Source organism: Carassius gibelio, chromosome B18, assembly GCF_023724105.1.
Source record: "Carassius gibelio isolate Cgi1373 ecotype wild population from Czech Republic chromosome B18, carGib1.2-hapl.c, whole genome shotgun sequence".
NCBI classification, from domain to species: domain Eukaryota; kingdom Metazoa; phylum Chordata; class Actinopteri; order Cypriniformes; family Cyprinidae; genus Carassius; species Carassius gibelio.
In genome coordinates this window covers 20,321,700-20,437,420 of record NC_068413.1, presented here as the reverse complement: position 1 = coordinate 20,437,420, position 115,721 = coordinate 20,321,700, and the positions used below count along the sequence as shown (strand labels likewise).

Here is a 115,721-nt window from a genome sequence, read left to right as displayed (position 1 = left end):
ATTTTTCTAAAGGCCATAATGACTATAATGTTATAATAAAATGTTCATGTTGAAAAATTTGGGTTGCACTAGGCTACCTGTTTCAGCCACATATATGCCCATTGAAAATGAACTCATTTTAGTACAATGCAAATACATTAAAGAGCTAGAGATATGATGACTAGTTGCCAATAAGTATTGTTATGGTGCAAAAAGTCATGTCATGTCATCAATAACCTTGAATGGAATGTAAATGTACATCCAAGCTTAGCTGCAGGAATCTGTGAGGGCAATGGACAAGAAGATTGGTGCAGGCTAAGAAACAATTACTCTTGTGTGGTTGACTATTTACAATAAACATTATAGTGCTGTCAAAATGAATGATTAATCTAAGTGATTATTCAAAAACTAAAAATGAAAAATAACTCATAATCCTGATACCTTCTTGATTGATAGCTTCTTGTATTCGGTACATACATCTGCTATGTCCAGTGTTCGGAGGGTAACGAGTTACAAAGTTGATATAGAGCTTCACAGTCCCACCCACAGCCCGAGAGAGCTCTGGTGCCGGAAGTAAATTTCCCATTAATTTCTCCCATTCACTTTCGGAAAAATCCGTATCTAAAGAGTTTTAGAGCATGTGTGAGGATAACCAGCCACGGCTGCATATAACATATCATTTCAAGTGAAAAAATTAAGACAAAATCCAAAAAAAGTCAAAGGTACAAGACTGTGTACATATTTTCATTTCGAGCGCAGGAACTACTCATCCCATAAACCACCGTGCCCCATTGAATTCGACTGAAGCCACAACTGCGAACGAGGCAACGAGCCTTTTGAGCGACATCCAAATCTGATGACGCCCGTTCGCGCAAACTTTTTCCTCCAGTGAATTTTATTTTATATAGTGAATGTGCAGTCATAGCAGTTCTTTCAGTATTAATCGTGTAAATAAATAGTGTTTTATATATGTATTGTGTATTGATTTTTATTTTATCATCGTGTATTTTATATTGTGTGCGTGTGTGAAAGTGGTTAACGATAACGTCAGCAATGGTGCAGTGCTTTGTATCTGACTGCAATCACTGCTCAGTTGTCAACACATGTCGTTGCCATTACACAAATGTTCAGTAAATGCACAAAAAGGTATGTCTAGGCTAAATATTGTTTTGACAGTGGCATTATAAAATGCTTGATATGACTCATTTCATATGGAGGCTACAGTAGCCTAGCTAAAGTGGACGATAATGCTAACTAAAGTTACCAACCTCCCTGCAAAACTCTCAATGGCAGCCAAGGAGATCATGATTGCACTGATAAGTCTACCGTGCAAAAACGCAATACAGGTTTTTATTTTATTTTATTTTTTTATTAATGATCTTCAGTCTTCAAGGACCTTCGAGGGGTTTAACCAGACGGTTATACGAGCTCCACCAATCAGATGCATCACTGTGGGATTGTGGGATTATTCAGGATTGTGGGTAATGAAGTACTTAGCCAAGACATCGCGAATAAAAGGCATTTAGATCAAAACAAGGTTAGTGCCCCATGATCTTTTTACGTTAGTGCCCCATGATCTTTTTACGTTTATATGAGCATATACTGTCGCTTATTACAGCCGTAGCTGGTTTTAAGTCTACCATGTATGGTTACGTTTTAATGGCTTATACCCCAAATGTCAATGCAGAAATTGCATTGAATTTTTAGTTCCGGCACCAGCTGTGGGTGGGACTGTGATGCTCTATAGCCTAGATATCACAACATTGTCATTTGCGTCATTAATCACAAACGATAATTTATTAAAACGTCTCACTACCCAACTACCTACAGTAGCTTAATTTGTGGAGGACGAAGAGAAAGCACCCATTTGGCAAATGAGCCAGTAGTGAGAAATAAATAATAACTTTTAAGTAGGGTCCAGTGCCTTTTCGATACTTTTAAAATGGTACTGGCGCCTCAACGTGCCTGAACCGATACTTAAAAAAAAAAAAGAACTACAAAAAAAACTATGGATAACATTAAAGAACATTACAAATATTTAAAATAAATCCATAGCTTTCACCTTGGATGCTCTCATTTCCTAAATTGTGCTTCCCTTAATCTAAAGCTAATAAATGTATTTTACAATCTGGGTCATTATTTAATACAAAAGTACACATAATGTTTCTACTGTATCTCTGTCACTCACTCTGATATTTAGTTAAGATGAGTGCTGTCTGTCACTGTCTTAAATCAGTTCTGTGAATGACTGTATGCTCATTCTTTATAAAGTAGCAACAATCTCGTTTTTAAAATACAGTACTGTGCAAAAGTCTTATGGAAAATAAAGAATAGTGTTTTCACCCCAAAAAAGGGTTTTAAGCCAGTTATTTATATCTTTTGCTGCAATGTGTCAGTACGACAGTAGTTTGCCATTAATTGTAATAATAATCTAGTGCGATTTTGAATGCACAAGCAGTTTGACGATGGCAAAATGAATGTTTGGAAATGTAAACTGATATTTTATACTGACACTCTACAGCAAAATATATAAATAACTGGCCGAACACCATTCTTTTAAGTGAAAATACTGCCTAAGACTTTTGCACAGTAGTGTATGTACGTATGATTAAATGAAGTATATTTAAATAAGTGTAAGGAAACAGCTGTTTCGTGATTAGCGGTGACAAGCGAAAACTTTACACTAGATGAGAAACCGACTGATCGTGACCTTTTGTAAACTGTATTTATGACAAAGAACTTCACAGATACAGATATTCTAACAATCTATCGGTAAACACACACCTTGTGTCCTCTGTCTCTGTTTGAGCTCGCGCTGCTCCACCGTGGTCGGCGGATTGAAGAGCGCGCTGAAAGACGGGAGGAGACCGGACTGACGCCGGTTTCATTTGAAATTTAAGCGGACTGACTCTGAGGCGATCTGATACTACTGGTTCCAACCTACTTTTAAGAAATATATTTTTTGATAAACAAACCCAGAACTGTCTATGCAGTGTGATGTGATTTGTGTCATGTGCTGGTGTGATGGATCGCGTATGGACCAATAGGGTGTCGGAATGGTATGTGTATACTTCTCATCCAACCACAATCAAATTCACTCCATCCTGATGGCGCGATTTATCTGGATAGGTTTTTTTTTCTTTCTCTCTCTCTGAACGATAAAAATCCGGAATGAAATAGCAGTAACGAAGCTATTTTTTTAAATGTAAGGAGTAGAAAGTACAGATACTTGCGTGAAAATGTAAGGAGTAGAAGTAAAAAGTCGGCTGAAAAATAATTACTCAAGTAAAGTATAGATACCCCAAATTTCTACTTAAGTACAGTAACGAAGTATTTGTACTTCGTTACTTGACACCTCTGATGAAAACTAAAAAGGTCCTGTTAAAGGTTTTATTTTATTCTTTTTTTATATTACAGATGACTGTGTAACGTACAGTACGTGTCTAAATGTGATACTCCTGTTATATTAAGTGATAGGACTTAGCTCTCGAAGTTAAGTTATTTTGTTCGAACAATAGTAGAGCAAAGGTCATACGGTGTCACCTACATCGATTCTGTTCAGTTTAAATAAATAAATAAATGCCTGCGTAACAACAACAAAAAACACTCTTAAATAAAAAAATAAAATAATAAATACATTTTCTGGCGGTGGTTTCTGGAGTAACAGAGGTTACGTTTCAGCCTCCGATTGGATGACTGCGCTGTCAATCACTTCACGGCGCAGCCTGATATTCTCAAAGTGACTCAGCTGAGAGCGCTGAATGTTCAAGTAAAGACAATTACTCAAATAGCGGAGGAGTTATTGCGCCAATTGCGTAGCACTCTCGTTCCATTCGCTTTCTGTTTGTGTTCATTCATCGCTGCAGCAGGGGAGAAAGAACTGGCAGGTACGGCGTTGTCTGACCTTAACAAGGCCATAAAAACATCAGCAATGACAGCGTGTTGAATATTGACTGCCGTCTCGCCATTTTGTGCACGGGAAAAGTCAACTTTGAAACACACGACAGTTAGCAGCTTGCTTATTTACTTGTTTTCATGCTTTGCAGGACAGGTGGACAGTAGCTCGTTAACCACTAAGCCACTTTAGATATGGACCTATCTGTGGTTTTGGGCTGCTCTCTGGGTGCTGCCCTTGGGGGTGTGATCCTTGCAACCTATAAACTGGGCTTACTTTACCAGCTATTTCATAAGGTATGAAACATTGTGACATCTGCTTTGGTTATAATATAGACATTTTCACAACAGAGTTTGACATCTATCTATGTATCTTTCGATCTATCTATCTAGTAGTGACTTTTACATTAATAAAACATGCATGTTTACTAACTATACAAGAACTGTAAACTAGCAGGTGAAGAAGCACATGTTTGCTTGAGTATTGTATACTGTACGTGTGCCAGGTGTACACGTGTATGATTACTATTGCCTTACAACAGCAGCAGGAGTTGGGTTGTGGTTTTTTAAATTTTGTTCAACCAAACAAAAGTTGCTGTAATGTGTTATAACAGGCCTGCTGTCATGTGGCCAGACTCCAGTGCCTAACAATGTCACTTAAGCATGTGAATTGTATTGCCAGAAATGTATATTTCAACGCATGGTTTGTTTGTAAGGATTAAGTAAACAAGTAAAACCGGTAATGAGTGTCTCTACACAAACCCTGTCTTATCTCTTTTGGCACAGAGTTCACATGAACACAGTAAGATTAGTCTGACATTTATATTTTATTACGGCATGAAATGATCCCCCCCCATTTTTAAATGCTTGAATATATTTTCTAAATGCATGCATGTTTAAACAAAATGTCATAACTGGACCTTCGTTTTTGAAAAATATATTTTCTGCAGTTTATAACGTAGCTGCCATTAAATGAAAACAATCTGCAAAGTTGTTAATCAAAAAAGTGCATGATAAATAAAGATATTGTCACTCAAAAGAGAGAGTCGACTCAGAGTCGCCTTAACGAGTCGTTATATTTTCTAATCTTTTGCCTTTTGCCTGTGAACCCACAATTTCTTAAGAATGGGTAGATTATCGTAGACTGATGCTTTTTTAATTACTTCATTTAATAAAAACTTATGTAGTGTAGGACACAGACATTATAATCATTGTGAAATTGCTGTTTATTGTCCTGCACCGGCAGTTATAGGTTTAATGCGTAAGAGATGAGTGAGTTAAGGCTGTTCTGCATCCTGATTAAAAGTTCCTCAAACATTACTGTAGATGTATTTTGGTTTACAAACTGTATTGTTTCATTAGTTAGTCACGTTAGCACTTGGCTAATGTAAAGTACCCACCATTGTTGTTTTAAGTTTTCCAATCCAACCAATCAGAGCAGAGAAGGCTTATGGAAGGGAGCGGTTTGCGCCGAAATTGCTAGGAACTAATAATTTTGAAATCATTGGCAAATTACTCTAATATTAAATGTATATTCTGAGAAAATTACAACGTTTTCTGAACTTAGATGCATTTAAACCTGTTGTAGGGGAATCCAACACAATATTAGGACACTTTAAAATACTATATGACCTGCTCTTTAACATCCAATCAACAACCAACTCGTTGAACCAAGTCCCACCCAAGTTTATTTTTCCTATAATCTGTCACAGTTGGATGCACTGAAAAAATTGGTAGTAAATTTCTTTTTTATATAAGCAAGTAAGAGTCCATTATATGTGAAATTTTAAAGTAGAAGTACTACAGTAGTATTGTACATTTACATTTAGTCATTTAGCAGATGCTTTTATCTAAAACAATTTATAAATGAGGACAATGGAAGCAATCAGTATATACAAAAGAGCAATGATATGCAAGTGCTATAACAAGTCTCAGTTAGTTTAACACAGTACATGTAACGAGGTTTTTTAAAATTATATTAAATCAAAAGAAAATAGAATAGAAAAGGAATAGAGCAAGCTAGTGTTAAAGGCCTACTGCCAAGCTAGTGTTAGTGCACTCTTTTACTATTGCTAATTATATAATAATAAAAATAATATAATTAGAATACAAAAAGATTAGAGAAGTTAGTATGGTGGTTTTGTAGGCAAACATTAATGACTAATTTTATGCAAGCAGCTGTTGGTAGCCAGTGCAGATTGATAAACAGAGGTGTGATGTGCATTCTTTTTGGCTCATTAAAAATTAATCTTGCAGCATTCTGTATTAATTGTAAAGGTTTGATAGAACTTGCTGGAAGACCTGCCAAGAGAGCATAGCAATAGTCCAGCCTGGGCAGAATAAGAGCTTGAACAAGGAGTTTTTGAAGCATGCTCCGAAAGAAAGGGCCTCAACTTCTTGATGTTGATTGAAGCTAATCTGCATGACCGGTCCGTTTTAACAATGTGGTCTGAGAAAGTCAGCTGATCATCAATCATAACTCCAAGGTTTATGTCTGTTTTTGGAGGAGGTGTTGTTGATGTGCCTAACTGGATGATACATTTGTGATGAAATTATGGGTTTGATGGAATCACAAGCAGTTCTGTCCTGGCAAAGTTGAGTTGAAGGTGATGGTCCTTCACCCAGCAAGAAATGTATCCTAGACAAGCTGAGTGGTGAACAGGATGGAATGAAGGTAGAGTTGAGTATCATCAGCATAGCAGTGGAATTAAAAGCCATGTTTCTGAATGAAAAGAAGTGGCCCAAGAACTGAGCCCTGAAGCATCCCAGTAGTAAGATGTTGTGAATTGGACACCTTCAAGATACCTTGAAGTACCTATCCGAGAGATAAGACTCAAACCACTGGAGCGTGATTCCTAAGATGTCCTTTAGGCCCAATAGGGTTGACAGGAGGATCTGGTGGTTAACTGTGGCCAAAGCAGCAGACAGATCCAGCAAGATAAGTATTAAAGATTTGTAATCTGCTCTAGCCAGTCTTAGGGCTCCAACAACTGAGAGTACGGCAGACTCGGTTTAATGTCCACTAATGAAATCAGACTGGTTGCTGTCGAGGAGGTTGTTCTGTGTGAGAAAGGCAGAGGCTTGGTTGAACACAGTTTGTTCAAGTGGTTTTGCAATGAAAGGAAACCGTTATGTAATTCTCTTGAGAGATTGGTGAAGGGTGGGTTTTTTAAGTAGTTGTGTTATATGAGCCTGTCTGAATGCTGAGGGAAAAACACCAGTGTGAAGGGATGTGTTAATGATGTGAGTGAGTGCAGGTACAACTGCAGGAGAAATGGCTTTAAGGAGATGAGATGGAATAGGTTGAACAGAAGTAGTAGGGTGATTAGGAAGGATGAGTTTGGAGACTTCTGTCTCAGTGAAGTAATTATTAAAAAACGTGTTCCATTTTTGTTTTATTTACAACTTTGAAAAATCTTATTTTTTTCTTCAGCGTGTACATCACAATACAAAAAAAGATATTTCACTACTTTCATTTCATTGAAACTTTAATGTTAATCATTCCCAGACAGAGAGACAGAGTCCTCGACATGGAGGTGAGAGTGTGGCAGAGGTTTTGCGAGCTCATGGTGTCAAATTTGTCTTCACGCTGGTGGGAGGACACATCTCACCCATCCTGGTGGCCTGTGAGAAACTGGGCATCCGCATTGTCGACACACGCCACGAGGCCACAGCTGTGTTTGCTGCCGATGCCGTAGCAAGACTTTCTGGTAAGACTGAATCAAAAACAGAAAAGCATACGCATCATGTTAGAAGATGTAGGAGAAGCTGGTTAATCTTGTGTTTTGCTAATATAGGTACAGTCGGTGTGGCTGCGGTGACGGCGGGGCCGGGGCTGACGAACACAGTGACTGCGGTGAAAAACGCTCAAATGGCCGAATCACCGCTGCTTCTGATTGGTGGTGCTGCTGCCACTCTCTTACAGGTCAGGAAGTGCTGTATAGTTTATGAGTCATATTTGCTCTCTGCTCTGGTTAGCTTACGTCTCTATAACTTCCTTATCTTTTCTTCATTTTTTTATCTGTGTCTTGTGTAAACACTGGATTTTATTTCAGTTCCAGAGTGATTCTCAGGGATCTAGCCTTGAACCATGACAGCAAGGATTTAAAAAAAATCGTCATTCAAACTAAATTGAAAATTACAAAAAAGAAATGTTACAAACCTGTATGACTGTTTGGTAACCAAACAAGTTGTCTTTCATTGTATGGAGACACCCAAAAGTCACAGACAATGAAAAATATGTTCTTATGAAAACAGAACATTTGTTTTTATGATATATACAACACAGTAGTTGCTGCACTGCACTGCATCTACTAATGGCCTGTTAACACAAAGAACAATAACAATTGATACTTACTGTATAACAAGAAGTAAAATAGCATCCACAACAACACACAATAACGTTCTGTTTATTATAAGCAAGCGCTGCAGTTATGTTGTCTGATGCATTCAATGATTTCCTATCAATGTTTTTGTTTATCAGCTGAAAGAATTTGTTCAGAAAGTAATTCCAACAACATTGTTGTCATTGATATAGTTATGGTGTGGACTTGCACATTGTCATAGAATTAGAATGATTATTAGAACTTTATAGTTATATTAATTGTCACAGTTGTTGTCTTTTGTGTAAGTTGAATATCTGTTAAATGATTGTTGGTTGTAACCTGCATCATTCATTTGTCATTAATATTATGTCTGATGGTTTCTTTGCAGGGTAGAGGTGCACTGCAGGATATTGACCAAATGTCCCTCTTCAAGCCTCTATGTAAGTTTTGTGCATCAGTGAGGACTGTGAGAGAAATTGTTCCCACTGTCAAAAAAGCCTTGGCCGCTGCACAGTCTGGCACACCAGGTACAGTGACGCCGAAACATACTCTACAGGCTTAATGCCTTTAGGTGAAATTTGCCATTGTGACATTCAGATATTCTATTATCTTGATTTTGTGCAAATCCAAGGACTTTTTATTTTGGGTGGGTGGTTTATATGAATGGGTCTTGAGGGGAACTGACTCTACATGCTGAAATTTTTAATGTCTAAATTTTCTTATAAATGTGTCTTAACAGTGTTTGAACACAACTACCCTATTAGGGCTCACAATAAAAAAAAAAAACAGAAGATCCGATTGTCATGCATATCTTTCAGTGAAGCAAGGTTCTGTGATCAGCAGTAAATCTCCATCCAAAGGCTAGAGGGTGCTCTCGCGCTGAAACTGCAAATATGCCACGAATAAGGAATCGTAGCTGGATAAACAGAAGATTTAACTGCTTTTATTTCATTTACTACACAGAGCCATAGATCACTGAGAAGCTATGCAAACAGCTATCATTTCTTCAACTTCAGTGATTTTTTTTCTGCGTAATTTGTCAGTGAACTATGGCTCTGTGTAGTACATGCTGCTCCATCTGAAAGCACGTGATGATGATTTACTGCTGATTACAGAATGTCTCAGGTTACTTATGTAACCATAGTTCCCTGAGTAGGACACTGCGTCCTCTAGGGGTCGCTATGGGCAGCGCCTCGTCGTGACCCTTGTCTGAAGCATACATTGAAAAACGGCAACAACATGTTGGCTGGCGATAGCCCATGACGTCACTATCGGTGCGACTGATAGAACACATCATCCACTTCTTAGTCTGAAGCTTGCGTCTGAAGCATGGCTTCCCTACTCAGGGAACCGTGGTTGCATATGTAACCTGAGACGTTCCCTTACAAGGGAACTTCAAACTGCATCCTCTAGTGGTCATATGGGGAACAGTATACCCACATCACTGAGTAGCGTGCAGGACAGAACCATGGCAAGCACTAAGTAACAACTCTACCATTTCCATCGGAGATGTCCCTGGGACATTAGATGGCTGTCCATGACATTATTCCTTACGACCAAAGGCCTAGTATAGGCTACAGACCCAAACTTACCAGTTAGGGCCAGACTCCTGGGCCCAAGGTAGAGCTCAAGGGTTGGAATCAAGAATAGATTTCTTTAAAGGGATATGACCAAGAGCCTAGCATCAAACTAAGTCTTGGTCTGTCACACAGGGGCTACCGCTTGCTATCGCATAAGCTTGCTGAAGGAACGGTCTCAACAGATCACTAGTAGCAATACCCTGTTTAAATAGGTATACTGAGGGAACATGGGTGGAGTGACGCCCAACATTAACGGGGCTTTTACAAGCTCAAGAAAGGGCACTAAGCAACCGCGCGAAGCCCTCACCATATAGGATTTTAGAAAAGAACACAGAGTACTAGCGTGCAAACTTACCATAACATTGATTTTAGGATACTGTTCTAAGGGGCTCTCGTGGCACTCTGAAAGGGCAGCTCATAGATGGAATAGTACATCCCAAAACCAATATGTTTGAGAGTCATCAACTCAATCTCTGGTATAATGCTGGAGTGGCTAGCAGTAAATATCTAGCTGAGGAGAGGGACTAACACCCAGCTCTAAAATGAGAGGGGAGCTTGACCTGCCACATGTTCTAATGCTGGAACGGCTAGCAGTAATTTACTTAGCTGAGGGAGCCTTAACCCAGATCTCAACGGGAGAGGGGGATCGACCTACAGTATGATCATTAGAATCAGAAGGGTAAGCATACTGCAAGCTAGCCAAAAACTCAGTGCATCAGAGAGGCGGAGGAAGGGCCTAGTTCACCTGATGCTGCTGGTTCCAGGTGCTCTGGAAAAACAGAGAACTTCTGTGGAGTTGAATTCCTTGCTCTGTGGGCTGTTCTCATGGTAGTTAAAAGCTAGATAGGTAAAAGGGCATTACTTGAAGCTAAAAGCAAATGCTAAGCTAAAACTAAAAGCATAATGCTCGATGCCTCAGCAAGAGGGGATATCCTGGACAACCAGGAAATTTTGTAGTGCCGTGCCAGGGGCCTGATGATCAAGAAGGCTCCCGCAGAAGCCTATGACCTGGCCGCATGATCCAGGAAGCATGAAGCTAGGGCTATCATACTGGCTGGACACAATATCGATGAGTGAAGTAACACTGCAAGTCGATCACCTGGTTTCTGAATGCAGCCAAGTGGGGTGCTCACAGAGGACCTACCTTAGAAAGGACAGAAGCCCACAGGTCCTGGAAAAACACTGCAAAGAAATCTCATAGAAGGATTATAAACACATAACCACCAGCACATTAATACATACATATATACATACACACACACACACACACACACACACACACACACACACATATATATATATATATATATATATATATATATATATATATATATATATATATATATATATATATATATATATATATATATATATATATATATATATATATACACGTGTGTGTGTGTGTGTGTGTGTGTGTGTGTGTGTGTGTTCCTTTGCCCCGTGATTCCTCCTACCCCTACACGCAGGTGGGGGAGGAATGTGAGCTGCGACTCTAGACTTCTGTGCCTGTCTCTGATTGTGATGATGTTCGGGCTGAGACCTGGACCTTTGTGGAATGAAGGATTTGAAGGCCGCTGAGCACGCCTTCGCCTCCCTGAACTTCTCGACCACCTACTCGACAGAGGTACTGAAACGTTTGGAAGGCGAAACCGGAGCATCAAGAAAAAATACCTTTTCTTTCTTCCCGATATCAGCCTGATACGCCTAGAGCGCCACCATTGTGTCCAGCTTAGCCACAGCCTGACCTGCTGCTGCGTATGACCCTGTCATTTAACAAGATGTCTCCTGAAGGGGCTTAGATGGCAAGGAGGGAGTGTTAAGGGAGGATGTCTTACCCATAGAGAGATAGCTAAACAGCGTCTATTCTACAGGGGGCATCCTTTCGTAGCCGTTTTCGCGTATCGCATCGATATTGGCATAAGACTTATGCTGGAATCTATGGATGCATGAGGAAAATGGTCTCTTCCATTCCTTCTCGATCTCTGTATGGTGATCAGGAAGAAATGGAAGGCTTAGCTGGAGGGCTATGGCAAGAAAGATAACTCTCATAGAGAAGACCTCGCGGCGTCACTTTCTTAGCCGGCTTCGAACGGTCATCCTCAGACGACATCTGCTCTTCCTGGGTCAAACTCAGCATAGCACTGGCCCCCGGATCAGATGATGTTAAGGAAATAACATCATCCTCTAGCGGCTCTCTATCGTTCACAGCCGACGAGCTGGTGAGGGGAAAGCTCCTCTTTAAACTCATCAGCCAGATTCACCTGCGATCCCCACAAGCTCATTTTCCTCCATGCCTCAGCAGCAGTGGGTCTTGAACTGCGGAAAGAAGATGGCAGCCCCCTTTCCACAAAAATCAGAAAATCACCTGATGACATGCAATGATCTCTGCGGTTTTTTTGTTTGGGCGAAGAGCATGCACACGATGTCCTCAAGGGGGCAATTGGCGTGCATTGTGAGGTTTTTCCGATGTAAAAGATCCGCTCTAATAACGACGACACGGATGCACACATCCTGTAAACGTTTTGCCTAGTGCTCGCCATGATAGAATAAAGATTGCTCTTACAGTGTTCAAAATTCTCGCTTCAAACAAAACAATCAGTGAAGACGAAGACGAGGATGCCATGTTCTCCTGGTGCCTATTTATACTATAGTCGCACCGGTAGTGACGTCATGGGCTGTTGCTGGCCAACCTGTTGGTGTTTTTCATTGTATGTTTCAGACACTGGTTCAAAAATCCCTTGAAAGGGAACCGGCTTTACTAACAAAGTGCCCATGACAATTTCATTTGATTAATCGTGCCCTATACCCTACAATGATAAAAATTCACCCCCTTTTTTAAAACCCAGGAAACCTAAACAGTCTCAATTATACGCATGACATCATACTGCTGAGGCCCCGACGATGACCACTACTGTACTGTCCCATATTGGCATATTTCCACCCTCAGCCATTTGCACAATGTCTGCCATTTTCTTTGCGCTCGATCAGCTGTAGTGGCAATAGCGTCTTGTAAGCAATGCAGCTGTTTTGTAGTGAACAAAAGAGATTTCATTCTCTCCCATTTTCTTAATGTTTGTTTTTGATGATAATGGCTTGCTGTGAACAGAGCTGTTTTTGACCAGGTAAAAAGGGTGAATGTTTTACAGGACCATTGAGGAATTTTTACCAAAGTACTGTATGTTTGCAAACGTTTCATGAAGACCCGTAACGAATCATTCCAAATTGTGGAAAACTTTGTAATGTGTGTTTTTTTTATTATTATTTTTTTTATGTAAATTAGTGCATATTGCATATAAATGAGTAAATAAATAAATTCTGTGAGCATAATTCTACAGTATTTCTTTTATTCACAGGCCCAGTGTTTATAGAGTTTCCCATAGACACTCTGTACCCTTACCATGTGGTGGAAAAAGAGTTTGCCCCCAAAAACACTCCCAAAGGCCTGATGGGGAAAATCATTGCATGGTATAAACATTTCTCACTATTCACATACTATTATTCCTGCATTATTCCTTGTTATTAAATTACAAGCAATGTTTTTTTTTACTAATTGACTTTAGCATGACTGAAACAATTGCTGTTCTTGTCATCACATAGGTATCTCCGGAATCATTTATCTAACTTGTTTGCTGGAGCTTGGGAGACACGTGATCTGTCTCCACTTCCTGTTCACATCCCACATGCCACAGAGGATGAGGTGAAACTTGTGTACCCTGTTGTGGCATATATTGTATTGGAAGTTAGACTGTAGATTCAGCTGATCATGATAACAATAATATTACAAGATTCTGTTATCAGCATCCAGTCTCAGTATATAACACCTTACATAAACGACACCTGGTGCCAGTTGCATAAACGTGTCCTCTATGTGAAGACAGTGTCTTAAGAACCAGTCTGACCAAATAGTAGTTAAGAGGTAATCAGTCTTATGGAGTCTAACTTCCCAGTGACCACCTTTTAAAGAAAAATAGGTAACTAACTTGTAAGACTAGTCTAAATTATGCAACTACCCCAGGAAAGAAAGCTCAAAGATGAAGGAGAAATGTTGAAATGTTGACTTGTGCCCCAAATACAGAAGATAAGATCACATTGCACTTTGAGTTGCTCTTAACCTTTTACTCCTTCTAGGTCCAAAGGTGTGTGGAATTAGTGAGCAGAGCCAAGAAACCTGTCATACTGTTAGGCAGTCAGGCAACATTGCCCCCTACACCAGCGGATGATGTCAGGTAAATTAGTAGCTGTCTCTTCAAATGTTCATTGAACAGTTCAGGGGTCGCCTTTTCGGGTCTGTAAATCTCTGACCTTTGGGTCACCAGTTCTAGATTTACCCACTACAACACTTCCTGTAAATTAATGCTGACATATTACATGAATTCATACATTGCCAGTCAAAAACGTGGATGCACCTGCTCCGAGACAAAAGTATGAGATAGCACATAAGTTTGCCAGTTATGAAGTGAACAGAAATGTGAAACAAATCAATACCATATTTTGACTTTAGTGTGATAATATGTAACTAGGTTCATGAAAATGCATCCTGGAATGATGTAAAACCGTATAGAAAAATTTAATGTATGGTAACTTCCCACCCTCTAATTAATCTATTTAAAACATTAAAGTTATTAAATATTATTTCTTTACTTATTTAGTTAATACAGAAGCACAGCTGTGTAAATGTGTCTTCAAATGCCATTTCATGCATTTCAGTTTCAACTTTTAGATAAGGATTTCTAAGATCCTAAGAAATGTAAGTTAAGATGACTTTTGGTACCGTATATATGGATTACATTGATCAAAAATGCATTTGGTTTCAAGTCCAAAACAACCAGTGATTACAGTACATGATTGAACAAAAGCACCCATATCACGTGCATTAAGTCAATTTTTAGTCAGATTTTTTTTTTTTTTCTATGCTTCGTTCACAGAAAGGCCTTAGAATCTTTAGGCATTCCCTGCTTCTTAGGTGGAATGTCCCGAGGGATGTTGGGAAAGAACAGCCCACTGCATATTAGACAAAACAGGAGAGATGCCTTGAAAGATGCTGACCTCGTGCTGCTGGCAGGTGAGAAACAATGACACCTACTGAACTGTTGGAATATGTGCAGAAATGTTTTCCATGCACATACTCATTGTTTGGAAAGTGTTTTTCAAAAATGGGAATTTTAAAAATGTGATTCCATGCCTGGAAAAGTCACTTAATACGTTTCATACATTCATTCACAAGTCATGGAATTATTTATAAAATAGTCAATTTTGTGGGAAAGTGTGGGAACTCTGGGTTTTGCATAGTTCTTGTTCCTGAATGTGTTTGTTTTGGTGCATAGGCACGGTGTGTGATTTTAGACTGAGTTACGGAAGAGTGCTGAACAGACGGAGCAAAATCATTGCTGTCAACAGAGACCGGAGTCAGCTACTAAAGAACTCCGACATGTTCTGGAAGCCAACAGTGGCCATTCAAGGTAAACGGCTACATTTTACTTTTAAATAATATATAGTTCTGTCATGACATCTGTTGGGGGGATTGGCATGGTAACAATGTACATCACTGTGTTAATGTATTTGTTCTTGATGGAATTGATCTGCTAAGCTGCCGCTGCAGTAGAGCAAGTACAGAGACTTGCTACTGCTGATAAATCCACAACATGCTGATGTGAGCATGTAATGCTGGGTATACACCAAAAGATAATCGGGCTGATTTTGGGCCAATTTCCCCCTTCTGACAATCCTAGCTATGTCCCGATTATCTTGATGGTTCTACAGATTAGTTTACAGATTTTCTCTTGGTGTGATGTATGTTAAGCGTCTCCGAACCTGATCGGAAGAACGCCGGAGCCGCCCCGATCACGAATCATAAATATTCAACATGTTTAATATTTACGATCAGAAATCCTGTAAAAAATCTTTTGGTGTGTATCCAGCATAAGAAATATTGCTTCTGCAAATATTACATACATTAAATAACCCCCATATCATACATGAATCACCTCGTAGCAGATCTACACAGGTGGAGCTGGGGAAGGTGGAGGGTTTCTGAAGCAAGCTGCAACTGCTACTGCAAGCACTAGTCATACATTTGAATGTTGAGCAGCAAGCTCATTGGCTACTGATGCAAGAGAGAACCAATCAGCTGTGCCATGTAATAATGATGTCATTAGGTCAGATTGAGTTTGACCTATCAGACTGCGCCATCTAGAGTTTCATGCCAGAACTAGTACAGTTAATATATTTGTATAATATATAAAAGTTATGTGATGAGGTTTCCTTTCCTAACTTATTTAGGTGATGCTGGTTCTTTCCTCCTGCGTCTCTCAAAAGCCCTGAAGGGACACCGATGTCCAGAGGAATGGCCTAGGAGCCTGAAAGAGGGAGATGCCATCAAAGAGAAAGCTAACAGGTGACCTTATCTCAGCTGCTTTGATCCATTGACTCTGGAGAGAGAATCAGGCCTACAGTACTTGGCTAAAAACATATGGAAATCCCACAATTGGCAGTGTTCCCTCCTGATAATTAAAAGGGCTGTCTGTCCATATACTTTTGCTATGTTTCATGTTGTCTAGCAGTATAGGTTCTCATTATGCCAGTTTTTGCCATCAGAGCAAAAGCGGATGAGAAGACAGAGAGGCATTTGAACCCCCTGAGTGTTTTGCATCGTGTGGATGAGCTGTTGGCTGAGGACAGCATCATAGTGGCTGATGGGGGTGATTTTGTCGGCAGCGCTGCATATATCATGAGACCCCAGGGCCCACTCCGCTGGCTGGACCCAGGTTAGAGGCAGAGCGTCACAGCTATTGTGTTTGAGATTTAGGATTATCCTCTTTTGTTCAGATGCTCTCAACGTAAGATGATTCATGCTTTTTTGAATTTACATAACAGCACTTAACAAAACAACATATCCATATATATTGAAATCATTTTTAATACATTCTTCTTTTGTCCTGACAAGCAACATAAATTTTTTATTATATTTTTGTTTATTTCCTGCAGTTATATTAAGTTTTGGTACAATCTAATTCCATAATGTTCAGCCTTTTTTTTGTCAAATCCACTTGTAGTATTTGTGTTCATAATGATTCATGGCTTCCCTTTTCCCCAGGGGCCTTTGGGACTCTGGGTGTTGGAGGAGGTTTTGCTCTGGGGGCAAAGCTTTGTCGACCTGAGTCTGAGGTAAGATTTTAAATCAAATATTTTTTCTTGTTTAAAAATCATGTTTTACTAAACGCTCCATTGTGTGCACAATACAGCTTTAATCACATTAGAAGGGAGCGTATGGACAAAGCCAATGTCTTGTTTGCAGGTATGGATTGTTTACGGCGATGGCTCACTTGGATATAGCGTGGCTGAATATGATACCTTCACACGTCACAAGGTACCAACCATAACACGTGTAACAACCCTTACAACACTGTCTTTTACAGCATCCAGTTCAGAATGTAGTAGAATGAATGTGTTTTGTAAAAATGCAGAACGTCTCCAACCTCTTAAAGGGATAGTTCACCCAAAATGATGTCATGAATTTGCTCTCGACTTTTGTTCATTTTCGAGAAACAAATGTAGATATTTTTAATGAAACCTGAGGCATTTCTGTTCCTCCACTGAAAGTCCATTTCATCAAAACTTTAATGCTTCAAAAGTTATTAAAGTTCATTAAAATAACACATATGAATTGAGAGGTTTAATATGAGTATGAGACATGATCATTTTATATGATAAACAGATTGTTTAAAATTATATTTAGATAAAACAAGCACAAAGGCAGCAAAAATGAAACACTTGGCCATAGACCTCCACTGTAATATAACTATCAACACTACTTTTTCTATTAACCATCTTGGATATTCTGAATGGAATTTGATGGTGCTATTTTAACCTGGAATATTCCTTCAAAACATCCTTGCTGTGGCTTCCCTTGCTTTTCTCTTGACTGCCTTGTGGTCTCCCGTCAGACCCCAGTGATCGCTCTGGTGGGAAATGATGCATGCTGGAGTCAGATCTCCAGAGAACAAGTGCCTATGCTCGGGAGCAACGTAGCCTGTGGTCTTGCCTTTACAGGTGAGAGGCTTTGGTGCAGTGTATTTATTAAATTCTTGTTCACTGCATTTGTTTGAATGTCTTTGCAGTGTGTTTAATGTAACGATTAAGCTCTTTTCCTAAGGGATGTAATGTATATCCATCAGTCATAGTGAGGAGTTGCATCACTTGCTGTTCCATTCCACCTCTTCCTTGCAGATTACCATATTGTAGCCGATGGTTACGGGGGCAAAGGTTACCTGATTGGCAGAGAGGATGAGTCGCAGCTTGATGACATCATTAAAAAGGCGCAGAAGGAGTGCAGAGAGGGAAAGGCCGTACTGCTGAATGTTCTTATTGGAAAAACTAACTTTAGGGAAGGTTCAATCTCAGTTTAAAGAGAAACACTGTCCTACCTAGATACCCAATTGTCATGCTCAAAATATACCATAGGTTGCACCCTTTACAAAGTTGATTTTTTAAAAAGAGTTCAAAGCAACAACATATCAGATGTTCAAAAACATTTCTTCTGTTATGCTGTGACTAATGCAATGTTCGCAAAACTCTCAAGAACATGTCTCGCTCACAGTTCATCCCAAAACCAAAATAACTAAATGATAAAATGTTTAAAGAAAATTAAGCTTGTGCTCAGGATCATAATTTCTTTTTCTAATAGTAATATGTCATTATATTTCCCCTTACCCTTATTACTGTAGAGCAAAAAAGGGAAAAAATATTGTATATTATAAAAAAAAAAAAAAAATATATATATATATATATATATATATATATATATATACACACGGGGTAGTATTGTTGTATTTTAATTTATGAAATATTTTAAAAGAAATATTATATGTGACCCTGGACCACAAAACCAGTCTTGTCAATTTTTCGAAATGTATACTTATACATCATCTGAAATATGCTTTCCATTGATGTCTGGTTTGTTAGGAGGACAATATTTGGCCGAGATATTTGCCCGAGAACTATTTGAAAATCTGGAATCTGAGGGTGAACCCCCCCCCCCCTCCCACTTAAGACTGGCTTTGTGCTCCAGGGTAACATATTACATATTGTATGGTAATGAGAAAAAAAAAAAAAAAAAAATATATATATATATATATATATATATATATATATATATATATATATATATTGTCATTACTGATATGTAGTAATTTTTTTCTTCTGAAATGTTAGCTTGGACATTTTTGTGAAGTTTTTGAAAATACTTTTTCGTTAAGCTGAAAAGGAGCAAGCACAGTGCCTTCACTCTCAATAGCATTTTGTAAAATACTATAAAAATCAGAGTACCGGTGTTATGATCCAGTAAGTTTTGATTCAAATATTATTTTTGAAGCACATTTTAAGAATGCATGACTATATTTAACTAATAATAATGCATTGAAAGACTTGTGTTGTGTGAAGGTTGCAGGATTGATTCTGCTTCATACATCCTTCGTACAGAGTGCCTGTGATTACTCTGAAATTTGTTAGAAATAATTTTCAAAGAATTGCGTCTACAGTTATTTTGGACATTAATATTTCACTAATTCATGTATCAAGTGTGTTTATGTTTGTTTATCTAGAAATAATCAGTGTAAACCAAAGAAATATCCTAGCAAATACTTGCAAATGCAGTTTATGTTTTTGCTGCAGTATCAGACCATAATGCCTCTCCTGGGTTTGTGATTGATGACTTGAGCATCCCCCACAAAATGCCCATTTAAATATGGCTATGTGTTTTATCTATCAACATTTGCTGATGTAATAAAATCTCTAAAGAACAGAACTATTGTTTGCTTTACCCCTAAAGACATGAACCACTAGATGTCAGACAACTCTACTACTAACCCATGAGACATCATTCATCAGCTAGCAGTAAACACTGTATTAATTAATTTATTATTATACTTTATTAATCAGCAGATACAAAAGTAATCGTCTTAGACATGCTTTTTTCTGTTGTTGTTAGTAAGGATTTTGAGGTAACATGGTTATATTTTTATAAAATTATTATTATTATTTTTTTAAATACATGGCCAGTGCGTGAAAAAAGAACTAGAGGACGCAAGTACTGAAAATAAGGATGCTCTCATGTCTCTATGCAAGAGGCTGTAAAAAACTTAAAGCTTCATTAAGCACAGGCACATCATGAGCTGTCCAAAATAGAGCATGCCCTGCTATTAACCCATTAACTTTTTTATTGTAGGCAGCATTTGAATGGGAACATATCCTACTTTCACTGAGACTGAACCACTATAAAAGGAGCAACTTACAGATCTGAGATCTTTCTTCAGCCATCGGCCATTGATTTGACTGTTTGCCAATGCTATAGATTGTTATACTACATTATATTATATTATTCATTAAACTAGTTCTAAGCTTGTCAGATGTTTACTAAAAGGACAACATTAAACACTATTTGTATTATCTCATATATATACAATAATCATATTTCTTTTATTATCAACATCAGCATTGTCAACTAAGTTACCAATAAAACACCCCCATGCAACTGAGGAATAGTTTCACCCAAAACCATCTGACCTGTATCACGTGATTGTATTGCCTTTCAGTGAGTGACAGACATTTTGAAAACTGGTAAGTGGATTATATTATGCTATTATACAAAAATGCCACGTGTCTGTTAAAAAAAAAAAAAAAAGGCAAGTGTGTTAGATGCTACCTGTCAGCTATGTTATTCAGCAATGTTCATCAGCATATTTTTTTTTTATAGTTGAGCCTGTTTGTATGTTGTGGTTTAATAGTAACCATACTTGTAATATTAACTGTATAGCTTGCACTACTGTTCACTGGGGTCTGTAAGATTTATGAAATATTATTGGAATTACCAGAAAAAGTTTTCTATTTGAGTATATTTTAAAATGTAAGTTTTTTTCCTCCGTGAATGTAAATCTGAAATCTCAGTAGCAATACTGCAGTCTTCAGTATTGCATGATCCTTCAGAAATCATCCTAATATTTCAGCTCAGGAACTCTTATTGTTATTATTTATCAGTGTTGAAATCAGTTGAGCTGCTTAATACTGTTATAGATTTTATTCAGGATTCTATAATGAATAGAAAGTTCAACAAACAGCATTTATTTGAAATGGACATCTTTTGTATCATTACAAATGTCACTTTTATCAACTTGGTGCATCTTTGTTAATACTTCTTGATTTCTTTCTTGATGTCTTTCAAAACCAAAAATCTTACTGACCCCAAATTTGGAAAGGTTTCTCCAAATATAGCCTACATGATCCATTATTGTAAAACAGTACGTACATAATCAGCACTTTCCATGATTTCTATAGATGTCAGCAGCAGAGAAACAGCGAAGATACCGGGCTCGACGCGATGCTGATCCCTCAAGAAGGGCACAATATTTAGAAAAGCAAAGAGAGGCCTGGTACAGACAAATAAGACACGGAAAGGTGAAACCAGTCGCAGAGTTGAGTGAGAGCGAGAAACAAAGCAAGAGAGACCAGTGGAGAAAAGCACAACAGAGAAGAAGACAGAGAAATCGAATGCTAGTACAAAAAGACAGCAATGAACTTGAACAGCTACCTACAGAATCAAGGTAGAAAGCCACTAGCACTACCGCCACTGAGTAACAAATACAAAAGAAAAGAAATTGTGACTTAACATCTCGCAATTTACTTTTTTCCTCCAATTTGTTTAATACAAACCCAAAATTATGACTTTTTTTTTTTATCGAATTACATAATGTGCCGATTAATTAATTAAATCTAAAACGAATGAGATTAATTATTTAACATGCACATTATGTTGATTACTTAAAAATGAAGTTGTTAAATGATGGTCAACATTGTTAATATAGGAAAATAAATTAATAGAAATTACAAAAAGTAGCTTTAAAAAATATTTTAATTTAACATACATAAATACAAATAAATTATCTTAAAAAATAAATGATAATCTAATCTAAATATAAAACTAAAAGTGCCAGTAGGTGGTGGCAAATCACTGTTTTAATAAGAGAGTCATTCTGTCATTCATTCAGTCGATTCGTTCAAACGGCTGATACGTTCCCAAACGAAGCACGTGACTGTTTTATGAATGGCTCACTGAATCACTTCTTCCCTCGATTCTTTTAAAAACGTGGATTCATTAATGTATATATAATTTAATAGCCTGTTTTATAAATTGAAAAAGTTTTGAAAATCAATAATGTGTCAGCTAGTTTAATGTCTCACATCATTGAATGAAAATTACTTCTCTGGTTGATTGTTGTGTTTAGAGCCACTGCCTGAATGTGTGTGTGTGTGTGTGTGTGTGTGTGTGTGTGTGTGTGTGTGTGTGTGTGTACCTGGTATTTATCACATGAGGAACCGAGCTTATAAATCATACAACGCGATTTTTAAAAAAAAAAAAACCATTAAATCAGAAAGCTTCCTCAGAGGGATAGGTTTAGATGTATGGCAATAGAAAATACAGTTTGTACATTATATTAAACATTACGTAATGTCCCCTTAAAACATGGAAACACAATGTTTGTGTGTGTGTGTGTCACTAGCAGTCTGGCGGATTAAAGCTTCACGTCATTGACCCACGGGGGCGCGCACAGCCGCTGTGATGCGCGGACACGTGTAAAGCCTGAGCTTGTGTACACAACGCTCGCGGAGGAAAGTCTCTAGACAGGTACTTCACTAAAGGCTGAACTGATTCATTCAAGGCCTTTAGTGTTTCAGACTCTGAAGGCTGACTGGTACTGATGCCCTGCTGGGATTGAGATCTCGTATAGGAAGCCACTTAAAGTTTATTCGATTAAAAAAAAAAGTTTATTGTTGTAGTGTTTTATTTATCATTAGTAAACGCCTCGAGTACGTTAAATCTAAGAAATTACTCGGATCCTCATTTTTTTCTCATCTGGGTAAGTGTTTTGAAACTTTTAAGATATTCTCTTTGTTTCGGTACTTGCGTTCTTTTAGTCTTTCGATGTAACTTTGCGGAATGGTAAATCTGCTCTTTTCTGTTATCTCCCTTTTCCAGTTGAACGGAGTGTAACTTAAAAGTATCCAATTTATAAATTTTTGTTTCGTTAGTTCTGCAGTTTGGAGATAAATAATATCCTTCTAGACAATAGTGTAATATTAGCCTTTATGCTAAAGCTGTATTGTGTCACATATGGAACAAAAGCAACAGGTGACTAAAGACTTCAACTAAGCTAAAACAACCCTAACTTGCTTTAGAATAATAATTACGCTATAACTATTCGTAATCGGTTGGATTCAAGGATTTACAGAAAAAAATGCCATTTATTTTATTATAGTTCGATTATTAGGCGCTAAAAATACAATTGCAGCTAGCTTGTTAGCTCGCTAGCTCAAGAGGCTGGTTTGGATGACTGTTCAGTGTTTGTTGTTGTAGGTTATGATTGATTATGATTATTATTGATTATTAGCCAGAGGAGAATAAGCCTCTTTCAATGTCAAGATAATAAAGGCAATTAATTCAATTAAGCGTCATTAATCTTCTAAATGAGCACTTGACATTGGTTTAATTAATTCTTAGTAACAACACTAATCTTAAATGCACTAGGTGTATATGTGTAGTTAAATAATTTTCTAAAACTGTGTGATACTTTGTAGTATTGAATGCACTGTAAGTCGCTTTGGATAAAAGCATCTGCTAAGTGCATAAATTAAAATGTAATATCTGTCTGTCATATATTGTTTAGCCTTTTGGTCAATATTTGTTGTTTTAATTGTACTGAATGAATTGCTCTTTGTTTCTCAGGAGTCGAATGGCCTCTGCTGTTACAGTGAAGACAGAGAAGCGTCCTTCCCATGACTCTGAGGATGGAGACACAGTGGCTAAGAAGGCCAGGTATGAAAACAACAGATGTTCGAGTCTTGCTTTGCTGCCGACACATTCCCAGAGAGAGCCAAATATTCTTCATTGATATTAGCTCCTGTTTGCTGACCTGTTCCGATAAACATGTGATCTTTCAAAGACCTGTACTTTCTGATAAGAATGACTCTGCCAGATAGGTTTTTCCTATTCTTTGAAAAAAAAAAAAAAAATGATAGTCCACCCAAAAATGAGAATTCCGTCATCATTTCCACACCCTCATGTAATTCCAAACCTGTATGACTTTCTTTCTTCTGAGGAATACAAAACAGGATGTTTTGAAGAAAGCTGGTAACAGGCAATAGATTTCCTTTGTGCTGTTTGTCCATGCATTGGAAGTCAATGGGATTTGAAACCATTTGTGTTACATGCATTATTCAAAATATTTTCCTTTGTATTTCCCATATCCTCTATAATACTGGATGAGACAGAGTTGAAGTCATATTTACAAATATAATTTATTTTAAACACATCGATATAAGTTACACAGTCCAGGGGTTTTAATTACATTAAGACATGTCCAGCATTTAAGAAGTTTGCAAAAATCACCAACATCATAAAGAAGAAATAAAAAACAGTGAATGAGGTTGACTTTTTCCACTTATAGTTAAGGACCTCCTTTTACTGATTGTTTGTTTAAAAGTTTCAGATCATATTTTTGAAGTCTGGTTAAACCATGCCTTGCATGTAACTTTGTGGCATAGTTCCGTCCGTATGTGTATGTCCTCTGACCTGATTACATTTCCTCCTGCTCGGCTGATTAAAGGAAGTTGTTGCCCAGCCTGAAGACGAAGCGTGCTCCTGAGCTGGTGCTGGTGATCGGCACCGGGGTGAGTTCAGCCGTAGCTCCTCAGGTGCCCGCGCTGCGCTCCTGGAAAGGTCTGATCCAGGCGCTGCTCGATGCTGCCAATGACTTTGATCTGCTTGAGGAGGAAGAGAGCCGCCGCTTCCAGAAAAGTCTGCAAGAGGACAAGAACCTGGTGCATGTTGCTCATGACCTTATCCAGAAACTTTCACCAGTAAGATGTTTTTTTGTGTGTTTTCTTACCACTTTTGAAAGCACACACACTATTTCTCACTCTCTAACTACACACACACACACACACACACACACAGACATATATATATATATATATATATATATATATATATATATATATATATATATATATATATATATATATATACATTTTATTTATGACTTTTTTATGTGTTGAGTAAAATGTCATGGTACATTTACAAGCATGCGTTTTGCAAAAGATTTTAGAAATATTAACATTTAAACATTGGATGTCATATAACTACTTTTCATGGATGCATACAAAATGCTTCTTTCTAGAGTTAGATTTGTCTAGCTGACTATCAAGTTAAAGACGGTGAATGGCTTTTTTGAGGTTAATGTAATTGTTACATAACGTATCGTTTATAAACTGTTAAGTTGACATCTTGATTGAGCAATTACAAGAAACATTTCAGTATGTTTTACTATATCGGTATGTTTTACCATTTCGTTTACCATACCTTCTTATGTTTGTTTATTTCATGCAATAACCAGTAGTAAAGAGGAAGAAATTATTGGTTAGCGTGCCGCTTAAACTGATGAGGCTACAGCGATCTGGCCACTTTTAAAAGTGTCGAAACCACATTTATTGTTTGAATTTTGTTATAAAGTTTACTGGAAGATGAGACTTTACTTTATATATTTCATGTATTCATATATTTTTATATAATTTGTTTTGTTCACACATCAACTGGAAACAGCATTGACTAAAAAATGTATTTTAAGATTGAAAATGAAGTGAAGATCAAAATGAAGATTGTTTTAAACTGATTTATAGTGTCCAGCCTTGGATGTTATGGTTGATATTATAAAGTGTCAGTAAATTTGTGCATGCCACCAATGTTGTTGCTTTTGTCGCCCCGTCAGTCAAAACAGCTCTCAGGGGTTTTTCTGTTTTTCATTGTTAAGCCTCAGTATAATTTGCATCCAAACCCACCAGTGTCACTGGAGGATTTAGATGGCTTTAGACTTGTGAAAGGGAGTTAGGTAATGAATTTCAGCTCTATTGCTGGGGTTTCGTTGCCTGGAATGGTCGTAGCTGAACAATTCACATCAACAAAATAACTGTCCTAGAAAAACATCAGCCTGCTGTCGATCTCATTCTCCAACCAGTGAATCTCCAAGCTTAGTTCGTTTGTTGTTGTTAATGTGAGGTCTTTCAGTGATTTAACCTATTTGTGAGAGTTTTGAGCCTCACATGAGCAGAGCAGTGGTGCAAAAAACTAGGCTAATCTGAAATGTGTCCTGTATTCATACCTCCAGAACAACGTGCTGTGACTAGATGCTAGTTCATTCAGTTCCAACATTACATATTTCTTTATTTATGCATTCTTTGTCATGTTCGCAGAAAGTCAGTGGATGTCAGTCAAAATACATGTTTGGGCATGAGTATATAAGTCACCCTTGAGACTTTCAGACTGTTTTTTTTGATTCAGACATCAATGTTATCTTGAGTAACTATGTTGATAAGCACAAAAAAGTCCAGACCTTTCCAAGAATTGATTGCATCTCATTTCCGAATGCTTGTTGATCAATGCTGTTATTTTTCATTGAGTACCTAAATCAGGGCTTCAGAAAAAAATAAATACATCGACTTAAGTGAGGGTAGACTCTACGGGTGGAAAAGTTTGAGGTAAAAATTCAAACTGTACTGTTCTCCACACACATTTCTCCACACACATTTCGGTTCAACTTAAAGTCTGCGTGAACTGGAAGTTGCTGCCGACTTTATTTCAGTGTAGTGACGTATTTCCATCTGAAATGGAATAATGAATAGAGGGCATGGTTTTATGTTTGCATTCCTCCTCTCTGTCTGTCACTCCCTAGCAATCTCACGGTTGTAGAGGTGTGTTTAAAGGCCGTGTTGCAGGGTTAATTTTTCTACGAATTTGTGCAATTTGCTTGTTGGTAATAAACATTTAAACTGTTATCCATTGTATTTTATGTTGTTGGGTATCACAAAGCGGAATATAATACGAAAAAGTAGGTACTATCTTACAGCAGTCTCCTTTCCCCCACAATGCATTGCACTACATACACTTCACCAACTCTCCACTCATTCTCCTCCGACCATGCATTTAATTGGCTTTGACAGACATCAGTTCTTTGCAATTCCTCATTTGCCCTCTCACGTCTGGCTGGTTCTTAATTACACTGCTGCGGGCCATCATGCATGTTGGCTCTTGCCACCTCTTCCTCATCCCAGTCAGTCGCTATAGTTTTGATGCTACGTTCCAGGCAGGTTTTTGAGCTCGTAATCACTATTTCATACCACGACTAACGACTTTGTGCCGTTCCGGGCAAGTTATTCCAAACTTTCTGAGCGCAAGGAATTTTAGCTAGATTATTTATTTTATTGCAACGTTACATTGACTTAAACCTTTTTTCAACGTGTACCACTTGCATAAACACTGCATCCGTAGGCAGTATTGGGCTGCCATCGTTGTTTTGTGTACTGTGTGACATCAGAACTCGGAACTCCGAGTACATCAATCGAGTACGAGTCCACAAGTGGGAAGTCAGGGGTTTGACTGCCGTTCCAGTGCACTTTCACGGGTTTAAGGTTGGAAAAACACGGGTTATAGGTTGCCTGGATGCGGCATCATACTAGGATGAGGCTACCTTTCCTCCACTTCTCCCCAATGTGACGTCATCACCGAGTTGCGTAATAAAAAAAAAAAAGTTAATACCAAAAACGTAAAAAACTCGTCTCTAAGACCATTTTTGAGACATTTTAAAAATGACTAAGTTCCACTTTGTCGTCTTTTTTTTTTTTTTTTTAAGCTGTACATGTGGAAAGTGCAGTTTGATGACAACATCGCATGTTGTTTACTTTATGTGCTTACACTCTGATAGCTAAGTTAACAACACAGAGATATTTGAAGCAGTTTTACTCACCGCATGCGGTTCCAACACACGATCGTGACCCTTTTTCGTTGCGACTGCATTATCCTTAAGAAATAAACGATGTGCAATCCGAAATGCAGGGAACAAACAAAAACACTTGCACAACTCCGTTGATGCTCTGTAAAAATAAACTCCATCCACTGGTCCCTTAATGCTGTTTTTTTTTTTTGGTAATCTGTGCAGGGTTGTCTTGCCCTGGCAACCAAAAACACACTCCTTTTGTGACATTTCGCGACGCTCTCGCTCTGATCAGTGAACGTCTGTTGTGCTCTCAGTGCTCTGCTATACGAGAGCGCGCGCTCTTCCGGCAGACGTGCCCTCAGGACCCATATAAGGAAATTCCGCTCCATCTAACGTCACACAGAGCCATACTCGAAAAAAACTTTCCGAAACTTGTGACAAACCGGAAGGAGTATTTTTGGAACAGAAATACTCCTTCAAACGTACAACTTAATTTTTGAAACTTTGTCCATGTTTAGCATGGGAATCCAACTCTTTAATAGTGTAAAAAACTCAGTATGCATGAAATAGCATTTCACCCCCCCTTTAATGTAGAGTTGGTTATTATTATTATTATTATTAAGTCTCTTTCTGGCTCAGACTTCATAGGTAAAGCTTATGGGGCTGTCACGTGATGAACAAACTTCTTGAAAAAACCCGAAAACTCGAAACAGGTGAACTAATTTCAGTACAGAAGAACGAGACGACGTGTTTGCTCGAGTCACATTAAAGATTTTAATTAATAAATCTATTAATATTTTTGCTCTCCAATGAACTGTTTTAGGTACAGTCTGGGGCATCTGAGTGGTTTGTTGCAAAAAAAAATTTCATCTGTATTTAAAGCTGACTGCATATGATCAGTCGCTGAGTCAGATGTTAACACCAGGTGTACACAGTTACATTAACACCTGAGATCCAAGGCATTAGTTCACCTGATTATTAGCCTCTTCCTGAGAAAGTGCTATTCATAGCCGCACCTCCCCCCCCCCTCTCTCTGTGTCTCTCTCTCTCTCTGTCTCTCTCTCTCTCTCTCTCTCTCTCTCTCTGGTTTTCCATGTGCCTCTGCCAACCTTAGAGAATGAATTCAGCTCAGTGTAATGAGATTGAGTCTGACCTGGACAAGGGCACTGCTGTCAAAACTCGTCTATTCTCAGTGCTCTTTCCACAACTTCCCATATACTCAGGAAACAAATTTTGTGCAGAGTTTCATGTTTGCACCACCATGTGTAAAAATCAATTAAAGTTCATTCCCTACAAGATTAGCCTGAATAAATGAATTAAGGTGCTTATTAATTTCCCTTGAAGTGTTCCATAGAGAGCATTTCAAGGCCTCTGAAGAAGATCATGCTTGTTTTCCTCTCTAAAAGCCTGCTTTGGTTGACTCCTGTAACACTGCGTTCCCAGAAGAGTTATTTGAATATTCCTGATGTTGATTTGTTTTTCTATTCATCTCAAATTTCTTTCTTTCGGTCTCTGTAGAGGACGGGAAATGTACGCTCCACCTTTTTTAAAGACTGCCTCTACGAGGTGTTTGATGACCTGGAGTGTAAGATGGAGAACGCTGGGAAGCATCTCCTGCGCTCCGTGCTGCAGTTGATGGAGAGCGGCGCTCTGGTCCTCACCACTAACTTTGACAATCTGCTAGAGATTTATGCCGCCCATCAAGGGACCAAGCTGGAGTCTCTGGATCTCACAGATGAGAAGAAGGTACCAGCTGTGTGTTCTGTATAAATGAGGTGAATTAGCATCACGGTTCAGATTTGTGTTATTGGATGCTAACCATCTGAATAGTGATGGAGGTCTAACTTTTAGAACTGGATTCGGTCAGTGCATAAATGTAGCGTTGATGAAAGAAGATACTTATGATTCATTCTCCATGACATTTATTTTCTGAAGTAACAATATTAAATAAGGTATTATATAAAATCCTAAATTGTAGAAATTCGCTTGTGAAAATCAAGTGACTTAGTATAAAACAAAAAGAGGCCGGAATAATCGATTATTATTATTATTAATATAATGATGTTGTTCTTGTGTTATTTTGTAAGTAGGTAATTCTATCTAACAATCTAACAAGTAAATTTTTTTATATATATATGTATTTTTCACAGTGCTAGTCAAATGTTTAACATTTCAATTTAAAAAGTAAAAAAAAAATCTAAAGAATTCCGATTGATTCTTTCAGAATCCAATAAATACACAATTACAATTTAAAATAACCATTTTCTATATGTATATATTTTAAAATGTAATTAATTCCTGTGATTCTGCATCATTACTTGATAGTCTTCATCGGAATTAATTCAAGATCAGTATAAAACATAAACGTATCAATATAAAACACTTTAAAATTGTAATGCTTGTTGGCACGTCATCGGGACCTGAACGTCCATCAACACTGTGATGAGCGCACGATCATTTAGTCTATGATCTAGTCCAGAAATACCCATCGTTCGATCATCAGTTGCTTTCAGCGCAAACTAAAAACAAAGTGTGCTTTGAAAACACTGTTCCTCAGATGTTCAGTGCACTGGGTTCATCTCTGTTTGCTTTTGGCCATAAATTTCCTTCAGCACAAAGCAGTGAAAGCTTCAGCTATTAGCCATAAAATCAGCCTTATGGTCTCGGGCCAAGCGTCATGTAGTGCATTAGTGCATGTCTGCTCTACAGCAGCTCACCTGAAGAGCCCTCGGAAACACAAGTGACTGCATGTTCAGTTCCCTGTGTCTTTATTCATCAGGCCGTGTGTGGTTTTCCATAGCGTGGCCTTTAGGCAGGGTGTTTATGCACCTTTTCCATCAAATGCCTCTTGATTAGAACCCACAGTCATTAAAAGCAGCTGGACGCTCCTGGTGGGAGCCGGATTGGGAGCAGTGGAGTATGAAATGCTGCTGTGTGCTTGTGTGTGCAGGTTCTGGAGTGGGCTCAAGAGAAGAGAAGACTGAGCGTGCTCCATATTCACGGTGTTTACACCAACCCCAGCGGCATCGTACTGCATCCTGCTGGCTACCAGAACGTTCTGAGGAACACAGAAGTCATGGTGAGTGAATGTTGAGAAAATAGTCTCACAGCTGGAATGCTGATAATTCACCGGGGTGGAGGACACTGAACCAAATCAGTCTGGGCTGAAGTTATACTCCCTTTTGTGGCGGTTCTTATTGCTTACTAGAAGTCCACTCCTTGAAATAATTTACCAAACTACACACCTTTATGACAGCATTATATGAAGTTTATTTGATGCTGATAAAAGCTATCTATGACATGACGCACTTTTAAAAAATGTATTATAAATATAATTTCTACAGCTCTTCTATGATAAGCATGTTATAATTTTTGAATTCCTATTCACTTTGATGTTTTCGGGGTCATAAAGTCAGAAATGACAGGACGAAACATTTTAAATTGAAATAAAATCAACCGCAACCACACTCGTACAAATTCATACTATTGTTGCCAAATCGTACGTATTTTACGATTTGCACAATTCGTATGAATTTGTACGAATGACCTACACCTAACCCCGCCCCTGAACCTAACCGTCACTGGGGTCATATAAAATCGTACGAGTGAGGTCGTACAAATTCGTATGAATAAGCCACCTCGTAAAATACGTACGAATTGGTCGTGAGATAGCATTGGAAATTAAGAATAAAATATTAATAATGTAACTTTAAAAACTAAAAAAAAAAGAAATACTTCTGCATTGCCTATTAATACTTGAATAAATGTTGTTTACCAAATCAAAGTCATGTGGTAGATAGATTTAATCATAGAGACCCCTGCATGATTGTGTGCCAAGATTAATAATTAAACATTCATTAAACAAGAATAATTAAGTTCTCTCAAACTATCAGATAATCTGACATTTAAGGCAAGGTTATTTCAGGTTTCAAATGGTGCAACCCCCCCTAAAATGAATAATACATGATGTAAATAAAATGTGTGTGGACTCATATCAGTCCATAACTTCAGTTATTACATTGTTGTGTGTTTTTGCAGAGGGAGATCCAGAAGCTCTATGAAACCAAGTCTTTTGTGTTCCTGGGCTGCGGGAGGACAGTGGACGACACCACCTTCCAGGCCCTGTTTCTCGAGGCGGTCAAACACAAGTCCGACCTTGAGCATTTCATGCTGGTGCGGCGAGAGGATGTGGGAGAATTCAAGAAGCTCCGAGACAACATGCTGGACAAGGGCATTAAGGTCATCTCGTACGGCAACGAATACGCCGACCTGCCGGAGTACTTCGAACGACTGGCCAATGAGATTTGCAACCGGGATGTGGATCGGGACGTGCTCACCAATGGCTGGGGTAAGACGTCTTCACTTTTTAGTTGCATTACATACAATTAATGTCTGTTTTTGTTTTTCACCGATTCATTTGCTGGATTAATTCAGGATCTCCCATCTCACAAGGCGAAGAAAGTCTTAATGGCTTTACCACCCAGAAAAACCTCCTGCAAGGTTAGGACAGCTTTTGTGTTGGCACCTCAACCAGCTTGCATGCTTTTGACTGGGGCATGACGACGCATATTTTCCTTTTCCCCTTCTTTCCTTCAGTGCATGCTTCTAGAACGATAGAAACCTGAATGCAGCACAAGGGCTTCTGTTGTTGTTTTATACTCCCCTTCCCACTGTACTCCTCTGCACCCGTGGCTTCCCGTGATGAAATCAGCTGATGAGCACTGTGTTGTTATGAGATCTTCATTGTAGCTCTTCCTCTTTCCCTGTCCAGACTTCCACTTGTGACACAAGTGGCAGTCTGGGAACGTTTCCACAGCTCCGCCGCCCCCTTCCGCTCGGATCTGGTATGACTAGATCTTCACGCACAACAGACTCATTTCTCATACTTAAACCGAGCGCTGCCAGTACCGGGTCGCTTCACACGGGACAGGCGTCAGTCAAAGCACCACCAAGCAAACTGTGAACTCCTGCAAATCGGAAAATGTTTATGAAACTTCATGTGAGCGAGGGAGATTTTATTTATGTGGTTTTAAGTGAAGTGCGGACCAATAATATTCAGGAAAGTCTGATCTTAAACATGAGCTGTCAAATACTAAAACATTTGAACAGGAGTGTTAGTAAATGCAATCTCACTTCCCATTTTTCACATCACTAAATGCACAAGCAATACTAAAATGGTGATTGTGTGAACCTCACAAAAATATCAAGAAATGTCCGTCTTATTTCACCAATAAATGAGTGTAACTATATATATATATATATATATATATATATATATATATATATATATATATATAGTTAAAATGGTTAATATTGCATTTTGACATTTTTATCACACCTAAACACTGCCCACCTTCCAATTCGGATTATAATGTAATGTGAAAAATACCTCATTAAAACAAAATCCTGTTATAAATAAAATGATTGTTAAAATTATACTTGACAACAATAAATAAAAAAAAATGCAATAAAATAATTCAGAATTGTGAGATAATGGTTGCAACTACCTTTTATTTTTATTCTGTGGCTGAAACAAGCTTCCATATGCAGTATTTTAATAATTACAGTATACAGAAATGTAAGATGTAAACTCTAATAAATTCTAATAATTCTAATAAAAAAAAGTCTGATTTGTTAGAAAAAAAAGTTGCAATTACCTTTTTAATTTTTTTATTCTGTTGTGGAAACAAGCTTCCATATACAGTACACACATTTTTATTGGTTGAAATATGACTCGGGACATTTCTTTTATTTCTAAATCTGTCCAGTAAGGAGGAAATGCAATAACGCCTTGTCAGAGTGACTGAGGTGTAATTCAGAATGCATGTGATTTCTCAGGCTTTACTTGTAGAAGCATCTCGGCTTCCATGAACCTACTTGAACTTGTCACGAGACTAATGAGGATAATGATAAAATGCCATCATTCCTCTCAAGCCACACATCTTTTAATACATTTTATTGCACTTTGACAGTCCCCATTTATAGTTGTAAATGCTTGGTCATTAATGCTCAAAAAAGACATGTAAACAGTTGTTTATAAACCTTTTGTATTTCTACTCCAGTGGTCCACTGGTTTATCATCTCTGTCCACTAATGTCTTTTAGGTATTTATATGCTATTTTAAAATAAAGCATCTGTTTGGTACCAAGTGTGTTGTTGTTGTTGTTAATAAAAGCACATAAATGCAGTGAATGTGTTTTCAAGAATTACATCTACACACTTTATATTTAACATGGATGCAAGACCGGCCATTTGTAACTTAAATGTACTAAACTTCTGGTGTCACCTGCAACTAAAACGTTCCCAGGCCCAGAAAGTGGGCATCAATAAAACCGCCAATGTGTCCTCAGTGGCTCAACAGTACTTTTTGTGTCTCATTTATTCAACAAATCTTCTCTCAGAGTCAAATTTTCCGCTATTTTGGAGAGTAGCATAACACATGCGCGCGCTTTCTCCTGAGCGTAAACACGTGTATGGTGCGTCAGGGTTCTAAAGATGAATGGGTTTGGAAGGACACGAGGACAAGTAATGACAAATTGTTTATTTTTGGGTGAACTAAGAATCATCTCCTTAAAGAAAGTACAGCATGTAGACAAGAAGCGATTTGGTAAAGAGATCGGTAAAGGTCCGCGAGCTGGGACTCGAACTCGGGACGCTCCACGCGTCGGCGCTCTCGTAGGTTATCGTCGCCAAATACACCAGAACCTATATGTAAAAATGTTTGACTGAACATCGTCATAAACATTCAGTCAGTGAGTCAGCTGTTACTGTAGCTCAGTAATTTTGAATGTGGTGACTCCACCGATTTAAACCGATAACTCACAGGTTTGTGATTCTTTTTGACCGATTCATAAGAACCAGCCTATAAAAGTCATAATTTCAGAGACTCAGACCACACCAGTAATAAGGTAAGTTCGTTTCTGGAATACCACAGACACGCCTATTTGTACATTTCTGTAGAAATGATACAGTGTTAATTCTATGGAAGTATGCGTCACCACGGAATTACCTTCTGACCTTTTAAATCACAATTCTGAATTTATATCTCACTACTTTTGTTTTTTTGTCCCTGCAATGGAGAATATGTAGGATATAAATAGAATCTTTATATTTTGAGAAGAAACTGAATTGAGAGCAACTGCAAAAAAAGTTAAAATGTGTAATTTATAATACATTATTAACTTATTTTTTTATCCCATGGCAGGAAGTGAGATAAAAAAAAGAACTTTGTGAGGAAAAATTCTTGAGTTTATATCTTGCAATTGTGAATCTAATTAAGAAACTAAGTCTTAATTGAGATATAAAGATTGTTTTTTTTGTTTTTGTTTTTTTGCTGTGGCATAAAAACAGGGTTCCATTGAATTCAGCATCGGTGAAAATAGCAGTACATGAAACAAAAAATTACATACTACTAGTACCGAAAAATGACACGTCATTACAAGCTATTATAGCAGCTTTATTTAAGAAATATTACACATTCTTAAAGTACAACCAATCTTCTCTATGAAGCTCTCCAGTCTTGCCATTGTGCCAGCGCAAATTAACATGAGGTGAATGAGAATTAAGACCGGACTTTGTTCTAAAATAAAATGATGAAGGGATGTGAAAGAAAAGAAAAATGGCAGTACAGTTACCGATGAATTAAAACAAATACGTAAAACTTTGTAGGGCGTCAGATAGTTTGGTATACACAGCATTTTCTAACTTTCTGCTGAGGCGCCTTCAAACCTCAAGCACCAAACCTTACAATACCTTTTAACACCTTTCATATCCAGAGACATGAAAAGCCTGAGTATAAAAGGAAGAATGAGAAAAGGCAGCGTTTGTACAGAACAGTTTTGGGATCAACAGCTGAAGTAATGAGCTGAGGCACTATGGTAGTGATTTATGAGACAGTTTGGGTTGTGGGCATCATCTGAATGTACCTACATTAATCAAATAAAAACTAGACAAAATACATTTAGAATATATTAGCTTTCTTCTAACATTGGAATAACACCTCAGTCCATCTTTTTTGGTTGGCAGAAAGTACCAGAACACTTGACCGTCGAGAACAGATGCAGAAAAGTGCAAAATGCTTTTCCATTATCTCATTATTTAAATGAAAACAGAAGCACTGCTTTCTGATTGGCTGTGTTGCATGTCAATCAAAAATGGTTGCTGAGGTGAGATCAAGTCAAATGATATTCCTTCCACTCATTAAACATAAACACTTTTTTTTTCCTGGAACAAAACACAAGGATCCTAAATATGAACTGAATTTCAGTTAAACCTGTAAGAAAGCAAAATAACACCTATCATTTCAACACGTAGGCAATGTATGCATTCACAGGAAGCCGAGAGGGTCACAGGGTCTCATGTCTAGCTGTAGCAGAACCGTGGAAGTCGCTGGAGAAGTCTTCATCTCAGGCCTTCATGAGCGCGCTGACCACAGCCCTGGCGTTGAGGCTGCGCAGGTCGCTGTACGTCTGCCCGGTGCCCACAAACACGATGGGCTGACCGGTGATGTAGGTCATGGAGATAGCAGCGCCCACCTACAGGAAAGAGTCTAGAGTTATTCTTAACCGAGATCCATTTCACAGAAACGTGCCATGAAAAAGCTTCTGGTCATACCTTATCATCAATGGTGTCAAACTTGGTGAGAACGATGCCGTCGATGAGCCTGGGCTTGTCAGTCTTGGAATGATCAGCCAGTGCTTGATTAAATTTAACCTATAACAAAGCAATAAAACGTTCACTACATAATGACCCACATGCAATAGAAACCGAACAAGTGATAGTGTTTACGATTTATCCCAGGTTAACTTTTCCTTGGGTATGTTTGATTTTAGTCTCTAACAGTTATTATATATATAGATGTTGCTATGTTGTACCTTTACCCCCCCAAAGTATAATTTATTTTGTTTTTGATGCTTGCTGACCAAGGTAGCATTTAAGCAAATGCAATTAAAACATTAATATTGTGAAATACTGTTACAGTTTCATTTAGTTTAACTTGATGTACTAAAATAACAAATGAAAATATAAAACTTAAACTAAAAACTAAATATAAGAATAATTAAAAACTACCTCAATCACACTAAAATATCACTGCTTCAGTCTTCGGTGTCACATGATTCTTCAGAAATCATTCTATTATGCTGATTTGATGCTCATTAAACATTTCTTAATATTATTGATGTCGAAAACAGTTTTTACTGCTTAATATTTGTGCAAACCATGATAAATTTTTTAGGATTCTTTGCCTATCAATTTCAGAAGAACAGCATTGATTTTAAATATAAGTCTCATTTGAGATTATACATTTATTTACCGTAATTTTAATCAACTTAATGCATCCTTGTTGAAATAAAGGTATCCATTTTTATTTAAAAAAGAAACCCTTTCTGAAACTCAATCATTAGTTACTCTTTAAACTTGTAAGGCTTTCAATCTTCCTTGAATGACACAAGTTTACATTTCTGAACAATATCTTTGACACACTTTTTAATTTAATATAAGTGGAAGCAGACTGGGGTTGATAAATGGTGAAAAGGCATCAAGTTTACTGAAAAGCTCTGCACCAGAGGGCCATTATTTGTCACTATTTTACTTCATAATTGGCTCAATGAAACATCAAGTGCTCTCTTTGTGCAAAAGCACTTTTTACTGTCCAGAAACACTTGCTGGTCAAAGATGGCTACTTCATGTGACACATTACGAAGCAGCGCCTTCTACAGGCCACATTGCAGCATTACACCCACCAGCTGATCCACAGCCTCATTTCCCACCAGTGCTTCTCCCACAAACAGCACCAGGTCCGGGGTGTTGACCGCGATCAGCTTCGCCAGAGCCGTCATCAGAGGAGCGTTATCCTGCATACGGCCGGCGGTATCGATCAGCACCACGTCAAAGCACTGGTTACGAGCTGCAGAGAGAGAGAGAACAGTGTGTAACAACTGAATCTTTCTAAAGTTTCATTTCTTCTAAAATCACACAGTTTTTACCGAAGGCAATAGCCTCCATGGCGATCCCAGCAGCATCCTTGCCATAGCCCTTCTCGAAGAGCTGTACGGCGGGCTGCCCCCCGTGCTTCTCAGGCGGGTGCAGAGAGTTCAGACGCCGCTGATGAGTCCTCAGCTGCTCCACAGCTCCCGCGCGGAACGTGTCACAGGCCGCGATGAGCACCGTGAAGCCATTCTCGATCAGCCAATAGGAGATCTGCACAAAAAATAAAATAAAAATATAAATACATGTCACACGACTTCTATAAATTATCAGGGTATCTGCAGGATTTTTAAGCTCACATTTTAAGACCTGCACAAATAAAATTAATAACATATGAGCAGGGTGGGCCAATGTCTACAGAAACATATTAAAGTGTAAAATGACTGTAAAAAAGCCTGATTTGCAGTTTCAGATACAGGTTTTCACAAAAACAAATATTTATGTAAAATGATAAACTTAACATTTCAGATTTCATTTTTGGATTGGTGTCAAAATTCTGGATTGTATTAATTTATATGATTATTATCAGTCAATTATTATATGAAATAAATATATTTTTACTCTCTTAATTATTTAGATTTTAATAATGCATTATCTTATTGTTAATCCACCAGTTCACATTTACAACATTTACATTTACAACAAGCGTGTTTGAAGTGTAAAAACATGGGTTGATTTTCACATTGGTCTAAACAAAAGCCAGAGTGGCTTATTGAAAATGCAAATTCATTCTCTGCCAGCAGGTGGCGCTTTCAGAAAGGCAGAAAACTAGCGGTTTCCCCAGTAAAGGCTGTAAAAAAAGCTCATGTTTATTCAAATTAAATCATAGCCTTTTGATGTTTCATCATCCCCAAATTTATGACCACAACTAAATTGAAGGCTTTTTAAAGACCTGCAGAAACCCTGTAATATTTGATATACTGATTTGCTGTTCAAGAAACATTTCTTATTATCAATGTTGAAAACAGTGTTGCTAGTGTTGCTAGATATTTTTAAATATATTTAAAAAAAAAAATATTTTTTAAAGAGTCAAATACTTTTAATTTAGAAAAGATGCATTAATTAAAAGTGACTGCTTGAAAATGTCTATTTGAAATAAAAAATAAAATTCTTTTGAGCTTTCTATTTGTCCAAGAATCCTTAACAAATTTAATAGTTTCCATAAATATTTTAAGCAGCAAAAACGTATTTAACATTAATAATAATAATAATTAGGGGTGTGCCGGTTTCAGAATTGGTGATGACGGTTATGACGTGAGTCAAATGTGACGGTTCATAACATAACCGGCGGGGGGGGGGGGTTGTCTGATCAGTAAAGGGGCACCCGCCCGCCATCCGCTGATTGTTTTGGGGTCTATGGCGATGCAATGCTTTGCTGATGCGAGCCGCAAAAAAAAAGCCATTGCCATTTGCCCATTAGCTCCGCCCACTACTGGAGAAACTGGTATGTCTTCTGCTTGTTCGAAAATGAATATGAATATTTCTAAATTTAATCCATTATTTTGACAGGAGAAGACAACAAAGAATAGTTTACATATAGCGTGTTGTTTAAGCGTGGTAAGACTCTCGCTCTCTCTCTCTTTGCATGTGTGAGAAACAGCGCTATCAGTAAAGTGACGGTGAGCGAGTTTACAGAGTGTCAAATACAGGTGCGCTGTGTGTCCATTGAGATGAGCTGAAAAGTTCAGATCGCTTGAAGGAGAGAGAACTCTGAAGCTCAGATGCTGAAATTAATGCAAGCGTCATGCGCTTCAGTCTATGTAGTAAACAAACCTGCACGTCTCTGCCATTCATTAATTCACACAGAGACGCGCAGAACACGGATTTATATTTTAAACAACTTTTGCGGCTTAACATTTACAGATACTGGTCCATGTGGAGATTTGATTTGATTATTTTATGCTAACTTTGGCAAATTCCATGACTGTCCATATTAAAATGCAAGTTTCATTTTCATGACTGGATTTCGAGATTCCGTCCTCGTTTTTTGCTTCATGGAAATCATAGAGCAAATTTCAAAGCCGCACCCGCCCGCCATCCGCTGCCTGTTTTGCGGTCTATGGCGATGCAATGCTTTGCTGATGCGAGCCGCAAAAAAAAGCCATTGTCTGTTCTAGAAAGGATGCAGCAAAGATATTTAATGCTAAAGTATGAGGCATAGGCCTACGCTGAGTTTCATTTACGATGAGATGTGCTCTAGTTCACAGTGCAGTGCAAGCGGCGCGCTGGTGCTTCCATGTCACGGTTATCATTGTCTGCTTTACTTTAATTAAGATAAAATTTGTACAAAACGAAATTCGTTTTTAAGAAAGGTTTTCTACAAAGCAAAATTTTATGAAGTGGTAAATATCATGTCTGACGATTTACAAAACTTCATTAAGTGGTAAAAACCATGTCTCCCGATATATTGCGCATCTTATGATCTTATCTAAAAAATTTTTTGGATAAAAAATGTTTGTAAAAAATATTTTAATGACACGGTTTTGGCGGTTATAGAGTTCTAATGACGGTGTTCAACTATAACCGTCGGTCTCACGGTTATATACTAACCGTCACACCCCTAATAATAATGAGAACCATTATGAACAATTGATAATAAATGAGCTCCAAATCATATTACATTGATTTCTAAAGGATCTTGTGACACTGAAGACCAGATAAATTATGCTGAAAATGCAGCTTTGCCTCACAGGAATAAATTACATTTTGAAACGTATTAAAATAGAAAACATTTTTGATATTTTAATTTCACAATATTACAGTTTTTACAGTATTTTTGATTCAATTAATGCAGCCTTGTTGAGAATGAGACAGAAAAGAATTATTTTAAAATATTTACCGTTACTGTATGTTACATAAAACTGCATAAAATTATTTTTTTAATTCAATCTTTTCTTAATGAAAGCCAATTATTTCACACCCTAAATTTTTAGGTAAAGGTAATTTAAATAATTTTAAGGACCGGTTTTTATTTACCTTGGCGAGGTTGGTGGACTTGCCGACGCCGTTCACCCCACAGAAGGTGATGACGAAGGGTTTGCGCTGAGAACGAGCCTCTAGCACGTCCCTCAAGATGTCCACGCGGCGCTTGGGCTGCAGGATCTGCACCAGAGAGTCCTGCAGAGCCTGCTTTACTGTAGAGGCCACAGCTGGAGAGAAGAAGATTTACATCAGCAAAATAATCCAGGGAGGCCAGAAATCAAGACAGAAGAAAGCTCTGTTCACTCACTGGTGAAAGTGCCCATGACTTTGCCTTCCAGTTTCTTGGCCACAGAGACACAGAGCTGGGAGGCGATTTCAGCTGCTACATTCTTGGCTAGAGAAACAAGAAAAGAAACCGCAATTAGTCTGATCAAGTTATAACATAAGCTGTACACACAGTATATAAGCTGGTGTCTAGCGGTTTGAGATTACTGGAACCTTTGAGCATAATTTTGATCAAGCCCAATTCATTAAGACTGAACCTTTAAATAAATCCATTGATAAGAACAGACTGAAAAGAACAATTGACTCATGAATCAAAAAACTGACTCATGAATCAAAAAATAGCTCAGTAACAATCCGAGGGGTTTTAATCTCTAAATATGATCATCCACATGAGAGAGAGAGAGAGAGAGACCCCATTTTAACATTTAAAAAGGCAGCTATACATTTTAATATTATTTGGAAAATATTATTTTTTTATGTATATAAATTTTATTTAAATCTTCCTTTTTTTAAATATAATTTGTACTTTTTTATATCTATAGTACTGTACTGTTGGATGTACTTACATAATTTTTGATTTAATCGGGTTTAGTTATTTTTTTCCTACCTATCATACTGTACTGATACTGTACTGAATCAATTTGAATCGATTTTAAATCACCTTTCTCTTACATTTCTGTTACATGTATTATTCATTATTATTCCATGGTCTGTCTCAATACTGGATTCTGATTGGCTGGCAGGTATGCAGTAAAACTGTTTAATGCCCTGGTAGTTCCAAGTCAGTTTAATTATTGTTCAATATAAATTAATGAGAAATTAAATTAGTTCAACCCAACTTTGAGGGTTGATATTTTTTTTAATCGCCCGATAAGAGTCTCCCGTTAACGCAGCACGTTAACGCCCCACCACTAGAAAAAAATACACCCTTTTTACCCTGTGAAAAACATCATTTTCCTTTAAATGTTAATGAGCTCTGCTGACCCCTCCCCTCTAGCTGTTCTCTGAGGGACTGTTTACTTTAGCCACATTCATCGTGAAACTTGCTAATTAGCACATTGTTAGGAAAGGCGATTTGCAAAGATTCATTTAAAAACCTTATATTCCACTCAATACATATACACACTATATAAAAGTAGAATTTAATTTCCATATATTTTTCCTGAGCTAGAACACACAATATAACAGGTTTTCCATGACTAAACTCTGTAATAATTAAAAAAACATGCAACCACAGAGTGTTTTGAAAGAGGTGCCATGGGGCAGGAGCGATGTCATACCGATGAGGTGATCTCTCATCTTGTCCAGAACTGGCTCCATGTCTTCCTGAGTCAGATTCTTCGATCCCACCAGGCCTTTCAGCATCCCAAACATTCCCCCGAAACCACCCTTTTTGGCTCTGCAGAGAAACCACACAGAAAATAGTCAAAATCAATTCTAGATGCAGCAAGTTCAGATGCAGACATTTTGAGGCTTGTTGAAAGAACAAAAATAGTAGTGCGTTTCTAACCCTTTCTTAGTGTTTGCCACCACAACTCTCTCCTCTTCTTGCACTACTTCATCCTCATCATCTGAGGACTCATAATCCACACCTCGCAGGTCCCCTTTCATCGAATCCACCTGGATAAGCTGGAGGAACAGAGTTTATAATTTTTGTCATTTTTTTTAATCTAAAAGCTTTCAACAACCCTGCATATTAAAAGCATTCAATACTGAAGTTATAATGATAGTGGACTGCTCACCGGTTCAGCTGTGGCATCAAGGTCTTGGTTCTGGGCATCACTGGAGTTGTTGCCGTTGGTTCCACTGTAGTCCAGCTCTCCGATGCTCTTCCCGGCCATATCCCACACCCGGTTCGCCTTCCCCTTTGGCTTCTGGGGTTTAGGGGACTTACTGTTCAATACAACAGAATAAAAAAAGGCTTGACTTCAAACAAGTGTTATTTTAGCATCATTAACATACTACTGTATTCCTTGTTCAGATTTAGAATTTTTATAGTTCACTTAAAATTTTAGCTGAACTTACAAGTTAGATTTTTATGTCTATATGGCATTTAAAATGTATTTCTTTATTCGTTTTAGTCATTTTAGAATTTTAACAAATGGAAATGAGAAATATTTATTTCAAGTAATATATATTTTTAATTATTTAAGGGTAAATTTACATGACGAAGACTTTACTAAAACAGAATTTTTTTTCCTTTGCATTTTTGAAAAGTTTTGCATTCAGACAATGTTATCAAAAGGACCCCTTTCTCACAGATCGAGGAAAACAACTAAAAATGCTATATTTTTTCACGCCAGGCAAGAAGTTGGCGATGTCACTTTGTAAAAATTTTTTAATAAAATACTAAGTGACTGTATACCTATAGACTGAACACATAATACGCATGTGCATAAGGTCACCATTTTCACAAATTTGTGTTTTGTAGTTTACACATTATATTGTTTTCAAAAACAAAGATTGTGTTTTCAGGCTCCAAAATGACGTTGTTGCAGAGCTGCACTGTTAATCATTACAAGACTGTGAACACAATTTAAACACCCATGCAATCCCATTTTAAAATGTGAAATGATTCCAAATTCCAGAACATTGAATTCCTTGTTCGCGCTTCCACTGACACAGAGAGCAGACATTTACCATGTCTCAACTACACAGTAATATTTCATTTACATTATTGTTAAGTTCAGAATTGTGGGAGAATTGTGATCTCAATTGGAGACAAAAAAAAAAAAAGTGATTCTCAAAGTATCCAGAATCTTGCAGCTCTACACTGTTGTGTAAATGAACAGCCAAAATGCATAAAAAGTTTCTGTTTGTTGTTGAATAGGGTCATGGAAACGGCCCCTTAATTAATGATAACAATCCTGCTTTACAAAGGCTAAATTATTATTATGTAATAGCTGAACAAAGCTTTTTCTCACAATTCATAAAGCGTCCTACCTGGGCTTCTCTGCTTTTCCGCCACCCAACTGCTTGCTGATGAACTTGGCACGGTTCCTCTCGATAATCTCCTCTTGGGTCAGGCTCTCGTTTCCATTCTCCACAGCTTTCTTTGAGGCAGCTTTAGCCTGATCCCCTCCTGATTCAGCTGACAATGAGTGAAAGAGAAGAAAAGAAAGAACAGTTACATTAACGAACCTACAACTTCAGTGATTTGCTTCATTGATTGTGTCTTACATTTCTCTCCTTCCTTTTTGGCATTTTTACTTTTCTTGCCTCCTTGCTCCTTGGTTTTGTCCCCATCTTTTGTCTCAATCATAGACTTCACAGTTTTCTTGGATTTCTCAGACTCGTTAAAATTCCTCATGGAGACGGGGGCCTTGGCTTTACTGCTGACCTCCGCCTCCCTGAAAACACACACATCATATAATTTATTTATATATATATATATATATATATATATATATATATATATATGATGCTTTGAGCTTAAGTGCTGAAAATAATATTTTACTGTTTTTTACTGGCAGTTTACTTCAGTTGCTGTCACATACTCCTCATATAGCAACAATTAAATTGAGTCAAAAATAGTAATCCTAAACTTTTATTTAATTATTAAAATATTGCTTAGATTGATTTCTCTTGAAAACACAAAAATGTTTCCATGATAATATACCTGTTGGAAAAGTTTGAAAAAAATAAAAGAAATTAAATTAAATTCAGGTCTGTATTATTTTTTTGTGGTTCTGAAATACGACTCTTATGCCTACCAAGGCTGCACTTTTTTTTTTTCTTTTTTTTTTTAATTAAATTTAATTTTAGGACCGATCAAATACACAGCAACATTATAAATGTCTTTACTGTAACTTCTGGTTGGTTTATTGTATCCTTGATTAATGGAAATATTAATTTCTTCTTCTTACTGACCCCAAAACTTTTCAACAATAGTATGTCTATATATTATTTAAAAAAAGTTGATCTAAAGGTTTAGCTTTAGTGTATAAAATTACTTTTTCAGACAAAAATATGCTTTTTTGACACACGTTTATATATATATATAGACACAGAAAAGGGGTTCAGCTCACCGAATAAGTGTATGGAAGTCATCGCCGAACTCAAAATTATTGAGCAGAAACTTTAGGGCACCTCTCTGCTCCAGCTCATTCTTGTATCGATCTCTAAAGTGAAGCTGGACATCATCTATGAACTTGTCCACATACGTCAGCGTCAGGATCTTTTGAAAACCCACCTGAGACAGAAGCAGCACACAATCAGACATACGGACCACTGACTGATCTGATGAATCACATCACATCATTTGCATTAAAAAAAAAAAAAAAAAAAAAAAAAAAAATCACACTCACCACAAACACAAGCTCAAACTCATTGTCCAGCTTGTATTTAAGACTGAGGGAATTGTGGGTGAAGGAGTTATTCCCACTCCTCTCCTGCACAAAAAGACAAAAAAAAAAAAAAAACATTCAACTTAACATTTGTATTAACAGTAACATACATGTTGGAATCTAAATCTGAAAGGAACTTCAGTCTAATTAACTGTTGTATTTAGCTAAAAAGGTGGAACACAGACCAAAATTGTCTTTTTTGAAGAGTTGGATTACAATATTTACACTTCATGTGATAACAGTTGATCAATGTAATATTCATTAACTTTTGCTTTTGCTTTGCTATTCTACTTTCTTTGAGTTAGCAGCTACTGCGGTTTACTATGGAAGTCTGTTTATTTATAAATCTCAATTCTGAAAACAAAAAGGGCAGAACTGTGAGATATAAACTGCAAATTCAGACTTTACATCTTGCAATTCAGACTTTTTTCTTGCCACAGAATAAATCAAAAAAGGTAACTACGACTTTAATTCACACTTCCAACGTTACTTGTAATTGCAAGTTTATTTCTCCAAATTAGGAAATGTATTCTCAAAACTGTTAGTAATAAGATAGAAATATAATTCTGATATAACTATTTTCTTAATAGAAATATAATTCTGATATAACAATATTTTCTAATTAAGAAAATGGTTTAAAAATTGGCCTAATTGATTATAATATGACAAGCTATGTTTAAAAAGAACATTTAAAAACAAAAAGACAATAAACATTTTATAAATGTTTTAAGAGGGTAAAATTCTGAAGTTAACTGAAAAAAAAAACACAGAATCTAAAATGCAATATTTTTTTGAAAGATTTAAATAATTTGACATTTTTTACACATATTTACATTTATGAATATACAATTTAACAAGGAATACTTAGAAAATAATTAAAGTAATATGAAAAGCTCTCTATCTGTTTGTCCAGGTTAGTACACGCAACATTACACAACACACATGACTGTCCAACACACACGATACGAAACTCAAAAGCATCTGTCAGTCATTATTCGCGATATTTTACGTGACCCTACATACAGTATCTACAGTAACCTACATGACCCCTCAAATCCCATCTCTGTAGTTACACAGGACACAACAGCAGCACCGTGAGGGTCTGGGGCTTCACCTGCAGGATGACGGAGCGGAGGAGAGCGTTAACGGGTCCGGTGAACGACTCGGTAACTCCGGCCCCCTGGAAACACCACAACACGATCCCCCCTTTACTAAAGATGGCGAAGAAGTCCAGCATCTCTGCCAGTCACTACTGAACCCAATACTACGAGGAACAGAACAAACACCGTTCAACAAAAAAAAAAACGAAAACGTGTAGAAAAATAAATAAGTGCTCCAAAGTTGGCCTGCGCTCGAGCTAATGTGCGCAGCGCTGCCTGCCGTCGCAATCAAGACTACTCACGAGCAGACACGTCAGTGGCACAACGAGGATGTGACGCAACTTCCCGTGCAGAGCGACTGACGTGTAATATTAATTTGATATTTTAAATGTTACATTTGAATTCATTAACATTGGTTTAGGCTTTTATAATGACTACTTTAATTACGTTTTTAATCAATATTATAATATAAAAAATATTATATAATATAAAAAGCAGATTTATTGCGCTGAAGAAGAAAAAAAACTCCAGCTGAACGTCTGAAAAGTAACTTGATTTTAAGATTTGTATTTTATAGGTTTATATATGTTTTTTCGTTTATGTGCATGGTACAATAGGACCTAAATTAAACTCATTTTGTCAAGACGGATAGTATATGTATGTTCACATTATTCGTTTATTCGGTAGTTTATTTGAGTCTCGTCGCGCGACCTGTGTTTTCCACAAACGTCACTTCCGGTCGGTCTGTTTATCCTCTCTGGTTTCTGTGTTCGCGCTGCTCAGTTGGCAAGATGGCGTCGGAACCGAACAAGACAGAAATCCTCACCATTTTTAAACGTTTGCGCTCTATACCCACAAACAAGGTAACGCACCAGGTCTTGTTGAAATGTATCTGTTAATGTTTATAGTATCGTTTTAGCCTGTTGTGAGACATCCGTGTGTTTGTTTCTTGTGGGATTACGTGTCATTTGTGTGTCGCTAAGCCGGTGCTGATGGGGCCTGGGTCCCGTCAAACACACCATGTTTACTGTCAACATCACATCCGAAACACACCTGTTTCCAGCTGTCAAACACTAGTGACTTAATATTAATAAACTAATCGGACTAAAGTAGCTGTTTTGAAAGCAATTACTTGATCGCGGGTTTACCGGCTCTGTGTGTCAGACGGGAATGACGCAGTGGCGACGGAAAATGACTCATCCTGTAATAATGTACCTCAAAACCCACGGAGTTCTAGGTGGAGTGTCCCACAGATGGAGCGAACTCATGAATACTCGTTAAATATGTATATTAGGACATGAAATCTCGAATTAATGTACATTCAAATGAGTTGGAGGTGTTTTGAAACTGTTTATATATAATGAGTAGGATACGTAATGAAATGGTATGTTTGTTTTTCAGGCCTGCTTTGACTGTGCTGCTAAGAACCCGAGTTGGGCCAGTATTTCGTATGGCGTGTTTCTGTGCATTGACTGTTCTGGGATACATCGCTCATTGGGAGTGCACTTAAGCTTTATCAGGTCAGTCTGGATCTCTGTTGTTTTTCTCTCTTATTAAATGATGCTGTCATGTGAATGTCTGTCAGTGTTTTTATTCATCCGTGGTGATATAGAGTGTCGCATTCATTCGTTAGGCAAGAGTTCGAGGGTGAGTTAAAGTGTAGAATGTTGTCTTTTCAGATCCACAGAGCTGGATTCCAACTGGAGCTGGTTTCAGCTGAGATGTATGCAGGTTGGAGGAAATGCAAACGCGGTTAGTTCTTCTTTTCCTACCCTAAAATATCCATGCAGTTGCATCAGTTGTGCCTTTAAAGATTAACCTATACTGTAGAAACTGTGCGTGTTGCATCACTCCCATGTTTTCTTTGTGCACAGATGGGGTTTTTCCGCCAGCATGGCTGTACCACCAATGACACCAATGCGAAGTATAACAGTCGTGCGGCTCAGATGTACAGAGAGAAGATTCGACAGCTTGCCAACGCTGCACTCTCCAAGTATGGCACTGATGTGAGTATTCCAGTCTCATGCTGTTCCAGCATTCTCACTGCATAGATGAACTATGTCCTGTGGATTTGTTGTCAGCATTGGTTATTAAAAGATATTTAATGTGATGCTATTAACATGCACTAAAAGCAGAGTTTTTCACAATGGTTTTGCATTATGATTTTACATTGGACATGATGCGTAACTTTATTACAACAGGCCTGTGTTCATAAGAAACCCGTTTAGTGTCTGAACCCCAGTTATTTAAAGAACTACAAATCTGTGGTTATCACAAACCATGTTTATTCTTGTTGCAAATGAACTTGTATTTAGTCTGGGTCATTTGTGTTTTGACGTTGAATAGTGTTTTTGTGGATGAGTTTGATTGAACTGCTGACAACAGACACTATAGATTATTGTATATGTGATTGACATGTTATTATAACTAAAATTTATTTTTCATGTATTTTATTATGTTGGTTTTTAGTTATGTAATGTATCTCAGTGAGATATTTGGATGTCATCTCTTGCTGTATGCAGCTGTGGTGTTTGTGATATTGAATAAACTTTGAACTTGAGTCACTGAACAAACTCCACGTTACACAGAAGTCATTAGCTTTATCTTCCCAGTCTTACTAGTTATGAAAGCACAACAGACAACCAGTGCATATGTGGAGATCTGCATTCAGGGCATTTATTTGATTTTTGTCATTCAGCTGTGGATTGACCACTCAGGCTGTGCTCAGCCATCACCTGTAGAGAAGAGAGAGAACGACTTCTTTGACGAGCACACACAGGTAGGACACAGTGTTTTAAATTGTAAATGAGCTTTTATGTCTTATTTTTTTATTTTTTTCACAGTCAGAGAAACCTAGAAATATCAGGGAATTATGTATTGAACCCCTTTACACAGACTTTGCATCAGATTACATCTTTATCTCTTCTGACCAATGTAATCAGTCTCTCAGTATGTTTTCCCCCCAATTTTGGAAAGTAGTAGTAATGCTGTTAATGCATTTTTTTCTCTGGTTCTCCTAAGTTCTAAAATATAAAATCAGTAATCAAGTGAGATTTTTATGACGTTAATGATCTGTTAACACTTTAGTATAGGCACAAGTTCTCACTATTAATTAGTTTTTATTAGTATGTCTATTAATAACATATATTAGTGCTTATAAAACACATATTCTGCATGACCATATTTTACATCCGTAATCTTACCCAATACCTAAACTTAACAACTACCGTATTTTCCGGACTATAAGTCGCACTTTTTTTTCATAGTTTGGCTGGTCCTGCGACTTATAGTCAGGTGCGACTTATTTATCAAAATTAATTTGACATGAACTGAGAAAAATGAACCAAGAGAAAACATTACCGTCTACAGCCGCGAGAGGGCGCTCTATGCTGCTCAGTTCTCCTGCGCCCTCTTGCGGCTGTAGACGGTAATGCTTTCTCTTGGTGCTTGGTTCTAAATAAATGTGACTTATAGTCCAGTGCGACTTATATATGTTTTTTGATTTGATGTATTTTTGGACTGATGCGACTTATTCTCAGGTGCGACTTACAGTCAGAAAAATACGGTACTATACTAACTATTAATAAGCAGCAAATTAGTAGTTTATTGAGGATTATCGAGTTAATAGTAAGAATAGGACCTTGAAATGAAGTGTAACCTACTATCTCATTAATATTGTGCTCATGCAGATATGGTGTTATAATTATGACTGGATGTGTGAAATTTGATAATCGTTTTGTTACCTGCAGCCTGCCAACAGCTGGAACATGGCGTCCCCGTCCCTAACAGATGAGAACGGAGCCATAACCCCTCAACTGGAGCAGAGCAATCCTAAGAGTTCAGAGACCATTACTCGTGAGTGGACCGCATTACACATCATAATGCATGCATTTCATTGTCACAACTTTACATTTAATTATTTCTGGTCCGTGTGATGCAGAGTCTGAAGAGGGTCCGAGCATTGAAGGACTGAGCACAAGTCCTAAAGCCACAATAGGTGAGTGTTTACCAGATTGTGTGTTTGAGCGCTCAGGCAGAATGGATTTTATCATCCCAACTTCCCCATGCTTCTGTTTCTCCTTTCATCAACCCATTTCCCCATATTATTACAAAACATTGATGAATCACTTAAGTAAGTCAAGCTCCAGGACCTGTTTGGAAGACTAATGAAGTATCCCATATACCAACCTTTTTTATGGACAACAGGAAATAAAATTACATGGTTTAAAAAACACTTTATAAATATGACAAAAACGCATAACTGCATACTTAAGTCTCATTCGAATATTTTTTGTGTGCAATAACAAGCCAGTAAATGTAGTTCTGCAACATTCTTTGCAAATGAATCGAAAGCCTGCTGTCTGTTCTGTTAATGTAGATGACTCGATGCGATTGACGTCTGGAGAGTCTCCTGAAGGTGATTTGAATGGTTTTTAAATGGCAGGATGCCTATTGGCTGATGATCCGAATGAAGCAGCATGGTTCTGCGCTTGACTGACACTACATTTGAGTGTGTGCGCCGCTTTGGCTCCACCCCTTCCTCTTTATCATAATATTCCTGCAAAGCTGCTCATAATTTATAAGCTTGGTGTTACTTTAAAAATAATCTACTGCTTTAAATAATAATGCACTCAGATCTATTCAGGGTGTCATCAGGGACTGTGTATATATTGCACAGTTGTTGACTGTGATTTGATTTAATTTAAAATTGAGAAATTCAGTGCAGATCAACTTTACGAAACATATGCTGTTAATAGAGCTTAAAGCCCATTGTATAATTCAGTTTTGACACAAATGCATGCATTCAGACTCCATTTGATAGCATGCACACTGGATAGTTTCATCCTTGTCCAGTGTGTGGGAAATCTATTGCTCATTTCTTATTAGCGATAAAAATGTCTTTGTACTCACTTAAACCAGAGTTTATCATCAAAAAATATGTAAATTTATTACATTATACTTTTTTTTACCTTGTGAATGAATGTTAGAAGAGTAGTGGCTGCTGCTGTGTGGGTGTTTTAACACTTGGCTGAAGGAGTGACGGCAGATTTGTCATCTTTCGCTGTTCTGCCTGACGTAATCAATCTTTTAGGTTTTTTTTCTCTCTTTAGTAATGTCACAAACGCTATCATGGATTTTTTTTCTAATGCTATTGGGGAAAATAGGAACCCCAAAGTTATATTCGTTTTCATTCAGCACTTTATCACATTTCTAAGAATCCAAGAAATGTGGAACAGGTCCAGTGTTGTTTCACATGTGTGAGCTGGGCACACTTAACTTATACTTTATACATATTCATACCATTCTTATAGTTTAAAACACAAAAACTGAAGTGTACTTTGGGCTGCACTTCTGTTGAGCCTGAAACATTGCTTGAATTTGATTGGTTTAATGTCTACAAGCATTTCTGCTATTACTGACCTCCCTAGCATCTGTACGGATTGCAGAACTAACCTATGCACTGTATAATTATTCTTATTCACGCAGTAGTTACCAATTCTTATTGTAGGGCACTTTTTGTGGCCCAAGTTTTTCTCTTCATTTGAACAGATACAGAAAAATTGTAAATTGTCAGGAAAAAAAAGTCATCTTTTCTAAATCAGGAGAAAAATATAGAGAGATTAAACATAGTTTACAAGCAGAAACAGTTGTGTGGATTTTGATGTTTTTATTAGCTGTTTGGACTAAGTTTGTAGCAGTGTGTGTGTGAGAGAGCTATTCCTTCAACTTAAAATTGGCATATTTTTACTTACTTTCCCATAGTTGGTGGATAAAGTTGCTCACAAAAAAAAAGTGTGATGTAATGAGTTTTCGGTAACACTTTAGAATAAGGAAACACTTAATCATGATTAACTATGACTTTTCCCTCAATACAGTCCTAATTTGCTGCTTATTAATAGTTTGTAAAGTAGCGTGTTAAATGTAGGTATTGGGTAGTATTAGGGATGTAGAATAAGACATTAATATGTGCTTAATTTCTACTAATAAATGGCTAATATTCTAGTAATATGCATGTTAATAAGCAACTAGTTAAGAGACCCTAAAATAAAGTGTTACAGAGTTTTCTAATCTCATAAAGAGCTCCAAGGCACTTCCATTCTGGACCCAGATCTCATAGCATGGTATTTCTGATGTGTTTTCCAGTCTGGATTGACTTGTGTCTGGGATGAGATTAGAGCGGCTTTTCATGGTTTATCAGGATACAGTTGGTGTAAATCTTAAAACCAATTTCAGCATTTGTCTCAGCACAAAGCTTCCAGATGGCCTAATTTTCTGCCGAATTATGTAACTCGCTGGTTCAGTATTCAATAATAACGCTGCATGGATGTTCCCAGTGTTCATGTGTACACTTTAAACACACTCTTTCTCTGATTAAGTGAAGTGATTGTGTGAGATGTGACCTCTTCTCTTTCCTCTGAGGCATGATATTCCTCAGTGCACTCACTGTAGGCTGTGGCTTCTATCGCCATGCACTAATGATCCTTGTCTGGAGTAATCTAGGAAGAAATTGTTTCCGGTCTACTTTTCTCTGACTATGCTGTCTGTTTTCAGAAGTGAAACCCTCCATTATTGGAAAGAAGAAGCCAGCCGCTGCAAAGAAAGGGGTATGTATGTGAGCAATCGGTGCTCTCAGTCACTTCCTGTTAAGGGAATTGTGCTTCCTGATCTTGCAGTGTTCAGTTTTTGTCAGTAGGCGTCAGCCTTGCAGCGCGATACAGAGGATAGAACAGAGGTTTTGCCTTACTCACACATGTCTGCATTGTGAAATCTTATAATAGTAGTTAGACAAATGCATCGAATGTGTGCTAATAGACTTTTGTTGGTGATTGATTGTCATTTTGTTGATGGGGTTGTTTCTTCACTTAAAACTTTCACTGAATTTCATAAAAGCTGTCAACAGCACGTCTGGGTGACTGGGTCATAATTCATCTGATAATCAAATTATATTTCACTTAGATTTATCATGCTTTCATAACTCTATTATTCCCAAGTTCTCAATCATGAGAATTAGACTGATTTTTTTTACATTACGGTACTGTTATTGTTTAATTAATTAATAAAAATGGTACTGTAATTTGTAAATTGTATTAACTATATTTGTGTGTGTGTGTGTAAATGTTCATTTTATTGTATTTGTATACTTTGTTTTCTATTGATCTGTGTCACACACACGTTCACGTGTGTCTGATTGATAAATAGAACAATTATAATAAATGGTTAAATGTATAAATGCATGTGTGTATGTATTTAAAATATTTTTAGCATATGTTTAGTATGTATATTATAGTATGTATTTATGTTTAGAGTTTCATTAGGTAATTTTATGTATAAATATACATAAACATACTGCTTCTATAGTTCAGTCTAAAAACTCATTTGCAGGTGCTACTTTGTTCATAAATAAATGTCATTACACTATTTTTTTTTTTTTTTTTCATATTGATTTTAGCTTGGCGCTAAAAAGGGTCTTGGTGCCCAGAAGGTGAGCAGCAAAAGCTTCACTGAGGTGGAAAAACAAGCCCAGGTGGCAGAGAAAATGAGAGAGGAACAGGTCACTGAGGCCAAGAAACAAGCCGAAGAGTCCATGTGAGTCTCCAGATCTCTTGGACATTTGCAGATGCTGGAAAACTGAAATGCTTTTTCTTAAAAGATTTTGATCAGAACCTACTGAATGGTCAAGCGTGTGGTCGAGTAAGATGATTGCTCCACGAACAGTGCAGTCAGACCTCTAGCTTAGTTTTTTCCCTCCACATTTCTCACAGAGTGGCCTCGATGCGACTGGCCTACAAAGAGCTGGAGATTGACAGGAAGATGGAGGAGAAGAAACTAAAGAGCCTCGAGGGCAAGAAGAAGGAACAGGCGGAGAGGCTGGGAATGGGATTCGGCAACAGGAGGTAAAGACACGGCGACAGCCTCGATTTAACCACTGTCATCTTAATAACATCACTCCCCTCAAACATGACATCACTGTCTGCATCTCACAGCGATGTGTCTGTTTGTTAATTTTATTGTACACTCAGTTTAATGAGGCTGATATGATGTGACTTTGATCGTCTGCAGTGCCGTGTCTCATTCTGTGATGGCTGAGATGCAGGTGATCGAGCAGGAGACCCCGGTCGGAGTCAAATCCTCTTCTCGCTCTAAACTGGACATGTTTGATGAGCCCGGCTTCGCCTCCGGACCGCCCAAGTATGTCTGATTCAGACAGCATTTGTGAATGTGCGTGTTAGCATGTGTGTGATTTGTATCAATCATTGTGATCTCAGGTATAAGGACAACCCCTTCACTTCAGGAGACAGTTTTGGCTCACGGTGGGACAATGACGGAGGATCCTCGTTCTCTTCCTGGGCTCTGGAGAAGGAGGAGCCTAAAGACAGCGAGGTCACCATCTCAAGCATCCAGCCAATCGGAGAACGGTTTGTTGAATAACGTCCTGATGCAGTAGACAGTGATTTGATTTGTGGCCGTTTTTATGACCCTATGACACCATGTGTCTCAGGTTGCCCAGCCGACGGAAGCATGAGGCGTCTGTGCCAGTCACAGAGTCCAGCGAAGCACAACAGAAGTTTGCCAATGCTAAAGCCATCTCATCAGACATGTTCTTCGGCCGTGAGAGCAACCCAGAGGTACAGTGAGCCCACCAGAGCTTGATTTGACACTTTTTTTCTTTTTTTTTTGGGGGGGTTAAATATACATTTGTATTGTTTATTTAAATATATTATTTCCCCCCACTAGTATGAAGCAAAGACTCGTCTAGAAGGCATGTCTGGAAGCACCTCCATCAGCTCTGCTGACCTGTTTGGTGATGGCAGTGTCCGTTCCTCTGGTAAACACTTTAAAGACTTCTTCAGTACTGTTTACATCATGCTAATTAGATCATAAAATGGAAAAAAAGTCCTAGATTTATTGGCGTATTATATAACATGACTGTGGCGCTCTGTTTTGTTCATGGACATGAACGCTGTAGGCTCATCAGGATTTGAAAACGTGCTTCCCTCCGGTCCGGACATCGCTCAGTTCAAGCAAGGTGTGAAGACTGTTGCAGGGAAGATGGCAGTGCTGGCTAACGGAGTTATGAACACCATTCAGGTGAACGCACACATTTCAGTCTTGACTATCTACATGTAATACGTCCACAGAAGCTGTATTAACTCCATCTGATCGTGTGTGTGTTCAGGATCGCTATGGATCTTACTGAAAGGACTGCATTTGAATGAAACAGAAGCTGCATTACAGGACACACCTCACTGCTGATTGGCTCTGGTCTGTCTTTGAGAGAGAGAGAGAGAGAGAGAGAGAGAGAGAGAGAGAGAAAGACCTAGACCTGGGTGCTCTCAGTCTCTCCCCAGACCACTGTAGACACTCTTGCTGACAGTATTTTAATTTCTTTTTTGAGGACTCTTGTTTTATTTTCAGATAACATCAGAAGCCCTGGGAAGAGTGTAAAGTTTGTTTTCAGAATCGCAGTGCTTTCTGTTTGAACTAACAATTCTGTTTTCTCTGCAATGAACCGGTCTTTGATTTCAAATAGGTATGGATTTGAAATGTATTCTGTCCAGAATTAAATGTATAACTAAACTTATATGCGCTATTATGTTCTCATGGCTTTCTTTTTGTATTTTAACGGTATCTGAAGACCTTGGTTCATTCGGTGAACAAGGAAAGGGAACCCCATATGGTATATTTATACATTTGGAATATTTTGAGCCCTTTTCCTAAATGCGACCTATTAGATTTTGATGCATTATCATGATTTGACATTATGACAATTTGAGTGACTACGTGATGAAATAACAGTACTATTGTGCAATATGTCCAGGCATGTTAAGGACGAGTTCTTAAAGCTTTTTGTGGATGTTTGAGCTGACCGATGATTTTAAACTGAACCCTGTTTGTTTTTGCATGCCAGCATAAGCCGAAGACACTGGTGCTGGATCCGATTTCCAGCATTCACTCGTATTTACAAAGAAAATGCTCAAGAAGCCAAGCGGTTCGAGGAGGTTTGCAGGGATATGATTTAATCAACAGCTATTTAACAAGACGCCCTCAGTTTAGATGATAAAATGACAGCTGACAGCTTAGTTATTTTATATTTAAAGTTCACCCACTGTCGTCTGTTTTCTGGTAACGTGCATGTGCAGTTCTGTTTCCTAGTACATGCATTACAGCCTTTCTTTACTCTTCTATTGGGTTAATGCCAGACCGGGAGCTGGCGAATGGTATTTGTCTGCCTGTCCGTTTGTATCCCAATGCTAAATTTGGAAATAAAGAACAATCCAACAGCCGTCTGGAATAAAAGCTATTTATTGTAGCCTGTTGAGAAGAATCTATTGAGATTTGTGTGAATAAAGATTGAAATCCCCACAAACAGCTGTTTAAGACCTTCATTCAATAAATCCAACAAACATTTTATGACAGAAGGATTGTGGAACAAATGAGTGGCAATGGAATAAGTAATGCACACAAAGTACAGTATTGTTCAAAATAATAGCAGTACAATGTGACTAACCAGAATAATCAAGGTTTTTCATATATTTTTTTATTGCTACGTGGCAAACAAGTTACCAGTAGGTTCAGTAGATTCTCAGAAAACAAATGAGACCCAGCATTCATGATATGCACGCTCTTAAGGCTGTGCAATTGGGCAATTAGTTGAATTAGTTGAAAGGGGTGCGTTCAAAAAAATAGCAGTGTGGCATTCAATCACTGAGGTCATCAATTTTGTGAAGAAACCGGTGTGAATCAGGTGGCCCCTATTTAAGGATGAAGCCAACACTTGTTGAACATGCATTTGAAAGCTGAGGAAAATGGGTCGTTCAAGACATTGTTCAGAAGAACAGCGTACTTTGATTAAAAAGTTGATTAGAGAGGGGAAAACCTATAAAGAGGTGCAAAAAATGATAGGCTGTTCAGCTAAATTGATCTCCAATGCCTTAAAATGGAGAGCAAAACCAGAGAGACGTGGAAGAATACGGAAGACAACCATCAAAATGGATAGAAGAATAACCAGAATGGCAAAGGCTCAGCCAATGATCACCTCCAGGATGATCGAAGACAGTCTGGAGTTACCTGTAAGTACTGTGACAGTTAGAAGACGTCTGTGTGAAGCTAATCTATTTTCAAGAATCCCCCGCAAAGTCCCTCTGTTAAAAAAAAGGCATGTGCAGAAGAGGTTACAATTTGCCAAAGAACACATCAACTGGCCTAAAGAGAAATGGAGGAACATTTTGTGGACTGATGAGAGTAAAATTGTTCTTTTTGGGTCCAAGGGCCACAGGCAGTTTGTGAGACGACCCCCAAACTCTGAATTCAAGCCACAGTACACAGTGAAGACAGTGAAGCATGGAGGTGCAAGCATCATGATATGGGCATGTTTCTCCTACTATGGTGTTGGGCCTATTTATCGCATACCAGGGATCATGGATCAGTTTGCATATGTTAAAATACTTGAAGAGGTCATGTTGCCCTATGCTGAAGAGGACATGCCCTTGAAATGGTTGTTTCAACAAGACAATGACCCAAAACACACTAGTAAACGGGCAAAGTCTTGGTTCCAAACCAACAAAATTAATGTTATGGAGTGGCCAGCCCAATCTCCAGACCTTAGTCCAATTGAGAACTTGTGGGGTGATATCAAAAATGCTGTTTCTGAAGCAAAACCAAGAAATGTGAATGAATTGTGGAATGTTGTTAAAGAATCATGGAGTGGAATAACAGCTGAGAGGTGCCACAAGTTGGTTGACTCCATGCCACACAGATGTCAAGCAGTTTTAAAAAACTGTGGTCATACAACTAAATATTAGTTTAGTGATTCACAGGATTGCTAAATCCCAGAAAAAAAAAATGTTTGTACAAAATAGTTTTGAGTTTGTACAGTCAAAGGTAGACACTGCTATTTTTTTGAACACACCCCTTTCAACTAATTGCCCAATTGCACAGCCTTAAGAGCGTGCATATCATGAATGCTGGGTTATGTTTGTTTTCTGAGAATCTACTGGTAACTTGTTTGCCACGTAGCAATAAAAAATATACTAAAAACCTTGATTATTCTGGTTAGTCACATTGTACTGCTATTATTTTGAACAATACTGTAAGTGATGATCCTTTAAACTCTAATTTAAAAAAGGGTCAGCAGAGTATTGACCTGGCTGATGTTAACCCCTTAAAGCTTACGGTCAAATTTGCCTCTAAATTATCAACATGATCAAACAACCTGTACGCAATCTGATACATGCCTTTATTTTTGCACTATTATTTAATATGTCAGGCTTTATAGGGTTAAAAAGGAGTCTGAATGTGGGTCAGGGCTTTGATGTGCTCTTACTCAATGGATATCTTTCATCCTGTTGCGCAGGGGCTCCCAGACTGGCCTCTGACCTCTCCATTTATTCAGCTCTGCTAGAGAAATGGGTTGTCTTATAAAACATCTGTTCCTGGATCAGATTTAGTTTGATAGCACGCCATGCTTTAGGATGTTCCTGATTCCCAAGGCCTTGATTCTAAAGTCTGTTCAGGAGCGGTAAAGGACCCTTTGATCACAGGTACAAAAACACACATAAATGTCACCGTCTGTTATTGCATCAATAACGAGGATCTACGGCATCTACATACAAACAAAAGATCAATGTAAGCATAAGTCCTCTTCCAGTCTTATTTGCATAGCAGTTAAATTAATAGGGTGATCAGAAAGCCGCATTATCCCTTTGTAGGCCCTCTGTGTCCCTGGCTTCTCATCCATGTCAAAGCTTTGGATTTGCTTAGTCACACAATCAAAGAATAACAGGTTTAGAAACAGCAGACTGGCTGTATTCGGTAAATATAAATGGAGCCGATTAGTGTAACAAACAAACAAGAAAAAAACTGAAAAATGGGGATTTATGGCTTAAAACATCCCCTGAATTCACTCATTCAAACGCACATGAAGACTCACTGAGTAAATACAATTCCCTTCTTAGCTTCAATTAAAAGTTCAATTAAATGCAGAAGTTGCTCGTTCACAGCTCAGCTGATATGATAGAACAAAAGGGATTGAAGACTGACAGATAAAATGAAAGAATGACAGAACAAAAGAATGATAAATGGATGGATGGATAAAATTTGGTCTTGGAAAAAATAATTATTGTGGTGTCTAACTTTATAGATCTTCCCCATTAGAAAGAGCAGTCTTCATTTGAGGTTTTATTGATGTTAATTATCATTACTGTTTCATCGCCCAGCACTACAAGAAGTATTAACCCCCTTTAGCCATGTGGATCACTTTTAATGATGGATGGATGCACTTTTTTGGACTTCTAAATTCTCAACCATTCACTGTCACTGTAAGGGTTGGTGGAGCCAGGACATTTTTCAGCATAACTTCAATTGGATTTGTTTGGAAGAAGAAAGTCATACACCTAGGATGGCTTGAGGGTTGGGAAATTGTGCAGTAATTTTTGGGGTGAACAATCCTTTTAACTGAGAAAACCAGCTGTTGACTAGTTTTAGATATCAGTCAAAATCTTCTATTGTGATATGATCCAACATTCCTGGTCTTGGCAGGGGCATCGTGGTGTGTTGCTAGTCGTCCCATGATGCATTCCAAATGACAAATGAATCAGAAATAACAGCATGTTATAAAGCATTTAACTACAAGTCATTATAATAAAAGTATAATAAGCATATTGGATTTAAGGCTCTTTAAGAATCCTGGAATACATGAGACATCAATGCAAAGAATTAGTTTTAAAGAGCTGACTATGGATCACAAATTTAAGCATAATGGACAATCAAGAGTATAGTGGTCGTGTATCATGCTGAATGGGTTTATTTTGAGATAATGACCAGCTCGCTGTTCATTATCCTGCTTATTATACAACCATTTACAATGAAATATTTATTGGAGCTCACAAATGATAAAATATTCAGAGTGCTGATAAAGCGCAATTGCTTTTATTGTGAATTGTGCAATGAAAATTTCATTTGGCCCAGCAGCTCTCTTAGCCAGGATGTTCCTGGGGCAGGTGGCCCTCATGTCAGAGGCCATGAAGGTGAAGAGCCTCTCTGGGCACCGGTCAGAGGTTGGGCATGGGGCTAAGCTATTGTACAACCTCAACGCCTGACTGATCAAGGCCTCTCCGATCAACAGAGATGTTGTGAGAAAAAGAAGAAAAAAAGTCCACTTACAGTAGGAGAAATATTTATTTGATCCCCTGCTGATTTTATAAGTTTGCACACTTTTTCTACACACAAGAAATTAAGGTTCTGTAATTTTGATGGTAGGTTTATTTTAACAGATAGAGACAGAATATCAACCAAAAATTCCAGAAAAAAACATTATAGATAAGAAATTGACTTCACATTGACAGTGAGTGAAATAAGTATTGATCCCCAATCAACGAGAAAGAATTCTGGCTCCCGCAGATTGGTTGTGTGCCCATGTGGAACAGAGATTAGTCCTGACACTTTAAAGGGATACCCAACCCCAAAATAAAAATTAATCACTAACCCTCATGTTCGTTCCAAACTCATAAAAGCTTTGTTTGTCTTCAGAACACAATTTAAGATATTTTGGATGAAAACCGGGTGGCTTGAGACTGTCCCATTGACTGCCAAGTAAATTACACTGTCAAGGTCCAGAAAAGTATGAAAGACATCGTCGGAATAGTCCATCTGCCATCAGTGGTTCAACCGTAACGTTATGAAGTGACAAGAATACTTTTTGTAAGTGAAGAAAACAAAAATAATGATTTATTAAACTTTTCCTTTGTCAACAGTCTCCTCTGCGTCTCTCCATATCATCTGCACATGCTCTTCTGTATAGAGGTCTTCACAGTGCACCCGAGACCCGTCGACCCGGGACCCGTACCGGCCACACGGGTTCGGGTCTATATTTTAAATGATCAGCCGGGTCCGGGTCAGGTCCGAATCTATTACCTCAGGTTCCGGGTCTGTTTAACATTGTGTGCAAAACCCGTGCGATCGGAGTCATCGGACTCGGAGAACACCTGGCCGTGATCAGACACTGCTTGTGTTTTTTGTAACTTGCAACTCGTAAAATTAAGAAAAGAAGAGTGATCTCTCTCGCTCTCTCTCTCTGCCGTTAGAAGCAGAGCGCGCAGACTCAGAGTTAATGCAAGTGCCCGCACGGTAATAATCCTTGCAGACTTGACACACTTATATTTAATATATTTCAAATCAGCAACATGTTTCTATGGCAACCAGTGAGAGACAATTCGACCGCCAAACCGCGCTTTACATTTTCCCCATTTTTATAATAATATAAATTAACCGTTTAATCTTAAAAGTTTTTGTAACAAACTTTCATAATCATCGGGAAGAAGGAGGCGGGAATCAAATCAAACTTTAATAACAAAATAAACACAAAACAGCGCGTCAGCCCCTCACGGACGACTGACGCGCACAGATCAAAATCAAAACAAACTAAAACACAGGCCTCTCTCGTCCGTCACTGTCGTCGCTCCGGTTTTATATCCCTCCATCTCCTCCTCGCTCCTGTTCCAATGTCTCTCGGCCCTGCCCCACTCATCACAGTTTTATTGGTCAGATTCACACTCAACGCAGAGCAGAGAGCACAGAGATGATAGCAAATAAATAACATCAGTGGCATTTTTATAGTTCAAAAGGGCAAACAGTCTGAGTTATTATGCAAGTTAACTCGAGTCAGAATGTACATGTGCACAGTTGCATTTATCATCCTTCACCGTGACATCAAGTCGACTCTTGAAGCTGAAATAATGAGTGGATTAAGCTTGGACTTGGAATAACGAGAGGAATAACATGGATAACTTTCTTGTCAGAGGATTGTAATGCATCACAGACAGTCAGGTACAAGGAAGAGAGACTATGGCTCCTTAAATTAGGTAAGACAGAAAGCTGTATTTTTTGCAACAGGTTTATTGACTTGTAATAGCAATTTAAGGTGGAATATGTGACAATCGAGTCCAGTCGCTGTGTCTTCCTGGTGTGTTCGGGTCCAGCTTTCAAATAATAGACGGGTCCGGGTCGGGTCTGGGTAGGCATTTCTCTGATCTACACGGGTTGAAAGAAAACAGTGGATCCTTGTAGCGTGGTTGATACAGAAGAGCGTACGCAGCATACGGTGATAGGGAGAGACACAGACGAGACTGTTGACGAAAGAAAAGTTGAATAAAGTCGATATTTTGTTTGTTTTTTTTCCACACAAAAGGTGTATACCGTCGCTTTATTTAACCCAGATTGCACGTCTGATGGCAGATGGTGTATTATGATGATGACTTTCATATCTTTTATGGACCTTGACACTGTTATTTACTTGGCATTCTATGGTACAGTGAGAAGGGTCCCGGTTTTCATTTAAAATATCTTAAATTGTGTTATGAAGATGAACAATGCTATTCTGGGTTTTGGAACGACATGGGGTAAGTGATCAATGACACAATTTTCATTTTGGGGTGGAGTATCCCTTGTCACCTCATTAGGTGTATAAGACTCATAATCTGTATCTTCCATTCAAACATCTCCCACCACCTTGCAAGACCAAAGAGCTGTCAAAGGATGTCAGAGACAAGATTGTAGATCTGCACAAGGCTAGAATGGGCTACAAGACCATCAGCGAGAAGCTTGGTGACAAGGAGACAACTTCAGAAATGAAAGAAATACAAAACAATTGGCTTCTGTCTGGAGCTCTGTGCAAGAACTTGCCTCATGGGGTAAGGATGATCAGGAAAAGGTTAGGGATCATCCTCGAACTACGCGGGAGGAGTTTGTTAATGATCTTAAGGCAGTTGGGACCACAGTCACCAAGCAAACCATTGGTAATACACCACGCATCAATAGACTGAAATCCTGCAGAGCCTGTAAGGTCACCATGCACATGTACAGGAACGTAAAAAATTTGCTAAAGAACATCAAAATGATTCAGAGAAGGCTTGGGAGAAAGTGCTGTGGTCAGATGAGACCAAAATTGAGCTCTTTGGCATTAAGTTGATTCACCATGTTTAGAGGGAGAGAAATTACCCCAAGAGCACCATCCCTTGAGTCAAGCCCAGAGGTGAAAACATTATGCTTTGGGGCTGTTTTTCTGCTAAGGATACAGGATTACTTCACTGTATCGAGGGACAAATGGACTGTACAGTCTTAGATGAGAACCTCCTGACCTGAGCCAGAACACTGAAGATGGGTCATGGATGGGTCTTCCAGAATGACAATGACCCGAAACATACCACCAAGGCAACAAAGAAGGGGATCAAAAACCTTCCTGGGATGTATACAAACCCGGTCACCAACTACATCTTACCTCTGTGTACTAAGTCATGTTTTCGTTGGGGATCAAATACATATTTCACTCACTGAAATGCAAATCAATTTTTAACCTTCACATACTGTTTTTTTTTTTCTGGATTGTTTCGTTGGTATTCAGTCTTAATTCGTTAAAATAAACCTACCATAAGAATTACAGACACTTCATTTCTTTGTATGTGGGCAAACTTACAAAATCAGCAGGGGATCAAATAAATATTTTCCCCACTGTATATCATACATTTCAACATTTTGAGTTCAAGATATTATTAGGAAACAAAAAAATAATTAAATTAAATACACATTTATATAGGTGACATTTCAAACAATGATCATAATCATACGTTTCTACAAACAATCCACATGGTGTTCATTATAATATTTTTTAGGAAAAATCATTGAATTCAAATCCAAATGATAATTGCCAATTCAATTCAAATTCATGAACTTTAATAGATTCTCAATTCAGTTCTGTAGGCACACAATCCTGACAGAGTTTTTATTTTACAACCCCAAAAAAAAAAAAAAAAAAAAAAAAAAGAACAAAGCAGGTTCCCTAAAATCAGTCTCCTGTTCGGTTGTTCTAACCACAAAAAGGATGTTGTTATAGGTTCTATCTCTACCCTTCTCCCAGGTCTCCAACGGAGGAGCTTTGAGAACATATTTGTCAATTATTGCAAATGGGCCAAGAAAAACAACTTTGACTGGAATATGGCTTAATTCATCGGCTGCCCATGCTGGGTAATGCTGTCACAGATTGCCTGAGTCAGATACAAATCACTGACATTAATTCAACCACAGGCCCATTTCTGATATATGACTACCATTTAGAGAAATTAAACCTCATTGGCAGATTTTCATTGGGAATTCATTGAGCATTGGGCGAGATCTGGCAGCCGGTCGAGGTTTGATGATTTATCAAAGAGAGTTTACGGACGAATGGGCCAATAGGTTGAGGCTGCTGTTAGCCAGCCGTGACTCCGCTGCTGCTTCGCTCTGGAAGGTTACAGGCTCGGCCATAAATTTCTCACCTGAAGGACTTGAGCGATGTGTAGTCCTCTGAGGCAGATGCCGTTCTTGCAGCCAGTTCTCCTCAGGAATTTTAAGTTCTCTTTTTCTGCTGACTTCAGGGAAGCATTATACACATACGAGCCGCTCGTGTCCTGGAGACATAATCAAAGTCCAAACCTAAGTTCCTCCTTATGATCACACAGGGAGAGAAATGATTCATATACAATAGCAAGACTAACCCTAGTGTGCATTACAAGTGTGCTTAATTATATTGAATGGCACTTGTAGTACATCCAGACTATATGTTATGATATTAATGAGGTAAAGGCCACCTAAAGCCTTCATACTTACAGCCCAAATCCGATTATTTGTGTATCTGACTGGAATCTGATTGAAATATTTTACTGTGTATCGCAACTGTTCAGATGGGATTTGTGTGTCCCGTGGTGCGCTTTCGTTTTACTCAACGACGTTGTATTGGTATGCCTACACTAACAGCAAAACAGTTTGCAATAGAGATGTTGTCTTACAACATCGTGCTGGATTATATAATGTCTTCTGTGCTGTCTTGCACTTCCCAACAACACAACCTTTTTTCTACAAATACATTCAGTGTTTTCTACAAACAATGTCTGACATGTTTGCATTTTACGTGGCATAAGGAACTGACACAGGCAAATAAGTTATGTAAAATCCGATCTGGGCAGACAGACTGACTGAAATGCAATTTGAATAAGTTTTCATGTGGTTTTTTGCCATTCACACTTGTGAAATATGATTGGATTCCAATCGCATATATGTACAAAAAACGGATTTGGACTGACAGTCTGAACAAGACTTAGGTGTGCTTAAAGAGTGTTCAATTTCACGAGTATGTTTCTTAACACATTTAAGAACACTTTTAAAAAGTGCACTTTATAATAATGTCAAAATAAAAGTTTTTCTTTTTTTTTTAAATCATTTTTAAAAACGTTTTTTTTGTTTTGGTGTCCTTGTCACATTGTAATTGTACCTTTAGGTACTGAGTAATATTAATCAACTACTTGTATTTACTACATGGTCATTGGTTAGGTTCAGGGTTTGGCTTGTTTAGTGTCACTTGCATGTTAATATGTCTAATTAATTGTTATTATAATAGTAAGAACATGTAATAAGGATAAAAATAAATCAAATAATACCAAATCTGTTGCATTTAAACTAAATTTATTTTATGTGTTTACTAACATACTCAAGCACATGTAATTCATTTTCATTTTTATTAAAGTGATAATACATTTACATAATACAAGTACATAGTTTAAATGTCCTGTGTTCAACTGCATCATTGTAAATGTGTATTTACAAATATATTTAAATACATGACATACAAGTTTCAGTACAAATTACATTAAAGTATCATTTATGTTTATCATAAATTTGTGTCAGTACATTCAGCAGTACAATTTAACCATATTTCGAAATCAATAGATGCAATTATGAAATTACATATAAAAATTAATTTAAGCCCAACTTAAATGAGTCAAAATAGTTCAACTGCATAATAGAAATTTAAACTATCACACATTTTTCATTTGTTAATAACATGTAATTAAGTGTCTAAAAACCTCACATTCAGTTCACACTTACATATATTCTTAGATACTTCAAAGTTATATATATATATGTATATATTACTTATAAATATATTACATGATCAACATATTAAAGTACATTTTTCCAGAGTATGTACTCTTTTTTAAATTATATAAATTATATTATATATACATCTTTTTCACAAGGAAAGGTTTCAATGCAAATGCAAATGTATTTTGCTGGCCATATAAACAGCATTACAGGTTATAGCATTGCAGAGGCACAGCAAACACAAATTTTGGTGCAAATTTATAGCAAATGTGATTATAAAACATGTTTAGCAAATGTTTCCAGATATGGGTGTGTAAAACACTGCAAATGAACATTTCGGTCGATAGGTAGTGCTTTGTTTATTCTCCATGATTTGCTTGCTATTAAACTTTTTTTTCTTGATAAACTTAACACAGTCAGTCACTTTGTCTTGCGAGCCTGCGAGGGAATGAATGAATTAGTCATGGGAACAAATTCTTAATCCATGGCTATGGTATCTTTTATGTTTTCCCCTTTAAGTCTTGTCTGTGTCTCTGCATCTAAATTGTCAAATACACACAAAATGTCATGAGTTAACGTGTCCAGTTGATAGAAAATTAGATAAATGTCTGATAAAATAATATTACACCTGTTCATTAGATCCTAAAGTGACAGCAGCATAATATACCTGCTGCTGTCTGTGCCATTAATGTGAATCAAACAGCACACTATTCTTGAATGAATAACCTTTTGTAGCTTTAATAAGAATAATTGTGTATTTAATTCATGCAGTGATGACTGAAATGTTCCCTCTAAGCCGCATGTGAGCGCGGCTGCTCACTTCTTATGTCCGGGCAGTGTAGAATAAATATGTCATACACAGGACAGAAGCAAAAATTAGTTGGTAAAGACATTTGATCAAATTCTACCCCTGCGTCCCAATGTCCATACATACTATCCATCCTAAATAGTATGTGAGATGAGAATAAGTGTGTCCCAAAGCAAAGCATGTTGAAAAGAGTATGCCAAAATCCACATATGGTCATTTCAGATTTTTGAAGTGTGTATCTGTGCACACTCTAAATACAAAACTCCAAGACACAAGACAGTCACACACAGGTTGTAAGAAACTAGTCATATTCTAGGTTCTTCAAAGTAGCCACCTTTTGCTTTGATTACTGCTTTGCACACTCTTGGCTTTCTCTTGATGAGCTTCAAGAGGTAGTCACCTGAAATGGTCTTCCAACAGTCTTGAAGGAGTTCCCCGAGAGATGCTTAGCACTTGTTGGCCCTTTTGCCTTCTGTCTGCGGTCCAGCTCACCCCTAAACCATCTGGATTGGGTTCAGGTCCGGTGACTGTGGAGGCCAGGTCATCTGGCGCAGCACCCCATCACTCTCCTTCTTGCTCAAATAGCCCTTGATGCCTTCAGTGTGACTCTACAATTTTCATAGTCATGAAAATAAAGAAAACTCTTTGAATGAGAAGATGTGTCCAAACTTTTGGTCTGTACTATATATATATATATACACACGTGTGTGTGTGTGTGTGTGTGTACATGTATGTACATGTGTGTTTTAAGGATTTTTCAAAGTAAAGCACAGAACAAACAACATTGTATCAGACTGCACATGCACCCATAAAAAAAAAAAACACATAACATCCTTGACATAAATTATAATACTTACAGGTTCAGTAAACAGTCAATCGTCTGGAATACCCAAAGGTAATGTACAACTCAACACTCATAGGAAACATTAGTGGTCGGTTAAGCAGCTAATCTGTTTAAATATCCAAGTAACGATCCCCAAAACTTTTCAAAGGAGTTAGACCTCAGAAATCGGAGTCTATCCACTTGTATGACAGAGATCTTATAGAAAATCGAAATTCAAAAAGAGGGAGGTGAGGATGACTTCCAGTCTCTTGGCCACGATCAGACCCAGTGTAAGGCTTTTGGAAGGCTAGGGTTGTGTTGTGAGAAGTTCCATTGCCAGCAGAATAAGCCTATTATTGGCCTTAGAGTACCACTCAAATATATAAGTCCAAAATCCTGACAATGAATGGCAGTGAAGGGCAAAAAAGCATGATCAGTTGCATCAGCGACTTTGCACTTGTCACACAATGGTGAAACAGAAGAGAACATTTCATGGAGTTTGATTTTTGTATAAAGTAAGAAATGAATGACCTTGAATTGTATCAACTGATGTCTGCTGTTGACTGAGCAGATGGTACTGCATTCAGATGATACATTTTGGACTTCACAATGCCCAATTTGTAAATAATGAAAAAAGTGTGAATGGGGCAGATCAACCTTCAGTCTGATTAAATGATGTAAACCTTCGCTCAACATAAAGATCCTTAAAGCTGCAGTAGGGAACTTTTGACGCTCTAGCGGTTAATAAACAGAACTGCTTGCATCTTGCGTAAGAACATCGTAGCCGGAACTACTTCTCTCTGTTTATGTCTATGAAGAATCACAAAGGTACTGGGTTACTCCGCCGCGGTATCCCCGAAGCAATCTAAAATAGTCCGAATATAAACACTTATTATAGGTGCACCCTAGTGATTCAGGACAAGCTAAAAACACGGTTTGGAAAATGGATTCATGGTGTACTCGCTTATTATATACATTTTTCTACATTTTGAACACAAATAAAGTTACGGACCACAGCTCTGATTGGTTGTTTTTTAGCGGGAGCGCATGACTTTCTGCAAATGGCAATAGGAGCACTGGGAGGAGCCAGAGGAGCTTGATTTTTTCACAGATTATCTGTCTCATATTCTACTCTCAGGACATAATGACAGGTTTAACAAATATGTAAAAAATATTTTTTTTACAAAAGTTCCCTACAGCACCTTTAATAGAACTTAAACCCTTCTCCTTTCAAACAAAAAAGGGGTCTGTCAGACCATGGGGGTTAAAAATAATGACTGTAGTGTATACACTGAGGTCTCTGGCAGTGACTGGACTTTTCTTATACTTGGTTTTTGACTGAATTTTTCAACACAAACATAGTTTATTCACTAATGATACGTAACAAGGTCCCAGCCAGGCTCGTCTCCATTTGCACCCTTAAGAAGAACATCTGGGGTCAGATTTCCTGGTGCTCTCGTCTCCCAGATCATTAAAGCCTTAACATTGGTAGCCCAGTAATAGTGTTTAAATACCAGCATACCCAGACCACCCACAGAGCGTCGGAGAGGACCTGGGAGAGAGGGGTTACATACGTGCGTTGCGGACCCGCCTATACTAATACGCTCTTTAAATAACAAAGAAAATCATTGCCCCAGACTTTAGACCAGCTTTGAGTTGGTCTATGGCACAGTCTATTTTGCACCAGCAATTTGCCTTAACACTCCTCTTTTTTAGACCAGCACACCCATGGGCGCACAAATGAGTGCAAATGCATTTGCTAATTAAATGACATGGCGCTGGACTTGAAAATGCGAACGGCGCCGGCCTGAAACTAACAAGCACACTTGCGCAGCACCTTGCGTCGCATTGTGCCAGGTGTATTATAGGACCCTTGGTCTTTAATTATCAGTCTGAGATACAGTATACAAAGTGGTCCCTAACTATTTTGAATGGAATATATTGAATCCTGTATAAAATAAAAAAGGTAAATGTCTGTTTGTTTGTTTTGTCCATACAATATGTCAATGGTAACCAAAATGGGTCTGTTACAAACATTCTTCAAAATATCATATTTGTAGCATCCTATCTCAAAATCGGTAAATATATTGTCATTGGTTTCTGTTCAAGTCCTTGACCCCACCAAAACATTCAGTGTGGGTAATGTGGACCGAATGGACTGGATTTGAGCTTTATTCTCAGACAAAAACCTCAACAGTGCTTGCCAACTCCTCTGAGAGAAGACCAGAAACAAACGTAAGAGTTGTTGTAACATAAAAATGATATTTTCAAATATACATAGCCTATATGCTTTTAGTAAGCAGTCTTTTAGAGAAACATGGAACCAATAACATTAATTACAGCTTTGAGTTTAATTGTGAAGAACTTTTTCCCCATGTGTTTGCAGACTATGGTTCTTCCACCAATGTTTTTAGCGATCCTTTTCAGTCTCTCACTGAATCTATGGCTCTGTGAGGCTGGAAGTGTGATCATTTGTAAGTAATATATGTAATCATTTGTTTGGATTGTAATGTATTTATTTTAAAGCATTGAAAATTACATTTTGTATCCCAATACATTCCACTAAACCTTTATGTCTCACATTGTAGTGGATCAAGAAGTAACATATGTCAAAACCGGTGATACCAAGGTCAAACTTGAGGATGCAATGCTTCAGAGAAGAGTTGCTCGAAACTGCAAGGAACTTCATGAAAAATATCAGGTTTATGATGGTACGCTCATTTTATGATAATATTTGATCTTAAGTAACAACTGTGTTTAAGGAATGCTTCTGTTCATGCAGATGGTCTTTATTATCTGAACTCATCAAGAGGAGTCCTTTACCAGACGTTCTGTGATATGACCACTGCTGGCGGCGGCTGGACGCTGGTTGCCAGTGTTCATGAAAACAACATGTATGGAAAGTGTACTCTTGGTGATCGCTGGTCTAATCAGCAGGGCAGTGACCCAAACCGGCCTGATGGAGAGGGCACATGGGCCAACACAATCACATTCGGAACAGCAGAGTCCTCTACAAGTGATGATTATAAGGTATTTTTATTACATTAATGGTTTCACATAAAGGACACTGAGACACTAGACAGACAATCAAAAGATGTTGATGTAGAATTTGAAATGACAGTATGTTTCCTTCATGTCACAGAACCCTGGATACTATGACATTACGGCACAAGATGTGTCTGTGTGGCATGTTCCTAATAATATTGATTTGGAACAGTGGTCCGCTTCCTCCATCCTGCGATACCACACGGAAAATCACTTCTTAAACCTCTACGGAGGAAACCTTTTCTATTTATTCAAGGTGAGATGAACTTGGATACTAGTTTATAGAGTTTGAAACACACACAAAAAATAGTCAAAGATTACAATTTTGTACAATTATAAAAATTTTATCTCTTATTTTCCTAGAAATTCCCTGTGAGGTTTGCATTAGGTGCAAACCTCACTGATAATGGACCTGCTATTCCAATAGTGTATGATACCGGAAATGTGGATTACAACAAAAACTTGTACGGTCCCAATTCAAGACGTATGTCAAATTCTCTTTAGCCTGTATGATTCACATTTTTGAAATGTTTAAATTTTGAATCAGTTCAATGAATGAAAGCCATGTCATACTGTATGTGTTACATTCTCTGCATTTCCTTAGAAATATTAACACCTGGATTCATCGCATTCAGAGTCTTTAATACCGAAGGGGCAGCCATGGCTCTTTGTTCAGGTGTCAAACCAACCGCCTGTCACACTGAACATGTGAGTTGACGAAATATTCTGGATTTAAATCGATGTCTATGGACAGCGTTTGTGACATGCTGTTAATCACCACATAATGCATTAATAGTTATTCATTTACATTGGAGATAAAGTGTCTGTAGATGTGTTTTGTTGTTTGTAATATACTCATATTGTCACAGTTCTGTATTGGTGGAGGTGGACACTTTCCTGAAGCCACCCCTAGACAGTGTGGGGACTTTACGAGCTTTGACTGGGATGGATATGGTACTAATAAGGGATGGAGTGCTTCCAAAGAGATAACCGAGGCAGCTGTGCTTCTCTTTTATCGCTGACATTCTGGTCAATCTATAATCGCCAGCTTTCTTCCCTTCTTCATTCTGAGATATTCCATATTGATTAACATTAGAATGTTAGATAGACAATTATTTGCTCAAATGTGTTTCTGGTAACACTTTAGTATAGGGTCCAATTCACACTAATAAGTAGTTGCTTATTAGCAAGTCTATTATTAACAAATTGGCTGTTTATTAGTGCTTATAAAGTACAAATGAAGCATAACATCCATAATCCTACCCAATTCCCTAAACTTAACAACTACCTTATAAACTATTTATAAGCAGCAAGTAAGGAGTTAATTGAGGCAAAAGTCATAGTTAATGGTTAGTTAATAGTGAGAATTGGACCCTAAAATAAAGTGTGACCGTGTTTCTTTACTATACTATTTACATATATATGGCAACTGAATTGTAACTGAAAAATCAGATTAGACATTTATTGATCTTCTGGTGATTCATATTTTATACCTCCTCTTTCAATGTTCATGGGTTTCTTGGGTTCATTGGTTTCAACTGTTCAAAATTAGAAAAATAAATATATTATGTTCAAATAATCAATACTACTGTCTTTTATTTGCTAAAAGATAGCAATAATTCAAAAAGAAAGATTTTAGACCTTTGATTCATTGTCCTTTATTTTTTCATATTAAACACTTGGAGTAACCATTTTGAGAATATTAACTGGAAAGTGACATGGACGTATAATAACAAAAATAATGTGTCAACATTAAAGTTAGTGAAATATACATTAAAATGATACACTTCATTTTTGTTAATTTGAGTGATGTTGATGAAATCCACTGTATTTGAAATTCTACGATTATTAGATAAATAGGTTATTTTTCAAATACGTTCAAGCTTTAAAGCTTAGGTGAACGTGAGGGATGGTCCCGTAAAAGATCATAATTTAAAGCTATTAAAAGAACTATGAATATTCACAAAGGCTTTAATTCCTCTTTCCAATGGCATACCCTGTTCAACATGCTATGTTCTGGGACACACTCATTCTAATCTTACATACTGTAGTATTGATAGTATGAACATTGAGAGCAGAGTAGAATTCAATCAGATGGCTTTTCCAACTCATTTTTGCATCTGTCCATAACTGTTCAGCATATATTTTCACGTGCGCAGGTTGGAGGGCACAGTTCATTTCATTTGAATCTGTGTTCTATGCAGTTGTTACTGACTTGTTAACTTGCAATAAGTAAGCTTGAGAACCTTTTACTTAGATTATTTATGGTTAGTATCATTTTTTGCTTTGATATCGACACTAAAGTCAGTAAAAAAAAAAAAACATTTCCAGCAAAAATAACTGTATTTTGTGATAAATCGTTATTGCTGTGAAATAAAATTGCTCATTTTGTGATAAGAGATTTTGTTCGTATGACCCACTCACATCTACATATGATATAATTAAATTAGTGCTGTCAAGTGATTAATCGTGATTAATCGCATCCAAAATAAAAATATTTGTTGGTAACACTTTATTTTGATAGTCCACTTTAGACATTCTACTAGCAGTAAGTAACTTTGCAACTACATGACAACTAGCAGTTAGTAGAGTATTAGTAGACTGTCTGCTTAATATCTTCTAACACTTTCTTTGTCAACTTATTGTCAACTTAAACTAAGCCTAAACCTACCCCTAACACTAACCCTAAACCTACCCTAAGAGTCTACTCTGAGAGTTAGTAGACATGTAGTTGCAAATTTCTGAGATTTAGTTGATATGTAGTCGACATGTAGTTACAAAGTTATTTACAGTCAGTAGAATGTCTTAAGTGGACTATCGAAATAAAGTGTAACCTATTTGTTTACATAATGTTTAAGTGTACTGTGTACATTTATTATGTATATATATATATATATATATATATATATATATATATATATATATATATATATATATATATATATATATATATATATATATATATATATATACACACACATACACATACACTCACATACAGTATGTTTTAAAAATATGTACAGTACATGTATATATTTATATTCATATAATTTATATTAAATATATTTAAAATATATTTAAAAAAAATTCACACATATATACATGATACATGCATGTGTGTGTATTTATATATACTTAATGAATACACACATTTATCATGTAAAAACAACAACTATTATTTCGGATGTGATTAATCACGATTAATCGTTTGACAGTGGTGGAAAGGCTTATTTAAAACTATGCAATCTATTACACATTTCTGAAATAAGATATTTTTGTTTTGGCCCATTCAGTAATGTATCTATATATACCTGACAAAGCCTATGTGTTACTTTACATGTATTCATTTGTCAATAAAAATTTTTAAAGAACACCACAAAAGCAAATGCATTTTTATCAGGAAATCAATGCTAGGCGTGATTAAGGGACTCTATAAAGGATTAATTGTTTTTAAATTGATTTAGATATTGATCCCTTCCAAACACGGAAGGTAATTTGCTGGTGGTGAAAAAGCTTTCGAATTTATTAAACTAATTGAATTATAAAATGGTTAGACAGATTACAGGTCTATGTTACGTGCAATAATCTTAAAAATACCCCACTGAGGTTCCCACAATATGTGAACTCAGCATGAAAAGAGATCAAAAGTGATCGATGGATTGCAATGGGGAGCTAGTGAATATCTAGGGGCACAATTCAAGAGAGATATCTTTTAACCCCACAGGGATGTATAACGGATAGCTTGGCTGTCCCTAACTCTGAGGTCCAAGAGGATATTTTTTTTGCCTTCCTTTAGGAAGCAGTTTATCATTTTCAGCATTGCTGATACTGTAGTTCAGGGCTTTTTTTCATGAGCATATACACTACAGCACAGCGAGGGGGCTGCTGGGACTCTGAATCTGGAGGACATACATCACAGTTATGTTTAATTCAAACATTGATTTGAAAAGCTGAACGAAAACATTGTGAGATCAGACCTTGAGATATGGCTCATATGTGTACGAGCAGCTCTTAGCAGCATTATAAATTCCCCTCTCTGATGGAAAACACTTGAGGCATGAGGACTCTTATTATTTAAAGATTTATTAAATGCATAGATGTATATACATAACCAATTATCCACACTTGCAGCATTTCAAAACATTTTTGCTTCGGGTCTTTCAATCAAAATAACGATGGGTTTTAAAACAGAAACTCAGATGAGTTTATTTCACACATAATCAGGGCCGTGCAGAAACATTTGGAGGGGCAGGTGCTCAAAGTATAAAAGGAGCATGGCTTTCACTAGGGCTGTGCTCCTTGATGCTATGTGTATTGAAACCGATGATTCTGTATTGATACGGCAGCAAATGCTGTGATGCATTTTTAAAAAAATAAAAAGAACAGAAAAGACCATTTTAAGGTTAAAAGTTAAATAATTTTTTCTTTGCACATCTTAATTACTCTGGAATTCGTAACTGAATTATATTATTATTAGAGTTTATGGTGGTTTTGCTGTTGTAAACAGTACTGTTGTTGTTGCAGAAAAATATTTCTATCTTATTTAAAATAGAATTCTCTTCTAATCCTGTTCTGGTTTTATTCATTTTTTTGAATGATAATGACACTAAAAACAGGATTGATAAGTATAATTCGGAGGATGAGAAAATCAGTATAAGACTGTTTAGTCAGTGCTGTGATAATTACATTAATTAAACATTGTATTTCAATTTAAAAATACTGTAATAATAAGTTGAAAGTATGGAGAGTTTTTAGACAAGATCCCTCGACGCCATTTCAAACTTTTCTCAATCAAACAGCAAGAACAGAAGAGAACAGGCACCTTTGTTTATATTGCTGTGTGTAGAACAACGATAGCTGCATGTTTAATATTTAATAAATATTTCATTTTAATAAAATGTAAATTTGTCCCCTTCACTTTATTTGGACAGGTGTGTTCACGTAGAGGATTTTTAGATTTAAATTCTAAGAGACAGTATCGATGCGTTACCTGACATTTTATTTGTATCCAAAATGTGGAGATGTGAATATCAGGAGCGCAGAACTCTCTCATGCAGTGCATGTTTTATTCATACTCAAAGCCAGAGGGCGCTCTCACGCAAAACGTCCAAAACAGACTCATAAAAGTAATAACTTAGGATGTGCAGGAAATCCCTACAATGGACAAAAGCAACAGGCTATCGCTGTAGCTGAGCTGAATGAAAAGCAGAAACGTTACGGATGAAACGTTAAGACAATAAAAACACGATTGTGAAAATATATGGTTTATGCGTGTTTTTCCAAATGATCTCCAGGTAATAAATAAATAAACTATCTGAATAATGCACTACTGATTGACGTATTATTTAGTATAGATACTATAAGATATTTTTTCTGACTTATTCTGTGATAAAAATGGGAAAAGGTTGTTATAAACCAATTTAAATTGTCATTAGGAAAATATTGAATTGAAATGTTACTTCCACAGGCTACACACAGCAATATAAACAACAGCTGTACATGCACTCTTCATATCGTTCTTGTAAATTAATAATAATTTAATAATCATCAGGTGAAAGGTCATCATGTGGATAATTTTATTTACAGCTAAATTATTATTCATTAATTTTACTAATAGTTAGATGGGGCAGGCCTTCACAAAATAATAATAATAATAATAATAATAATAATAAACCACAGGGACCTTTATACCTATTTGATGAATCATTTCATTGTACAGTAGCTACAATTAAAAGCATCACATTCAGCTTCATTTCATCTTTGGCACAAATCAGAACGAACAAAAAACCAAACATCCGTCTAATTGACTTCATTTCAGCCAGTCAAGTAATGCATTCAATAAAACTATCCTCCTTGGAAATAAACATCTAAATTAAAAGGAAGGCATTCGTGTTGAGGGATAGATTATGGGACAGGAGAGCTTGAAGTCTGGCCAAAACTCATTCAATAACAGATGTTTATAAGTGCAAAAAAAATGTGGCTCAGATGCATAAAATTGCGAAAGCTAAAAGATAAACAAAAACAGCATTCGGAGGATCATTATCCAGATGCATATTCTCATACGCCAGCAGTGTACCTGTAACTCCTCAATAAATGTGGTAATGTTCTGGCACAGGTGTGATGTGAGTCCTCGAGTGTCGCTCTCGCATCCTCTAAATAGCTTCCTCTCATTCTGCAAACATTTTGGCAGCGCTGACCTGTGAAAGATTCACTTTGATGTCAGCCCCAGTTATAAAAGTAGATCTTCTGCCAAATGGGCAAGTACTCCATCAGTGGACCTGAGAGGACAGAAAAAGAAAACCAGTCAGCACATATCTCTGAGCTTTTTTAAAGCTTTTAGTGTGACGGCACTGAACATCCATTGGGTGAGATGGATACGGCACTTACGCGCAACCAAACCGACTCCGGGAACATAATCTGCCAAGAAGCGAAGAAGGAAGAGGATCTTCGTCCTGTGAGTGTAAAAGAGACATTAGATCTGGGAACAAAAAGCATTTTTATGCAGTAAACTTGTGCATTTGGAAACCTAAATAGTGCAATCGTAAAACTCTTTTTTGATATTTTCTTGAGAAAATATTTCTGTGATGCTGCCAAGTGGATAAGCAGCTGGTAGGGTTTTCTGATTGGTTGCACAGTCTTACTAACTTTATTATCTGGCAGGTGCAGATTGTAACTTTGATGGGTTGAGAATGTTTCTTTGTGCAATCTCAGATTTGGAGAACTTTAGCACTCCATCACTTGCTCACCAAAGGATGCTCTGCAGTGAATGGGTTTTCACTTTCACTTTTTTAAACTTTTTTTTTTTTTTTTACTGGAGAAAGCAATATTATGGACTACGCATTTTGCCCAGAAACAATGGTTTAAAGTTCTTACTGATATGCAGCTTTTCAGTTCACAAGTCATTCATTTATGGACTCGTGAGGAATACTGTGATGCTTTTATCAGCTGCTTGGGCTCTCATTCTGACGGCACCCATTCACCACAAAGGATCCGATGGTGCAATGCTTAATCTTAGACGGCAAATTCTGATTTTTAGCAAATATTCCGTTTTTTGGGTGAACTATTTTAAGCTTAAGGATTTGAACAAAACACTACCAGAAGTGCATCAAGAGCACACAAATGCAACGGATACAGTAAAGGAGACACTGACTCAGAGTATCGGTCATAGAAGGGGGAGCGGAGCAGGTAGTAGAGGAGAAGGAAGGCCCGTCTCCTCATCTCAGCCCTCTCTCTGCGGTTCAGCGTCTTGATGTCGCTCAACAAACTGAAACTGGACAGAAAACAGCATCAGTCTGAACTTCAATAACTCTTCAGAGACAGCCTGAGAAGACAGAGAGAGAGAGAGAGAGAAAGAGAGAGAGAGAAAGAGAATAATAAAATAATATAATTATTTTATTTAAGACATGGAGTCGTTTAGACTCTAAAACCTACACCCCTTCAAACTACAGAGAGCTGCGTATACCCTCAGTCAAACAGCCTAATGAAGGAATCATAGTCTGGTTTAAAGACCATCTGTGGCAGTATATTCAACCCACGAAAAAGGGATAAAACACATATTTGGATAAAAATTTAAAAAGAGATTTTGTGTTTAGATGAGGACCTGTACCTGTGTTCCACATACAGTAGATCACCCCAAATGAGTCGCCTTATTATAACTAAGACATCTTCTCAACCCTACAATAAGAGATCAATCACTTCCAGTCTATAGGTTCAGTTCTATTGATGGGGGATCTGAACACCAGAACGGGGAAGGAAGTGGACTACATCAGCTCTGACTGGGGACAAATATATAAACTGTTCATTTCATCATCAACAAAAAGGTTTTACCAAAACACGCTAGAATTACGACAACGTAATTAACAGACATGGAAAACAAGTCCTGCAGCTCTGCAAAAGCCTGGGCCTATACATAGTCAATGGCAGAATGAAAGGTGACTCTCTGGGCCGATGTACATACTCCTCATATCTAGGCAGCAGCACGGTAGATTACACCATCACAGATATAGACACAATTATTTCACAGTGATGCCACAGCTGCCATTATCAGACCACAGTCACATAGTCCTCAGTCTCAACAGGTCAGGGAATCATCTGCCATCTTCAGAACAGAAAGTTCAATTATATCCCCCCCCCCCACACCCCCACACATTTATATGGAGTAAAGATAGTCCTGTCCAGTATGAAGCTGCGCTCCACAGCACCTGTGCTGATAACATGATAGACTCATTTCTCTTGACTACATTTAGTGAAGAGAAGAGAAGTATCAATTTACTAAATGAACAGTTAACTCGTATCTTTTCTACAGTGGTCAGAAAAGCCCTCAGAAAAATGAGCCACATATCAACAAACCCTTAAACTACACAAGTCACTATTAATACAGAAGAAAACTGATATGTGATAAAAATAAACAAGATTGAAGAATCAATCGATCAAAATTATTTTTGGGATTTATGGAATAATTTAGACAAATCCAAAGAGGCCAAACACCTTCCCATCTATGACCCAAATATCTGGACTGAACATTAAAAAAAAGAATAATAATATTCACTAAATGCACCAACCCTCGCCCAAAAACATCTGACCTCCCAACTAAATAACCTGGAACACACTAGAAAAGACAGGCTAAATCATTTAGACAAACCCATAGAATTAACTGAACTGACAGAGAACATGAAATCCCTAAAAAATAAGAAATCAACTGGCTTTCAAGTGGAATTTCTAATGAAATGCTGAAACACAGCAGCCCCAAACTGAGACTTGCCATCTATCCTAACATTATTAAATCTCTTATTAAAATCTGGACACTTTCCTGAGATCTGGGAAGAGAACGTGATAACCCCAATTTTTAAACAAGGTGAGAAGTACGACCAAAATAATTATAGAGGCATCACAGTGAGCAGTAACCTCGGAAAACTACTCTGTTTCATCAGATTAATTCAGTTTCTTAAAGAACACAGCATTTTAAACAATTGTCAAATTGGATTTATGCCAAAACCGAGAACTTCAAATCACATTGACACACTCCACACACTCATACAAAAATATGTTCATCAAACAAACAAGGAAAACATTTTTGAGGGGGTTACACCAAAGCCTCTTTATTATAAAAGATTACAGTAGAGACAGGGCCTTACCAATAAACATGGAGAAATCCAAAATTACGATCTTCCAGAAAAAGCCTCGCCTTACTGACAAAAAATATAGATATACAATCGGGGGAACACTTCTTAATCATGTCACATGTTATACTTATTTGGGTCTCACTATCTCAGCTTCTGGTCAATTTGATCTGGCAATAAAACATCTGACTGGTAAGACACACAGGGCTTATTACACTATCATAAAATTTGTTTAAATTCAACCCACCTATTCAATTATGGCTACAAATCTTTGACAACATCTTCAGACCCATTCTTCTACATAGTTGTGAGATATGGGGCCCCACATTTAAATTAAACTATACATCTTGGGATAAAAAAACCCCACTGAAATGTTCCATCTGGAGTTCTGCAAGAACATCCTGGGACTCCAGAGAAACGCCCTTAGTCTCGACTGCTGAGACTGCATATTATCTACCTTCTAGCAGAAATCCAGAAGAGAACAGCCAAGTTCTGGTTCCATCTATCAGACACGCTGACAGATGATTACCTTACTGCGCTCTTACTTACAGGACAGGACACCCAGAGAGACACCCATGCACTATTTAGTGGAAAAACACCAACTCAGTTCATCAATTCAATTAAGACATGCAAAAGTTCAAGAAATTGGAAAACTCAGGAAGAATACATGCATGATTTGCAGATCAAAGTAGCACAAACAAACAAATTAAAGTACTTCTATAGATTAAAGACAATTGGCACTTTGATCAAAATTAAAGACTATGGTCAAAGAAAGCTTCTGAGTATCGTCTGAGTGAGCACAGTCTGTGTGTGGAGATGGGCCAACACAAACAGAGCTGGAGAGAAAGTGTGTGTGTGTGTGAAGACAGCCGATACAAACAGAGCTGGAGAGAGAGAGAGAGTTCTGACTGTGTTCTCACTGCACAGAGGGACTCAAGGAGGACGAGCTGCACTTCCTCACACACTGCAGCAAATATAAACACATTAGAGACACTTATTTTTCCCAAATAGTTCAAATTGTGCCTGAATTCAGGCAAGCGAGCGACATAGACACTCTGATATATTTTGGGAGAGAAAGAAAAGTGTATCCACCTAGCAGCGCAGTATGTATCCTACTGCCACCTCTCTGTAAATATTTACATTGTATTTAACTATTGTTTTTTTTTGTGTTGTGTGTGTTATGTGTTAATATATGTACAATATGGCCATGAATAATTTTTTTCCTCTTAAATGATCTACATGCCTGTATAAATTGTTCACTGTTTTTTGCTTTGGCAACATTGTGTCATGCCAATAAAGCTCATTTGAACTGAACTGAATTGAGAGAGAGAGAGAGAGAGAGAGAGAGAGAGAGAGAGAGAGAGAGAGCGAGCGAGAGCGAGAGCGAGAGCGAGAGCGAGATAGAGAGAGAGAGCGAGATAGAGAGAGAGCGAGAGCGAGAGCGAGAGCGAGGTAAAGCACTCTGTACCTGGTAATCTCTAAGAGACCAGAGATGATCCAAGGTTTCCAGGAACGTTTTCCACAAATCCCCAAACTGGCCACTTACAAATGTTAAGGATGACAGATGTCAAAATGTTCGAATAATTTCATCACCACCGCAAAAATAAATAAATAAATATAAACAACTTTTGATTAGTAGTATGCATAGCTAAGAATGGTTTGCTAAGATTAATTTGGACAACTTTAAAGGTGATTTTCTCAATATTTAGATTTTTTTGCACCCTCAGATTCCAGATTTTCAAATAGTTGTATCTCCAAATACTGTCCTATCCTAACAAACCATACATCAATGGAAAGTTTGTTTATTCAGCTTTCAAATGATGTCTAAATCTCAATTTTAAAAAATTGAGCCTTATGAGTGACTTGTGGTCCACAGACAGACAGACAGACAGTATTATATATTTTGTTTGAATAATGTTAAGACAAAAAAAAAGTTTAGTGCTAAAGCCCCGTCAGAATTTTTTATTGCCCCGTTTAGCCCCATGTCTTCATGAAGTAACTCTGATGTCATCAATATAATTTATTTTCTAAGCACCAGTAGAGAAAAAATTCTGGCGCTGTGCCTGAAATGAGCTTAAACTAAAACTAAAAATATGTCTTGTATTAATTCACCCCCTTAACAACTCGGAAAACCTGGATATATGAGGAAACCCAATATCTGTGATTTATAGACCGGGAAAGGCCATATAAATGAATGAAATCTTTAATAAAACTTCAAGGGCATTTTATAATGAACATTCACTTTGGCATAATTACAAAAAATAAATATTTCATTAGGTAGAAATTAAAACTCCTTATCCTTAATCCTTCTCCAGAAAATCACGATTGAAGAAGCCATGTAAATTCACTTGATAAAAGAGAGGGAGGCTTGAAAATCATTCAGCTCTTAAAACTTCGGGAGCCCTTAAATGTATTTCCAGAAACCAGAAGCGGTGACCTTCGAATATTGATTTGGACAATAGAGGGCCTTGGAGAGAAAATAAGTGAGAATCACTGTATTGGAGCATTTTTTTTTTTAATAAATAATCATTGTATTTTATTTTATTTTATTTTAAGAGTTGACCATGTTGTGAAGAAAACAAAAATATGTAGTCAGTCACATAAAATGACTCTTAAAAACCAAGCATGAGCAGCGGACTGAACACTGATCGTTCCTACACTCTTGGGAATAAAGAAACTATTTCAGCTATCCTGGCATAATATTACACTGATATAACTTTGAAAGTTGTAATAAAAAAGAAACTATCAGAAAGGATACAATGCACAAGCGGTCTAGCGATGTACAGAGACTCTGCGATGGTTTCCTGCAGACCCAGAGGTGTGGGGCTTGACTGGAGCTCCTCTTCTCCATCCCTACTTCTTTTGTTTTTCCGAGGGAGACCCCAAAGAAGAGACTGCAATGACGGTGCTATGGAGAAAAAGAAAAAAAAGACACGATACAGCTTTCCATTGACGCAGAAGTTTGTGACACACTGGGTTGTATTGTCAGGTCTTACCGCTTCCCAGTGGTCTCACCACTCTTCCTGAACGCTGGCCCACGACCGAAGTGTCCTCATCTTCTTCTTCAGCACTGTTATCTGTTTCGAGAGATCACAGTATGAGCGGTGCACAACAGATCATTTTTCAACATAAAGAACCCGCAGCACATTGACTGCAGGAACAGACCGTTCCTTTCGAGTCTCCCGTTGTTACGCTCAAGGGCACTTCTCCGAAACTCCACGGGCTCTGGCTCAACCCAACTACACAATCACAGCTTATCTGCACAGGCCATACACTGTACTTATTGTCTCACACGCCGTTTATTTATTGTCATCAGCTGGATTGTTTTTCTGCTTATTTCTGTGCGACTGGGCTAAATGTCCTGTGTGGCAGTTTCCAGAAACGCTTCGGTTTGTTTCATTTCCAGTCATGGAGTGAAAAAAGAAAATTAACTTTGGCTTCTAAGTTTGAAAGCTCTGTGTTAGTATAGTTACCTTTATGCATTTGGCAGACTACTGAAAGCGACTTGCATTGCAGTGAAGGTATACATTTAATCACTTGCATTCTTTGCGAATCAAAGCCATTACCTTGCCGTTGATAGCACATGAAGACATGTACTTACACAGTTTATTACTAAACAAACACACATATTTGGACTGTTTTTACTTAATAACTTAATATGTATAGGCACCATTTATATGTTTACTGTATAAATTAGTGAGCATCAAAATAACAACAGTTACTAATACATAGAGAACCGTGCTGTATTTCTGTAGGTCTTGTTAACTGAAAAATACACAGTGTGGCTTAATTTGTTTTTTTATTGCCAGCAATATCATTAATAAAAATGACTACAATGACCTGAAGCATCGGTTCCCAGACATTTCTGCTGTAATTATGATAATTCTGCTTGTTTTCAACATTTTCATAACAGAAACCGGATGCTGATATATTAAAATAATTAAGTGAAGTTCTGTATGTTAATAATAACAACAGTTACAAAATAGCATTCTAGCATTTTAATCTAAATTATTTCAAGTCATCCTGTGGCCCCCTTGGAAGTTTACCATGGTCACACTTAATATACATATATTTTATATCGGTTATTTATTTATTACATTCTTAATTAGATTACAGGTCCTTCTAAAAAAATTAGCATATTGTGATAAAAGTTCATTATTTTCCATAATGTAATGATAAAAATTTAACTTTCATATATTTTAGATTCATTGCACCCCAACTGAAATATTTCAGGTCTTTTATTGTATTAATACTGATGATTTTGGCATACAGCTCATGAAAACCCAAAATCCTATCTCAAAAAATTAGCATATCATGAAAAGATTCTCTAAATGAGCTATTAACCTAATCATCTGAATCAACTAATTAATTCTAAACACCTGCATAAGATTCCTGAGGCTTTTAAAAACTCCCAGCCTGGTTCATTACTCAAAACCACAATCATGGGTAAGACTGCCGACCTGACTGCTGTCCAGAAGGCCATCATTGACACCTTCAAGCGAGAGGGTAAGACACAGAAAGAAATTTCTGAACGAATAGGCTGTTCCCAGAGTGCTGTATCAAGGCACCTCAGTGGGAAGTCTGTGGGAAGGAAAAAGTGTGGCAAAAAACGCTGCACAACGAGAAGAGGTGACCGGACCCTGAGGAAGATTGTGGAGAAGGACCGATTCCAGACCTTGGGGGACCTGCGGAAGCAGTGGACTGAGTCTGGAGTAGAAACAACCAGAGCCACCGTGCACAGGCGTGTGCAGGAAATGGCATACAGAGAAGCAGCACTGGACTGTCGCTCAGTGGTCCAAAGTACTTTTTTTGGGATGAAAGCAAATTTTGCATGTCATTCGGAAATCAAGGTGCCAGAGTCTGGAGGAAGACTGGGGAGAAGGAAAAGCCAAAATGCTTGAAGTCCAGTGTCAAGTACCCACAGTCAGTGATGGTCTGGGGTGCCATGTCAGCTGCTGGTGTTGGTCCACTGTGTTTTATCAAGGGCAGGGTCAATGCAGCTAGCTATCAGGAGATTTTGGAGCACTTCATGCTTCCAGCTGCTGAAAAGCTTTATGGAGATGAAGATTTCGTTTTTCAGCACGACCTGGCACCTGCTCACAGTGCCAAAACCACTGGTAAATGGTTTACTGACCATGGTATTACTGTGCTCAATTGGCCTGCCAACTCTCCTGACCTGAACCCCATAGAGAATCTGTGGGATATTGTGAAGAGAAAGTTGAGAGACGCAAGACCCAACACTCTGGATGAGCTTATGGCCGCTATCGAAGCATCCTGGGCCTCCATAACACCTCAGCAGTGCCACAGGCTGATCACCTCCATGCCACGCCAAGTATTGAGTGCATAACTGAACATAATTATTTGAAGGTTGACTTTTTTTTGTATTAAAAACACTTTTCTTTTATTGGTCGGATGAAATATGATAATTTTTTTGAGATAGGAATTTTGGGTTTTCATGAGCTGTATGCCAAAATAATCAGTATTAAAACAATAAAAGACCTGAAATATTTCAGTTGGTGTGCAATGAATCTAAAATATATGAAAGTTTAATTTTTATCATTACATTATGGAAAATAATGAACTTATCACAATATGCTATTTTTTTTAGAAGGACCTGTAGTAGTATTACTTTATTATTAACTAAATCATTTTTAATAACTACAACTAATTAATTTTCTTCTAAGGCAGTCTGCTCTACGTAGGTTGGAGAGAGAATAATGTAAAAGATACTGTCTCTGTACAAATATTTGGATTTGTTCTTATTAAAGTTATTTTTCATGTTTATCTTTTCAAATATTATTTCACTTGTGGTTATGATATCTCACCATGACTAGAGAGCAGAGAATCCCTGTCCAGAGGAATTAAAGGTGGTGACGTCTGGATGCCTGATCTGTACCAGAAAAGCAGGAGACAACGCAGGATCGCTCTAAAAACACAGGAGAGAATGGAGAAATGGGATGCCAGATCCCAGAATACAGCAATGATTATCAGATTGACTATTAGCTCAACTAAACATGACACTTGTGTAGTCATCATTTTCAGAAAAAATAAAAAGCCATATAGCTTCAAAAAACTGCATGGACTATTTCTATGCGAATGCAATAGAGCTTTTTGTGTTCTTCTTTCAGAGTTCCTGCCCTCAGTCACTTTCACTGTACAGAAAAGATCTCAAAACATCCTGCTTAACATTTCCTTCATGTTTTACAGAACTAAGTCATATAGGTTTGAAACAACATGAGGGTTTGTAAATGATGATAATGTCCTCTTGTTGAACTACCCTTTAAGTATACTGAAACAGGGTCCTTACTTGGCAACCTGAATAAGAACAATAACTAGCCAGCGTCCAGCTTCTCCCCAAAGCTTAGCGGCTCCCATCTCTGTGAAAACCTCCACATATTCCAGTACAGACAACCAGGTTAACAGCCTCTGTTGAGAGAGAGACTACACAAACACACAGAAGCGTAAAATTGAGAAGAGGTTAGCTGTACTGTAATCTCAGTCTCATAGTACATTTAAACGATACAGCGCTGCATCTTGTTGATCTAAGATGTCGAGATGGATTGTGTCTTGCTTTGGACTTGACTGACATACTGGCATTCTGACACCGCAAGCTTCATGCTTTCTAAACTTATACTTTTTTGTGCTCTTATGTTGCAATTTTTCTGATTATTTTACATAAAATACAAGTAGTCCCATATTCATAATTGTTACCACACATTCTGTACTTAATGTGTGCAACAAGCACTAGGAAAATACAAGCATTGGATCGGGACTCAGTATGGGCAGATATTTAATGTTCAATGACTTGGATTGGATCAGAGCATAAAAACATGATCGAGACATCTCTAATATAGACTGTGACAGGAAGCTTCACATGTCAGTCAAATGGTCTATTTTGGTCTAAATGGCAGTTCTTGGCTAGAGTAAGCTGCAGTGAGGACTAAACTTTTTAACAATCACTAAATATAAAGTCAAACAGCTTCTGAGGAGGTCCATTAAGATCATGGCTCGTAGTTGTAATTGCAAACTCATTCTACATGTCCCCATGGCTAGGCCACTCTGAAAGCAGTGGAAATCTTTAAAAGCGTTTATCCCCGAGATGTCTCTCAAGTACAAACATAAAGGAAAAAAACAATGAAGGAGCTTTGTAAACTGTGCTTGCTCACAGAAATGAATGTGTTTGCCTGAAGGGGTCAGACGTATTTTTTTCCCACACTGCCCATATCAAAGTTATTTTAAACAATACCAGGCTGTCATCAGGAGGGCAAAGGTGGATAACAACAAGTCAATTGCAGAACAGTGACAGAGTTAGGGGGAAATTAATTTTTTGACAATGTGCAGTCAAAGGAAGCAGCAGGCTGTGGCTTTAAACACACCACTTTGAATCTTTTCTCTTGAGCAGAAACAGACTGTGCGGTCTCTAAAGTTTCACAGTAGAAAACTCTCATTTGAAGATAATTATATGGTGGTTGCCATGCCAACTGAAGAGCCAACACATATCAGTCCCTTATGCAAGTTTGATGATAAAGCAGGCAATGAAAAAAAAAAAAGAACGGGTCATTTTATGGAGAATCAAAGTTTCCTGGATCTATTAATAGATTGATACTTGATGTACCATGAAAACATAATTTAACTAACATAACTCAAAATATGGTAGAACTGTCAGAAATCTCTTGTTTAAAAAGAGCATTTAAAACTACACTAAAAGGAAGTTTTCTGGCGTCAAATAGTGTTTGAGTACTAGAAGTAGTATATATTTATGTCCCGTCAGCATGCTAGGATATTTTCATGGCAAGTCTCAAAGAGTGGTTGAGGTTTACTTTGAACAAATCCCTGATCATTTTTTTGCATGATGCAATACAAGGTGGAATGTTTTATTTTTTGTGTGAGTGGATCATTTCATGTGCAAAGATAACAAATGCTAGTGAAAAATAAATAAAATTACTAACATTATAAAACAAAGTTAATAATAATTTAAAAAAACCCATACGATGAAAAACGGGTCATGCATTACCTTAGGCAAAGTCCTGGAGAGATTCTTCCTCAAGATACCATCGTTCAGCAGCACTAGAAGGTTAGATGCGGAGTAGACTGCAAATCAAAGAGAGAAACACAAAATTCACAGGAGAATTCATCTAGAGACGTGCTATTTACTACAAAAAAAGAAGATGTTGTAAAGCAGTGAATCCTACCCAACTCGGAGATTTCATGAGAGGCTGAGAAGCGACCTGTAATGAGACAAGTCAAAATTTACATGATCAAAAAGATGAAAGCTTCTTCAAGTTACTGCTAGTTTGAAGACAGTAACATTTAACGCCAAAACTAGAGCTATACTCTTAAGCATAGTTACTTTGTAGAGCTTAGATATAAAAGATGCTTTGGCACATTTTAATGTTGTTGGAAGAAAACAAGTAACCAGTCACAGAAGACAACAGCATAATACAGAAGTTTGCATACTGATCTACTGCTATATTTGATAGATCTGACACTGCTGAATAAGGCGTGAGCGGTTGTGTTTACTTTCACTTTGAGACGCAGACTCTCTCACCTGCGATCAGGTAACTCAGCGCGCGAACACTGCTCTCCAGGTGAGACGCGGCTGCAGGGTTCGACCTCACATACTCCTGATAACGCTCATAAATTCGACCTAGTTTATCCATGTAGAGCACCGATATCACAAACAAATGAACAAATTCCCTATCACACACAACACATCGCAGGAAACACGCGTAGAGTGACACTTCCGCATATGCAGATGTTTTCCTCTGACGCCACTTCTTGTACGGCGAGCGCGTGCGCCGTTTAAAGTAGTGATGGGATTTATGGCTCTTTGAGGGGATCCGGATCTTCGCGATCCGTTCCTTTCAAAGAGCCGTTCAAAAGAATGGCTCTTTTGGCTCTTTTTAAATATTTAGTCAGTTTTAAGAAGCCAGCTTGGGAGCATCTCAGTTTATCCTGGAAATAATCACTGGGAGGTATTATGAGGTGAGATTTGTAGTCAAATATTTAAAGCTCAGATATCACACACCAATATCTGAGTTTGAATTATTCTGAAATATTGATTATTACCTCATTTCTCATGTGTGGACTATATTCCATAGGGTTGCACAAATCCCTCTGCTTAGACAGTGACATCATTATTTTGATTTACCTTTAGTACAAAGTGTGTGTGTGTGTGTGTGTGTGTGTGTGTGTGTGTGTGTGTAAAACTACGTTGACTTATGTTATTCATACAATACCTACTCACAAATAAACATAAAAAACAAAGCCGGCTGCAATGAATTTCTGTGCAAAACAGCTTTTACTACAAACACTTCCACACAAGAACATTGTTATCACACAAGAACATTTTGATAGAAAACTATTTTTTTTTAAAGTAGATAAAATTAGAATAAATAAAATGGAAATGTCTACATACTACATACTATTACTACTGTAAACTTTGCAAATAGGACATCAGCCCCTTCAAGTCAATGAACAATAACAAAGTGGGCTGCAATGAATGTCTGTGGAAAACAGCTTTTAGTGAAACATTTCTATACAAGTACAGTATCAAAAAAGAACATTTTTAATGATTTTAAAATAAGTTTTAAATGAACACAAAATGCAATGTAAATGCATGCACAACTAATATCATCACGCTATAAAGGGTTGGCCTGCGCTGGGTGCGCCCCTCCCCCTATAACTGTTCTGTCTCCTGGAGGAGCTCATTTGTATGAACACGCATAGGAAAAAAGAACGATAGAAAGAACGGCTCCTCTCCAGTCGCGACTCGGCTCCCATCGTTCATGTTTATGAGCCGTTCAAAAGAATCGGCTCGTTCGCGAACGTCACAACTCTAGTTTAAAGTCGCAGTTACCTTTAAAATTCTATTTTTGTTTGCGGTTTATTGAAGATGAACAGACGTGCCGTAGTGTATCTATATACCCGGAGAAAGGTGTCTGTTAAATATTTTCAATAGCAGATGGTAAGATGGCAGGAACACACTCTACAATGTGTGATTTTAAATCAATGCCAATCACCTGAACCGTAAAAAGTCACTCTGGAGCACATTAAATGGTTGTTCCTAGACATTATTGAAATGTGAAAAGGAGAGCCGAAGCGTTTCAGTAGTATGGTTCTAACATGGATATGCAAAAATGTCTATCGTTTATTTAACCCGACACATAAGTTTGGGCAGATTTAATTAAGTATAGTCAAGGACAGAGTGCAAGCATATGTGTCTTACATAATACATATTTTTGCTAAGCAGAATCATGAATATTTATATTCTGGTGTCTCATATTGGATGTTTATGCATGGAGGAAAATTCCAAGCCTAACTGTACCAAGTTTAACATTTTATTGATCAGTACTTAAAAAAAAATGTTTATGTTATTTAGAGTAGGCTAATATTTAAAAACATTTTATTATAAATTTAATATATATAACAAAACCTAATCGTGACATGAATGTATTGTTAAAACCCTGTATACTATGCACACACAGTATATTATGTAAATATGCATAGAATACCAGGATGACCTACTACATTTGTTAAAAATAGCAGTATACACTCAGACACACTGCATGGAATACCTTGTCCCACCCTGTAATGCATGCATAACATACTTATACTACTTGCGTACACAGTATGCTCCTTTTCTGATTGCATGCAATACCCTGATGCTACAAAAATGTGCAGTACAACAGAGCATACTAAACTGTGTACTACCATGACTATGATGTGCTGGCTTTGATGTTTTTAGTGTAATTAATACAATTATTTGACCGGACTGCCTTAGCAATGAGTTTATGTGACAACATTGCAGCGTACTATTGTTGCATAATACATACTGTTTCACATGCTGTTTTTAAGACCACAGCAGTTCATTTTACAGTGTTTACCGTGCAGGATGCACTAAGTAGTATGCATTTCTGAACATGTTCTCTCTTTGAACCGCTAATCTTCTAAAACCTCTTCAATAGGTCAACAGCACAGACAGGGATTAGAAAACCTCTAGATGCATGACCCAAAAATTGAATATAGCCCAGAACCAACATCAGCGCTTTCAAATGAACTGGAATAATTGAGCATATGCGTTTATAGAAGCAATCCACTTTCGTTTCTTTAAAAGGCTAATGATCCATTACTCACTTTATGTTAATAACCGAACACTAGAGGTTGCAGAGACTCTCATCGCCATTAGAGTGTGGCCTGTGTTTATTGGCAGAACAACAGAAAGCAGGACCAGCTGGCACTGCTGGGCATCTAGAGATGGGCAGAGTGGACAGGCATGGAGACCACTGCAGATCAACTGATGGATGAAATAAGATAACATCAGAAGAGTGGATTAGGCATTTGATATTGTGAGAGAGAACGAGACCTAATCTTATTTATAGGCATGAAACAGTTTTGAATTTAGATCAAATCTGCGTTACCCCCTGACTTGACATAATTCTGATTTATAATATATATTGAATTGAATTCTGGTAGCATATTTTAAAGGGAGTTTTAAAGGAATATTTCACTGATTCTTCACTGATCAAGGAATAGACATGAAATATGACCTTTCTTTCAAAAAATAAATGTTTGCAATTATTCCCAATACATCTTGTCATTTCAAACTGTTTATTTCTTCTTTGAAAATCAAAAATCAAAGATTTTTTCCATACAATGACTTGATGTTTATAGCATAGACTACTGATCAAAGGTTTGGAATAATTAAGATATTTTTTATAGTTTGAAAGATCTCTTATGCTTACCAAGTCTGCATATATTTGGTGAAAAACACAGTAAAACAATAATAATTTTGAATATTAATAAGAATAATAATTATTCTGTGGTGCAATTATTAATTATAAAGACCATTATTAATAACTGAGCATTAATAATAATTGAGCATGGCAAATCAGCATATTAGGAGGATGATTTCTGAAGACATGTGACACGGAAGACTGAAAAATATATATTTTTAAATATTTGTATAAATATATTACGTTTTGAAAAACATGTCTAAATAGAAGAGAGATATATATATAAATGTTTAGACAGACACACAATGACAGAACCTTAATCTGTGGGTGAACTATAACTTTGAGTCATGTTTATTAGGTCACTGTGTGTAAAAATAATTTGCAGCTATATTTACTAAAGGACAAGATTCTTTGTCCTTTAACAGACTCTTGAACCATGTTTCTGAATCACATGGCTAATTATGAGTGTTGAGAATATATTAAAGGCATTCTGGGAAATAACGTGATGTGACAGGACACTGTTAGAGGGAGTTGATTCACTTTCCACATGCACATTGATGATATTGTTGTTTTCGAAAGCTCCTTTTTTTCTTTCTCTATTTTAAACCTAGAGTTCAGACTTCCTCTCTGATTATTTTTTTAATATATTAGAGCCTCTTAGTGGAATTTGAATTTGATTGGCATATGGTTAACCACTGCCCTGTGATGATTAATGCAGTCTTAATCAAAACTCCAGATTTAATTTAGTATTAGATCCCTTTGTTATATCCCTCATACATACTGAGAGAATGAAGATGACATTCTAAGAGCTTGAGCATGTTTTTATCAGGATGTTTTTTCTTCAGTACATTATTACATTGTCATTTTAAAAGTCTAACCACAGTAACAGTTTTTCACTTCCGTCAGTTGACTTCACTTCAATCATTTCAGAGACTAAGCAAGTTTGATTTTTAATTAAAAAAAAAAATATATATATATTTTTGAATAACCTTCACCATGAATCAATGAATAATCAATAAACAATAATACTAGGAACATGGAAGAAAAATGTTTAAATTTGAATTCATGTTTCATTTAAAAAGGCTGTGTCATGAGGAATACAAGTTGAATTATTATTATTATTATTATTATTTTTTTTTAAACCTGATATATGCACAATATATTAATACCATATGATTTATCCAGTTTTAAAGGTTTTATTTATTTATTTTTGTTCATTTATCAGTATTGGTCAGTGTTGTGTGATCTTCTTTCTACATTTCTTTTGTTTACCGCTGACATCTCCAAACTTAAAAACACCAAATCAGTAATAAATGTGTCCTTTAGCAAACATTAAAATAAATGAAAAATTTTCATACTGTATGTTATAATTTTTTTTGCGTCTAAATTCATATGATTGTTACACAAATCTATGACTGTCTAAATGCAGCATTTTAAAATGACTGATTTTAGTTTCTAGTGTTTTAATATTTATTTTAAATAGCTTTTTTAAATAACTTTTACAAAATAGTATCAAATTTATCTGAATTAATTTCATTCCAAACGTGAAAAATTGTAAGTAAAAAGAAAAGAAAGAAAAATGCTTTAGATTCATTTAGAATGTTAATATTGTGCATCCCTAAAAACTAAAACTTAATTTAACTAAAACCACTTAATGTGAACCCAAAATTTATTTTAAAGGCCAAAAATAACAATTATTAGAAGTTAGAAATTAATATATATATTATACAACCTCTTGAAATGTCACGGAATGACCTGGCTGCAGATTTTCAAATGAAAAGTCTGGATTTAAATCTATAAGCTGTCTGATTCTCTGTTGAAATAAATGGCTACAGTCTTTGAACAGATGAAAGGGCCAGATTCATCATTACCTCTAGGATGGAAAGGATACACTTTAATAGACACTTCTCTTGAAGATTAGAGGAGACAAAAATTAATTTTTTCTTATCTAAAATAGTGAGTGTCATGAAGCCAGGGCTTTCCCCCCAGAGCTCGCGTTAACCTGTGGTCTGCAGATTTGAAGGTGAGCAATGGTGTTTATGATTTAGCACAGCAGTTTGATGACATCTCTGTCCCACCGGCGCTTTGTTGAGGGTCATTCGTCAGACATGAGTGATGCTTATGAAGGGAACGATTGTAGATTAGACATCCCTTTTTCCACTCAACGCTTCCCTGGATCTCTTCTGTTTTGGTGTGGGCAAGTGCTCCTTACGTTTCTTCAGAAAATGTAAGTGTGATTCTTTACTTTAATCTCAGTCTTCTTTGCCATCTTCAGTCATGGTTTTACAATCATCTTTGAGAACTTGAGTTAAAAGCAGAAGTCAAAATATGGAGTGCAAATCAGTGTACCAATACTTACCTCCTGCTAACACACAGAGAAACCTCTCTGAGGAGATTTCCTCATTAAAACAAAAAAGCTGATAATTTAAGTGATATCCAATTTGATTAATATCCTGAAGCAAAATATCTCAGTTATGTATGTAACCCTCGTTCCCTGAAGGAGGGAACAGAGAAGTCACATCGATAATGACCGGGAAATCTCGCTGAGAGAGACCAATTCACTGCAAGTGTAAACTAAACAAGCCAGTGCAGATTGATATGTGATGATAGCAACCAGCTGCCACTGATCGCAGCTCGAGTATAACTAGGCAGATGGTGCAATGCATACTCAGGTTTTCGCTGAGGAGCTGAGCTGGTGACCCAACTGCTCAGCGGTTCATCCCTGTTCCCTCCTTCAGAGAATGAGGGTTACATACGTAACCATGAGGTCCCCTTTCAGTCGGTCACTCTCTACGTCACATGAATAATGACTGCGCCCCATTTTCAGCGTAGGCCGGGGCTCACAACAAGAAGGCCAGTCACTATCCAGTGGGCCATCCTCTTCTAAGAGACAGCATCTGCTGGGCCTCCATAAGAGACAAGGAGCTGATCTGAGGTCCTGAAACTTCATGTACAGTCTACGTACCATCTCAAGGCTTGGATGGGACGAGTAAAGCTAGGGCTGTGTCTTCCTCCTCTAAGGGGTAGCGCATGCAGGCTCACCTGCATCCCTGAAGTGAGTAGTGGGAATCTTAGGCACATAGGCGTGGGAGTTAGCTAGACCAAACTCTAGGCATGATTTTTCAACTGAAAATGCGTGCAGGTCCCCTACCTCTTGATGGAGGCCACTGCAAACAGGAGTTGAATCTTCATTGTGACGGGAGGAGCACAAGACAGACACAGTGGGCGTGGCGTCATGCCTCGGAGAGGCTTTTATTAACAGAAATCATAAAACAGGGAATGAGAGTGGCCAAAGGGGGAGAGTGTCCAAAATAACAGGGAATCTGGTGTCCCCGTTGTGCTGCAGGGTTCGTGTGGGTCGGGCAGTGTTCATGGAGGAAGGGTCCAGGTAAGGGGCGGAGTCCAGTGGCCGCACGCGCTCCCCTCTTCTGTCCGGGGCGTGAGGGGCGGCGGCTTCCTCTTGCGACCGCATCACTCTCGTTGGCCGCGGCGCTGGCAGGGGATGGACGGCCCGGCATCCTGGCCTGTCGGCCGTGTAAACGGGTGCGGTTCCCATCCGGATCACGGGTCTGACAGTTCACGTCTCCAGTGGTGCGGGAGTCCTTCAACACACCCTTCCTGGACCCACGAGGACACCAGCGTGCATGCAAGGGGAAGAGACCGGTCTCTCCCGGAGAGACCTTCAGGTGTGCCCCATCACACGCTGCCAGCCCTGACTCGTCCAGCGCCCCTCCTCTCACACACCCACTCCAGTCGGGAGCCTGGTGAAGGGCGGCGATTTAGGATGGGGTGCCGGTGACAATCAGGGAGGAGGCAGCTGATTCATCACATCATTGATAGAAACTTCAACTCAGCTGACTGCAAAGGCTCAAATGGGCAAAGCTGGTAGTACATCCGTGCCGAGTGTTGCCTCAGGCAGGGAGTAAACCAACTGGCAGTGAGAGGTCTCTGGAGAGGCAAACATGTCTACCTGAGTGGCTCCGTATTGTCTCTAAATCAGCTGGACCGTCTTGGCATGGAGTCTCCATTCACCAGGAAGTGCAGCTCGTGACAGCTCGTCAGCTGAGTGGTTGTGCAGTCCCAGAATGTAAATGGCACAATTCTCATATCAGTCTCATATCAAGCCAGTAAATGGCACGACCTCAGACGCTTCTGACTACTGAGGAGGTGGTGATGGGTGTGTTGTGACATGTGACGGGAGCGTAGACCACCTTGTGGGTGGATGCTCGCAATAGTCACAGTGTTGTCCGTGCGGACCAGCATGTGCTAGCCTCGTAACTGCCCTATGAGATGGTTCAAGGCAAGGTGTATTGCTAACAGCTCTAGGCAGCTAATGTGCCAGTGCAGTTGGGGGCCTGTCCAAACCCCCTACACTGCATGCCCATCGTACGTGGCCCCCAGCTGGTGTTAGAAGCATCCATGTAAACTACAGCATGCATGGGGAATTGCTTCAGGGGCACACCTGCCCGAAGAAATGCAAGGTCTGACCACAGAGTGAAGGTTTGGCGGCAGTGTTGCCATGCCCTCCTTGGATGTCGGCCATGGAGCCAGTGTTGAAGCAGTCTTACTGTATATGAAGCAGCCCCAGCAGCGTTACTGCTGCTGCAGCTTCCATATGCCCCAGGAGCCTCTGAAACTGTTTCAGTGGGACCGCTGTCCTGCTCTTTAACATGTTCAGGGCAGTTCAACACTGACTGAGCACTTTCCTGCATGAGGCATTCTGTCTGTTTGACTGAATCCAACTCCATACTGAGAAAAGAGATCCTCTGCATCAGGGAGAGTCCCAGCTCTTTAGCCCAACTGGTTGAGGTGTGAGAGCACCAAGTCCATGTATACGCACAACTGATCCTGAGATTGAGCTAGTATGAGCCACTCATGGAGGTAGTTGAGAATGCAAATGCCCTGCTCTCTCAGGGGAACAAAGTCTGCCTCGTCAATTTTCATGAAGACACGGGGCAACAGGGATAACCCGAAAGGGCAAGCCTTATACTGATATGCTCGTCCTTCAAACGCGAATAGCAGGAATGGTCTGTGGAGCAGAAGGATCGAAACATGAAAGTACATGCCTTCAGGTCGATTGCTGCAAACCAGTCTCAGGATCAGATGCACCCAAAGATACGCTACTTGAATGGTAGCCTGTAAAGGGCTGGGTCCCCCACACACAGGTCCAAGATTGGTCGTAACCAATAGCTTTTCTTGGGTAAAATGAAGTAAGAGCTGTAAAAACCCTGTCTTAAAATTGGCTGGAGGGACCAGCTCTATCCCTTCCTTTGCCAGTATGACTGTGACCTCCGCACACAAGACATGAGCATCAGCTGCCTTCACTGATGTGAAATTGGGAGGATGGCGGGTGAACTGAATCGAATAGCCAAGTCAGATGATCAGCAGTTGAGACGGGCTGGGTAACGCTACTAGGTACCCAGACACTGTACAAGCAGGACCACTAATGTACCTGTGATAGGGCAGCGATGTGGAACACAGGGGCCCGGCTCGTGGGTGGGCCGAAAAGGGGTCGGAGTGTGTGGTGAAACGCTAACCTGGTTCCACGGTTTGGTAGAGGGTACGTGAGTAGGGCCTTTGATGATGCTCTCGAACCGCCCGCTGCTGCCTGCTGGCGAAAGAAAAGAATGAGTATGGTCCGGTGTTAGTCAGTTGCAGTTCGGATCTCTTTCAGAACTTCCGGATTGTTACCACCCTCGGACTCAGGCATTGCTGGCACTCGAAGTGTAGCAGTGTAGCAAAAATTTCCTCTCCAGAAAGCTCCAGCTCACCCTCCAATGCAGTGATCGACATCCGGTTGTCAGGAGGAGCTCCAAGGATACTGCTGGTATGCTCCTTTTAGAGTGCCCAGCACGTTCCATTGGCAGCTCAGCAGTCAGAACGAGAACCAGATAAAGGCGGAGGCAACAGAGCTCCGCCCCTTTTGAGGTAATGTTGAGTTTGCTTTAAAAAGATGCACATGAGAATGGACTTTTAGGGAAAAGCTCTTTTAGCATCCTGCATCCACAGGGTTAGATGGCTGCCTGCAACACAAACAGGGGATAGTGCAGCTTGATGTGTGCAACCCACTCAATACAGGAAACCACCACCGTGGAAGGGCCATACCACCAACACCAAGAGCTGTGATCAGCGACAGCTGGATGCAATCATCATATGCCAATGTGGATTGGCTCATTTAGTTTACACTCAAAGTGGATTTGTCTCTCTAAGTGAGCTCGTAGAGAGTGACTGACTAAAAGGGAACTAGCCATATAAAGCCAGAGCAGTGCCAGAAGTTCAGAAAAATGCAGTGAAAATAAATAAAACTGCACCCCAAATTCAAGACAAGAGTGCTAAAAATACCTCTGTAAAATTCAACAATCTACTACGTCTGTTTGCAATTGAAGCGAAATGTGAAAGTAAATGAAAAGTGACTGTGGCATTACATTTAGATCAGCTCATGTTGTTGATCTACCGCTGACTACAGATTTTTTTGTAGCTTGACTTTAAAGAGGATGCCACCCATCCCACCAGGGAGCCAACTGATTGACAGGGCACAAGACTTAATTTGTATACACCTCTTTTGTGAATAATTAATCAAACAAGTCTAAGTAAGTGGAGTGATTAAATATTAACCATAAAACACACTATTTTGGTCTATATTTAAAAGCACTGCTGGACAGCAGAATCAATGTTTAGGGGGTAAACAACACAGAATATGTGTATCTGCAATGAAACTGTGTTCTCTTTCTCTGTAATAGGGTCATTGTAAGGAAATGGTGTGATTTGTGTCTGAAATTTTCACTATTTTCATTTAATTCTCTTTTTCACCTCAGGCCCAAACAGAGACAGTGAGTCTGCTCTAGTATTATAACTATAGGGCAATGGCTACATGTTTTTTATTCATAAATTATTATTATATTGTTTGAATTATTATTTAAAAATTATCATATTTTATGTTACAGTTTAATCTCTTTTGATTAATATATGTAATCATATCTCTTGGAAGTCATGGAAATACAAACCGTTTCTTGAGAAAAACCCAGGAGTATATTAGAGCAGTGTAAGACAAACACAAGGTAAAGTATGCATTTCAAAATCAATTTCAAAGCATCTGCGCTTAGGTTAGTTCAATACTAACTGCCCCCCCCCCCGGTCTCAGGGTCTTTGTTAGCGGTTGATTCCCCTTTCTCTCCTCACTGTCTCATTACTCATGCAGATAGTAGTCTGTGTTAGTTCTCTCCGGCATCTCTTTCGCAATAGAAATAGAGATGGAAAAGCACGTCGGATCGTGGGGGCAACCACAGCTGCGCGCTTCCCTTTTTATCCCTTTACTGTCTGCCATGTGTGTGTGTGGGACTTAGAAAGCAATCTCACAGTAATGAAATCATGCGCACACACATGCACCTGGCCAATCTAGATGTAATGAAGGCTGCTCGCACACACACCTGGGCCAAGGAGGATGGAGATGGGCCCGGACACCACGATGTTGGCAGACCAGAGAGGAGCTGATGCAAGGCACAACTTTCCCCCGCAGGTGTCTGTTTAATTTAAATGAAGACAGAGACGCCTGTTCTGGCCAATCAGCTGATTGGCTGACAGGAGGGATTCTAGCAGACTGCAGTGTTTAATAAAGGCATAGCCATTAAATTGAACTATAAGCCATCAGCTGTGCTGGAAATCATTTAATTTTTCCTCAATAATTAGGCTTTATTTTTTATTAAAAAAATAGGCTACTTATTTTGAAAATTATTTTTAAATAATATTAAATGTATGATTGTACTGTACATATTTCTTTATATAACTTCATACAGACAATGTTCAATACAAAGTTCAGTCTCAGATTTATAATTAGAAAACAGCAACTTTAGCAAATGCTTTTTCAATAGCAATTAGTTACAGTCCCAATGAAGCAACCCAATACATCCAGCCAGAGGTCAGAAGAGAAGGTCCATACTTGGTCTGAGCTGATAAAAAGACCACAATAGCTCAAAATAAGCACTCGTTAATTATAAGAGCATCTTTGAGACATCAATCCTGGAAGCAGATGGGCTACAGCAGCAGAAGAACAGGAAACTGACTCTAAAATTTGTACGGTTCACCAAAATTGGACAATAGCAGATTGGAGAAGGTTTCCTATTCTGAACACTCTAGATTTCTGCTGTGAAATTTGAATAGTTGGGTCAAAACTGGGCTCAAGAAACATGAAAGCATGGATCCATCCTGTGTTGTATCAATGGTTTAAGCTGCTGGTGGTGTAATGCTGGTGGGATGTTTATTAGTACCAAAAGAGCATCAATCAGTCTACCTGTGTGATCAACTGAGTGTTGTTGATGACCACAGTGTACCAATCTTGCGATGGCTACTTCCAGCAGGAGAACATATCATTTCATAAAGCTTAAATAATCTCAAACTGGTTTGTTGAACATGACAATGAAATCACTATACCAGCATGCTCTCCACAGTCCCCAGATCTCAATCCAATAGAACACACTTGGGATGTGGTGGAACTGGAGATTTGGATCAATGGATGTGCTGACGACAAATCTGCAACAAGTGCATGATGCCAATTTAGACTAAAATCTCAGGGGAATGCTTTCAGGACTTTGTTGAAAGCAAGTCCCGGCACTGCAGAATTTTACAGAGTTGTAGACTTTTTTAAAAAAGGTTGGAATTTAATTTGTACTCATAGGAGGCAAATTGCATTTTATAAAAGCATTCATTAAACATTCAAATCTTGGAAAATTATGGACTTTTTCCACAGTCCATCAGCATAATGGTAGAATTCTGAATAGCTGCATACTTGAAGCAAAACCAGTAGAAACTACTCATTTAGAAAAATCTGTGTACATGAGTGTGCACATGTTAAAATCCACGCTAATCTTCACACACGTACACACACACACACACACACACATATATATATACAGTCTTTGATGTGGAAAAGTGTATGAAACAAACATGAGAGCTAGTCTGTGATGTGAAGGCCAACCTTGCAGCATCTTCATGTCTGTGACTGCAATGTTTGGAAGATTAACAACGGGCCTTAGAAGGAAAATGGCCCATCTCAGCAATTTGATGAATTTAAGTGTCCAGCAAGGCAGAATAGTCTGTAAAAGCCTTTATGTGTGAGTGTATGTGAGTCTCTCTCTCTGTGTGTGTGTGTGCGTGTGTGTGATTTCTGAAGTGTGTGATAAAATGAGTGGAGGAAGAATAAGAAAGGTGGCCCATATAAATCATTTTGACATGTGGCTCTCACACACCTTGATAACATTATTACCTTTGGGATAATTACCGCGGGAAGATAACAGCTAGTATGGCCTCTGCATTATAGAAACTACTTCAGTGCACAGATACTTCAGAGTGATGAAACAACCTTTTCTGAAAATTACAACAACCTGTTGATGCTGCTGTTCTGCCATTATTGAAACCACAGTGCCCTCATTTCTCCAGTATCTCCATTTGTTTTATAACACAAACTTTTCAGAGTATTTTCAGAGTTAATTTACAAGATTCAAGTCCAAATCAGCAACATTTACCTTTTTTGAAGAGTTGGGCCTTCATGGTTAATGACGATAATTTAAAGTCTTCTCTCAGATTGTCAGTTTTTTTCTGTAATGCAGTTACGATTGTAGTCTCTGCCAATTGTACTGGTCAGCTTATATGCAGAAAAGAAGAGCTTGTGTTTTTGGTAAAAAAAAAAAAAAAAAAAAATTAAAAATGCTCATTTTTTGAGCTGTAATTTGTCTAAATCAAATTTATGTCTTCAGACTATTGCCTCATTATTCCTTTGTGCATGCCAACACACAATATTTGGTATAAATGTGTTATTGCCTTGGAAAATATTGATAAGTGTATATTTCTACATGTATTTACATTTACATTTAGTCAGATGCTTTTATCCAAAGCGACTTACAAAAGAGGACAATGGAAGCAATCAAAATCAACAAAAGAGTGATGATAAGGAAGTGCTATAACAAGTTTCAGTTAGCTTAATGGAGTACACGTAGCAAGGTTTTTTTTATTATAACTTATTGCTCTTGTTTATTGTATAATAAAAGAAAATAAATTGATGAAATACAAAAAGAATAGTAAGTTTTTTTTAAGAAAACAAGCAGTTAGTAAATTAATACAGTGCAAGTCTAAAAGGGGCAAGTTTTTTTAAAGAATATATTTAGAATAGAGAGTGTTAGTGTAAGAGGGTCAACTAAAGATGGATGAGATGTGTTTCTGATGATCATCCAGTCTGTCTGGAATGAGATGAAGAAACAGAACAAACTGAGACAGACTAAATCCAGAAGAACTGTGGCAACGTTTCCAAGATGCTTCAAGAAACTAATGTTCTAATAATTTGTTAAAAATAAAACAAATGCGTATAAAACAGTTTATTGATAAACAACAATATCCATAATCACAATACTGCACATCACAGTCCCATTCATGGCAACATCAGTGTAATACTGCTATAAACAACAACAAAAAAACCATTTACACCTTGGTTAAAATTAGAAACAAATAAATGTGACTCAATAATTTTAGAACTTTAAAAAAAAAGATGTATGTACCTAAAACACTGATTTAAATTTTAGACACAATGCAATTAATAGTAACATATTCTTTCCTGTTCTAAATAGTGGTGACTGATTGGGAGAATTCACACAGGACATTTCAAGAAATTGATAAGCCTCAAGATAGATGTATTTAGCTTAATAAACCAGTTTCTCAGCAGCGTAAGTTGTTATAGTTGGGTTAACTTCGATAGCAGTCAATGGGAGAGTATCATAAATATATTTTTGCATTCTCATTTACTCAAATAGCAAAATGAAAAACTCTACAATAGCATTTTCACAACTTTCAATCAAAGGAAAAAATCTGACAGCGACTGATAACAGCAGTCAGAAGAGAGAACAATGTCAAATTTAGCATTCCTCTCAAAGACTCTGGATTAGAAACACCCTTGCATTAGCGTTAACTATTTTTTTTCTGTAATTTGATATGAATGTGTTATAATACAAAGTATAGTGTTATAAATGCACATAATAAAAAAAAAATCAAAATATACAAACATTGTGAGGATTTACGATGAAAACACAGCTGAAACACATCATCAGTCTTGTGAAAATGGTCCATGATCTCCTCCTGAATGACCAACAGATACAGCAGAAAAACAGTGTGCTTTAGGGTACTTTTAATTGCTTTTCTATATAATGTTGAACAGAACACAGTTACTCATAGTAAGGTGAACTCATGTCGGCAGGTTCATCAGCAAGAAGCTCCTCACCATCAGGAAAGACTGCAGTGCTGCTCTCACCAAATGGGTTTCCTGTTATTACCACAGCTGTTCTAAGATTCTGTGTAGGCTGTTCATTGAAAAAAATAGTGATATACATCAAATTAAATAATAAAATATTTACATTTATTCATTTAGCACAGGTATTTTTTTATTATCTTAAAAATGAGGAACACCACAGGAATTATTTATGTCATATTATTGCATTGAATAATGGTTGTAAACTAATTAAGTACACAATGTGTCTATAATGTGTGTGTGTACACTACATATGTCTACACACATGGACAAACTCATACTTACCTCATCATATACAGTCCAGGACAGCAGGATCATCATGTAACAGGAAGGGCAATGGTATAATTTCTCTAAAATAAAAATAATAAAAAAGAACTGTTAATAACCTATAAATGGGGTTAAGTGAGGTTAACTAAAGTTCGGGAGCAGGGCCACGCCTCAAACAATCACCTGACTTCCAAACCTCCATATATACCAGGCCACCTCACACCACTCTGCTAGTCTCGTTCTCGAGAACCCACCCTTCCCTCCCTTTCTCATCCATTCAACCAACCTTATCCCACATTATATTTCTATCAGGTTGAATCAGGGGGTCCTCATTGTCTGGCCTAAATATACGCTAGAGACGGTACCCCCACCCTGAGTCTCCCTGAGCCATCAATTCAAGATTCCCTGATCAACCTGACCATCATCCCATTCCCTCGACCCCTTCATCCTCTTTCTACTCTTCCCCAGTTGCATAGTTGGTTTGTGGCGTGGTCCTAGCTAGTGAAATAATTGAATGTTTTAGAAGGGTTTCTGGTGTGTGTCTGCTACCGTTCACTTGTTTACACACCTGCAAAAGATGGGGTACGTCCAGAGAGGTCTGTTTATTGTCAGCCAGCATCAGACTTCAGCAGCTGTCTGTCCACTGCCTCACAGGTGTCCACTACAGAGACACATTTCTTCATTAACTGCTGAATAAAAAATAACACATGGGTAGTTTTTTTATTGTTTAATTCAGTTCAGTGTAACAGTGTATCATATATAATTTTGGATTAGGCCAAGCTGAAACACTATTTCAGTTATTTCAATGTCAAATAAATAATGAAATACTTACATGGTGCTGCTCTGTGAAGCTTTTGAGACTTTCAGAGAAGTCATACTGGATTTTCTGAGGAGAGAAAATTATCAAAACCAGTTTAAGTACGTTACGTGCAAATGTAACGTACGTTAACATGGATGTGTAACTATTTAACAAACGTAAACGAAAGAGTTACAATCAATAAACACGTAAACACGTAAACATCATGCGTACACCAAACTAATAATTATTGTTTGTGACCTTGTGTTTGTGGTCCCCATTTCGTCCCACAAAGTGCATTAGACTCGTAAGCATCGCGGCTATTAAATTAATGGTTAAAAAAAAAAAAAAAAAAAAAAAAAAAAAAAACATACAGTCTGATGTGTCAGTGTAGGAATTAGTATACAAATAATAAACCTGTGTATTTATTTCGGAGTCTTTACTCACCTTGCGCAGCGGTTGTTTCTTACTCTCCTTGCGCTGGCGCCGATACAGGATGGCTGCCTCCGTGACGAGCTCCGCATATGTTTTTGTGTTTTTGTTAGTTTGTCCTGTCTTTAGTTATATTCCTGCCATCAGTTTCACCAGGGAAGAACTGCTGAACATTCGGCAGAACGCACCACAAGATGTTTTTCCGGATTTCAATTATTCAGATGTTTTAGTGAACGTTGTTATCGGAGGAGCGGCGGCGCTGATCAAGCGCTTCAGGACGCGCAGACGGGGGAAGCGAGCGGGAGCGCTCGTCAGACTCAGGAAGCGCGGATTTCGAACGCCGTTGCCTAGCATCCATCTGGCAAATCTCCGCTCTCTACCCAACAAAACGGACGAACTCCTTCTGCTTTCTCGGACAAATAAGGATTTCTCACACTCTGCTGCTCTGTGTTTCACGGAAACCTGGCTGAATGACACCATACCGGACAGCGCGCTCCATCTGCCGGACTTTCAGCTGTTTAGAGCGGATCGCGAATCAGAATCCACGGGGAAATCGCGCGGCGGCGGGACATGCTTTTACATCAATGAACGGTGGTGTACAGATGTAACTGTGTTAAAGAAGACATGCTGCTCAAATCTCGAAACACTCTTCATTAACTGCAAGCCGTTCTATTCGCCGCGGGAGTTTCACTCGTTCATTCTGGTCAGTGTTTACATCCATCCGCAAGCGCATGTGAGCTCAGCTTTACAGAAACTCGCTGATCAGATCACAGAGACAGAACAACAACACCCGGACTCTGTTTTAATCATTCTCGGGGACTTTAATAAAGCCAATCTGTCCCGTGAACTGCCAAAATACAGACAGCATGTTACATGTCCCACAAGAGACAGTTATATATTGGATCACTGTTACACCACAATAAAGGATGCATTTCACTCTGTTCCACGAGCAGCTTTGGGACGTTCTGATCACCTTCTGGTTCATCTTATACCGTCCTACAGGCAGAAACTAAAATCAGCTAAACCTGTATCAAGGACTGTAAAAAGATGGACTAATGAAGCAGAGCAGGATTTACAATCTTGTTTTGACCTCACTGATTGGAGTGTTTTTGAAGCTGCTGCCACCGATCTGGATGAACTCACAGAGACCGTAACATCATATATCAGTTTCTGTGAGGATATGTGTATTCCTACAAAGACTCAACTAATTTACAATAATGACAAACCGTGGTTCACTGCAAAACTCAGACAGCTCCGTCAGGCCAAAGAAGATGCTTACGTGAAGGGGGACAATGTCTTGTATAAACAGGCTAAATACACATTGGAAAAGGAGATCAAAGTGGCAAAGAGGAATTATTCTGAAAAAATAAGGACTCAGTTCACTTCCAACGACTCCGCATCAGTGTGGAAAAGTCTAAAGAAGATCACCAATTACAAGACACCACCCCCCAGCACCGTAGAGAATCAACGACTGGCAGACGATCTGAACGAGTTTTACTGCAGGTTTGAAAGAACACCCATCACCTGCCCTGAACGCCTCCCCACACAACCATTCACACCCTTCACAACTCCTGCAACCAGCCCTGAATGCCTCTCCAAACTACCGTTCACACCATTAACAGCTCCTGCAACCCATCCTGAACACCTCTCCAATCAAGCACTCTCACCATTCTCACCTCCTGCATCCCCCCTCTCCCCCACACCTGCAATTCAGATCAGCGAGGATGCGGTGCGCCAGGTCTTCCGGAAGCAGAAAAGGAAAAAAGCACCAGGCCCAGATTGTGTTACACCAGCCTGTCTGAAATCCTGTGCTGACCAGCTGGCCCCCATCTTCACACAGATCTTCAACAGATCGCTGGAGCTGTGCGAAGTCCCATCATGCCTCAAACGTTCCACCATCATCCCCATCCCTAAGAAACCCAAAATTACAGGACTAAATGACTACAGGCCTGTGGCTCTAACGTCTGTAGTCATGAAGTCATTTGAAAAACTGGTGCTGGGCCACCTGAAGGACATCACTGGGCCCTTGCTGGATCCTCTTCAGTTTGCCTACAGAGCAAACAGGTCTGTGGACGATGCAGCAAACATTGGACTGCATTATGTTCTGCAACACCTAGACAGACCGGGGACTTATGTGAGGATCCTGTTTGTGGACTTCAGCTCGGCCTTCAACACGATCATCCCAAACCTCCTCCTGCCCAAACTAAATCAGCTCTCCGTGCCCACCTCCATCTGTCAGTGGATCAACAGCTTCCTGACAGACAGGCAGCAGCTAGTGAGGCTGGGAAAATACACATCCAGCACCCGTACAATCAGCACCGGAGCTCCCCAGGGCTGCGTTCTCTCCCCACTGCTCTTCTCCCTGTACACCAACGATTGCACATCTAAGGACCCCTCTGTCAAGCTCCTGAAGTTTGCAGATGACACCACACTCATCGGCCTCATTCAGGACGGTGACGAGTCTGCTTACAGACAGGAGGTAAAAGAGCTGGCTGTCTGGTGCAGTCTCAACAACCTGGAGCTTAACACCCTCAAAACAGTGGAGATGATCGTGGACTTCAGGAGAAACCCCCCTGCACTCCCCCCACTCACCATCATGAACAGCACTGTGACTGCAGTGGAGTCATTCAGGTTCCTGGGAACCACTATCTCTCAGGACCTGAAGTGGGACATTCACATTGACTCCATTGTGAAAAAGGCCCAGCAGAGGTTGTACTTTCTCCGCCAGCTGAGGAAGTTTAACCTGCCACAGGAGCTGCTGAAACAGTTCTACTCCACCATCATTGAATCCATCCTCTGCACTTCAGTAACTGTCTGGTTCAGCTCAGCTTCTAAATCTGACCTCAGAAGACTACAGAGAGTAGTCCGGACTGCTGAGCGAATCATCGGTTCAACTCTCCCATCTATTCAAGAACTGTACTTATCCAGAGTGAGAAAAAGGGCTGTCAAAATCACTCTGGACCCCTCACATCCAGCACACTCCCTCTTTGAACTGTTGCCATCTGGTCGACGCTACAGAGCACTGAGCACTAGAACAACCAGACACAGGACCAGTTTCTTCCCTCAGGCAATCCATCTTATGAACAGCTGACAATAATGGCGAACACACTACACTTTATATTTATATACACACACACTTTATTTATCTAACACACATACTTAGTATACACTTAAATTTTGCACACAATATATATGTACATACATAACTTCACTTTGTAATATACCTGCCCACAATTGTCATTTGTATATTGTCATTCACTGTCTACATATTTGTATTTTTATTCTTTTATTATGTGTTTTATGTTCTGTCGCTGTCATTCTGTTGTACTGCGGAGCTTCTGTCACGAAAACAAATTCCTCGTATGTGTAAACATACCTGGCAATAAAGCTCATTCTGATTCTGATTCTGATTCTGATTCTCTCTTTGAGGAATGGAGCCGTTACTTCTTTGTATTTGAAATCGCTCTTCCACGCACGCGCGCGCGAGCAAACAGTAGGAGCGCGAGGACGCGTCCAAACCTCATGCATTTTCTTCTTGACAACAGCTGAACAATTATTTCTGAATAATTTAAACTTATTTTATTAGGGAAAATAAAAATAAAAAACTCTAAATATTACTATTGTACCGATTGTTATAATTGTAATATTTTTTTCAATCATATTTTTAATGTTTGCTTTAAAGTTTCAAGGTAAACTATCCACCTTCAAATGATTTAACATTTAGCCTATTTCAATGAAACTATTTTATTTATTTATTTATTTATTTATGTTTTGACAGAACAAGTGTGAAGATTTTTACATTTAGTTTTTTTTTTTCACATGGAAAGTGCCACAAAAGTCATTGTTCCATCACATTACTAAAAAGTAATTATTAATAAAAATAATAATCAGTCAAATTTCATTTTTGTCACATGAATCTCTTGGTTCTTCCAGATGCTGGCTTTTACAAGTGAGATCTTCCAGGAACCACTTTAATGTTAACAGAGCTTACAGTAATCCTTTTTTAAAATGTGAGTTCCTCCAGGAACCTTCAGAGCACGTTGAGGTCTCAGTGTAATGAAAGGGTGACTCCAGAACCTCAGAACTGGGAACAAAGTGCTTCAAGGATCCCATGAGTTCCTGCACGAACTGCAAATACTATAATGGTTCCTCCAGGAACCATTTAATGAGAAAAAGAGCATTGAGGCACTTAAAATACATTTTAAGGTTCCTGGAGTACTCAAAAGGATACCTGAGGCACCTTTAGTTTTTACAGTGTGGTTTTCATCCAAAATATCATAAATTATGTTCCAAAGACAAACAAAACTTTTACGGGTTTGGAACAACATGGGGGTATTAATCACATTAATCACAAAATTTTCATTTTGGGGTGGAGTATCCCTTTTAACTGACTCCTTTTCAAAGCTTCATTCCCTATTTCTCTATAACGGCTTCATTCAGTCTCAAGTCTCAGTTGCCCTTCCCCCAGAGTGATTGTATGTTTTTTTTATTTTTTAGATTAGTTATGTGTGTTAGTGCTTAATTAATAAAACTTTTGATGCACTAACTTTCTGATTCTTTTACCTCTTGTTGCTTTTACGATCCAATCATCATTGTGTCACCAGCCTTCCCTTGTGTGGATTTACCTTTGTGTGGATTGATTAAACACTGTTCTTCTTCATCTTCATCTTCATCTTCGTGCGTGTTCATTGACACAGTATCGTGACAGATTTTTTTTTGTGTGACTATTTTTATTGTAAAAAAAATAAAATAATAATAAAATAAAATGAACAGAAGAGCGCCAGAGAGTTAGGTAATTGGTCTTTAAAAAATGTTAATGACTGTACCTAATAAAAAATTTGCCCATTCATATAAAAAATTTAAATTCAATATATATATATATATATATATATATATATATATATATATATATATATATATATATATATATATATATATATATATATATATTATATATATATATATATATATATATTAAGATCAACTGCAGTAATATAACTGGAAATCTATCCTCTTTAATTTGACAAAAACCCTCTTTCAACCCGTTGTCCAGGCCATGAACTCGTCCCAGGTGTAAGAATAAACTGAAGGGATTACAGTTAATTTAAAAGTGCTGTACTTTTAAGATCTGGGCAAATCACTCCATTGACTGTCCGCTTGTTCCATAGTGTGACAGAGATTAAGGTATTAAAGCTGACAGTCTACTCTGGCCTATACTCAGTAGAAGTGAGAAAAACAGTAATCAAGGGTATAGGTGGAAGAACGTCTGATTAAGGAGTTTGCTTTATTCATGAATTGTGGGAAAATATAAAAAGAGAATTGACATCAAGCTGTGTGAGAAGTGTATTATTACATCATTTGTATTAAAATCCCATAGTTACACAGAGCATTGAGACATGCGACGGATGGATTTTTTGTATGTTTGTGGCAGGTTTTGCATCTTTGTGTTTGTGTGCTACAGTGTTTGTCAGGCATTTGTTTTCTGACAGAAACTGTGAACATGATTTCATAAATCACAAACTTCACCCAGCACCTTGACTCAATCCAGTAAATGACAGGGTTGCTCTGTTTGTCTTCAGGTTGTTTTGTTCTCTCTTTCAAAGGGATGGAAGCAAACTGAACTGTTGTCTAGGTTTGTGGCGTCCATCATGCTGCATGACAATGTCTCTTTTTGCCTCCTTTGCACAGATCATAAGACCTTCTGATTCTAATGGAGCTAATAATATGACAAAACGAATTTAACTTCTACTGTGTATATTTGAATTATTGACAAGTGTCATTTAAAAAAACTGAATATTATGTGGCATTTGACATAGTTCTGAATTATTTTTTTTTTTTACTTGAATATGACATTTTTGTAATTTAACACAACTGAATATTTGAGTTTTATAGACATTATTTTCAAACAGCAATTTTTTTTAGCTCTGAAATCTTAGATTGCAAATATCCAATTTTTAAAAAATACAGCTTCAAGTTTTCAAGATGAAGATGAAATTCGAAACATTAAATTCAATATTCTAAAGTTAAATAAGCAGAAATTCAGATCGTAGAGAAAGTAGGTCAGAGGAAATCCACTGGGAAGAGTAGATGATCTCTGAAAAGTCAAACAAAGAATTTTGGCCAATTAGTAGCTGTCTGGTGTGAGCGTGTGGTTCGAGAAGTGATTCTTAAACATTTATGATTTATATACTTATATGTTAGGTTAGCATTCTCAGCATGTGAAACATTTGTCTAAGCGGTCTCTGGTGTTTGTTTTAAAGTATATTTGGTGTGAAAGTGATTAGCATCTGGATCCGGCACGGCACAACACTAAACAGACACAACTGCTTGAAGCGACAAAGCGTCCAAGATATACATATATATATATATATATGTATATCTTTTTTTAATTACAAAATTTGACAAATAGTTCAAATTTACACATTACAAATTCATTTTGTTTTGTCATATTATAAGCTCCATAGTTTCTATTCTTCAGGTGGATGCAAACTGTCATGATTTAGTCATATTCTCATCTCTTGGGTAAGGAAAGTGTCATTTTGGGCCTTTCTATTTACATACATTTGAAAATAGCTGATTTCTGTGTTGTCAGAGGAAATGTCATAACTAGCCATGCAAGGACTCAGCAAGGGTTTCATAAAAATGCATTGTATTACTTAAGGGGCTCTCACAGTGGTTTGAAGCTCCCGAAAGTCATTCGTTCTCAATGAGCTGGTCATTTTTTTAATAGATAGATATAAGGATGGATGGATAAAAAGATGGATAAATCGAATCATAGATAGATAGATAGCTAGCTAGATAGATAGATGATGTAAATCCAAATCAGATAGTAACCAAACATCACAACCTTTTCTTTTTCTGCCCTAGAGGAAAAAGACCTCTATCATAGGGCCTTAAATACGATAAGCCATTGGTTTGCATTCATTTGCTGGTCCATTTACACCAGCCTGCTTTTGTCCTCTGTTGGAGCTATACAAGCCATGACCTCAGAAAGGGTCAGTACTAATCCTGCGAAGTGTAATCTATCGCAGCGATGTGAATTATAAAGGCAGCTCTCCTTCTCTGACCCGCTGTCATTGGAGAAGGGAGATTGATGAGCTGCTGACCACTGTAATTGGCTAATACGCCTCTTTTGGGAGGGTGTCCATGAATCAATGCGGGTGTATTACAGAAGCTGTAAAACAGCTCTCGGATGGACTGTAAATACTGGAGAAGTGTGAAGCACCCCGTAGGCTGCACTGAGGTAATGCTTAACTAAAGCTCCCATGCACTTCCCCACCGGCTGAGTCCATAGAACTGTTGTAAAGGGCTTTAGATTTGGGTTTAGTACACGACTAACAATAGAAAAGACAGAGACAAATAATACATCTCTGGCCGAACTGTATTCCTCAGCAAATTTATTTTAGGAACGAGTCACTTGAGTAAAAACTTCTGTGACACGGCGGAGAGCCCTCGGAGTGCCTGGCCTTTCTCACACCGGCACTGTCAGCGTGGCTCTCCATCTGTCAGCAATTCTGAGCACAGCACAGGGAATTCCCTTCTCACTTCAGGCCGCTGCTCTGGGACCGTAGGGCCGCCCGTGGCACGTCAAGTGTTTCATCTTCAGTCAGTGAATAGAGAGCAGTAGAGATATGGGTATCACATTTAAAGGTCGTTTTAAAACACCTGATTTTGCTTTAGATTTTTGTGTTGAATCTGAACTGCTACAACCTCATCAACCTCCTCACAGGTGCAAGACTGTGATCCCTAATTAGCCTCGCTGCAAACGGACAACACTTCCATCCCTAGAGTAAATGTAATCTCATATGAGTGGCTCTCAGTCTGTTCTCTGACTGTCTAATGCATATTGTGTACAAAATTAGCAAGCACTGGCTAAAATAGTCATGTGATTGGCTGGCAGCTTCTGGTTGTTGCCGGGGGAAGCAGATTCTAGAAGCAAAGCCATGTTTAAAAGGCACTGGGTTGTTACGAGTGTTAATCTTGATAACAAATTTAAACAAATTTACTGACAAATTGTTTGTTACCAAACTTTATTTGTTGCACTGACCAGTTTCACGTTAATTGACGATGCTTGTTTAAATCAATGTTTAAATTGTTTGTTTAAATATTTGGTTTGCTTTTGTAAAATTTGTTAAACAGGGGTATTATTATATTGTAAAAAAAAAAAAAAAAAAAAAAAAAAAAAAATACATATTTTTTAAACATTAAAACAATTATTTAGATTTTACATTTAGTTCTCAAAGCTTTAGTAAAAAAAATTTTTGTTTTGTTTTATTAAATACATAATGTATGTAGGTTTTAAATAATTTTATTTTCATTCTTAGGTTTAGTTACTTTAATTATCTGGTTATATAATTTTTATTAATTGTCAAGTTAAACTAAATGAAAATGGGAAACGATTTTTTTTTTTTACTATCTGAAACAAAATAAGTTAACATTGTTATATATTTCTTTTTATTTCAGTCAAGATTTATTTTGTTTCAAGTAAAATAATAACAATACCTTTTTTTAAATGTTTAAGGACTTTTACCTAAAAACTGATTATTATTATTATTATTATTTTTATTATATTTTTAATCAACCCATATGCTGTTCCAAACCTGACTTATTTCCTTCTATGGAACACAAAAGAAGAAATATAAATGAAATATCAAGAAATATCAATGTACAAATATCAAGTCAATGGTCACCAAAACTGTTTGGTTCCCAACATTGTTCAAAATCTCTTCTTTTGTGTTCCACAGAACAAAAAAAGTTGTATAGATTTTGAATAACATGAGGCAATAAATGATTAAATGATTCATTATTTGACAGGAACTGCATATTTGAATTAAAGATTTCTCCATTGCTGTAGTATAATCTATTTCATGTCAATCTAAATGTGACATTCAAAAATAACACAAACTGTGATTGGTTGCTTCATTTGTCTCAGATAATCTGTTCTTGTCTGGGTGAGTGATTTTTGGCCCGTTTTTTTATTTATTTATAGCTTTCAGTCATGTGACCGGCTCGAAGATCTGGAGGGCAAAACATCCATAGAACTACAGCACAAGACTGTCAATTTTTAATCTGTTTCCAAACTGCAAATATTTAGATCACCAGCTCTCAAAAGAATAAAACAAAGATATGTGAACATAATGCAAGTTTTGGCCATTTGCAACTCATAATATATGCACCTGCCACAATATTTCATTCTTTAAACATGTTCTGAATTTTGCCTTTTAATATCAGCGCTTTACTACATTACTACTTATTGCAAACCACATAAAAATAACTGGTGGCCTCCAGGTGGCCATTCCTATAAGGGTGTGATGTCACGTGAAAACTATCAGTTGCTGTAATCTTCAATATGGACACCACTTTAGTCAAAAGTCTAGATACATGAGACTGAGGAAGCATAAATGATCATATTTATGAGCTGAACACATGGATAACAGCACAGTCTAATTACCAGTGGGAGATAAACGTGTATATTAAAGAATCATAGTGGAAGAAAATTAGTCATAATTAAGTTGTCATTGTCAGTGTGTCCTGTGACATTTATTTTGCATTTATTTATGAACAGTTGAGTAGTGATGAAACTTCCCAGAAAACACTACTCATTTAGCCAGTTTATAAGAAAACAGGAAACTACCATCTTCAAGCTCTAATATATGAATTTAGGCTTAAATTACACACTTGAAGTGCATATGCATATGAAATTTGGAATGCATATCACATCATAATCATGACTTCTGAACTCTTAAGTAAGAACTTCCCACGAGGACTTGAAGGCGGCATGACCACCTGTTTTTCCAGATGCCAGAATCTGGAGGAGATTTAAAATAGGGGAAAAGAAATCCTAACTAGGAAGATGCATAACATCTGTGCTAATTTTCTTCATTGCTCTGCATCTCCAGAGAAATCCCAGAGCCGGTCTGTAGAGAACGTCCCATCTTCATTTGCAGTTCTGGCATAAACTCTCGAATGTGCACAGATTTTTATAAGACTCTTTCAGTCAATCCCAAGTGTCGGGAAGTTTTAAGTCAACAATGCCACACATCGGTTCGAGTAGTGGATGCTTCCCTGCTTCTGGAGGGTTCTGTTATCAACACAGCGTGTGGTTAAATGCTTTAGTTGGGTGGTAATGAAGTCGGCCTGGGAAACTCACAGCAGATCAGGCCTCGTTAGAACTGATGTTGAGCTCCTGGGCTGCAGAGAGACTTAGGGACTTTAAACAGACATTGTAGAACATCATTGCCTGCTTCAGGGGAAATACTCAGCAGAATACACACATTTAATAGTCCTATTGAGAGAACCAAGGGCCTATTTTATTTTACTCTTTCTTATTATTCCTTTCATCTCATTGAAAAAGTCAAAGTAGAAAATGGCATTAGCGGATTGATGGGATATCTATATTTGTGTGATGAACGCAGAGGAACTAGAGGTCAACCTTGAAGAATGTGAGTCCCATCAAGGACCATCTGAGGAGAAATGATAGGTGGAATTTAGTTAAAGTGGTCATTTGATACCATTGATAAGGTTTGATGCCAATTTTCCAGTGTTCACTAAAGCTTGTATTGTAGACGCTAAGGCTCACCTCATCTTCTACAAACAATCTCATTGAGATGATGATTCCAGCCCCCTCAATCAACAGGTTAGATGTTGCTGCTGTCTTGGTTGAATAGAGATTGGCACAGAGCTTAAACACACATGCCTTTTATAATATCATTAAAGCCTGTATAGATTCAGAGAACAACGAAGGTTGTCATCACGACAGCTTCTTCTTTAAGGCCATCCAGCTCCTCAGGATAGGAATAATCCAGCAATGTTTTTGATCTTATTGTCATGTATGTTGTTTCTCAGGAGTGCTTGAATCTGCATGGCGTTCTATGGCCAGATATTGTTGTATATTGATGCTAAACTTTAACCCACACAGCAGCACTAGTTTTATGACGGTTGTTTATTATCATTCTCACTATCTTCACTCTTAGATAATTATCGCTGGAGGTTGTATTGAAAATTGATTCTCATTAAGATTTCCCTCTATGGTTCCACTTACCCAGAGAATCATTTAATGAAAATAATAAAATAAATAATTGGTTCTTGGCTCCCACCCACACAAATAACTAGATCATTTTAACTCTACTAAGAAGTTGTTAAACCACAACCAATAGGAACAGTGACTGTCTGCTTTTTCAGCAGACATGGTATTAGTTTTAGAAGCAGATTTTTCCCATAGGGACTTTAAAAAAGTCTTTGTTTCAGAGTTATAGGTCATG

The 115,721-nt window shown here is 37.9% G+C and overlaps 6 protein-coding genes across 12 annotated transcripts; 4 read left to right on the top strand and 2 right to left on the bottom strand.

Moving 5' to 3' along the window:
* The first annotated feature begins 3,709 nt into the window (after positions 1–3,709).
* Positions 3,710–19,583, top strand: ilvbl (ilvB (bacterial acetolactate synthase)-like). The gene is made up of 16 exons (XM_052582885.1): positions 3,710–3,866; positions 4,026–4,170; positions 7,382–7,583; positions 7,671–7,798; positions 8,587–8,725; positions 13,135–13,246; positions 13,379–13,478; positions 13,910–14,007; positions 14,707–14,843; positions 15,106–15,240; positions 16,061–16,175; positions 16,376–16,545; positions 16,875–16,945; positions 17,076–17,147; positions 17,725–17,830; positions 18,008–19,583. The coding sequence occupies exons 2-16, from the start codon at positions 4,069–4,071 to the stop codon at positions 18,184–18,186; spliced, it is 1,866 nt and encodes a 621-aa protein (XP_052438845.1). The 5' UTR covers positions 3,710–3,866; positions 4,026–4,068; the 3' UTR covers positions 18,187–19,583.
* Positions 19,584–20,243: 660 nt separating this feature from the next.
* Positions 20,244–33,745, top strand: fam118b (family with sequence similarity 118 member B). 6 transcript variants are annotated; one of them, XM_052582891.1, is made up of 9 exons: positions 20,244–20,395; positions 21,110–21,375; positions 23,556–23,645; positions 24,436–24,688; positions 29,116–29,343; positions 30,548–30,676; positions 31,636–31,945; positions 32,032–32,097; positions 32,194–33,745. In XM_052582891.1, the coding sequence occupies exons 2-9, from the start codon at positions 21,110–21,112 to the stop codon at positions 32,220–32,222; spliced, it is 1,371 nt and encodes a 456-aa protein (XP_052438851.1). In that variant the 5' UTR covers positions 20,244–20,395; the 3' UTR covers positions 32,223–33,745. The 6 variants fall into 6 exon arrangements, with proteins under 6 accessions (XP_052438851.1, XP_052438852.1, XP_052438856.1 ...); XM_052582892.1 differs by having other exon boundaries at positions 20,245–20,395; positions 32,369–33,745; XM_052582896.1 differs by lacking the exon at positions 20,244–20,395 and adding an exon at positions 22,336–22,457 and having other exon boundaries at positions 21,230–21,375.
* A 1,287-nt stretch (positions 33,746–35,032) lies between these two features.
* Positions 35,033–46,576, bottom strand: LOC127977766 (signal recognition particle receptor subunit alpha). Its single transcript, XM_052582884.1, has 14 exons — positions 46,252–46,576; positions 45,099–45,182; positions 44,820–44,983; positions 43,972–44,141; positions 43,735–43,882; positions 42,534–42,684; positions 42,302–42,420; positions 42,072–42,190; positions 40,814–40,900; positions 40,561–40,733; positions 37,584–37,797; positions 37,341–37,504; positions 36,211–36,309; positions 35,033–36,131 (listed from the first exon to the last, which is right to left on the bottom strand). Exons 1-14 carry the CDS (start codon positions 46,372–46,374, stop codon positions 36,003–36,005), a joined length of 1,944 nt encoding a protein of 647 aa, XP_052438844.1. The 5' UTR covers positions 46,375–46,576; the 3' UTR covers positions 35,033–36,002.
* A 357-nt stretch (positions 46,577–46,933) lies between these two features.
* LOC127977770 (ADP-ribosylation factor GTPase-activating protein 2) lies at positions 46,934–56,523 on the top strand. 2 transcript variants are annotated; one of them, XM_052582889.1, is made up of 17 exons: positions 46,934–47,100; positions 47,639–47,757; positions 47,917–47,989; positions 48,112–48,243; positions 48,936–49,016; positions 49,987–50,092; positions 50,178–50,234; positions 50,616–50,654; positions 52,790–52,842; positions 53,688–53,824; positions 54,001–54,132; positions 54,299–54,427; positions 54,505–54,654; positions 54,738–54,864; positions 54,974–55,064; positions 55,206–55,327; positions 55,416–56,523. In XM_052582889.1, the coding sequence occupies exons 1-17, from the start codon at positions 47,029–47,031 to the stop codon at positions 55,434–55,436; spliced, it is 1,641 nt and encodes a 546-aa protein (XP_052438849.1). In that variant the 5' UTR covers positions 46,934–47,028; the 3' UTR covers positions 55,437–56,523. The 2 variants fall into 2 exon arrangements, with proteins under 2 accessions (XP_052438849.1, XP_052438850.1); XM_052582890.1 differs by lacking the exon at positions 50,616–50,654 and having other exon boundaries at positions 46,935–47,100.
* Positions 56,524–70,067: 13,544 nt separating this feature from the next.
* On the top strand, positions 70,068–71,886 carry LOC127977785 (intelectin-like). Its single transcript, XM_052582916.1, has 7 exons — positions 70,068–70,253; positions 70,368–70,490; positions 70,562–70,809; positions 70,922–71,080; positions 71,188–71,308; positions 71,429–71,532; positions 71,694–71,886. The coding sequence occupies exons 1-7, from the start codon at positions 70,097–70,099 to the stop codon at positions 71,844–71,846; spliced, it is 1,065 nt and encodes a 354-aa protein (XP_052438876.1). The 5' UTR covers positions 70,068–70,096; the 3' UTR covers positions 71,847–71,886.
* Positions 71,887–74,889: 3,003 nt separating this feature from the next.
* On the bottom strand, positions 74,890–88,724 carry LOC127977807 (peroxisomal membrane protein PEX16-like). Its single transcript, XM_052582945.1, has 11 exons — positions 88,492–88,724; positions 88,136–88,171; positions 87,958–88,034; positions 86,251–86,384; positions 85,769–85,869; positions 82,940–83,020; positions 82,702–82,851; positions 81,412–81,484; positions 77,975–78,094; positions 77,212–77,276; positions 74,890–77,102 (listed from the first exon to the last, which is right to left on the bottom strand). The coding sequence occupies exons 1-11, from the start codon at positions 88,601–88,603 to the stop codon at positions 77,044–77,046; spliced, it is 1,008 nt and encodes a 335-aa protein (XP_052438905.1). The 5' UTR covers positions 88,604–88,724; the 3' UTR covers positions 74,890–77,043.
* Positions 88,725–115,721: the final 26,997 nt, after the last annotated feature.

Bases quoted from the DNA above. Each gene is read 5' to 3' on its own strand.
- ilvbl (XM_052582885.1), top strand. From the start codon at position 4,069: ATGGACCTATCTGTGGTTTTGGGCTGCTCTCTGGGTGCTGCCCTTGGG. The intron at 7,799-8,586 runs GTCAGGAAGTGC...GTTTCTTTGCAG, and splicing joins CTGCTGCCACTCTCTTACAG to GGTAGAGGTGCACTGCAGGA. The intron at 14,008-14,706 runs GTAAATTAGTAG...CTTCGTTCACAG, and splicing joins ACACCAGCGGATGATGTCAG to AAAGGCCTTAGAATCTTTAG.
- LOC127977807 (XM_052582945.1), bottom strand. From the start codon at position 88,603: ATGGATAAACTAGGTCGAATTTATGAGCGTTATCAGGAGTATGTGAGG. The intron at 85,870-86,250 runs GTAAGGACCCTG...CTGTGTTTTTAG, and splicing joins GTTCTTATTCAGGTTGCCAA to AGCGATCCTGCGTTGTCTCC. The intron at 78,095-81,411 runs GTACAGAGTGCT...TTTTCTGTCCAG, and splicing joins GGTCTCTTAGAGATTACCAG to TTTCAGTTTGTTGAGCGACA.
- LOC127977766 (XM_052582884.1), bottom strand. From the start codon at position 46,374: ATGCTGGACTTCTTCGCCATCTTTAGTAAAGGGGGGATCGTGTTGTGG. The intron at 43,883-43,971 runs GTAAGACACAAT...ACTCATTGTCAG, and splicing joins CAAAAAGGAAGGAGAGAAAT to CTGAATCAGGAGGGGATCAG. The intron at 42,421-42,533 runs GTGAGCAGTCCA...CTGTTCCTCCAG, and splicing joins TTGATGCCACAGCTGAACCG to CTTATCCAGGTGGATTCGAT.
- LOC127977785 (XM_052582916.1), top strand. From the start codon at position 70,097: ATGGAACCAATAACATTAATTACAGCTTTGAGTTTAATTGTGAAGAAC. The intron at 71,081-71,187 runs GTGAGATGAACT...TTATTTTCCTAG, and splicing joins ACCTTTTCTATTTATTCAAG to AAATTCCCTGTGAGGTTTGC. The intron at 71,533-71,693 runs GTGAGTTGACGA...ATATTGTCACAG, and splicing joins CCGCCTGTCACACTGAACAT to TTCTGTATTGGTGGAGGTGG.
- fam118b (XM_052582891.1), top strand. From the start codon at position 21,110: ATGTCAGCAGCAGAGAAACAGCGAAGATACCGGGCTCGACGCGATGCT. The intron at 21,376-23,555 runs GTAGAAAGCCAC...TTTGTTTCTCAG, and splicing joins CAGCTACCTACAGAATCAAG to GAGTCGAATGGCCTCTGCTG. The intron at 32,098-32,193 runs GTTAGGACAGCT...TCTTTCCTTCAG, and splicing joins CCAGAAAAACCTCCTGCAAG to TGCATGCTTCTAGAACGATA.
- LOC127977770 (XM_052582889.1), top strand. From the start codon at position 47,029: ATGGCGTCGGAACCGAACAAGACAGAAATCCTCACCATTTTTAAACGT. The intron at 47,990-48,111 runs GTTAGTTCTTCT...CTTTGTGCACAG, and splicing joins TTGGAGGAAATGCAAACGCG to ATGGGGTTTTTCCGCCAGCA. The intron at 50,093-50,177 runs GTGAGTGGACCG...CGTGTGATGCAG, and splicing joins GAGTTCAGAGACCATTACTC to AGTCTGAAGAGGGTCCGAGC.